Raw genomic sequence first — 144,179 nt, forward strand, 5'->3', positions numbered from 1 at the left:
TCAGATAGACTGAGAGTGTTATATTGGACAAATGAATCTAAAGCAGAGCTGAACATCCAACAACAGCAAACACTGAAAAATGAATGTCAGACAATATATGACAAGACAAGTAACAACTGTGCCCGTCGCATGTGTGTCCGTGTGCAAGCTTAGGATGGATCAATAGCCATCAGGTGCATGAGATTTAAGTATAGCACCCTCCCATTGTAAAATCCTCTTAAAGCTTCTGGTAGTTTAAGTAATCTGGGAGAGACGATGAGTGAGTGTGTATCTGTGTGCGTTTCTGTGCTTAGTCCAGTACATGTGCCACCCCCCCCCCCCCCCCCCCCCCCTCCCACAATGGCTGTCTTCCAGTGGATCACATGCCCCATGGAATGTGAGTGCTTGTGCTCATAGTGCGTCACATGAAGTAGGTGAGAGAGATAAATAGACCCAGAGAGAGAAAAGAGGTTTCCTAACAAATTCATCTGGTCACTTCTGTAAGTGACCAGATGAATTACAACTGCCTATGTCCTGACATTGGTTGGTTTGGTTCAGTGTCATTCACAAATGTATTTATAAGAGGACAAAGATGAGACTGCCCTTCACACATTCAATAGCCACAATTGGAAATATATATATTTAGATAATTAAAAAATGTCCATGAGAGTCTCTAATCCTCCTGACCGGATAAAAACAAGCTAGAAATGACATAGTAAAGCCTATTTTATGATAAGGTGAAGTGTGGAGAGAAAGTGAGTAAGGGTTGAGGGCAGAAAACAGAGAAATAGAAAGCCAGAGACATATGGAGATTCCTATAATGCTGGTCAGCACACACCTAGATAATGAATATTAAGTGGGTCAGATGAGGTTGTTGAAAGAATACTGATCTAGTAAACAGGCAACAGAGCAGGCTGATTAGAGGTGAGACTGAGGAATTGGATATTGAATTTCAAAAGCACAAACAAGATTCAGCAAGCAGGAAGCGGAGGGCTTCTCTTATATGTGCCCTGTGCTACTGTTTTCGCAGGAGCCAAAATACTTCTCTGGGCGATGCAGGACTGGCGATCAATAACCAGGAGAAAGTAGCAGCTAGCCTTGATCCTAATTAGTGCAGGGTTAGAGCAGATTAACTTGCACCTGAGCCCCCTTTCTTAGCCTTTCTCAAACAACAACTCCCTCCTAATCAGGCTACCTAGGAGCACCAGCATCAGCATAAATCAGGGATGTGCTGTGGGTTGGGAAAGATACCTCAGTTAGAGCATGAGAACAGCTATCATTTCCTCACATCACATTTATTGTTTAGCTCACTGTGGGAATATGAAGCTTTCATCACAAAGGGACATTAATGAAGCAATAACAAATGCGCAATAGCTGGTCCCTGAGAGCTACCGCTCTGCTTGTTTTCCAATTATCCCATGGCTGATTACCTGGATCAGGTGTGTTCCGAAGCTGGAAGGGGAAGTATAATTGGAAAACAAGCAAGGCAGTAGCTCTCGAGGACCAGGTTTGGCTACCCCTGAACTATAGGATGGAGATAGGTGGGTCTTTCAAAAGTACCATTGCTTTAATGAAATGCTGATGGTTCCTTATTTGGTTGTCATTGCAACAGAGGGATTAACCGAAACCTTTGTTATCACGTCCAAGTCTGTTAAACACACAGAGTTCAGGGAAAGGTTACAAGAAGGAGACTGTGAGGAGATTAATATGTGTTGCTAGACTGTGTGTGTGTGTGTGTGTGTGTGTGGGTGTGTGTGTGTTAGTGCTTGCATGTGAGACAGATTCCAGTCCACACTCCACTGCTGTGAATTGACAGTTGCTCTAAATAGACAATACCCAGGCCTTATATGGCCCTGCCAGTGTGTTTTCCTCTAAACTTGAATTTAGATTTTAAGTTCTTTGTATCATCTTGTAAGTTGGTTCTTTCTTTCAGACTTGCTCTAGTCATTATTATGACCCTTTTTAACACAGTACATGATTAATATTTTAAGAAAACTCTTTAGCATGGAAACACACATACTGTACTCCTGAAGAGACCAAAGAAGCCAGGCCATGCCCAACGGACAGTGACAAGCTTTGTGTAACTGTAAAGTTCCAGCAGTGTGTCTGTGTAATGTTCACGGCTCCTCACCCAACTTGACCTGGTTTGGTCTGACACTTCTGCCAGTCTGCATACAGAAAGAAAAGTCACACATACAGCACAAAATACATACACACGCACACACACATTCAGGCACACTCTTTCACCCTGGTAAAAGTACATGTACACACAAACTCACACAAATGTCGTTTTTTCCAGCTGGCGATCAAATACCACCCTCAGCTTTTCTCCAAACACAGAGACTCCATCAAAATATCTCACAGTCAGTCACACACACTCACAGTAAAACCAATATATGCCCACACACACACACACACACACACACACAAACATCATCTCCCAGTCAATCTACTTCCTCATTCAGAAAGACAGAGAGATATTTGTAGAGCTGCCACCAATGATGATGAGTCTATTAACCTGAAGGCTTTTGGGTCAGGCAAGAACTGGTCCTACTATTTCATCCCTCCCCACTAAATTAATGAATGAACTGCAGGATTTGGGAACAGAATGGTCTGCTCTCTGGCAGCCTTGTTCACATCACCTTTAGAAATAACTGTATCAGGTGGCTGAGATTTTTAAGAAGTGCCTCTCCATGTACTTCTCCTTGATGACAAATGGGGCTATACCTCTTCTTAAAGGGAAGCAGCAGCAATGGAAGAGGAAATGAGTAAATCTAATCATGGTGCTGATGATATACATGAACAGGTGGAGATACTTAATGGGAAACAAGGATTTGATTTGGATGTTAATTGTTGGGCAACAAAGGCAAGTGATGAGGCACCACAGTAGAGGCAGAATAAGTATTTTTCCAACACGTGCAGTTTCAACAATGTGGACTGACTGATGTTTGTGGTTTTGCTTTGTGGCACTGTCTGGAACAAAAATGTTATAATGTGACTGATGAAACTACAGTGACATGATATGAACAAAGCCTGAGTGACTCTCCTGAGATAGTGCAGACACACACATGTACATGATTGGTTAAGTACCTGTGTGTCTGCCTACATTATTCTCTTTCTCACACACATATACCTCCCAGCTCAATTGAGATAACTCCTTTATCGCTATTACTACATTGACTCTGTATAATCAACATACTGTAAGCTTACACACTTAATTTGAATGATCCCATGTCCTCTGTCTCCCTCATTTGCACCGAATGATCTGACTGTGTTAGTCCTGTTAGTCAGCAAACACTTTAAGAGATGCAGGATTTTGCCAAAATGGATTTTTGACCTGGTGGTCAGGAGATGATGGACAGGAAAGAGTGAAGAAGAAGAAAAAAAAGGAAGTATTTCTGCTTCACAAGAGTCTAAAAGAGAGATAATACAGAGATAATAGTTTCATTAGGACATGAAAGGAAAGAAAGTATAGAATCCAACACATCAATACTATTATTTTAAATATAAAGTAATCATCTAAAAACACATACACAAATAATAGTACTATTGTACCTAACATATATCAGGTTCCCTGTAAGAAATAAGCTGGAATAAGTGAAGCCACCTTGTGTCATAGACTGCTTTCCACTTCAAACTGTTTCCATTTTCAGCAGCGTTATGATTGAGGCTGATACTGTTTCCTCAGCTCAGCTCGGCTGTAACAACTCTGAGTTCACTGATGGCCCTGGGGTATTTAAGTCTGCATTTCCATGCACTCATGCATACTAAGAGAGGAATCTGAGTGGATACGATGTTGTATTCTCTTCCCCTCTTAGAGTTACGTTATATATGTGTTGCTATATAAGCTATCATTGAGAGAAAAAAAGCTACATGCTGGCATCTACTGTTCATTTTGGGCACAGACAGTACAGTGCACTGCCCTGTACCTCTACACAAGCTACTGACACTGTTTTTGACAACAACACACAAACAGCAAATGTACATTTAGTGTTTTAATAAGTATGTTCTGTATCATTACATTGGCAGTTTTAAATTATGCGTGATGTTTGTAAGAAAAAGTTAAAAAAAAAAAGTGGTAATGGTATTAAATATTATATCGTTGCTTTCACTTGTAGACAATTTAAATTGTATTGTTGTGATTGTAATTGCACACATATTCCTCTCAAATAGACACTGAAAAGTGTAAAAATGTTCCACGAATAATCCATGACATGTAATTACTGACATCATAATAACAGTCAAACAGCATGAGAAGGGAATGATGCTGATTCAGGCTTGGATTGGAAAGTCAACATTTTCCTATTTTCTACCCCCTCTGTCCTTGGTCAACAACAAACTACATTTGGCTTAATCTCTGTAATGCTGGTTGAGTTGCACTTGAGGTTTAAAGGGAGCATTTGGTCAAGGTTGCATAAACAGTTTTGAAAGGCACAAGATTGAACATCTGTTCATTATGTGGAAAGAGAAAAGAGGTACAATATATCTGGTCTTCATCATCATTTTAGACCACAGTATAGCTAAAAACATAACATTACCTCACCAGCATATAATATGTAAGAAAAAACAATACCATCCGATATCTTTCTATGCAAAGAACTACATATTGAACATAGTGCCTTTCACTTCTTATATAAAGCTGCATAGTTCCTGCCTAAATCTAAACAGCGCTATTTCCAGTTTAGTGAGCCATATATTCAAGTACTAAGAGATCCATCTCAAAGTCGTAAAACGCTAAATTATTTACAGCTGTTCCCCTACCAAGCATCAACAGCTAAACTGATTTCCAGTCAGAGTTCTTAAAATGTTATAAATCCCCACAGCTTTGGATTGCATTAGACTGTAGAAGAAGCCACTTGACTGCTGTCGGTAAAGTCAGTAAATAACCTCAGACTCATGTGGTGCCAATGCTGGAGGCAGTGTAGTTCCACAAGGACCCTGGAAATGGTACCTGTGTCACACCACAGACAGAGACAAATAAAGAGACACTTTAGGTCAAAATTTTAGGTCATGTATAATGAAATGAAAGTGCTTTGGAGTTGATGACTGATTGAAGGTTAAGACACTGAATTTTGCCATTGCTGCCAGTGGATGGCACTAAATATCAATTTACATGCATCATTACCTACTGGCCTGGTTTAGTTATCATTAATATGTTTTACTGTTAACATAATTCATTGAATAAACATGATAGGTACTAGAGCTTTATCTTTTTCCAAAGTACACTATGTTTCTTAACTAACGTACTTGAAGTACTCAGTTTTTGGGGTTGTTTGTAGGTTGAACTCTGCCACTGGGACACCTCTGGATGCAACCCGGGGGCCAAACATGGCTGCTGGGTAAACAATTGAAGACGTGCCCACCTATAGGTAAATGGCAGAGGGAAATGACACCAGCGTCAACTGAAAAATCTACTCAAAAACTCTCCCAGTCTAGTCCTTGAGAGATTGTGAATGAATAGTGTGCATGTATGGAGAAATTAGGATAACCCACCACCAAGCAGAGGTCACAGATTTCCATCTCTTTTTCCACCTTGGTCAAGATATGAGAGTCCAGAGTTTCACCAAAAAACACCACATTGGGCCGCAACAGGCCATGGCAGTCACTTTCCTCACACCTTGAAACAGCAGCAGCAAACATCCCTTAGTCAATTAATTGTGTCAGTCCACATTTATCAATCATAGTGCGTATAAAAGTATAAATCCACAGAATTTGACTGATTTGGTGGTCATATGTATGTAATAGTTAGAATCTATTAAGAACAAAGAAAGTGAATGTTATATTGTTCTGTGTAATTCAGTGAAAATTTACAAATTAAGAGTCACACAGAAGGAAATCACAGATACTAAAACAGAATCTCCTCCCTATTGTCCTTTATGGTTCAACTATATAATCCATGTTCCATATATTTTAGCAACATTTGCTAGCCTAAGGTTTAAAAAGAAAATACTTTCATAGCACAGCACTGCCCCCAAGAGGAAGCCCTCACCTCACAATCAGCTATCAGCTGCACATTTCACAGTTCATTCCCAGGTTAATGCTTAATGACCTTAAAACTATTATCATTTTGGTTTAGGGTTATAGAACGTGATGATGTTCCATTATTGATCAGTTATAACATCACACTTTGTGTGTATACTGGTATAAGGATTTCTGTACAATCCAGGTTCATTTATGGTTTTCTTTCACATCATACCTTTCCTTTGTTATTCCTTTAGTTTTTCAAATATACATGCATCAGCTCCTATCTAATAAGAGGAAATTCCAGGTGTAGTGTGCATCAGATTAGTGTCACAAAAGGCTCAGTAAATCTGACCCTCCGCTTTATTATTGTGAAGTGAAAGTAATCTCACCTTGGCAGCTTATCCACAGGAATTTGGGCATCAGTAACATCTGGATCTGGCGCACTGTACATGAACATAGAAAACAGAGTGTGTTAAAGTGCACTTCCCCCACGGGGTCAAAATGAAGACATCAGGCTACAAAACCTTAATCTTTATCAGCGTGTGTATTTCATCAATAGGTACTGCTTCTTACCCTTTGTCCTTTAGGGCAGGACATATGGGGCTTCGCTTGTTTACGGCCACATGCCCACAGCTCACACAGCGTGTCTCCAGCAGACTGCCTGTATTTATGCACAGAAAACAGCTGTTTTTCATTTCAGGCTGCTGTAGTCACTGAAAAACATGTCCTTTACCACAGAGTTTGTTGACACTGATATTTTAACATCCTGACTCATACGCAGATAATTAAAGCAAGATTTTAGAAAAGAAGTTAGTTTGAAGCTTTAACACAATTTTGCCATAATCCCCCTAAAAAATCGTATCAAAACAGAAAAGCCTGACAAAACTGTCTCCTCAAGAACTGACATACTTGAGCTGATCCCACCACATTACACTTTCTGAAGTTCGTCCATGGACATTAGTGACTAACTCTGTGGGCACATGGGATGTTTGTTAGAGAGACTCACAGCTATGAATCAGATGTTTCCATATTGCAGTTAAAGAACCATGTTGCCATCAAAGCCTCCATTAATCACTGACTATGCAGCAGCCTCAGGATTAAGTGTATTTTATGAATCTTCATGATAAAATTCATCATTTGCATTTTACCCACTTCAACTACTTATTGGGTTTCAGAAATTGAAACTAAGACATAAATTACACACGCATATTCTATTTTAACATTCAGTACAAGACAAAGCTTTATTTAATCAAAAAATGTGATAATTATGATTATGATGACCATGTAAAATGTCACACGTTCAGTCTTTTGGCCCAACTCTGCCTCTCACCATGAATCTTGAGCACATGTTTAGACCCAGCCTGCCGGTGAAGGTCGTCTATGCACTGGGTGATGACAACAACGGAGCGTCCCTGCTTCCTCAGCCGAGCCTCACATTCTGCTATAGCTTGATGGACAGCGCTGGGCTTCTTGCTCATTACCAGCTCCCTTCTGTAATGATAGAACTCCCAGACCCGAGACGGGGTGCGAGAGAAAGCCTCTGGAGTAGCCAGGTCCTAAGATTACACCAAGACAGGAATGCATTTGGGTTAAAGTTCATAGGCTAAGAAGGCAGCAATCAAAAGTTTCATTTTGAGAGGCAAAAATTAGCTAATGAAGGACAGCACACTTTAAGTTAAAACATCTCAGTTAGGGTGGACTACAAACACTATTGCTGTCTTTGCTGGATGTTGCTGTTGAGATAAATTCACTGAGCTGTGAAGATGTATTATGTAAACATGAAATGCACGCACTCCCCAGCAACAAGTCTGAACCACAGCTGAAGGTCAGACCAAACTCAACACTTTGACTTAAACAAACAAAACATGCACAATGTGTGTAGTTAGCTTTTTTAATAAAATACCTGAGACAGCCACTTCCGCCACTTCTCATTTTCTCCCCTGAAGGTTGGTACTCCACTCTCTGCACTCACACCAGCCCCTGTGATGATTGCTATGTGTTTGGCTTTGGAAAAGACCTGCCGGAATTCGGACATGTCTAGAAAAGCAAAATGAAAAGCAACGAATAATCAAGTATCTTGATATTCACAACCAGTTGATAATATGTGTATCATGTATGCAGATTTACAGAAGTAATCATTAAACAGTAGCTCATTAACACAGAATCTAATATTGACATGATTTGCTACACAGTTCTTAATCTGTTACTCATTAACTAGCAGACAATACGCCATTGATTTATCATTTCATAGATGCTACTCAAATGTTTGTGGTTCTTACTAAAGGCATTTCATTATGTCATTGAAGATTTCTGACATGGCACGTCAGCAAAGCAACATTACATGAAGTTGTCTGCTTTAATTTTACCCGAGTTGAATTTTGCCGTGTCCACCAAAGCTCCTTTCGTCACCTGAGTGGAGCACATGCGAAGACCAAGTGCAAACACAGCTCGGTTATGGAGAATCATCGTTACTGATGTTTCAGAAAAGCAGATCGACACATGGAAAACAAAGAAGAGAACACAAAGTCATGACAAATTACAAATCACGTCTTGCTACGCTGATTCTCACAAGCAAGTAGCTCTTTGGTATTTGATGCAACGCAATCACAACAGATGCCTTAAATGTGCTGCAGCCGCAACAAAACAAGGTTTAAACGATAAAACAAGGTGCAGTTAGAAACGATGGACTCAGACAACTGGACGTGCATTAGGTGTATTTGGTTTGGACCAACTTAAATCCAAATATGTAGAAACAGGTTTCAGGGACTTTACAGTGAAAGGACACAATTTACCCAACTATGAGTGAGAACTGTAGATAGTCTGCATGTTTAGTTATAACATTAGCTAACTATCGTTAAGTTGCCCTCACTGCTATAGACATTTATCGGTCATTGTGGGAATAATAACCAGCTGCTTGCAACTGGATAATATCTTGAGGATAACGTTACAAGTACCGGAAACTAGCTTCTATGCTGCATTGTCCTTTAATACAACTAACGCTGTGGGCTAAGTTAACGCTAGCCAAGGAGCCAGTCTCGACGTGCTCTCTGTCACATAAGCGGGAACTTACATGGACATACTGACGTGAACATCTTAGGTAATAACAGCTAAATATGTGTGTACTTAAATGAGCTCGCCATCGCCAACTTTACCCGACTTACCTCCTTTGGTGATATTTCCGCAGTTACAACACAAACCCACACTATCCTTCTTGTTTACCTCTATCGATGTCGTAAATGTGCCAAACTGTCGTAAAACGTCTCCTAAAATTGCACATAAAGTAGAGAAATGGCAAAAATATATAGCACAGCCATCTGCTGGTGGACTGTTGTAAGTGTGCTTCATTCAGGATGATTCATTCATTCAAATGCCAAAAAGCCGCAAAACCAACTCAAATCCACTCCTCTCTTTTTTTCTTATTTTATTTTTCACTCCTTTTAGTAGGTACTTGTTTTCACCCTTACATTTAATGGTAACAGTAGCGTATATGTTATTTCATTATCATTATTATTCTGATTATTTCTTTGCCTTTGGGTTGCTGTTTTGTTCTTTGATGCCGTATGATGTGGGAGGATGTGTTGCATACGCTGTAAGAATGTGTTGTCTGTTTTCAAAGTGTTCATTATGATCAGTTATTAGGATAAAAACATTGTCAACCTTGCACAGCAATACTGACAACACTCATATTCCGATACTCTTTATTGTGGTCAAGCTAAAACTGAACAATTGAATCTGAAACATAAAATAAATCTGAATAAATATATAGCCTAGTGTAGGTATAAATATGAGTAGGGCGTATCTATCGATTAATCAGAATTGGTTATTGTAATTGTTTCCTCGGAGTTGACAGGGTGTAAATTAGACTTCAGTTTTAAAGGGAGAATTTTCTGCGTTATTTCTTGTTTCAACCATATTTTGACATCTTTTTTGTCCTCACCCATGCCATGATCCACCAACGCCTCTCTCTCTCTCGCTCTCTCTCTCTCTCTCTCTCTCTCGGTGTGTGAACTCCCTCCTCCTCCCCATCAATAGCTACCTCCCAGCGTGTCAGTGGCCGTGCTTTTGCGTCTGCCCCAGTCGGCCAGCAGTCATCACTGGACACTGGTTCAAATTGATGGCGACTACTCCGGACAGCAGTACAGACCGCCGACCGATAAGGAGACTCCGCTCCAAGAGCGATACCCCATATCTCGTTGAATCCCGGCTCTCCTTCAACCTGCGGACAGGTAGGCGCACATCCATCCATCCATCCATCCATCCTGCTACTAAGTCTTCCTGTTAGGTGTTTGCTATATGTCGTTATGTAGGTGAACTGGGAGTATTACAGATGCGCTCTAATTTTACGCGAATTAAACATTTATGTAATTTTCCTACAGGCTATTATTTTTCTGTATTTGTAGACTATTCCTTTGTTATAGTAATAATTAATGGCTCAAGATGTTCTTGTGGGAAATGTGACTAAAATGTTATGCAACTTTGTGGACTAAAGCTGGCGGTTACTGACGTGTCTGGCGCAAGAAAAAAATAAATAAAGGGAATTCAGATATGAACCACTATTGTAGCTTTAAACGTGGTTCGTGTGTGAATTTTGATTCCGTCAGCGATTGGCAAATGCTACCAATGTAATTCAACGCAGTTATATAATAAGAAGCTTCAACGTGACCTGTAGTAGCCTGAGCTTTGGCAGCGGTTGTGGTGCACAAATTCGGACGGGATATCCGGTTTGTTCAACATCTTGTAGATTTTTGATGACCACCTTTTAAACAGTTGTAGACTAATAGATCCCGTGATGATGCGCGTGGTGAATAGTCTTCTGTCTCCATCGCCCTTTCCGGAGCGTAATGCATCCCCTGTTACCATGGTGACTTGGCATTTTGTGCTGAGGATTGAGATCTTTTGCACTACAGGGTAATTCAGATACACGCTACATCTAACAGCTGAAAATAGATTTCATGCCAGTCATTTCATAATTTCTGAAGAATCTCTAATGTCTGCAGGAGTTGCAGTCAGAATGTACTTTTCCCTTACTGGTCTCATTCACTAGCAGGATATGTGTGTACCCACATGTGTAATGCAATGAATGACATCACAAGTCCTTTGCTGTTTGTCCCCCATGATGCCAGTGTTCTGAAATACATGATACAAAACATATTAGTCCTGAGAGCTACTGCAACTTTATAGATTTATCCTACAGCCTCAGCATCTCAGCTAGCTTGAGTCACACCCATTTATCCACTCAGCAAAATGTGTGAGATAAGTACCACGCCTATGTTCTATTGTAGTGCTTTTAGAAGCTGGACGGTTCATTAAGAGATTTTGTTGAAGAAATGCCATACCAATATGCATGTTAAGTTAAGCAGACTGTATTTTGAGCATTCTTTGTGGATTTTTGTAGGAGGATACTCATTGTTCTGTGGGAAAATAAACCTGTCAGAACTGAATGAAGGTGCTGCATAGTGTAAACATCTGCTGTAAAGGAGTATGCTTTTTCAATTGATAAAGTATTCTGTGAGTGTGTATGTGTCCATCCTTAGACTGCCACTAATACTTTATTGCGAGATCTTCTGCTGATTAATTTTAGTCCATGTCATAATGTAGTGAAAATGTCCACCTGAATTCTTGATAGTCCAAGGTGACAGCTTCAGATTGCCTTTTTGTCTTATCAACAGTCCTAAATATATTTAAATTTATAAATATTTAAAACATAGATATGCAGCAAATCCCTGCAAATGACAAGCTGGGGCCAGTGACTCTGTTAATGAAATAATCATTTCTGCACTAGTGTAGTTTAGACTGTTAGGGCAGCAGACAGAGTGTTATCTCAACTGACAGTAGAAGTCTGGACTTGAGATGTTGAAGAGATTGCAACCAGAAGGTCATCAGTTCAATCGTAAAGTGACTGCACCTTGATCTAGTGCAGCTTTGTGGCTGTTGTGTTAACAGGTCCCAGATGTGCGTTGGATGGCACTGCTGGATGTTCAGTTGTGTTTTCCCCGTATGTTTATCTCTGACAGGCTGTTCATGCCAGTGAGTATTTGGCCTGTGGAGACAAGATTGTTGTCAATGGCGGGACACTGTCAACTGTCTCTATGCTTCTTTTTTATTTCTCCACTCTACACTGAGCTCATACAAAGCATGAGGATGGTACGGGGGCGAGTTGTAAAACGGCACTGTTGACTCACTTCCACCTGAAGAAGTGGAGCAGGATTTAGCTTGCTTATTGCCAAGGAAACCAAAAAGTCTTGTGTCCGGGTTCTTAATAATAATAAATGACCACAGCTGCCAAGAATATGAAACAAGAACCAAGCAATTATCTGTGTATTTTGAATCAAGATGTTGGCTTTGTTTTATTTCAGGGTCATTATAGCACTTCAAAACACAGCTTAAGAGTTCACATATATCACAAAATGATCACATTTAGAAAGTATGCAAAGAATGACACAGAATATTGATTTGTTTTGGTGGCTCATATTTTTGTGACTATATTTTCAACAATTAACTGCTACTTCACAGTGAGCAGAAAATGCACTTTTATATCAAACGCAGGCTATAATCAAGGCACTGCCTGTCTGGCATATGCTACACTGATACTGAGTAGGGCAGTTGATTTTGATGTGTGGTGACTGCCTGTGTGATCATTTGGAGATGAGCTGAAGGCTCACAGCCAGCTCCTCACTTTAGTGTTTAAACAGCTGATAGTTTGGTTATTCGTCGATGGTGAGTTTACTTAGCCCATTTATGACTCAGTCATCTCTGCTGCAAGTTGATCTAGTCCAGAAATAAGGCTGCAGCAAACAAATGACAGATACTCTATGGGCTTTTAATGGAATCAGAGAGCATGGATGAAACATTGCTTTATTGCATTGGCCTGTTTAGCGTCTGCACTAATCTAATTTGCCCCACAGTTAAATGGCCCTGCGCAGAGTCACAAAGAAATAATGATATAATGGCATCAGTTACTGTGCAGCTCTCAACGATTGTGTCACCTGTCATAAAACATTAGAGGAGTAGGTGTAGATGGATGGTTGACCTACTTTGCAGGTTTGATTTCAGTCATTACTGCCTGTTACGAAGCTTCAATTTGTCCTTTCAGCCTCACACACACACTCGCACATACGTTTCTACAGCTATCTTTTTGTAGGCAGTTGTTGACATATTGCATTCCCCGGCCCTTTAACCATCACGACTATGTGCCTTAGTCCAACCCTTACCATAATCCTAACCTAACTGTAACCTGAATCCTGAAGCCAAATCTTGGCCATCAAACAATCCTTTAAAGGTGTGGCAGAAAGTGAGAACCAGCCAAAACCTCCTTATTTTCCAAAAATGTCCTCACTCCCATGACATAGAACTCAAAGTGGTCCTCACACTATTGGCCATAGAAATACACACACACATGCATTGTCATCTGGACTAGCAGTTGAGCGATTACATTGTTTGTGGAACTCGAATCATCACTGTTTTATCAAAGGATCCTGTTTATAGATTTTTAGCCAAAAAAGCAGAGATGACGTGTGCTTGTGTATTTGTGAGCACATGTCAGCGTGCATGTTTGTTAGCACAAAGTGTGCATGCATATTGGCCCTTTGGTAGTGTGCTTTGTATGTGTGGCATGCTAACATAGCAGTATTCTCACTGGAAGTCGTTGTCTGCTTGTTTTTATTTGCTCATCATTCAACAGCTTGACTACAGCCCCATCTGCTTTCTGTCCACATACTCATGCTACGCACAAGAAACGCTCCCAGTCACAGGAGCTAACTCTTCTAATTTTCCACTAACATCCTTCTGAGATCAGGCACCTTCTGGCTTTATAACATCTTTTCTCATGCTGTCAGGCTAAGCATTTTACTGTGAATCTCCAGCCCTTCTTTATTTAAATCCCACTCCTTTCTTCTTGATATTCCATAAACTGAATAGATGCCCATACTGCATTTGTCAGATGTGTATTGTAAGGGTCAACCTGACTAACTGACCGGCACAAGTTTACTTGTGTTTTGTAGTACAGATGTGTTTTTGTGTTTTGTTTTGCGTTTCTTTTTTCATTATACTAAAATGAATAAATGACTGGGTCATGTTGGTTATACATATATACATATTTATTTATTTTTTTATTTATTAAGGACAAAGATGTTTTCCACTTGCTTTATGCAACACTTTGGTCACAGTCTGTGCAGGCCATCTTCATGGACCATGCATTATGTTGCAATTTAGAGTGGCACTAATAAGTCATATCATAGTTTTCTATGCACGTAGCAGCCTTGACACACAGGTCAGCTTGTCCACACAGGTTCAGGGTTTTCTCAAGTCTGCTCTGGCGTATGGTCCATTGATCACAGCACACCCACTGTACAGATGTTAATTGTGCTGAACAGCTGGATTCTGTGTGCATGTAGAGGTGTGGGGTCGCTGGTGGCAGCTCTCACCATTATACCTGGCCTGAATGCAAATAGACAAAGTCCAGACATGGCTGCATTGCAGTTGTTGGTGAATAGGATACTACAGGGTACTTTCCCAAGGCTTTTTGTGTATTATTGTTCAGAATCACCACAAATTTAAGGTGAAAGTGCTCATGCAAATATGCAAGTTTGAACAGAGATACAGCTACAGTATGTACATGTAATCTCTGTCTCACAATTCAATGTTCGAACTGAGTTCAGTGATGCAGCCACATTAAGCTAAAAAAAGCTAAACTCATTCACCACCCACCACTCCCTGCTTCTGTCTCTCTTTGCTGCTTTGTGTTGCAATCCCTGTGTACAGTAAGCGCAAGAGTACAATCAATACACACCAGATGCATGGTGGGATGGGACAAATTTCTGCTGCAGAGCCTTATGTGCCAGCTGGGTCTACTTGAGGATTTTTTGAGGAACACTCAGTACAGCTACTGGCCAAGCCAAACCCCTCTAACAGGATATCTATGCAGATATTTTGTTTTATATTTCACTACAATTTTAATCATTTAGAAAGTATTTGCCTGCATTTGTTGGATTTTAAAAAGCTGTTAAAGGTGACTGCAAGGTCAAGAATGAGCAGAATTTGCAGTCACTAATTTGAGCTTTGAGTCTTTGTTTCAAACGGAAAGAGAATTTCAGATTAACTAGTTGGGCTGGAGCCAGTGCAGAGGCTGTTTCATTTGTAATTTTTTAGCTGTTTGTAGCAGCACTAGAGGCTGTTAGCAAAAGTGTTTAACAAAGCGGTGATAATTAGTGGCAAGAGATTTATATCAGTTCTGTCTCTGTCATTCCCAATGTCTCTTTTATATCCCACACTCCCACCCCCCCAAACAAACACACACACAAAGCACCTAGCTGGCATTTCAGCCCATCATATGATATACTAACAGCCCTGCATCTGTGAAACATCTAAGCATCCATCTTCTGTACATGGTTGCACACAGGCCGTCATTTGCTGAAGCATCCCAGGTCTGAATAAAACATGAGTTTTAAAATCACAGCAAAAATAGCAAGGCTATATCCAGGACTCTTACTGAAAGCTCCTGCTGCATAAAAACTCAATCAACCATCAGTGTCATCTAGCCAAAACACACCCCAACCTCTCTAGCAAGATGTTTTAAAGAAAAAGACAGGCAGGTGTCTTCAGTGAGTGCTCAGAGGAAACTGCATCTTCCCAGGCTCTCTCTCTGCTTTCTTTTCATCTCTCTCTCTGCAACACTTAGAAGTGTGGGAAAGGCTCCTGGCTGTGATGTGCTTTCCACATGCCAGCTGAGAAATAACGCTTTTTTCAAAAGCCTCCCAAGCTGCAGAAAGCTGCATGACGATGTGTTTATGGGTCATATTTATAGCAAGTGCAGCAATGTGGCAGCACATTGGACAGAGAATGGTAAGGATACCACTGCAATCTGAAAAGGCAGCATTGCCAAAGACCAGTTACACTGGAAGAGAGACACTGAATGTGCCTGAATCACTGTTACACTCTATTCTATTTTTTTCTGAATTTAAAGCAACATGCAATGGATGTTGTTGGCTGCAAGGGAACAAAACAAAGACTGTATATAACCAGTCTGTTGTTTAAGGGATGGCTAGGAATATCACTGATATCTGCAATAACAATACAATGTACATTCCCCTCAGATATTGTCAAGCAGTTAGAAGGTATACATGGGCAAATTTTCAGTGAATATGATTAATGCCTACAGAATAGTATTGCTGCTGGCATAACTAGTGCAGTTCCAATAGTGCACCAGCTCTTTAGGACATTTCTGCTGAGTAAGACACTTCACAGAGTCAGAATCCGTTCAACACTGCTGCAAACCTGGAATTCAATTCAATCAAGGCTGCATTGCACCACTCAGCAGTCCTTCAAATTTGTATCCTGTGAACTGGTAGAAATCAGGATATATTTAGGCTCTTACACTTCCAAATCCCATCAGTATTGCTATCATTTAAATGAGGCGAAAAACAAACCTTATATATATTTGAATAGCAGTGTTTGTTTATTTTCAGGCAGTGAGAAATCCTTTATGTGTGTTGTGGAAAAGCATTACCATTTGACATTTTAAATATTAAGTATTAGTAGTCAATGTTGTTAAATCATGCCATCTTTTCAATTTAGCTACCAATAAAGAATGGATATTAATTTTTATGTTACTACATAAACTTTGTTTGTAGGAGTTCTTCACATGAAACGACATTATTCTGCATGAATTGCTATACATTATGGTAAATCATGCCTGCACATTTCAAACAGTTATGTAAGCCAGTGTAAAGACAGACTAATAGCCTATAAGATTAAAAGCTGTGATCTGAAGAAGCATTTCTGTGAATAAAGGGAACTGAAGTGACATTGCTTCTAACTGTTCTCTCATTGTCAAGTAAATTTAAACTGATTATAAAAGAAAGCATTCTTAGAAGAGGTCAACCAAAATGTTTACAATATTTGCCTACAGGCACATTATATGACTCTTAGGAGATATCTAGCAGCAAGACCGGGCAATGTGCATTCCTAGACCTGTGGTTCTCAACCCTGGTCTTCTTGAACACTGCCCTGCTTGTTTTCCAGCTGCCCACGGCAGATTACCTTGATCATGTTTTTTTTACCCAATCAATTAAATTTTACGAGAAATTTTAATTAGCCATGACTTTTCCATTTTTCAATGGAAGGTTTTCTGCTTTTCTTAGACTTCTTAACCTGTTGAAATGCGATATTTTCCATGTTCTAAGAGAAGATGTTTGGACTGGACTCTTATGAAGCGATGACCTAAACAGAGGAACCTGAGAGCTGTAACTTGGTCCATTCACACTGTATGGAGCCTGGTACCATTGTCTACAGGGACATATTGTGTAGCAACACCTACAGTTATGACAGTCATAGCTCATCTGTAACCAAGAAAACCTTTTGATGTGATGTTATATAATGCTGTGCCTTAAACTGTAGGGTATTCATCTTAGCTTCAGCAGACCCAGAAAAGGACCTAAGCGGTTTAGTTGGTAGTCCATACCATTTTGTGGTATTCATCAATAGCAAGCAGGACAAATCGAGGTTTCGGTAAGGTGAAAATTTGAATGTCTCTGCAGGCAAAGACCAGACCATCCCAAAGGAGATGCACAGTTTGCCCACCGGTTAGTTTTGTACAGCTCACTGGAGATTTCTTTCATTTTGTTGGATTTCTTCTGTATTGATTTCCACATGCCTGTTATCAACTACTGTGATTTTGTGAACATAAAACTAAAACTTATGACTTAAATCCTGTCCACATAGATTGTAAAGCCCTGCAGTCACAGAGAAATCAAAGTATACAGTATTCCCTTTTCATTTGTTTGCAGCTTCCATTAAGAAAGACAAATACAGATGTCCTTGCATCCCCATTGTGCGCTTATTACAGAGATGTTCCACCTAGAAAAGCTGCTGCCTGTCACCCTTTCTCACCTTGCCTGCAACACTGTTTCTTAATTAGCAAAGTGGAAAATCCCAGTCTCAGGGTTCCTCTGTTTTGTAGAAACAGGGCTCAGTACAGGGACACATACAAAATAGGTAAATAGGTCTTATGTTTGTTATATAGCATATTTATCTTCACACACTTAGACAAAACAGTCATACAGATCAGTTTTTTTGTTTCAAAATGTTCTGTAGTCCAACATTCATTTTCATTTGACAGCTGTACATGCATTTATAGAAATCTGTTGCAGTCCCTGGAGCACCACTGCTCTCTGGTGGAGCACTATTTCTACAACAATCGTCTATTGCACTAGTGTGTTCATGAGGATGATTTATTAGGGCCCGAACACTGGAGGTGCGAAGTTCCATTGTTTCTGTAAGGATTATTATTATTGTTGTTGTTGTTGTTGTTTTTTAGTATGTAAATGGTCATTTTTGCGGCTATATTCTATCCATCTACTTTTATTGTGGTGTTGTGTATTTTTATTGAAGATCTGTTACTGTTCCTAAGTGGCTATATGCATCAGCTTTACAGAAAATAAGACCAATGCAACAGAACACAGATCATGATGAACCTGCAAATATATAGTCAATACAATGAAGAGTTTTCAGTTAATATAAACTCATGGGCTAAAATTCCCGGGCTGCAACATTTGAAGGTTTGGCTTCAATATCACAAAGCAAAGACTCTTTGGTGATATCTAGAGGATCTGATTTGACCTGATGAGTTGGGTTTGTAGAACACTGCAAGTCTGTCTGTGTCTGATGTTCACTACTAAACACACAAATCCCGTTTGTCAAAATTCTTTGGGTAAATGAAAACTTTGCCACAAGCATGACAAACAAGAAAGTCATCATTTGACTGCTCAGGGTTTGGAAGAATATTAAAGTTTTGTGCAGAGAGCCCTGCCAGTGAGGAATGCTGAATAATGTTATGTTTAGTATGTAAATGATTCTTCTTTAAAAATCCGCTTTGTGTAGCAGAAGCTGACTGAACCTGTCTGTTCATCAGACATTCAATTTGACTCACCTTGTGTTTTTTTAATTTGCTAAAGGAACCAAAATCCTGGCCACAAACGAGACACTTGAAAGTTTTTGAGGATGTCTTATTGTGGGTTTTTTATTTTTATAAAATTATAATTTTTTATCCACATCGTCATTGTCTCTAGACTCACTTTCATCTAAAGGTTAAAGTATTACAGCAACAGAGGCTCCTTGGTCTTTAGTCAGATCATTCAAATGCTGCTGACCATTTCTTTCCACCTTCCTTGGCACTTCTAAATTTATCTCCTCAATGTTTTCTTCTTTATCCTTTGTAGAATCACTTCCAAATGACTTTTAATCTGTGCCAGTCTTCAGGAACACACACGGGCCCAGATTTGACACCTTTGTCTCCTTCACCATTGCTGACACTAAGTAGGTGATAGGAAAGGCTGGAAAAGATGTAGTCATCACAAGATGAAGGCAGAGCTAGAAAAAGAAGATATGACTGAATTGAAAATAGTGTTGAATGAAAAATAAATAATACTGAGGAGAATCAGGAGTCAGTCAGTCTACGCACTCTTTTAAGACAGGAGGGGAGAGACTGAGGCAGAGGGAAGTATAGGAAAGGAATAAAAGAATATATTTTACCGAACAGCAGAACCATGAGCATGGATGTAAACAATGCAGAACTTTATATAATCAGATTGACAAATATTTGTAAGTAAGTTTGTTGCTCTAAGTCTCAAGCATACACAGTACAATGGTTTTGGTAAACAACACTGAGTGTAAAAAAGGGGCATGATTAAATATTGGACTGATGAAGATGTATATTAAATTTTATCTTTTTCGTATTTTTTTAACTGTATCTATCCCAGGATTATTGCACACCAGGCACCCACTTGGTCGATTTTTGGAACAGGCAGCAGCTTCTGAAGATTGAAAAGGAACTTTTTCATTAGAGTCTCCAGGGCAGAGTCACATTTGGCGCCAAACAGTGTTGGGAAATTAAATTAAAAAAAATAAAAAACAAAGGTCTTATATTACCTTTCACAAAATACAGGCACGTCCCTTTGATGACACAACAGAGCTCTGGGGTACATTTAAACTAATCCTCCAAAAACTGATAATTGAACCAACCAGTTAAAGTCAAACTGCATGTAGCAGTTGAATCATTTATTGTTTAAACTTATAACATGTAGTACCAGCCAACTCACCTTATAAAAGACATCCCCCTATCACCAATCATCCACTAGTGTGGGAACGAGCTTCAGGAAGTTTGTCACTGATGCTTTTACCTCAGTACTGAACATTTTAAAAAAAGCAACAATAAACAACATGAGGAAAGGTCAGGTAAAGGACAGGTAAAGTGATGGAGATATATCAAGAACACCTACCTCTTTATCCTGTTTTGCAATAAAGTTGTTTATTCTTCTCAGATGAGGCTGGATGGCATGTGGGCTGGCAAAATCATCACTGCTGCACAACTCTAGCATCATCGGCACATTGGCATGTCAAGAGCTCAGACAGTTTAGTGAAGGCTTTGTTTTCACAACAAAGTCACATGAAGAGGTTTGGTACTGGGTGGCACAGCTGAAAACAACTGGATGCATCCCCCACAGAGCTGTAGACACTAGCTGCAGAGGAGGGATGATGAGACGGAGACAGGACAGGGGCAGGGAACCTGGGGAAACAAGTGTAAAACTGTAAGATTTGAACACAGAGTCAACAATGTTATTATTATTATTATTATGTATGTGAGCGTGTGTGGTTATGTGTGTGCCCATTCATCTAAATGTGGCTCTGTGATGGACTGGTGACCTTGCCTTCCACCCAAAGAGAGCTGTGATAGGCTCCAGCAGATACAGTGAGCATCACTTTTAAAGGCTTTCATTGGGTAACATTTAGCTGAGTGGTAAACACTCACCATGCACCCATAATCCTGTTCATTTTTGCAGTTAAGGAAACAATAGTTTTGACTATGAAGCCAAACCTTTGCTAACTACAGCCACAGCCTTTCTTTGGTCTTATAATAATATTCTTGGAATTTGGAAAGCACAAAACACACCAGTAATAACACAGTTTATTAGTCAAAGAGGCCCAGTAGGAGCCTATAGGTTTAATTAAGAATTAACTGTTTCTTATAGCTTGCTGTTGAAGTCATTAAGATGTCAGTGTACCAAATGACCCCACTAGATGGCGCCATGTGTAAAGGTTTGGTATTAGAAAAGCTTAGCAGCTCTGCAGTGCACTGGCACTGCAACAATTGCAGTGTCCTTTTCAGTTCTTTTTATAGATATACTGTATATAATGTAAATACAGTACAGTGTAAGCCTATAGGTCGTTGAACTTTGAATGTAGCTGAGTATAATGTGTGATACATGTTTATTCCAAGCATATTATGTGTCTCTTTAACAATTACAGGTTTGTAGGGTTTTATTGGCAATGACTGCAATGACAGTAGTGGCTTTGTTTTTAAACCAAATTATTTATAAATCTTTTATTCAGTTTAGCTCAGTCAATTATTTCATTGTAACATTTTTTTTGACATTTCCTTAAAGTACATACAACATCATTATCCAACAGTGCAGAAAACATTAGGAGTGGGCAAGATAGACAAGATGAGAAGGGGAAGTGACAGGCACAAGTGAATTATAACAGAAATGAAAAGCAAGCAGTCATCTGTTTACAGTTTTTCTGGAAGCGTAGTCCCAATCTTCTTACCACAATCACTGACAGTCTATGACAGTAGTGTATGAACTTTTCTGTTGGCTTCAATTGCTGAGCAGAAAGTCACAGTGACTATTAATGTCAAGAGGAAAAGTTGTTGACATGCACAAATCAGTGGGTACATTTTCTAACCTCACATCTCTTTGGCATTTGTCTGTCTCTTGCTTGTCATTCCTTTCAAAACCAATACATCACTTCCCCATTTCTGAAGTGTTGCTTTCTGCAGACTTTACATAATCACATCACATTACCCTGCCGCTGAGCTTAATGCTGAAGATGGAGTCAAGAAACTGTATAAAAATTGTCATTCTCTCTACAGAAAATAATTGCATAACAATCACTACAGCGTAGAAGAATATTGGTAAAGGCAAAGCACTGCATGTTTGTCATGTTGTTAATTCGTTAGTAGTTTGTGGCAAAGAAATGTGGTAGTGTGTGTGTGTGTGTGTGTGTAACTATGAGGGACTAATACAGATAATAATGCAGAGAGAGAATGACAGATGGGAAGAGACAGAGAGATACAAGGAGAACGGGAACAGCAGATTTGTAGTGACAGGCTGCTCAGTCGGAAGTTGTAAGATTGTTTAGCCTAAAACCTGCACCACAGCCATGGAAACCAGATCAAACCAGAATCCAAAATATTCAAGAGCCAGCACAGTAAACTCACTTCCAGATAAAATGCCACACATTATGCAGTTGATTATAAATCAAATCTAATAAATGAAAATGCAGTAGAATTCCTGCTTGTCTCTGTTTTTTTTAGTGGTACATAAAAAGCAACATCTACTGAAGCTTCATGGCAACAACACTGTGAAGAAGCACATCCATCAGATGTGAGTCAGAGAGGATTGGCAAATACTACTTAGCAGCTTTGGTTAAGCTTATTGTGTCAGTTTAAGTTGATTGTTGTTTGTGACAAGTGTGAGGTATGTTGTCAACAAGAAGAAAGTGTACTTAGTGTTTTAAGACTATGGTTTTATAATGAATTAGTCAGTTTCATACAGAAATGTAGTGGATGTGCTGCTGGAAAGATGAAAAGAAACACCACACAACACACAAACTCTCCAATGATCTAATAAAATGTTTTGTTTTGCTTTCTTTTGGTTTTCTCAACCAGGAAGAGTGAGGTAGGTGTAATTTCAGGTTTATGAGTTATTATTCTCCTTGGCTAGTAGAGATTATTATTATTACTAGATCTGACATTCATTGAATTGATTATTGTTCTTATAGTTAACTATTAACCTCAAGTCATGCAGTTGTTTAAGCCTACAAATTCAGATTTTAGTGGCCAAGGCTTAAAACTATATGCCAGGGTAGGTTTTATGGAAATGTGTATAAAAGAACATTGAGAATATTTTCATCTAATGGACTAGTGCAGCCACAAATTGATGTAAGTTCAACAAAGAGCTAAATTCAGCTTGTATATAACGTGTGTGATACTGTCAGAGCCTTTCTGTGTGAAGTTTGCATGTTCCCCATGTGTTTGCGTGGGTTCTCTCTTAGTACTCTGGCTTCCTCCCACAGTCCAAAGACATGCAGGTTAGGTTTTTTGGTGACTTGAAATTGCCTGAAGGTGTGCATGTGAGTGTCAGTGTTTGTTTGTTGTTATGCATCAGCTGTGTGATCAACTGGAGATCTGACTGTGCCCTACCTCTCACCCGCTGTCAGCTGGGATTGGCTCCTGCCCACCTGTGACACTCTCTAGTATAAGTGGTATAGATGGCTGGATTACATACACACTCAACAGGCCTTTGGGCTTACATCCACAAGCCAGCCCAAGGATTCTAAAAAGGTGACAGGATTAACAAAAACACAAACACAAAACTGAAATGACAGGACTGTGCACAGACAGCTGGGGGAGCCAGCATAAATTGAAAATTGCTACATTTTTAAAAAGCAGTTCCAATAATATGTTTATAATAAGTCACAATAAATCCAAAAAGTGCTGTATAGTAAATCTAACATCATAGGTCCAATATGAGTTCTTCAGACCATTTCAACACAAGGGGAACCTTAATGGTGAGAGGAATGAGAATAATGTGATAATGAAACCCTATGTTTTGAAACAGTCATCCCCTGTATGTTTGAAATGAATTTTAAAAAAAACAAACTGTGGTCAGCTGTTATTTTTATTATCAGGATTATTTATTATCATATCTCATTATATTGTTTCATTCCCTTTTTGCCCTATGAAATAAATCAAGCGACATATGGGAGCACTGGTCAGCACTGCCTGACACAGTAGTTACATAACCACATTGCCCGATGTGACTGTTGTTCCTCTCAGCTGACAAATGACCTGTCTGGTGGCTTTAATTATCTGATTTACTGTGTGAAAGTTCTAATAGGACTCTATAAGCAGAGTAACTGGAATGCATGGCAGTAAACAGGGAGCAAAAGGTTATCACTGTCTGTTTACAAGGCTAGTGGTGCAGCAAGACAGCAGTTTCTTGAGTGTTTAAAACCTCTTTCACACTTGCTCTCCTTCTTTCTCTCCCAAACACTTCACTGCAGTGTTTTCTACCTCATGCATGCCAACGGCTCCTTCCCCTTTATCCCTTAACCTCTGACTCTTTGTTACGAAAAATGTTTTTGTGTATGAAAATAGCTCTTCCTCGCCAGTTACCAAAACATCACCGCATACAAATGCAAGAGTTTGGAACTTTGCACCAAAAAGAGGCAAGTGAGGGTGACTACTGCATTGCACCGTGGTGGAAGTAAATCAATTGCCTCTGTCCCTCATTTCAGAGGGGGCTTTGATGTCACTGGAATAAGCTCACTGAAGGAACATCAAAGGTACTCACCCCAGCCCACGACCATTTCCCTGCTCTGTGGGAAATGGGATTGGAAATACCGTGGGATCCTTTATCTTCACCATGATTAACAACTCATTAATTGGCCATTAATGCTAATAATTAGCCTGGAATCTGCACAGTGACTTCAGGGATACGCTAAGTGGCTATTTTGAATTTGTAAAGAAAGAATATTGGATGCTTCTCTGTTACGTTAGGCTGAGCTCTCTTATTTAAAGCATTGAGCTTTCTGATCATTAACTAGCATTTCTTTTCTTTGATTTTAATTCTCTGAGCCCTTCTTGTCAGTTATTATGTCCAAATTAGATGTTGTAATTCTTGCATGCATCTTTTCTGTGCCATAAATGTGCTCACAGCGGACTTTCTGAAACCCTTATCTCATTTATAGCCCTGCATGTTAGGGACATACCCCTAATTGCTGTGGTTCATGGAAATCAATAGGACAGACTGGGGCACTCTGCTAAGCCACATACACATTTACAGTCTCTAACCTGCAGTTTTTTGCTCTCAATTTAATGTTTTCACCAAAAGCCACAGCCTTGATTAATCTCTAAAACTGTTTAACTCTTCAACTTAAAGAGCAGTTTTGTTCTCCATGAACTTTTTTTTTTATATAATCTGGTTTTAGATCCTTAAAAGTGCATTTTGTTTAGTAAACTCAGCTACCAACCTATTTAACAGCAGCCACAGGAGAAAATGGCCAATGTGATCAACTTCAGAACTTAGTATTATGATATATGACTTATTTCTAAGTCCCTGCGTTTTTCCTCCATCTGCTCTGACTTTATGTTTTTTATAAACCTTTTTTTTTTTTTTTTTTTAATCCTTAGGTTGAAACGCATTATCAACTGCTTGTATGCATATTGTTGCTTTCTTGTAATTGCAGCTGTTTCTAAATGTAGAGAGGGTCTGTCATTTAATGGGATTTATTTAAAAAACAGTTATTAGAATAATTATGCGATGAGCAGCTTGTCCTCTGTGCACACTGGCCTATTAGAGGAGCGCACCGTGCAGCCAATCACAGGCGCTACTCAGCCTCACTAATCGTGGATTAGCTACAACCGACTGCAGTCCACGGCTCAGGGAGGGATGGGTAGTCGCTGCCGTTCACCACTCACTCTCTATATTCTTAGCTCGCTTGGATCTGGTAGCAGGGCTTTTTCTCAGCAGCAGTGACTTTTGCATTGCGCAACCAAGTAGCCTGCGCATACTTGGATCTCAGGTAAAGGCGTGGGAACACAGCAGAGGGAAACCGCTACAGTAGGTCAGGTAGGACTGAATTGATGGCCCCTTAATTTAAAAACCACACCGCCGTTCCACCGCGCACCGAAGCCCCTGCCCCGTTTTCCGCGTCCCGATGTTCAAGACGACCAATTACCCGGCGGTGGATCCTGCGCCCACAATCATGCACGGTACTTGGTTTGCCACGGGGTGCCGAGAAAACACGCCCGTGGCTGTGGAGAAACCTAAGAAAAAGGCGTTCAGTCTGGTTAAAATAATGTCTCTTGGCACCAAGAAAGGACACGGCCAGCATCCGCACCACAATAACAACATGCCCTTTACGATCCACTGTCACATCGGGAAAGAGATAAAGCATATTTGCAGCAATTGCAGCCGCGGGAACGATACACAGGACGGTGAGTAGGCTCAAGCCTTGTGTGGTTTCGCCCATAGTAGCCCTGCGCTAAAGCCATCCTGGATGCACTCTCAGTATCTAGCGATGGCCGTGCCTCTGGGCTCCTATGCGCCTTTGACAACCAGATCAGGCGCTCCATCATTGATTCTGCTTCATCAGTCTGCTTATTTGATAATATTCCGTAGTTGCAGTTTTAAGTAGGTCGATGCTTATCTTTAGTATTAAAACGAGAGCACAAGAAATGAGTGATTCACTGTTGCTGTTGTGGAAACTGCCTCTGACTGGATCAGAACTTCTCATAGGGTTGGGCTCAGACTTGAACTGCTACTTGTTGATGAATTGCGCTTCATTTGTAACATTTTTTTTTTTTTTTGCAATAAGTCTACCTACTTATCATATAGATGTCATTAAAAATGCATGAAACTGTGCAGGCTGTTTGCACAAAGCCATTTCCAGTTCAGTGTCATTACATCATCACTCAGCCATCTTGGTATGTAAACAAGTGTTTTTAATTAAAACCTGCAACATCAGTTTCTTGTATTACAGTAGTGGAGAATCTAGGTTATATGCAGCACAATGAAGATGGGATGGAAATGCTGTAATACACACCTGATGTCATGAAAATGATCCGCTGCCTTGAGAACAGCACATTTTGGATACTTGGAAAAGGGAAAGGATACTTTTCCTTTGCAGATTGTGCACATCTCTCCTCTGCCAGGATTTTGTCAAGATAATTAGGGCTAAGTAAATCATCATGTATTTAGATTTGTAGATATTCTGGTTCTGTATTTTGTGAGTATTTGGGTTCTGTTATTGACATTTCTAAAAGTGTTTCATTGTTCTCATTCTCTCCATCCTACAGTAAATATTGCAGAGCTGTTGGATGTTGAATTGGGGTTTTTTTTGTCTTCCTCTCTTTTGAGCCACTAATGAAGTAATTTGAATCTCTACTGGATTCAATTAGCATTGACTCTAGAGCTATTTATAAAGTGGTGTGGTGGCAGGATTGCTAAGATGGTTGGCACTGATGCACCAGAGCATTCAAATAAAGGTCTTTGGGACTGGTTTCTACTGCATTACTGTCACATTATTTATCACACTGTCCCGCTGCCTCGGGGAGGTGACTAGCCTGCAAAGTGATATACCTGTTAGGGCAAACAGCATGAATGGGGTTGGAATTATTTCAAAACAAGCAACTAGCATATTCCCCTTGGCAGCTTGTCACGGGTGGTCTGATGTAATGTGGTGACACAACCCGCTGTGGTAGAGGTCATTTCACCGTGGAGACCATAGGGTAGACATGACAACTTGGCTTTTTCTTTGTTTTTGTCTCCTTTTTTTTTTTTCTTTTAGTTTTTTGTGTTGTATATTTATCTTTTGAAGGACCAAATCAGCATTTTTGTGTGTTTCAGCAAATTGCATATACAGTAAATAGTTTTGTGAATGATTTTTGCATCCTCTAGCATACAGTTATTTTCCATTTATTTATAATTGGAAAACAAAAGTTACCTGATGTTTTGTTTTTGTAATTTAATGTAGCTACTTGACTAGTCAGAGAGTGTTATTTGACTTTCACTTATGTGCTTAATTGTACCTTACCTTTGTTCATGCAGTTTTTTGGGGGGTTTTTCTTGACACTTTTTGTGATCATCTTCTTGTGAATGCAACATTAGATTTTGTTTTCTGATTGCATGGGCAGATTTTGCCAGTTTGTGTGTGCCCTGGCTATCTGTAGCCTTGGTTTGCAGAATCTTTCAAATACATGTATTTACTTCGAGTAATTGTAAAAGTATTTTTGGAACGTTGTTTGATTTTGATGTCCATTAGTACTTAAAAGTCAAAAGGGCTGGGCCTTGTGAATATTTGATGCAGAGTAGAAAGATTCCCTCATAATGAGGTGCTTATCTGTTTAGTATGTTTTGGCAAGTTAATGCCAACCACTCAGTGTGATGCAGCCTCAAGCTGTTTAGACTCGGAGCATATCCTGCGTAATGCTATCTGATATGCTGGTTTGTTTATCCTCTCTCAACCTCATCCAGTTCTTAGGGAATTCAGGAGGCCATTTGGCACAGATTCTTGCTGCTTCAATCTTTGTAAGCAAAAGTGTCAGCTGAATTCACTTCTAGCTCCTCTCCCTGATTACCAGAATATCACCACCCCTGCATCTTCACCTAAACTAGACCTTGTTTCTCATTTGTTTTGTTCCCTTACAGCTGAGGAAGTAGAGAGGCTGGCCGCCATGCGTTCTGAGTCCTTAGTCTCTGGCACCCACACTCCACCCATCCGTCATCGGAGCAAGTTTGCCACCCTGGGACGCCTCCTGAAACCCTGGAAATGGAGGAAGAAGAAGAGTGAGAAGTTCAAGCAGACGTCTGCTGGTAGATGCCTTTTGCTCTTATATTTATGTTAATGTGTGCACAAAAAAAAAAAAAAAAACACATGAGGGTGTAACATGTATAACAGCCAACCATGATATATACTCTGCCAGGCTGTGAAAAAATAAGGTGTATCCTTTGGCCAAAATTTTAAAAAATGTATTAGGTTTTAGTCTCCAGGTTGATTGAAAATGCAGCAGATTGATTCAGTAAAAGTGCAGCATTGGAGTTTCATGTTTTGAGGTCTCTTTAGAGCTCCTTTGATCTTGCAGCCCAGTGTTGTCAGGGTGAGTGAAGAACACGCTCTCTTCAGATGCAGCTGCATTTATTTGCCCTGCTGACACATCCTGAATTCTACTGTCAGCATGTTGGACAGGAGGAGGCATTTTTGTTAGACTGCATCTTCTCTGGATGCAGAATTCTTGCTTTTGTAGAACATGAGAGAATCCGGTCTGAACCAAGCAGGATGTTCTGATTTAGTAATGTTACCAAATTAGCATGTTCCTAGTGTGAATTTACTGAATGAATCAGTGTCTCTCTAATTTGATTATGTTTGCTGTGACTGCTCTCTTACTGCTGGTCTTTTATGTGATCACAACAACTGTCATGTTTTATCTTCCATCACTTACCACAAGCATAGAAAATATTTTTGACTTTTTGGTTGCTCTTACTTTTCAGCTAGGCTCTAACTGTATTGCTTGGCTGTAGTTTCTGTCCTAACATGGCCCCCCTCAGCAGTCTCGCTGGACTGAGTGATATTTTTAGTAAAACACAAAAGTGCTGATGAAATCTCTTTTGTAAGTTTTAGATATTTGACCTTCTGATGTTTTACTCTCCTCTAACAGACGATGTGTGCTTGATGAAGCAATGATGGAGATGTTCCTACTCGTTGCTACATTCATATGCGCCCTGTGATAACAGCAACTTGCCTGTTATGATGGACAATAATCAAGTGCTGAGCAACAAAAGTCCTTGTTTCTGTTACAATGGTGTTAAATCACAGTCGAGCTGAGTGGGGGGGAAAGCTTTTTTTTTTTTTTTTTTTCTCTCTCGCTTTTGTTATCCACTTGATTTGTATGCATAATACTACTGTCTCCAAATAATTCTTCTGCTACCTTTTGTTCTATTTAATCCCTTTTTTGGTAGCAGCACAATGGTGGATTATGTCAAATTTTCATACTGGAACAGCGTTGAAGTTGAATTTCTACATTGTTTCAAGCTATAGATGGTGTAGTCCTGCAAGTAGTTCCAGTGCTCAGGCGGATACTTTAGCTGCAGTGACGCTGCTGCAAATCTGCACACACTGTCACATCGATTGCTGCGTGAAGCATGAACACAACTTTTAAAAATAGTTGGAATGTGGCCGGCATTTATGTATCAGGCTGTGGAAAAGTAGAACTCGCACAACCGTGAGCCCATGCTTTAAATTGAAATGACAGAAAGTGGCTCGGGGATTTTGAACTTTGAACAGTGATTAAATCAGCAGCTCTTTTAAAGAGATTTAAAGCTGCACTAATCAATGTTTTATGTTTATTAGGTATACTTTGCTAAATTTATTGCACTTTAATACAAACATCTGACAATAAATCCTGCCTTGTAGGTTATATCGTTCAGTTTCTGTTAATAGTTTTTCGAGATGTTTGTTCAACTCTATGAAGATTTTGGAGCCTGCAGTTTGTGCTGCTATGTTTTTACATCTGTACGCTGTTAGAGGTGCCAGAATACCTTGATAATCTTCTGATTCTCTGTGTACTGTGACATCCATTTTATTAAACCCCACTAAGGTTTTTTTTTTTAATTTTTTTTTTTTAACAACACTTGGTGCCACCCACCAGTGTTGTACCATAATCTTGGAGATGTGTCAGTTGAACATTTGAAATAACACTCTGTTGAATTTGGGCTCTGTTTTCCTCTTGTTGCCACGTCAAGGGAGGTTAACTACTGTCCCATTGACCAGCGTCTTGATAATAATAGCAAATGTGGGCACAGGAATATCACTCGGTGCATGGAGATTGTCTAGTAGCCTTTGCCTTAACCATGCTCTGCACTTATGTCCTTCCTTATCTCCTTAGACTATTCTTTTCTGTCTGTGTTCAATGTGAAGAATACAAGAATAATAAACAGCACAATCAATGCTGTTTTCCATTTCATTAGGCAAAATCGATCATTTCAAAATTGAAGACACTTGAGACTTATTGTAGATGGTCTACTTGAAATGTAACTTCAATCCACTTATCACTTTTAATGCTTACCGTTTGTTTTGTTCAGGCCACTTTAGAAGATCTGTGTAGAGTAATCAAGAATTTGGCTTTTTGTTCTTCACCAAAGGCATTCAGGTATGTGTGACAAAAGAGCTCTGATTTTGAGACTTTTCAGGAAAACTTAGAGTATTGATTCAAAGAGGTGTAATTGAACCAACACTTCAGCCATGTCAATTGGCCTATTTTTTTTTTTTTTTTATACCTGTAGCTCAGACAAATGGAACTGTATATATGAAGTATGCTCTGATCTTGGACTTAAATGCCCCTGTGTACTGTCTTCTTGTCTCTGCAGTTGTCTGTGATGCCTCACTGTTGATTATGTTTCCTGCGTCAGTGGGGAGCACATCAGCCACTGGGCATCCAGATGCTGTCGCAGATAATTGGACAATGAGCACAGTAGAGGATTATGAATGTGTTGTGATATTAAGCAGATGAAGGGCAGCTCTGGGGGACTGTACTCGTCACCTCAGGAAAGAAGAAGGAAGGTCCCAACAGTTGGACGCCTTATCATGCTGTCTTATCATGTGGCGTACATTATCACAGCGACCTTCTATCAGGAACAGATCTCACGAGGCCAATATTCATCAAAAGACCATACATGTGTTAGTCTGATGTTATCTACACTTTTATTTCTAATCCAATTAAGTAGTCTTTTCATGCACATACACCAGAGCTTTAGATGAGCTGTATTTTTAGCATAATTTTTAATAAAAAGTCTGATGGATTACATTCTGTATATACAGAAAATGTCACACTACAAACCTACTGTATCCTCTGTGTTATGGTTTCATTTAGCCATATCCAAGTCTGTCTTGTGTGAGCTTGACGCTTCAGCTTCTCATTGATAAAAGAGTCCATGAAAGTTTTAATACAGTTTTTGTGAGGCTCAGGCTGAGAGAATTGCCTCAGTAAAAGCATCCACTTTGAGCTATTGAGCCTCAGGGTTGGTAGGATGTGTTCTGACTATCTGGGTCACTTCGCAGTGGAATATATTTTCTCTAAAATAACTAAGTGTAGTGTTCTCAGATCAATGCTGGCCATGCTCAGATATGCCAGTTTCATTTAATATGCTTTCAGCTGAGTCTCCCTGATGAGTGTCTGATCTTCTCATCTTCGTACAGATTGAGTGGCTGGAGTGTTGGACCGTGGCACTTCTTGGGCCAGGCAGTCTAAAGTAGGACTTGGTTGATTTTCAAGGTGATTTAGAGGACAGCATCTGATTTTTACTGTGATATGGAAGATTGCATTGCATTGCATCCTTTAGTGTCAGTAGGGCTGTAATAGAGTATGTCGGCTGTACACTGCATGTATGAACATAAACACAAGCAACAGACCTTAATGCAAACTGGCTGTTGATGATCATGTCTATCAAACTCTGCATTAAAGTCAGTGTGCTTTGTTTTGTGCAGGGGCCTCGCAGGACCTTCCTGATGAAATCAACATGAAATTCCACTTCTATAATGTATTCTTTAAATAGTAAATTTTTTTTTTTTTTTTTTGTTTTGCGCAGTGTTCTAAATCCTGACTTGATACTTGGCTTGTGTGCAAACTGCTCTGTCCATTACAGTTTTGCCAATTCTTTCTTCTTTTATGAGCACACAATATCTGTCAAATCTGAAGTTGTATTCTCATTAAGGCTTTTGTGTTAATGGCATTGCATAACTGCACATCCCATGGCATAGCAGTTATGTCATAAAGCTTTGAGTAATTATTTTTCTTTTTGGAAGAGACAGTAGTGTAATCCGTGAACATATTGCAGCACTGCCAGTCTAGTGTCAACCTTTACCCCTGCGTTTCCCCAATCCGTCAAAGAGTTGGTACTGATTTATCATTCTTAAGAAACGTTATGTCTTTATACTGTAAAACTAATACTTCAGATTTTTTTTTTTTTCAAATAACTCATTACAGGGATTGTCAAAGTCTAATTAAAAATAAGTTCATACAAGGTCAAAATGAAGTGTCGCTGAAGGATTTGGATTTAAGTCAAGCCTTGTCAGATTTTATTTATGTAGCCTATAACAAATTTTCCTCAAGAGACTTTAATCTGTACAGCATACTACGTCCTCCGTCCTTAGACCTTGAGTCAGATCAGGAAACCAGACAAGCTATAGACATCCAGTGTGCAGAATAGATTAACATTATATATTTACAGTATTGCCACTCTGAATGACAGAAACTATATATTGTAAACATATATGAAAAATATGATCCAGGATGAGAATTTTCCATGTGACCCCAACAAACCTGAGCCACACAACCTTCCCTCCAGACAAGGACCTGGAAAGGAGACAGGCTAAAGAGACAAATAGCCAAGAACATAATCCACACATCAGGGCTGGAAATGCATTAGAGAGAGAGCAAATAAATAAACAGCCAGCAAACAAAATGAGGGAGAGACCAACAACGATTAATGAAAATGGGCTATGCAGACAGAAAAGAAATTTATATAAGACCCTACATTTTTTTTATGGTGAACACCAGAAAAAAATGTTCTCAGATATTGACTTCAGTAGTCATAGCTACAGTCACTGCTTCTCAATTAAAGAGAAATGTTGGAGTTCTATGAAAATCGATTGCCAAGGTGCAGAGATTTCTAGTTTCGATTACATTTCTAGTACTACAAGGTTTACATTTCTGATGATCAAGGTACTGCTCAGCTGGCAGATATTATTAGTGGAAACCCCTCAATATTTTCTGTTGTTATAATTTGTAATGAAGGTTGACAGTGCACAGGTACAGAGATGTGTGATTCTAGACCATGCCACAATACCTCTGGTGCTTTGTGGAAATAATCTAATGAACGGACTCTGTCAGAAAAAATTCACTGTGTTGATTCTAGTTCAACGCTTTGATAAGTGGATTTACTATCCCCTTGACATACCAAAATTGCTGCCTCTTGGGAAGAAAATTCAATTTTTGATTGAACAGCCAGCGTTAGCATCCCAACATGCACCTATGAATGACACAGTTTTCATTTCACGCTATCTTCACTCTGCCACTTCCTATGGTTCCAGTAGAAATGATTCTTTGTGTGATATTTTGGCCACATATTTTTCCAAAAAATACATTTAGCTGTTTAATTATTTTGGATAACCTTTGAAATATGGGGTGACAATGAACATCTGCAATCCTAGCAGAGTTCATAACAGAAGATACAGCTGGATGATAACTTCCTCTGCTGTGGTATTTCTGAACACTGAAGCAAAGAGTATTTCAATTTCTGCCCTGGAGACCTGCCCATTTGACATTTGCATGACTCTGATTTGTGTTCTAATTTCTGCACTCTCAACAGTTGATTTTAAATCCACTGTGTTGTGACTAAGGGCATGTGGAAGAGAGGTCAAGTGTTTATTTTTTTTGGAGGGGGGGGGGTTCATGAATCTAAACTGAGGGTGTATTAGCATTGAAAACACCTTCTGATAAAACTGGGACAGGCCTCACAGTCTGTGATCTCCCTCCTAAGCAAGAGCTCCAAAGGTCTGCAGGAACAATGCTGCACAATGTGTTAAAGTGTTGTTGCTAATCCTTCACATTCTTAATTGGTTTCTATCCAGAAAAAAGATTTTCAGATCACTAACGCAATTTTTAAACTGCTTTTGTACAGCCTAGTGATAGAAGATAAGTTAAGCGCTTCAACTTTTGTAGCCTAAAAATAGAAACAAGCTTTAGCTGTGCTACATCACATCTCGTGCATAATGCATTACTATGAGATGCGTTTCTGGAATATTTCCTTTATGTTTTTAATTCTTTTGCTAGTCAAGAACCAGTATTTTAACTGTTTGGAAGAGGAGAAACAGTTTGACAGATCATTATCTTTACAGTGCAATCTGGGAATCATTGCTTTTTTTTTTTATTGTTTTCTCAAATAAAGCTGCTAAGATTTGTAAAGAAGATAGAATTAAAACCACAAAAACAAACATTGCATGTATAAACACGTGCAAGATCAACAGGATACTATATATAGTGATGTTTAGATAAATCACTAAAGAACACATTTGGTTTAGTTTTATCAAGCAGCTCAATCAGCTAATATGCTTTTGGCAATAAGCCTTTAAAAGGTCTGAGTCCCATGAAAGTTATCATAGCAGCTGGAAAAACATGTAGTGGATGTGGAAATTTGGTACTGCTAGGATAAATTCTGAAAGTGATGGATTTGTGCTAGCAGGACTATTTTCCTAGCGAGCTTTGCTAGACACAAGTTTTCGTAATGTCGTGGAAAGTGGGTGCATTTCTCTGACTTAATGAATAGGTCGACTAGGACTAAACGACAAAACAGTTTCATTTTAGACACTTCATTTTAGCGTTGTTCTCCTTTACCCTTTCAGCTTTGGAGAGGAAGATGTCAGTGCGACAGAGTAGAGATGAGCTGATCAAGAGAGGAGTTCTGAAGGAAATCTTTGAAAAAGGTGAGCTGTTGTTACACTGTTACTGCCTCATTTCACGGAACTGGAAACTGTCTCTTTTACGCGTAGAAACTGCAGAAAGAGTAGATGGGGTGCACTCATTTGGAAGGTCGTCAGTTATTCATCTCCTCATTAATCAGTAGTCTCTGAAGTGCACTCTTCAAGATTTGGCATGGAGCATCTAGAGATATAATCTTTCATTATACAAATTTTGTAGGGGTTTATAAACTCTTTGATCTTGATTTGACGTGCCTTACACAGCTCATATTCAATGCTAGGGACCATATTTGAGTCTGACAGCAGGGTGCTCCATGCCTCGGGGCATCAAAAACACAGTTAGTGAAGCTCAGGAAGTCCATTGACTCTTGCCAAGAACTGAAGAAAGCAAATGAGAAAATACATGGCCCTTTTTCATGTTGTATTGTTTTACAGAATAAGCTACAAGCATTTTTTTTAAAGTCAAAACAACAATAAACCTCATATAGATTTAGCTAAATTAAGTTAAATATGATTTAATGTTGTATTTATAGAATGCAAGTACTTCTCCTTTGTTTAAAGTGCTGCCTCTACCTCAAGAGTTCAGGTTCTGGAGAGCTTAGCAAAATTGGTGAAAACTGATAAATTGAATTGTCTGTCCTATTTGTGCACAGTGACTGTCACTTCTTACAATGCATGTTAATGAGGCCAGGTATGCTCAGTTCTCCTAACCAGTGACAACCTAGTTTCTGTAATCAAAAAGGCTTGTGTGCACAGTTCGACAGAGGATTTATTTTTAAGCCTGCAAAGCAAATATCTGATGTAGTACATATATATTTTCGTTACTACAAAACATATTCTGGTGTAGTAGAAATAGAAATAGATTCCATAGGGATTAAAAAATGCGTGCTTACTTTTTCCAGTCTTTCATTTGATTGGGTGTTCAGTCAAGTTGACTTTTGAGATGGAGGAGAACTCCCAATATAAATGCAAGCATTGTGATTTACATTGGCAGCCTTAAAATGTGTTTATGTAAAATCCATCAAATGGCTCAGAAGTGTAAAGAATTAAAAAGCAAAAATTCAGTCAAACTGCTCTGCATACGCTGTTTCTTGGTATGGTGTGTGCTGATAAAAAGCTCTTGGGTTATTGTATAGCTTTTTGAATCCCGCAGCTCAACACCACACATTTATTTTAACTTTGTCTGAACTGTCTAGTGAAATGTCTTTGATGTGCGGTCCAACACGATTTCGACCCCTGTCAGATTGTTGCTTTCTTCTGTTTTAGCAACTGTGGAATTTCGATCTTCAATGGATGGTGGAGTCTGCACTCAGGAGCCCTCTATTAAGTCATCTATGGTCATGCCCACCAAGAAATCTGTCACCTACTCAGGTGACATTCAGGATACCCCTGCCAAGCCACCGCTGTACCACAAACAGCCACCTGCTCTCCCTCCAAAGCCGTTCTCAAGGATCCCAAACCACAGCACAGGTTAGTCTCAGTTAACGCTGGATAACTGGTTACTCTAATCAAATCACACTGTGCTGTTTTCTGTTGTGATTTTTCCCGTTTCATAAATCATTATACAGTGTTTACTATACCCTAAATTTGCCTCCCTCATTATAAGTGAGATAGCGAGTACTTGTTTTGACAGCTAACCCATGACTGCTTTGCTTTAAACCTGAGTTGCCACACGTGCCCTGGATTAAAGTAGTCTCATTAAACCCCCCTGTGATGAGGTCAACTGGGCTCTCTCTGTCACTGTCAATCTGTCAATACAGGGAAGTGTCATTACCCTGGCCTAGTTCCCACCACTCTCATCTGATTCCTCATCAGATCTGTTTACCTGTCTACACCAGCAAAGTGTAGTGAATGCTAAATAACTTAATGTACTAGAAAATTTCAGTGCTGTAATCCCTTTTCTATCATGTCTTTCACTGCAGATTCTTGCCAGCCTATGAAGTTGCCCTGTATGCCTGGGGGAAAGCACTCTCCTCCACTGCCTCCCAAGAAAGTGATGATTTGTGTGCCTCCAGGGGGGCTGGAGTCCTCCACCTCCCCTTCTTCGTCACCCAACCCCCTCAGCACTCTACCCCAAAAGTGTGGCCCTCCCCAGGTCATGCCAGGCCACCATGGAACCTTGCTGCCCTCCCAGCTTGCCAGTTTGTCCAGTATTCACCAGAGCCATGGTCACCCACTCCAGCTTCAGTACGGCAGCTTGCACGCACCTAGCCGCATCATCGAGGAGCTCAATAAAACCTTGGCTCTCTCTATGCAGAGGTTTGAAAGGTTAGTAGTGCTCAGCGCTGGTTGTCCAGCTTTGATGGATCACCCTCTGACTGGGGAAAGGCTTTTATAAATATTTCATGCCAGCATTTAAGAAATATCAAATATCGGAGTTATAGCTTAATACTGATTGGCCCAAAGGGTTTCAGTTGACATTTTTTAACATAAAGAATTACTTTCCTTTATTTTTTGATCCTCTGTTTATAATGATAAAATGTATCTGGTTACCTAAAGCTGTTTAATTAGCACAGACCACCCTGTTTATTTGCTTTTATTATTTTGTGGGTGTCCAGTACTTTCAAATATATCCCAGTGTTATTGAGGCCATGCTGTTCTATGGTGTGTACAGGTCTAAATCAGCACACTGCATCACAGGGCAGCATGGCCTAATTTTGAAGTAAATGTGTGTATCTGTGGGCACAGGATCGTGGAGTAGGCGTCCCTCCAGCAGTTGGCCTGACATAACATGACCAGCTGCACTTTACAAGAGCTACATTTCTTCTTGTTTGGGAAAAAAAGGGGCATGATAGTAGATTGGACATTATATAATCTCTTACATTAGGATCTTTTTCAACAAAACCATTTGGGCAAGGAAAATGCAGCATTGGGTCTGCCATAGTGCACAATTAGTCTGAAAGCTCGAAAATAATTATGTAATAGTGGCTCATCATAAGAAGCTGGACTGTGATTAATCAATCTATCAAATATGTCACTGGCCAGCTCCTGTTGGGTTTCCTTAGAAATTGTCACCCAAGTTTTCTACACATTTAGCTGTGTGGTAGTAACTGATGAAAAATTAAGTTAATTCCTGTCATCTTGTTTTGAATTATAGAACTTATATGATCAGTTACTCTTCTCATCCTCTTTGTTGTTCAGAGGATTGCAATGCATTGCGTAGGACTGCACAGAATTAGCTTTATTCAGCTGGAGTCCCCACTGTCTTTATACTTGGATTTGAAACTCACTAAGCTTATCATTATGTTACGTACCAAATCTCCTTTTCTTAAATGTCTTCCTTTTTCTGGATTTAGATGTGAAGGTTGTTGTTTAAGTAATTCTACATATCAAAAACATTTGCTAACTGTCAAAAGATGATGAATTACTAGACTTAAAATATGAACTGTCCCCTATGAACTGGAATTTTGCTTCTAGTGACTGGACAACCTCATCCTCTTGGCAAGTCCAAATGATATAGCCAATAAGCATAAGCCATTACATTAATGCTTAGATTTGGTTCACAACCAACAATACGTCTGCGTTTAACTCCACTAGCTCTGCTCTGCATGGCGGTGGTCAGTGCATGCCTCTGGACAGAAGAGAAGTGCCATCTGTGATCATCGACTACGAGGATGACAAGGAGAACATGCCTAATGAGTCGGACTATGAAGACCTTCCTAGCATGTATAAGGACGAGGATGATGATGTAGATGATGATGACGACGATGATGAAGATGATGACTCCATATTTACAAGTGGGTGGCAGCACTTCTAGTGACCTTTACTCTTTAAAGTCTTTTAATCTTTAAATTTCCCAAATGAAGATAAAGTTGATTAGTTTTCTCCATTGCCATGTAATGTATTAGGATAGACCTAAACTCAGTAGTTTCAAAATCATAATGTCCCTTCTAAGGAGAGAATTGCTTTCTCTATTCTGTGGGTTAGGTTAGGCCGTCTGATCATGCTAGCTACCCCTGAAGGGTCCTGGAAGTCAGTGGAGTTTGGCTTTTGAACCAGGGCCAACATTAGGTTCACAGAAGTGTATCCAGAATCATGCTGTCACCCATGGAAACACTCTTTGCAAAACTGCTGAAGTGTGCGTAGTGGCTTATGCCTTCGACACCGTGTATCCTTATTTTCACATGGGTGCAGCTGTACTCTTTTTAAAAGTCATTGGTCATGTGTGACAGAATCGCTCACTATGCCAGGTCATGGCTTTAACAGGGCAATGGAAAGAGAATAATGCTTTAAGGTACATGAAGTCTGTCGAATCAGATTTTCAAATTTGTATGAATTAGGCTTGTTATGCAAAGGATCTAAAGTTACATTAAGCAACAAGCAATTATAAGATACTATAGAGTACAAAGCACAGTATTTCATGTAATTTAATATTCAGAAGTTTAATCCTGAAGTTTAAATTTTAAGTTATTTGAGACATCTTGGAGCAAAAAACGAATTTAAGACAAAAAACATTTCAGTAAAGGTTTGTGCTCTATTTGTGCAGCTCACCATGTGTTCTGACCATGGCGTTTGGGTTTAGGTACACTGGCTCAGAAGGTGCTGAGGAAAGACTCTTTGGCCATCAAGCTGAGTAACCGTCCATCCAAAAGGGAGCTGGAGGAGAAAAACATCCTGCCTATGCAGACAGATGAGGAGAGACTGGAGTCGAGACAGCAGATAGGCACTAAACTCACAAGGTGAGACATGTAAACCTATGAATTTTTAAGCTCAACTACATTTACACACATACACGGGCCAAATCTTCTTCACATGGCTATAGCCAACTCAACAATAGCTGCTGGGAAGCAATGCCAACTTTTCTCAAACAACTTGAGTATCTTGTCTTACTTTTAGCTGGTGATGGCCCAGTATCTTGGTCGGTAGAACTGTGATTCTGTGCAAGGCTGATGTAAATGTGAGGGGTTTTTTCTATTGAAGCACTTTTATAGCCTTTCATTTTTCCTTTGCAGCATCCGATACAGATAAATGCTTTTTGTCGTTAAAATGCTGCTCTGAAAATGGAGCTGACCTAATTTCAGCGATGTACCCCCCCCCCTCGTCTTTTCTGTAGCGCTCTCTCTCTTTCTTTCTTTCTTCCTCCTGCCTGACTTCCTCCCTCGCTCACTGAATCACCACAGTGATGCATGTGCCAAACTATCTCCACTGACTCCTCCACACAGCAGCACCACGCAAGTCACTTTATACCAGCAGTGTACACACACACGCTACACTAGTGTATTATGTATAAATCACAGGAATTTGTATACATATGTTGAGATTATGAATGTGAATTCTAGTGACTGAACACATCAAACAACAATGTTTTTTCCCAACTGATCACAGGCCTCATTTGATTTCACTTTGCTCTTTGAAGATGACTGCCTTGTCTGAATGAAGGGGATGTAATGATGTGTTGAGAGCAGAAAAGACTGCCAAGCATATGGGTAGAAATGAAAGTCCAGATAGTATAATAAGATATGAAATTTGGGAAATATGTTGCAAAGGAGGGATGGTATTATCTAGAGACAGTGGCACACAAGTGACTATTCCCCACTGTGATTGGAACACAGTGTGTGTTTCCAGAAGGAAGGTCTGCCTGCTTAGTTGTCGTGTTTCCAAAAAGCTCTGTCAGTGTCCTTTGCATGGTGTTATCCTATGCACAGGACTCATTTTTCTGCTTTTTACCAACAGTATTTTGTCCTGTAAGGATGTGCATAATCAAGGCCAGTCAAAATAGATTACGATAATGCTACTCTAGGAAAAGATGAACTTAACTTACCTTTATTGACCCGATTCTCTGGGAAAACCCTGATGATCATGTCATTTAAGGGGGAAAACTGATAAGAATTTCAGTTTTACCCTTGAGAAAGTTGGTTAACACTGCTCTGTCTTTGGTTTCTGAGTCTGTGTGTGTGTGTGTGTGTATACTTTGTCTATGTAATAGTGTTTCATTTTGGGAAAATATGCCTATTTTCTTTCTATTACCACTGTCATATTTGCTTTAACATGACCTAGTTACAGCTAGAAGACAGTTGTCTTAGATTAGCATAAAGACTTGAAAAGGAAAAGACAGATTAAATTTCTCTACAGATAAAGCATTCACCTCATGAATCCATGTTACATTTCATTTGTTTAATTTGCACCAAAACTAAAGTGAGAAAACTACATGTTGTAGTTTTGCCGCCTGTAAAACCACAGATTATGTTTCATGACCAGATGCACGTATGTAAATCTGTAAATATAGATGGAATGAAATCAAAACAATGAGCCAAAAGGTGCTAAAACAGTCCGAACACAGACCTCACTCTGTGTACAGTAGCTCACTGAGTAGTTCCAAATGGCTGTCAGTTCTATCAGCTCAATCATTGATCCAGAGTCGACAGATAGGTCTATTGCCGCAGGGTCCTGACACAGTGCTATAATAAGACTCCCCAGCAGAAAGAACTTGGAGTGACCTTTCAAATGTTGCCTTTGGGTGTCTTAGTCATTTCAGCCACTTACAAATTGAGCAAATTGGAGATAATCTATGCAAAATGTATTTCTCCAGATGCTGCATAGAAGAAAAATGATGCTCAGGACAGTGTCTGTCAGTGTGTCCTCCTGTCTCAGGTGTCTGTATGTGTATTTGTGCGCACAGTAGGTATAATTTAACAAATGTGCAAGTGTTGAAACCTTTCAGTTGGCATTTGAAGGTGTCATAATCACATTTGCCTTGTTCAGCATCAGATGAGTGCTGAGTCTTCAGCAATATCTGGTTTTTGCTGGCCTTGTTTCTGCATTGCACCAAAGTATCATTATGCAGTCAATCAATTAGAAGAGAGGGACTAGTGATGATGTCTGACTGAAGTTTGGTGATGTGCACCTGTCAAGCTGTCATGAGACAAGAGCTAAAATAGGTTGCAAATAAAAATACAAAACTCTGCTGTGCATAAACAAGTTGTACTAGTAGTATAATGGCAGCACTAAATGTATATTTAATTCACTTTGGGCCCTAACACATTGCATTTTACTCTGGTTAAATATACTCTGCTGCGAGTTGAATTGTCAACAACATAGCCTTGGTGGGAGTAGCTGTCAAAAGCGAACAGTGTGTACAGTTAAGTGTACGTATTATCAAAAAAGATGGAATTTTTAGAGTTTTTCTTTCACAGATGATCATTACACGATTAATTACTGAAGAGCACACTGATTTACATTTGGAACTTCCCCTTCTCCCCATATTGATTCGATGTTTTATTGCTCACCTCTTGCCTGTGATTATGTGCTGACCATGGATGCATGTTTCCCACCAGGCGCTTGAGTCAAAGACCCACAGCAGAAGAGCTAGAACAGAGGAACATCCTCAAACGTGAGTATGCTGAACATTTAACATTATCTTGAAGCGGTAACTGTAAGCTGTAAGTGTGAACAGTTTATGTCACAATGCCAAAAACATTCTCTCTTACTGCCTGATGCTCCTTCGTAGCAAAGTGTGAGTCCGTATTTGCAGTAGCCATTTGTGAATGCAGGCTTCATATAGTGCTGCCTGGTTATTTGAGAGGCCTAGTTACGTGAAAGCTAGTGACATACATCACTCTCTTTATCCCTCCTTGGTAGCCTTGGCTTTTCATGTCATGCAGGCAGGCAGGCAAGCAGCAGGGCTCCCTCAGGAGTCATGTCCAGAGAGACCGGCTTCTTAGCACAAACACACGCAGTATCAGAGAAAAGCAGTTCTGTTGCCTGGGACTATGCGACTCTCACATCAAAGACTGATTTACTAGCACTTCCTGCTCTCCCAGAGGCTTCTGCATGATTGACAGGATGCAGAAGCAAAACACGAAGTCTAAGAATTCATGAGTGACAAGCCGTGTCCTCGCCATTACTCACACACGTACAGTACCAAGGTTAAACAAACTGAGTTTTATTTTCTAGTTTGGAATCCAAAATTGTGAGTATTATTAGATACAGTGTAAATATAGTGTGTGTTCAGCAAAAGCACAAATCCAGTTTGAATGTTGAAGCTTTTGTAAACATGAGCAGTATCTCAGTGTGCTTCTTGTTTACTTATATCTCTTTTTAAGTTGCTCCTCTTAGCTGGAGGTTTTTGTCTCTGTAATTGGCTTGTAATGTATAGTTAAAAACATGGATGTGTTTGGCAGTCTTCCTCTTAAAAATAAATTTTGTTCTTAAATAGGTTAATCACTTGATCATAAAAATGCACCAAAAAGCCCTGGGACAATTTGAGAAGAACAAAGCACTCATTCTCCTGATACCCATTCCTAATAGTATTAAACAGCCAATGATGGAAACTATGTTAAGCTTTGAGAAACATATTCAGTTTAGTGTGAATCTAATGAGGCACATTATGCAAATAATGTTTGTTTCCCCTTTCAGTAATTTCTAAGCATTCCGCTGACAGTCTACAGTTTGCATGCGTCTGTTCTCGCAGTATTAACTGTCATCCTCTCGTTGTCTGCAGCCCGCAATGAGCAGGAGGAAATGGAGGAGAAGAGAGAGATAAAACGAAGGCTAACACGAAAGGTGAGGGGGAAATAGCTCCAAAGGTGCAAACCCACACTTGATCTTAATGCACATGTAGGGAGAAGGGCGCCTGTAAATTGTTGCCCAGGATAAATAAAAGCTGTGACAGTGACTCATCTGTGGTGAGGAGTGAAATCTAGTCCATTTCAGGCCTGATATTGTAGGTCTCCCCCAGGAGACCCTGATGTCCTTGTTGCCCTTGGCCCTTCCGCATGTTGGCTGCCAAATCCTGCAGCCCCACAGTGTGGTGTTGAACACGTTCCCTTCACTTTCAATTAAAGAATAACACTTTCAGCTCGCCTGCAGACATTCTGCTCAAAACAAAAATCTCATAGCTGCTGGAGTGCAGTTGGCGGTCTGAGAGTTTTAAAAATCAAAAACATATTTATCAGCTAATGTTCATTTGTGTACTGTACGAAACTACATAACAAACATTCGTAAAGGATGTTGGTATTAGATTATGTCACACTTATGAAACACGGGGTGTTGTGCAAGGTTCTTTTTAGAAGAACCTGAATATATGCAAATTCTGAGAAGCTGCTAACAGCAGCTAGGAGTGCTCTATGTGGTTCACTGTCCATCAACTCCTTTTCTGCTTCCAGCTCAGCCAGAGGCCCACTGTGGAAGAGCTGAGACAGGCCAAAATTCTCATCCGATTCAGTGACTACGTGGAGGTGTCCGATGCCCAGGACTACGACAGACGGGCAGATAAACCCTGGACCCGGCTAACAGCAGCCGACAAGGCCAGTATCACTTACACTAGTCTTAGTGTTACATTGAGATAATCTTTTTTTTTTAATGTCATCAAGATCTGTGTTTGCCTGCTTTCAAATTTTTTCAAACACAATTGCACTCCCCACCCTCCTTCCTGTCTTATATGATGAAACCTGCAACACGGGAGAGCAATGGTAAAGGTTTGTGCGTAAACACTTCAGAGCAAACCTGCTGCTCAATGCTTTGCAGTCCTTGCTTCTGACTTTTAATGAGTTCTTCATTTTGGCTTCTTTGATGTGCTTCCTTCTATGCTTTGATGATGCACAGCTCTGAACATGATAGGTCATACCTGAGCACCACTTGTGAGAATCATGGGTATTCAGCCTTTTGATTATGCAACAACCCCCCTTACGTAAGAGAGTAATCGGACAAGAAGTGCCTCAGGACCCCTCAGCAGCACTGCTCTGCTGACATTACTTTTTTTTTTTTTTTTGCCGTTTCTATCATCCAGCTCAGATTTAAATATTTTTTGTTCTCCTGTCGCAGAAGCATCCGCCCCACAGCCTGTGCCATCACATTGAGTCACACTGAGAAGCAGAAACAATGACGTCATGACATTTTAGAGGGGATGGAAGGCTATAACATATAACAGCGCAGCTCATCATTATACTTCGTGGAACTTTGACTCATTCCCACTTTGACAATCTTTTTGCAGTTATCCTGCCCTTAGACAAAGCTCTCAGCCCTCCAAAGCTCCAGTGCTGCTGCTTAGAAGCCATGATTCACAGGGCATTGTCACAAATGGGAATGTGTAAAACCTCGTCAATAGGAGGCGACTTTGGTTGTGAAATCTTCCTGGAGAAACAGATGTTTCTCAAAAAAACTAAAGATGAGATGTAATTAAACCACAGCGCACTAAAACTGTAAAAGCACTGCTGGCTGTATTTCCGGTGTTTTCTGTATCTCTGTGTATATTATTTTTAGCTGTTTATCCAAAGATTGTATCCAACACATAAATGTTCTGAAAATACATTTAAAAAGTTATTTGTGTGTTTTATTCTATTAAAATTTGTAGTAACAACACTTCACTGTGGTTAAAAACACAAGCTGACTGCCCAAGTAAACTAGCATGCTCTTTAGACATCTCGAGAGGAGGAAACTGAAGGCTCTTATTCTGTAAGAGAATTCAGCAGAATCACTCATAGCCTCAAGTTGAGTGTAAATGATGCATGAAGAATGCTAAAAGGAGGTAGAGTCGGGCTTAAGAGGCTGCAGTTTGTATACTAAGCCTTTGCAGCTTCTCTCAATCTTTCTTCTTTTTTCCTCTACAGGCAGCTATACGGAAGGAACTCAATGATTTCAAAAGCAATGAGATGGAAGTGCACGAGTCAAGTCGCCATTTAACCAGGTAATGTGCAGAATTCGTTAATGTGCATGTGACTATGCATTCTTAAATATAAAAAAAAAAACACCTGGTCACACAGCTGGAGCTGTTCTGTAAAACATGCAGTTCTAGCTGACGTGATGAAATTTGATTAAATCTTGGAAACATGGCTTTCTATGTTTGCATTTTTAGGTTTCACAGACCATAGTAGACCATCACTGTCTTGAGCAGGGCTGGACCAGCGCTCTGCTCCACTGAGAACCTTATATGCTGGACAGTAAAATGGTGCCCATTTCTACAATAAGGCCATGTCTTTTGAAATGCCTTGTCAAGACCTACACAACTGAGTCGGTACTACACCACTAGATGCAGACCCCCACTACACCATCCACTGTAGTAGCACATAGAGACTCCAGTTGATTCACATTGCCCCTATGAGGAATTTGCTCGACTGTCTCTTAAACCTCTGCTGAGCCCTCAGGCAGGCGCTCAGTTCTGTGGTGATTTGGACAGTTGGACAGCGGCAGAGTTATTGCTTGTTTTGCAACAGATTGACATTTGCGGCATCTTCTGAAGGCATCTGTACCGTGGTTCTTCTGTAACACCAGTGGACTTGTCTCAGTGGATGTTTTTAATTCCTCTTCTTTATTATGCTCTCACTCTGGACTCCTCTAGATCCCTACAGATAACTCTGTGAGAGGATGCTGTGTTGATTGTTCTAAGCTCACTATATCAGCAGGAGGATCCATCTTTACTGCACCTGGTGGGACTTCGGCTTAGAAAGACACAGGCAGGAGGAAGGGATCCACCATGAGAACCATGTGCAGTTTTTTTTTTTTTTTCTCTTCTGCTTTACCTGGACTATAGTGCCATCTGGAGTTCTTTCTGTGTCATTACTATGTAGTCCGGACTTCTGTCCTTCCCTCTGTAATTCTCACTGTACCGACAATGTTGACATCTAATTGCTTAACTGTGAATTTGGGAGTTTGGTCAAATGGCTGCACTCCAGATGTACATTTTTGTTTATATAAAGGAAGAAAAATTACGTTTAAAGAAGAATCATTCTTGACCAAGGTTTATTCATGTCAGAATCTTATAAATCTAATGTAAAAACTGGAGCTGGCAGATATGTTCTGGTTCCAGTGTGGGCAACAATTAACTTTTGTATTATTTTGTCTGTTTTTAATTGTTTTTGATAGAGGCACATTTCCATGTCTTTACATGTCCCAGCTCTTTGGACTAATGATTTTTTTTTTTTTAAACAAAAAAAAAAACAAAAAACAAAGAGCTCACCATATTATTTATCTCTAAACTATTTTTTTCTGTTTTCTGTAATGTGATCTTTGCTCATCATGCCCATTGTCTCACTTTACTTTTACACATTATAAGCTTTTGACCAAGCAATATCTGTTGTTTGTAGAGAAAAGGTTAAACTGCAGGCGTACCCCCACGTTTTTTTTTTTTACTTCAACTCTATGCCTCGCTTCAGGGTTTTAATTTTCTTTTATACATTACTTTAGGAAAACTTTATTCAGGAGGACCTTTCTGCATTTTTTTTTTCCTGACTGAGCCACTTAAAAAAAAAAAAAAAAGAAAAAAAAAATCTGTCTCTTTGGCATCTCAACCGATACTTTGGAGAAGATTCAATTCACTTCTCAAATCTGTAATTGAACATGAGTACTGCTTTTAGTGGATTCACTGAGTCAGGATTTTAACATTTTTATTGCTAAAATTCTTTGCACTAAGAGTTTGGCTTTATGAAGGTCACAGTTTTAAGGTCAGGACCTAAATGTGTAAAATATCATTGAATTTCTGATCTGTGACTGCTTTGTCCCTTTATGTTAATGGTCTTGTCACCTGATCACTGACACCAGTATTTCAATGCTCATAAGCTTTATGTACACAGAATATTTTTATTATTTTTTACTGTATTATTTTTAAAGTTGCAATATGAAATTATTGCTTGTCAGATAAAGAACTGTGGAAGATCTGGCCACCTACCATGATGCTTCTCTCTGTAAAGGAAATATTTTCAAGGTCTTGACCAGTGATGGATAGGTGACCCAATTAAAGCTGGGAACCAAGGACAAAAATTGTTCTGCTGTTTATAATTTCAGTGTAGAATAAGAGGATTGTTACAGTGTGAGCAGATCTCTTAAAAATCCGTACACAGGTCATTCTCATGTCATGTCAAAATCCAAATTTGTGGGTCATCTAATCTCAGAGACTTTGAAATATAGGGTATTTTTTGTCTTAGAAGCAGCTTTTGTATAATTCCAGCATCATGCCACTGAAATTTACCATCCATATGTTCGGTACAATAGAGCATAATAGGAATGAATTCATACAAAAAAACCCTGGTTCTCAATTTCAGCTCTAAGAAACAACCTGAGCCACTGGGCTGAGCATGAGGTTTTTCATTTTGCTGGAATCAAGGAACATGAATTCAGCAATAACCTGTTTCCTTTTACATGTTGGTAGAACAACTGAATGAGTTTGAAAGTATTACTTTTTTCATTTTTGAAGTACAGAATGCCATGTAAAGGATAACATCATGCCAATTAAATTCCATTTCTGAATGCATTCGTATTGTATGCTTTATTATTTTGAAGAAAATCCCAGTGCATGTCTGGCACGTGTAGTTAGCTTTATAGATACTTTTAGAAATAGTCTTACAGTAACTACACAACATATTTAAAGGTTATTTTCATTATTATTTCCAATCTGGCTTTTTTGATGGATTGCTCTTATTTTATTGGGCTGCTGAAACACAGGTGTCACGGTGTAAACCAAGACAGACCTGGCTCTGACTGTAAATTAAAGTACACAATAACACTGAAACTTAGACCTTGTGTGATTGAATATGCTGTCTGTACCAGCACTTACTTAAAGTATAAACATACTTTATTTCTCTGTCATAGTCACCTGTCATTAAAAAACTAAATATGGGTTCCCCATTACATGAAGGATCTGTGACCGTTTTACCTTCAAACTAGCACTTTCTGCAACAGATGCTGTGGATAAATATAATCAGCATGTTGGTTCCAGTTAATTTCACAATAACTTTATAGCATTTTTCAAAATAAGAGTTCCAAAATATGAAAACAATAGTATGAACATAAATGGGATAAAAACTTTATTAATCCCTGAGGGGGAATTCAAGTAAGGTGCAAAAGCTGAGGTTGATAATGGGTTGAAATTGGGAAATTCTGGCTCTGACTGCACCAACAGCTCAAAGCCTTTTATAAAAAGAGCTGGGACCGTAAACAGCCCCATAGAAATTTGACACTTTGATATTAGGATTTTATTGGAAATCAACATTTTTGTGTTTCATAACCAATAAGATTTTAAATTGTAGACCTAAGCCTGTATTTATACAGTGCACTTGATGACCTGAGCTCTGTTTCCAGTTTCATTAAGACTGAAAATGTATTTGAAAAGGAAAATTTTCCTGTAGTCTGCAGTCTTTTAAAGACAAAGGCTCAGTTCTATACTTTAATACCTGACACGTTTGTAAAAGTAGCTCACTTTTTACATTACAGTCACTGTCCATGTACAATTTAAATTTGAATAAGCAGATGAGAATGAAACTGGACTGGATAATAATAGTACAACCCTTTTGCTTTCACCACATTTAGAAAAAGGGTGGCCTGAAAAAAAACAAACTGAAACTACCGGTCTTCCTCCGTGTCAGGGTCGCTGTGTCCTCAACACACAAAAGTTTATGTCCAATCTTTCTGTTTGCTCCACTAGGTGGCGACAATGACGTGAGAATACATGTGGACTGAGTCTGCCTGGTTGGCCTTGTGAAATGGCGTCCTGATGAGATGGTGCTGAAGTTATGTGCCTCGTCACCACTAGTCTGAAACAATTGGATCTATAGGCTTAATGTAATCAAACAGAAGAATATGCAGGACTTTATTACGGGGAAATAATCTCAATGTACGCGAGTAATTGCGAGCTGAATCGTAATAATACCAGTTGAAGTTTTGATCGCATTTTCAGCGGTTTGTGCAGCTGATGCGCTTTGGTTTTATTAAAACAACGTGGTAGTTTTGGTCAGTGCGCACAGGCAGTCGGTGCAGAGAGCTGCGGAGCTGATACCAGGACGCGCCTCTATGGTCGCACTTCTAACATTTTATAGGAGCTATGTTTACGCCTCCCGTCTGTTCACCGCCTGACCTGACTGAAACTGAAGAAAAGCCTCTTGGGAAATGTATTTCGCACTTAACTTCTTCCCCAGGAGCGGCAGCTGCGGGGAGCTTACTAGCACAATACATTTCCCATAATCCACTGCGTTGTTGTTAGCGACTCCTATCTCGTTTCGACCTCATGAATATATATCAGGCAGTATTTGCGTAGGAGGTCGGCCGACGTTCATTCCATATTCTAGCGCCGTATTTTGGTCCAAACGGGACGCACAGTCACGTCTCCGCCCTGATCAGTCCCTGCGCGCCCTGCCTCTTTCCAGCGACTTTAATCGGTGAAATGTTTCTGTTTTTTTGGAGCAGCGGGGGAGACACCGACAGGGAAACGAAGACAAGAAGTGAATGACTACTAGTGGAATAAGTCAGCAACACCGCCCAGTTGGCGGACATTTACCTCGGTGGGCACGTATTCAAGCTTTTAAATGTAGGGGTTGTAGGTGTATCCAAGTGCGCACCGTTATTTATTTAGAGTGGGGGGCTTTTCATTGGGAGAGATGGAAAGTGTGCAGGCTGTCGCTGAGGATGGCGCGTCGGATGGAGGCGCGACCAAGTTAATGAAGAAGCCCAGCGGACTGTCTGTCGCCCGGGGGACTCCGGCGGATGATGGCGGTGGACATTTGGCACCCTCCCGCGTAGAGGCAAAGAACGGGAATAGCCTTTCTCATTCCGCCTCCACAGCGGGATCTAGTGCGTCAAACCGAACTGTGGCGTCTAATGGCCGGGGCTCATCCAGCAACTCCAGCACCCTCCTGTTGAGACGGAGGCGCTTGAAGAGGAACCTCTCCGCGGCAGCTGCAGCCACCGCCGCCTCAGCTGTCACCGCGGCCGCCTGCGGCGCCAAGATGAACTCGGCCCTTTCCTCTGCGTCTTTACATACTCGCAGTCTCGATAGGAAGACTCTTCTGAAGCACCGGCAGAACATGCAGCTGCAGCCCGCTGATCGCGAGTGGGTGAGAGCAGATCTCCACCGGGGCTGCGTACATGTCCACGACAGACTGACGCCTTCATATCCCAGGCCGGTCCTTTGCACTATGGATACCACAGCCGGTGAGGTTGCGGTCCGTCTGAGTAAACTCTGCAGTAAGTCAAGCTCCGTTATGCGCATTTTTTCTAAAGATATCCCCAAGACTGACCAAAATGGCAACTGCAGTGTGAAGTATGAGCACAATGTCAATCCATGCAAGGTGAACGAGGACTCAAGTATAAAATGCAGCCGACTGACTCCCCTGGAATCCACAGAATTGACGGGTCATCCAAGTGACAGATTGAGGCTGCTGCTCATGGACAATGCAGATGAGAGGCAAAAGCAACAGGACCTTGATGGAAAACTTTTCACCCCAGAATCAGAGTCACAAGATAACATAACCTGTTCACTGTCAGATTTAAATTCTAACTCCAACATGGACACCCCTAATGATGATGACTCAGAGCACAGGAACGGTCTAGACAGCTATGGATTAAATTCTGGCTCAGATGTGGAGAGCAGTGCGTTTGATGACCTGAGCTCTGGAGCGCGGCTCAGCGAGCACAGGGACTCCCTCAGTGATGACATGATCCTGGGCACAGAGGCGTCCATCCTCAGCCCTTCGTTTGACAGTGCCACAGAGGGCCATGACATGTATGGCAGCTCCTCGGATGAGCTGGAACTCGACTGTCCTGTGTCCAGCACGAGCATGGACCCAGTCTCCCAGCATCATGCCAATGGCATCACTGCTGTCACTGCCAACTACATGAAGTGCAACATGGTACATTTAAATGACATGACAAACAATATGGGTCCAGATAGCAGACTCAACCCCCACAGTCTGGGCAGCCTGCCACCCAGCAGTAGTGCCGGCTCATTGTCAAGAGTCTCTTCTACAGGTAATACACCTGACATCCAAGATCCGGACTGTGGCCAAGATGCTGTGAAATCAGGGCTGACAACAGACCTCAGTGGAGATTCCTGTGATTCAAGCCCCACACTGTATGTTCAGCTACATGGAGAAACTGTCAGGAGGCTTAGTCCAGATGAGAGGCCTCTGCAGATCCAGAATGACTTTCTCTTTAAGCTTGGATTTAAGGACCCATGGAGAGTTCAAGAGGAGGGACTTAACACAGAAATTGGCTCCTTGTTACGTTTCTATGCAGGTAAGTGAAATGGTGTGATAGTATATGTATATATATAAAACCACATTCTGCCATGATCCAGTTTCTACTCATTCTGGGATCTACTTTTTTTTCACACTACACAGTTTAGACTGCACATCTTTAGTGTTGTGGTGGTTATAGGTGGAGACAGGAGGATTCATGCAGGTATATGTTTTGATATTAAACAAATAGAGTGAAACAACATTGATTTGCATTTTTGCTGAAACATGTAGCCTAATAATCAGTGCCTTTTTGCTCCATTTCAACATTGACCAATTGCTCAGTGCAGTCAAAAATGTTGGATTCTTGTAGGATTGAAAAGAACAGGCCTGCATGTCTCTCATATTATTTGCACACATTGTTTGTGAATACCGTCAGACAAGGTGAGTGTAGCACAAGACCTTTGCTGATAACTGCAGCAGCAATTTATAGGGATACACTGAAAATGTGCTTTTATGTGTTGAGGTTTAGCTGTAAAGTGTCGTCAATGAGCCAGACTCAGGTTGTGCTTCAAAGGCAGCTGGTTTTCCAGATCTACCTTGCCTGAGGGACTTCCTTTAAATTTTCAGGTCAATTTTTTTGGTTGTTGTTGTTTCTTCCGGCCTTGACTGTTTTTGATGCGCTGTAGCAGCACACAGTGCTCCCATGGACACGCATGACATCGCCACAAAGCCGTCACCACAACTTATGGTGCTCAGACATGGGGCCCTTTCCGGCTTTTGCCCCATTATCATCCTAATGAAAAGGCTGAATGCCTTTGTGGTTGGATAGAGAGTAGGGGTGGGAGCGGTATGGCTGGAAGGACCATAAACCCTCTCTGTGGACTCAGTGAATTCTGGTCATTGAGATGCAGCACAGTGTCTATCCTATTGGCATCCAGCAAAGCTACTGTCACACTAACTGCCTGCCTGCCAAGCTGGGTTAACGTGTTCCTCCAAAGCTCAGGAAGCCCTTTTCTTTGCCATGCCACCGCCTCCACCACAGCTATTACTGTTGCCGCTGAGAAAGGTGAAACGGGAGGGCCGTGAAACTGAGTGTCTGGTGATGGCAGTTGAGGAGAAACTGTTCGTCGGGTCTGAAATATGGGAAAAAAGAAGGACTAGCACTGTTTAGTTTCCTGTCCGGACAGGCTGCTGAGCTAAAGGTCATTCAGTACAACGCTGAAAATGACTATGTGCTTCTGTTCATGTTCACAGTCACATGCACTTCATGACCTATTGTGCTCTTCAGTGAGTGGCTTGCTGCAGGTATTGCTAGAATCATTTAGATAACATCATATGGCATGCTGTATGAGCATGCACACTGGGGCTCACGCGGATGGATGTGCATTTAGGAAAAAAAAAAAAAAAGAATCCAACAGGAGCTAGTGCAATCAGCTGAGCCCAACCAGCAGCAGCAGCAGCAACAGCTGCTAAAGGCAGCCGAAAGAAGTCCTGATGCCCCTCTGAGAGCGACGCCTCCACATCCCATGTGAGACAGCTTAAGTGTGGTCACCTGAGCTCTCTCTCTCGTTCCCTCTCTCTCTCTCTCCCTCTCCCTCTCTCTCTCTCTCTCTGGCTCCTCCATAGCCAATAGCAGCACTCAGTGCCCAGGCTGCAGTCTGTACAAAAGACCTAATTTTCATTTGGTCACATGGAGACAGACACTGAAAAGCACTTTCATAAACACACACACAAGCTGAGAGAAGAGTAAGCAGAGTAGATGCCCCTGTGACATTTCTGGCCTGCACTTCCACCATTTCCTTACACTTTAGAAGCATGTGAGGAATGTACGCTGGCTCCTCTAGAATGTCATGCACGTCTGCTGAGGATGAAGTGGAGCCGGGGGGGGCGGGGGGTACGAGGGGGTACCATACTGACACATGTTGAGCTGAGTCTGAATGGTTGTCTTGCCTAGATAGTGGAGATGGGACTGTCCTCAGCTGACCTGCTGGCTGATTCTTGGGCACAGCTGCCACAACTGTAGCCCTCAGTCACACTAAAAGCCTTTTTGTCTGCAGGCCTGTGTGTGCCTTTGATACAGGAAGTCTGGTATCTCGCTTTTTTATTGCTCCATTGCTCAGTGTAACATTTATAATGCTAGTAAACTTTACATTTAACTGTACTGTACCTGGATCTTCAGTAAGAGCGAAAGATGAGGTGCTCAGCATGATTAATCTGAAGAGTTACCATCGTGACTCTTTCCAGGTCCTTTGGAAAATCCAGAGCCCAGTTTGACTTTGAAGGGGTCAGGTCATGCTTTGCACAGACTGTACAGTGGCCAGATGAGAGAACTCACTTTTCCCTGCTAGACACACACACACACGCACACACACACACACACACACACACACACACACACACGTACTGAAGGCTGCCTAGATCAAAGGGCCGCTGTCCTCTGGCAGGCTGACGAGTGATCCTTTCAGAGCTGCCCACACAGAAGCCTCTTGTAATGCGTAGCCATTGGACTTTGAGTGCAAGGAAAAAATAAATTAAAAAATTAAATCTATCCACAAACTCATATAATCAATACATGCACATTCTGTTACTGACACAGAACACCCTCCCTCTAAATAATAGTATATTTAGCAGGGCTGCCTAACTGTGCACTGAGTCACAGCCGTGGTTTAAATGCCCATTCAGGTGAGAGCATAGTGTCACTCAGTAATGGGGTTTGTGCTCTGAGGACAGGAGATCCTCAGCCCTGCAAGTAATGAAGTTGCCCCCTGCTTGGATGGCTCAGTTCCCTTAACCAGGGGTAAAGTGTCTGTGTTTATATAGACCTGCAAGAAAAGGAAATGGTATCCTGAACCCTAACAAACACCGGCACAAGGTTTCCCTAGAGGTGGAGGACCTGGAGGTCTTAACCAAACCAAAGCAGCACACTAAATTATTTAGAGTCATTAGTCTACTCAGTTTTGCAAACACTCTCCTTCATGCACTTCAGCCTACCCAGTATTTTTTGTGAGCTCTCTCCTTAGACTCTTAAAATTGAAATGTTTGATTTTTTTAAAAGCACTTCCTTGTAAATCTAAAGGGGTGTTAACATTTGTACAGCTTTATGAGCACAGTTAATGACCAATGGCATATACTAGAAACTATCAAGGTATTAATTCCTTTCAGTTCCATGCAGGTTTATTGCTGGAGCTTCTGGGAAACAAAGTCAGGGTCGATAAAAGTTTCAGCATGCTGCACCCAATTTTCAGGTAATTCCCATGTTGTTTTCAGTATCTGCCAGCAAGGTGAACTTGGCAGGAAGAACTGTTCATGCAGAGCTAATAAAAGCAGAGATACAGCACGTGATGAAGTGTTTCAGATAATGGCTTTGCATTTACACAACAAAAAGCATAACACATGTTTACAGTTTTTTATAGCTGTGCATTCATGTTAAAAATGATATATTTTGTGACTAGTACTGGCAATTTCTCAAAATAATACTGTATATTGCATCTTTTTTTAATTAGATGCTTTAAGTGTTTCTCTGCAAGGATTCTCAAAATAAATTTTGATTACAGTCTTATTGCTTCACTGTTATTGAAGTGATTATTTACAAAATTCAAATAGTAACTTATGGTTTTATTGCTGCGGGGCTTAGCGTAAACCTCTAGGCTAACATTACACAGATTCTGCATAGTTGCATTACCTGCTTTAACCCCAGAGCACCTCTAAATGACAGAATGAAAACAACGTGGATGAAACCTGTGAATCTACTGTGTTTATTCTTACTTCTTTGACACTGGCTTACATTTTTGCTATAGATTCTCTCCTGTTCTTTCAAGTACTGCATGCTTGTCCATCTTCACAATTGGTAACATGTAACAGATGCACTTAGTTGATACAATTTAAAAAAAAAAAAAAAATACAATATCAGTATTGCCAAATGGCATTTGGAGTCTAAAACTGTGAACAGTTTAAAGCGTTTTTTTAAAGACGTTTATTGTTTAAGATTTGAATCAATGCTAGAAGCAACAAAAGCACTCTTACGACCAGAGAAAGTCTCAACAGAGGCATGAGTAATGGAAGCAGCTTGACTCCTACTGATATTACACAAGATGTTAACATTTTAAGATGACAGCGAGTTCGCTTTCTGTAAAATATTTGAGAAACTTCAGCAGAGGGCTGTATCTTTCTGCTCTTACCTCAGGCTTCCGAGGAAGCAGCGGTTTGTGACGTGGTGACTTAAAGGACTCCACAGGGTTTAAAGGCTTAATGAAGCTCCCAGCTTTCTCCAGCAGGCTCTGTGGCAGCTATTAACCAGGGAACCACTCGCTCTGTCTCGTCTGCGCCACGTTGCTGCCTTCGTACAGTCAGCACGCCAGATTGCTCCCACACTCACGCTTGCATCTCTATGAAAACATTTTTTGGAGGGAGAAGGGGAACAGTCAGAGCAATTTTTGTCATCCTTTTGTTTGTTGCTTTTATAGTTTATAGTAGTGATAATAATATGACCATCCCTCCTGGTGAGTTAGTTTGAATGAATTTTGTTATTCAAATGATGCTGATACTGGTCACTAGGCGTTTTAAATTGTAGGATTGGAGTGTCAGTTTCATTTAAATCTATGAAACATAGCTTAGTTTACCAAAACTACATCATCTCTGTGTATCCAAACACTCCTGGAAGATCTTTGCAGAAGTTAGGGAATGGGCTCCCTCATCCTTTCTCACATCCGTGTCCTTCACCTGACAGCTAATGGTCTTTCTGAAGGGCCTGTTGCTGAGTCATTATGTAATTGTGTAATGAGATTTCACACGTTCCAGAGCTCAAATCCAATGCACGTGTGTCGTGCACACTGAAGTTCTTGCACCTATGTGTGCACCCAAGATAAAAGCGAGCCATCAGACAACAGATTTATGTATTCCGTGTGTCTTCACGTGCAAATTCCATGTGTAGAAATGGCCGTAACTGAAATATAGCTATATGGCCTCAGCATTGAGCCGCCCCAGAGGATTTTCTTGTGTATGTATGCGTGTGTGTGTCTGTATCTATATGTCTACAGAGACAAATATGGAGAGGATGGCAGTGTCAGCTTGTAGCAGTTAACGCCAAGGGAACTGTTTTCTGTCTAATATAGGTTGCTTTCCTTGGCTGACATCCTCCCACCCTCATCTCACGCCGAATCTTCCTCCCTCTCTCAATTTCTCTCATGATCGATCCCCCTCCCTCTCCTCTTGCTATCTTTCCTTGCATCTCCTCCTCCTCACACCATCTGACAGCCTCCATTTATCCTCCCATATCTCTTTATCACTCTCTAGCTTATTGCATTTCATTCCAAGAATTACTGGTCACCCTTGTAATTGTCTTAAAGAATATTAATAAAAGGCAAAAGCAAAAAGCTCAGGTCATTTTTACAGATATAGCACATTTTTTCTCAATTTCTGTGTGTGTGTTTTCTTTGCTGTATAGTTGTTTTTAGTCTGTGCCCCCCGTGGAAATAAGTCAAAAAGAAACAGACTGGTATGCAGCTGAAATTCTCATTGCTTTGCTGTAAGCAGCTAAATCTAGGCTGAACAATGTCAAGCTGATATGTCACTCCTGTCTGCCTGCTGGCACATTCTGAGATAGGGAATTGGGAAAGGGGGTTGGGCAGCGGCTTTTCCTGTCCTACGGGAGCAGTCCGGCCTCTCAGCTGTCTGTCAAACAGCCCTTGCCGAATGTTCCCCAGAAACCTCGGAGGGTTGTAGTAAATGGTGCTCATGAGCAAAAGCAGGAAAAAGGGCCATGGAGTAAGGTTCCTGTCCACGAGCTGAGCACCATCAGCCCATTCCCTGTGCTCCATGCACGAAGAGAGGGGTGGGTTTAGAGGGCCAGCCAGCAGGGGCTCACTCTCCACAGCTTTGATCAGCAGCAGCGCAGCCTAATACCAGACAACATCTGCAACTCTCAGCATTAAAGAGGCCCAAAAATACCGATTAGGGAACACACAGCCTGCTTTACTACTAGTGTACAGAAACAAAACTGTGTCAATTCCTGGATGGGAAATACCGTCACTCCAGTGGAGCTTACGCTGATTTGTTTCACAAAGCCTGAGTCTCCAGAGATGCTACTATCCTGTTGTGTTTAAAATTTCAATTTCTTTGCATTTCAATCGGTATAGGATCAGTTAGGTTTTTGAACAGCTGTTTATTAGAGATGGGTTTTCACAGGCACCTTTCTGCCATACTGAAAACAAAAGCCTAATAAATAATATTGTGTGGCTGAAATTTAGAGCATTACCAAACTGTCCCTGAATCTTTGTTTGTGTCATCTGGACACAGCTAGATAAGGTGTGTTTGGGTGGAGCTGAGCTTGTTTCTATGGACTTTGCTCTAATTGAAAGTGGCAGTGTTGTTGATATGAAATGACCTAGTTTAAAGTTCATCTCTCTCAAAAAATGCTGAAGCACAAAAATGACACTTCCTCAAAGGCTACTTTGAATCTTATTTTACATTTTACATGACTCCTTGTATGTGAGGGGTGTTGCTTTTAGTGATGAACCCACAGATAATTATCACCTGACTGCAGTTTCTTATAGCGCCACAGTGCGTTTTTTTTTTGTCTTTTAGCTCAATGGTTTGATTTCCTCTTGCTGCTAAAATTGCATTGCTTTTGTGTTCCCATTTATTGTGTTGTACTTAAACAGCAACACAGTGTCACCAACTCGTTAATGTAATGGAATTTTTAAGTGGCTAAAGAACTGGATAGTTCCCTTTAGTGGAGACCAAAAAGAAAGCCAATAGGAGCATGAATATTGGTATTACAATCATCGCGAGTTAAAAATATAAATACAGAGTGTTGCTTTGTATTTCCTAGATGTCGAAATACGAAACAACTAATAGCCTGTATCTTTGTTGTGTTCACAGCTTTTTTTTTTTTTTTTTTTTTCTGTGTCAAGAAGTTTAAAATATCTACACAAGAGAATGTCCCTTTCAGAAAGTTTTATTATTGCAGTGTTGATATTCATTGAGAGATTTATCATTATAAGCTTCATAATTGTAAGGTTTATTGCACAACTATTATACTGGGTGGATTAAACTTACACAAGGGTGCCTGTAAACCGCAAAGACTGATTCTTAGATCTGTCAAATGGAAAGTCCAGATATTGTTACATATGCAGCCAGTCTCAGCCATTAATATGACAATTTGCTTGTACTTTGCTGTTAGCTGTGCAGTTTGATAATCCTTATGAAAAAGGGGGAGCTGTCACACACTGCACCATGCACTTATCACTTTCACTCTCCCATGTTCCCCAGCTCCTTTTTTGTTTGTGGTGTCTCTCTCATTAATATATTTCTCTTCTACTGTAGCTCACAGTCCCACTCATTAAAGACTTTCCTTCTTTAGTTTGTTTCCTCACTAGTGGCCTCTCTCTCTCTCTTTTTCTATGTCTCTCTTTCTCTCACTACCCCTCTCATCTGAGCAACCCCCCTCATACCCACCTCCCTCTCTCCCAGTGCCACAGTGTTCACATGGCCCCTGCATGTGACATAAAGTTGAGCCAAAACACCCCGGATGCCCGCTTTAGCCCTCTACTGTTCCAGACCTTGTTAAATTTTAAACAAAACAAAAGGAAAGGAGAGGAGGGAGGAGGGAGGGGGGAGAAGGAGAAGAAAGAGAAAAGTGAGCACGTGGGGCCTGGGGAATGTGCAACAACATCACAATCTCATTCATTCACCCGTTCTGTCCCTGTGCATCATCAGGAGAGCACAGGCCTTTAATTCTGGCGCCCTCTCTCCCCCCCTTCAATCTTCTTGTGTGAAAGCGTTCCTCTCCGTCTCTCCTTCCTTTCTGTCTGTCGTGAACTGGACTGATTGTAGCTTTAATCACTGATCTGGGGTCTGATTACTTTGTGGCCAGGTTCTTCTGTGGAATATAAGAACAGCAGACTCTGTAGCTGCTGTCTACATGATCAACTTCCTTCCCAAAGCAATTTCTGTCCATCAGATGCATTTTAATACTTTGTGGAATAGTAGACTGACTTGGCCATAAATAAAAATACTCACTGTTTACCTTTATTATTACTTGTCCTCTTCCTTTTATGAATCTTTTTATTGCTCTCCTTCTTTTTCATCAGGCTGCCAACATTGCAACCTTTAATAAAAAGTCTACCAGAACAGCATGGGTGCCAGCAACATCCCAGCGGCTTGCTGCCAGAATTAGCTAAGCTATTAGAGTCCTTCATAGCTTCTGATAATGAATTGCATTAGAGGTTAAGTGCAAACAAAAACAAATGATGTGCTTATCTGTGTGTCTGTGGTCCACCCTCAGGGAAAACTTGGAACTGAAAGCTGTTTTAATGTCTTTCGTTGTGGATTAGCAGCTAATAACTTCAATCAGCAGTACACTGTCGCCACATACTGTTCATATAAAGACAGATTTCTGGCATCATGAATAATAAAGTATAATGGCTGTGACTCCAGATTTGTTGGCAAACTCCAGCCAACAGCATGCATTGGTATGGAGTTTCTATTTCATTTCATATACAGATGAATTTGCTTGTCAGCCAAGCTACCAAAAAGGTGTGTCAGCTTTTCTGTTTTTGCAGTATCAGATGGCACAAATATTTCTTTTTCATATCCTTGTTTATGAGCAACACAAGTTCAGACAGGAACCAGCTGCAGTTTTTAGTCCGCCCAGCACATTATTTATCCCACCAATCACACATGCACTCTGTGTGATATTGTAATACAGTGCACCACTCACAAAGCCTCCGGCTCACCCTATTGCTATTCTAGTACTGCACATATGAAAATGTTGCTGCCGCCTACCTAAGTCTTACTTAAGTCAGGAATCTGTCTGCTCGTTGATTGGTAGCACATGTTCAGTGCACACGCAACATACAGTCTGTTTTGAACACTTTATAGCACAGAAATCTACTTGTTTGTTAATCTGTAAGTTACCATGCTTACAATGTGAGTGATGCAGGTCATGTCAGTGTACCGTACATTGTTGAAGATGAGCATGTAACGAAGGCAGATTAGATTTGTTTTGCACATTCACAGATAATGCCAGCAGTCCAAAGAATGTGGGGAAGCAAACTATCTGCCTGGTTATATTCTCCAGTTTTGCTCTTTTGTGACCTTTAAATGTTCTTCTTGTAAGGCACATCCATACTGCCAGGCTGGGGTAGGGGTGTGGTTGCAGGAATTCCATCCTTTGAGTGTCAAGACAAGAAAAAAAACTCTTTAGTTAAATAAGTCATGTACTGAAATGAAGCAAGATTAATATTGCTGGTACACATACAGAAACACATAATTCAAATAATCTTTCTCTAAGGTTCAGAGTCTGGGGCTCTTATTTTTGCTTATATCATTTATTATACTCAGCTGTAGAGTTTGTATGTTCTATAGGTGAACTTCATCGTCCTTGGTATATATTCGGGCTGCACCAAATACTCGAGTAGTATTGTGTAAGTATTTGCCTCGAGTATTCGTTTAATTACTATCACTTGTCCTATTGGACCTGCTAGGCATAGGGATCATTGTTCCATACGGACCATAATCACTGTCGCACAACGCATTTCCGTATCAAAAGTTGGCACTATGGTAGAGAGCGAATCCGTACGTAAAATGCAGAAAATGTCCAAAGTTTGGGATCATTTCAAACTTAAATAAGATGACAACACGGTGCAATGTGTGTATTGTAAAGTGGAAATGGCACAACAGCACTTCGTCAATGCTTCAACATCTGAACAGAAAACATCCGGTTGTGAACCAAACTGGCTCATCCAGCGGAGACGACACAAGGTAACGTGTCGTTAACACAGTAGTATTATTTAGAAATGCAAAAGTCAATTTTATCCCATAACTCGAGTAATCGCTGAAAAATTTGGTAGAATACTCCAATACTCCAAAAATGATCGGTAGATACACACACACACGCACACACACATACACATACTAATTGTTGAGACCTTGTTGTGTAGCTTCAATGGTCTGTCAGATTTAATAAAAGAGAATTTATGGTGCTGTTATTGAGAAGGAGAGGCTTTGGGAAACACTTTTGATATCGACCATGACTATGATGTGGTGAAAAGGACCGTGAATGACAAGGAGAGAAAGAGCAAGGAATCAAGAATTGCAGGCTCTTAATGTGAAATGTCCTCGCTTCATTTCTATCAGTGACAAGCATTATTAATGCAGTGGTACAAATGAACAGGGAAACCCAGGGCAACAAGTAGACGAGAGTCCCTGCAAGCTGATTAATTACCAACATACACATGAATGCAGAAGCACAAACTTGTGTATGTGCATGCGACACCGGCGCAATCAGCTGTAACCTTTTGCCTGACATCAAACCTTCACTGGCTTACCAGTTTGCGTTCTCATGTCACCTTCTTTTGCCTGTGAATCAGAGCTTCTTTATTGCTACTCACTCTTCATCCCCGGCTCTCACATTACAGCCTACCCCGATGCACTTCCCAGGGGTGTTGAATGCTAGGCGGGTAAGTTTAGGGTAAGCTTAAACCTCTGTGTCGTGGAGGGGGTTATTGTACTGGTGCTTAAGACGACAATACTGCTGCACTTTATCAAGGTTGCGGAGTGCTGCAGAGACAGGATGCTGCTGTACAGGCCATTAGCAATTCCTGAGTGACAGAATGCGGAGGCTGAAGTGACACAGTGACACTGCTGATGAGCAACTGGTGTTCTGAACCATGAGATAATGAGTGTGTTTGTGAAAACCTCTTACATGATTTGGTGAAAATCTTAAAAATAGTATAGATGATACTCTGATCATCTTATTTTGATTGACAGTTAATCCTTTTTTCATTTTGATTGTGTTCATATTGTTTGTCCAAAACAAAAAAGAGGTTTTAATTTGCAATGATATAAACAGAAGAGAGAAGAAACAAATCTTCTAAACTAGCATTATTGGAAATACAGCCCTAGGAGGAAGTAAAAGTCAGGATGTCAAGGCCTCTTGTCCATGAATTTTAACTACTTACACAAACTTTATGAAACTACACTTCTAAATTACTGGACCGTCGTCTTTTTTATTATAAAAAAATTGTCATTTTCCTGTTGATCCACAAATTTATTAATCAAGTACTTGTTTCAGCTCTAAACTAGTGTTGCAGCAGTCCATTAAAATTTGTATGATTCATGCTTGTAGTGCATCTTTTTCATCTGTGCTCCATATGTTAAACACAGGATAATGGAGATCGTAGTGGGAATGTATGCCTCAGTTTGTATCTCCTGTATAAGCTTCTCTAGGCAGAGCAACATTATGAGATTTGCTTTAATTGCATCACTACGCACTGCAACCCACCTTTGTGTCACTGTGCACGCATTGCCAGTTTGCAAGCCTGATTATGTGTCCTCATTTGTTAGTGAAACAGCTGTAAGACTGAAGGCAAGTGCAGCATCATTCATTCATGTGCCACCCTGTGCCTGGACTCCAGTGACCCGTGACTGTCAACAGTGTATCTTTGAGTGCGATGGCACATGCTGCGGGGAACGTTGGCACGTAGCGAGCTGTGGGCAGGGCCAGTGGGATGGGTGTGCCAGTCTGGGCTTGAGAGGAACCTGTGAATGTGAAGAACAGGGCACTAATATTAATGTAGCACATTATGTGGCCCTTTGTGGAAGTTCTCTTTCACTTCTCCTTCTCCTGGGGGAAGTCAGAGAACATCATCCAGCTACAGAGCAGTAACCCCAAGCCTCTGTGAGCTATCTGAGGACACTTAAGCCAAATTGATTCCATATTGACATATTTCAGGGGAGGACTGGGTCTTTGTAAAGTGTGAAGAAAGAGAGGTCAGGTCTTGATCTGGGCTAGAAATTGTGATTCCCTGCAAGGACTGAGACATAAAAAACTTTGAATAGAAAAAAGAGAGAAAGGAGACTTAGTGTGGAGGACAGCTGGAGTTACTGAAGCCTTGTGTGAGATTCCTGAGGAAATGGGTAATGGAGAAAGGTACTGCTATTAGGAAAATCAAACAAATTTCAATTCAGCTAAGACCTCCCTTGCCCTCTGAACACTGAATATGCAGTTAGAACTTTTCCGGTCATAGCCTGTATCTGTGTGTGTGCAGGCAAGCAAGACACAGACACATTACATAACTGCGCCCCTGCCAGTTTACTATCACACAACAGTAACTCAGTTCACACATGTGCAGGCTTGTTTTATTTTGTGTGTGAAAGCACAGCCTCCCATTTAATTCTCACGGATCCATAACCTGCTTGTAATTCATTATTTCCCATCATAGAATACCCATCCTCTTCCACACAGAGGTTTATGATGTACTTTTAACTCTGTCTGAATGGAACAGCATTACATAAACACTTGGAGGCTGTGACGGAAAATGCCTCTGACCTTTAACTGGCTGCATATTATACATATACTTCAATGAGTACCATTGAAGTGACTGAGATGTTAAAGTTATTTCTGAGATGTAAACTAAAGTGAAAATAAAAAAATAAAAAAAAGATAAGTAATAAATGATCCTAAAGCTGGGCATTAATAAGATCACTTTCTTTTATTATTATGAAAAATGATTCCCAAGATACAGAAAAGTGATGATGACGATACACTGGCTGCCGAATGATCCTGTTCGACTACAGCAAATGCATTTCATAGCTGATACTTATAGACATAAGAAAAAAACAAACACACACATTGTTTAAGTGAAAAATGAGATGCCACACAGGACAATCAAACTGCCGCGTAGAGAGGTCACACAACATTGGTGATTTGGAAATGGTCAGGTTTCCTATAGCCGGACAAAGAGCAGAGTGATACCTGTGGCCAATCTGAATCACAGCAAACCTTTTCCACCATTTGACTAAGTAACATTACCATCCCTGCATACAGAAAGCCCAACTCCACTAACGGCAGCACTAGCAGTCAGGGACCTGAACAATTCTCTGGTTGTGATGCGGTGTAGAGTCCCTGGACGGACACATCTTTTTGGCTTTAGGTACCTTGAAAGGTCAAAAAGTTGTTCATTTTCGTGTCAGTTAGTTGAGCTTACCATTCTATTGTAGCATCTCTGCTGGAAATGCTTTGTTCAAGGAATCTGCCACTACAGACTCTAATTTCTTCTTTCATTGGTAGTTTTTTGTCCTTGAGAGGTCACACAGTACAAGAAACACAAGCAGTGTGATGATCAGTGGTGCCATACGTGCACCAACACGAATGTGTCCTTGTCAAAATGTCTGGGAGTGGCTGTTTTTCGAATTGCGTCATTATGTGACATAAATAACTTGTCTTTTATGTTTATTGAGCACATGCAGGCATTATTTCCTGTCAATCCTTCGTGCTGGTGCACATGTGAATCCAGCATGGGAACAGTGAACCGGTGACAATGTCAAGTACGGAAATGAACAAGTAAATATTTGTAGTTACTATAGCAGAATATGGTAAATGGCAGCCAATCATCCATTATTGGTGCTTGGTTCATCTTTCATATATTGTGTAGTTGTACATACACACAGTTTACGTGTATCCAAACTGACACAAATGATAGCTAAAAGTACAAAAATAAGACCCAAACTCTTATTCTATCCTATTTATACAATTTCAAATTTTGTCAGCTCAAGAAGATACAGTGTGGGTGAGAGTATTTTTGGCTGTTTTGTGCTGTTCTTAGTGCTGAGGTTTTCACCTGACTGAGATTGGCTCACCTAGCCTTACAGCACTTTCCTCTGGAGTCTTTCTGCCTGGGGTGACAGGAGACGCTTGTTCATTTTCTGTGTGTTTATGCAAGTATTTATTAACCGGCACATACTTTTTTTTTTTTTTTCTCTTCTCCATCTTTTCCACCTCTCCTTGGTCTCATCTTGTTTCCTTTAATCCATCAATGCTATACACAGAGAAAATCTCTGTGATTATCTGCATCGTTCTTGCCATAGAGCAGCCTGCAAAGCTCCCAGTATTCATGCTTGCACTGCAACACGCAACTATAGACCCTCATTATTTTTTTTTTCCTTTTCTTTTAAATAATTTATTTTATATACATGCTTACCCGCAAACATACTAAATAATTCATTTGGGAACTCTGCACACTTTCACAGCCTCAGCATCATAGTCAGATTTACACTGATGCATTCAATTAATTTATAGCACACACACATATTGTATACGTGAGCAAACACACAGCTGTGCTTGTCCACCATGGTGACAATATTTGCATTCTCTCACACAAGAGGTTCAAAACAATCCCTAGAGCTCTAATGTGTGTGTATGTGTGCATGCATGTGTGTGTGTGCATAGCTGATCAGTGGCTTTGTGTTTTCCAGTGTAAGGTTTCGTAACACACACTCGTTACATAACAGCAACAGGAGTGGAGCTGGGAAGAGAGAGCGAGGAGAGGGGGCGCACACATCTATGTACGTCAGCATCCGACCCATCCACTGACGGAGGGATTCACTGGGGAAAAGCTTCTTCTTTTCACATACTCATGTTAGCACCTGAGATTTGAAGCATCTACAGCTCAATTTTCCTTTCTGTTCGCTGTGTGTGGTTTTTTTTTTAGGCAGATATTGATTGAATGACATGATGAAGCATGTGCAGCGGGTGGCGTGAAGGATGGTGCTGCTGATGCAATTGCTGTTATTTCTTTTACTTAAGGGCACAGAAATAATTTATATAGAAATTCATGGCTGCACAATGTGATTTATTTATCTCCTATGGGGCCTTTTTCATTGTAGTTCCTCAGTCCGACTGTCAGCCGCATGACTTATGGTTCCAAATTTACACATCATTTGCATGTTTCTGCTTCTGCTCGAACATAGATTTGTATCAGGCTGACTTGAGATATGAAGTGAATTCATATCTTTAAAAAAAGTACAGCATGACTTTAAAGCACATTAGCACTGTGCATTGAAGTCATGTTGTAGAAGAGCAACTGAGGGTGCATGTGGGTTAAAAAATTAAGTAAAGAGAGAAGGAAAAAAAGGTAATTTAGCTTTGGAGAACACACTACAATCCTCCTTCAGGTCATGTACCAGTATGCGCCTCCACACTGCCCCTAAAGGTGGTGGATGGCAGCGCGATGAGCTGTACAAAGCCTTTAATAGCAGAGGGCTGTTAGTTCCCGTCTCCCCAGGGGCAAAGAGTAATAACAGTTTGATGGAGAAGACAATGCAGGCTGTGACCTCATTTGGATGTGTTTCGCTGGACTGAGAGAGCAGATTTTGCATAGTGTCTGCATGTGTGTATGTCTGATTGTGTCCCTCTTTGATGGTACGCTTAAGAGAGATGGACTAAGTATTTAAGGGCATCGATCAAGCTATTAATTATCCACTTCAGCCTCTCTCTGTGGGATACATATAGCTACAGCAACATATTTTCCCACAGCTCCCTGGGCCAAAGAGCCCTGTTCTTTAATGCAACACCACTTGAAAAAGACATGCCACCTCAGCTGAGCTGTGTAAGCAGAAGGATGTTCGATGTCTGACAATAGACTGGAGCACAAAGATGAGTGTCACTCGGCTTTTCCTAGAGGGATTGGAAGCACTCCTCAGCACTCTTGAAAAGTGCACACATGGCCTGCCTGTCACCTTATGCTCAATTAGATAGGCAGATATTGTTTGTGGCATAGTACAGATAATTACAATTGAGTGCCTCTTTTTTTTTAAAATCACACACATCCACAAATGTTGCTTATGCAATCTAAAATCCATAACAGTCTAATCATATTTAATTGTTTTATTAATTAAAGAGATAATGGAAGCAAGCAGCAACATGGATGATTAAATAAACTCATCTATCTAATCAACTGCTTGTGGCACTGTCCAAACACTGCAGAGTTTACAGTTTATCATGCTTTCATGGATGATTGCACGTTTGTATTGCGCGTACATTAATATACTGAAGTTATTATAGACTCACTACAGTTGGATCAAGGTCATTTTAAATTAAAAAAGACAGAAGATCAAATTCCAACCTGCAAACATGACAAAAAATACAGTATAAAACTTTTTTTGGGGTGAACTAGAATACATACTTGTAAGTCCAAAATTAATTAATAAAAATTTAAATACAAAGTTTCATAGCAGTCCATATAATAGTAGGTATAGATTTTTCAGACATGGACAAACTGTCATTCTTACAGACCAGCTTCAAAATATTAAAACCTAGGCCCACGTCAGTGCTCTATCAACAAAGAGTAAAGACAACATGCTAAATTGCAGTATCATACAGCGATAATGCATGAACAACTCACTTGTTTCACGTGCAAACACATACTTCAGCTTATTATACCTCTTCACATTTGCAGTTCAACAGGTGCGTCATTGTGAAAGGTGCAGAGAGGTAAAACGTTTTGCGAAGAAAACTGAGGAGCACTCAGGTGAGTGCAGCAAGGAGCCAGTCACCCTCGATGGACTCTGTCGCCTTCTAGCAAGGCTAATCAACCACCTCTTGAGCAGACAGTTAGCTTAATATATGCCTGTCACTTTAGATCTGAGTAATGATTTCAAATCTTCCAAGGAGAATGAGAGAGGGGGGGAGGAGAGCTGGAGAAACATATAAAGGGGTTGACTGATGTAGGCAGAGAGGCATAGCTGATAAGATGTGGGAAGCACATCCTCCCCTCGCCTGCAGACCCACACCTTTAACTAGATGCAGTTTGACATTGTGTGTGCACATGTGCTCGTTTTGTAATAGAGGGACAGTGCAGCTATTTGTGTCACACAGTAACAGCTGGCCTTGCTTTGTCTTCAGTCTATTTTTGTGTTGCTCCATCAACTTCTTTAAAACTGCTGTTGTCTAATACAGCATGGATTTTCTTAGGAGTACTTACATACTTCACAGGAACCCGTTATGGGCTTAGCAGCCACATATTCTAAAGTCTCGCCATCCAGTACGTCACATCTGTCACTGCCTATATTATAAGCAAGTGTGTGTCTACGCATGCTCGCGCTCTGCTCTCACTTATGTGGGTCATTGGTGCCCTGCGGTATGGCATGCCCAGTCCTGTAGTGGAGGTGTGCTGATGTCAGGTTGCATTTAGCAGAGCAGGATGATTAACCAGGGATGTGTCCTTGTTATTACTGAGAAGTCCAGGAAAAAAACCGTTGATCTGTTAAATGGGCGATGAAAGGAGGGAGGTTGGCCTCGGGTACTGTTAACTAACAATGATGGATAACAGGGGCAGCAGAGCATCTGAGTGACAGCTTTGTGACCTGGTAGTGGAAACATTGGATCCGAATAGTGACATTAATCTAACAGGAGTTTTTTTTTTCTTCTCATGTCAGTGTGGTTGTCTTTGTTAAAATACTCCATATCAGTATTCAGAGAATGCTGGATGCTCACTGTTAGTAGCAGCTGTTACACATCTACATGCTAATTTTTTAAATTATACAGTAAAGTGTGTTTCACAGGCTTGAAGTTATGAATTGAAAATGAAAATGCATAGTGCTGGTTCCCTACTACGACAGTGAAGGGCTACCATGTAATGTCATAGCAGTACGATGAAACAGTGTCTTGAGAATATATTTGATTTTCCACCTTATCAATGTAATGGACAAGGAAACAAAGCACATGATAGTACAATTTGTAGTAATGTGCATTTGCAGAGTAACACTTGGTCTAAAGTTATTAGGTTGTATGTTTAAATCCAAGGTTATCAATGGCTCAGGAGAAGTGAAAAATCAGGTGGAAAATCTTGCAGTCAAGCATGCTGTGCTCACGTCATTATTAAAGTACTGTGATCTGGATACAGTAAGATGGATCTGCATGTAAAAAAACTGGACTTGTGTACACTCGCTCAATTGACTGCATTTGATAGTTCTGTGTGATAAATTTGATTTAATTGCCTTTGTTTTTGATAAATTGATTGACACATAATTGAAGAGTTGCAGAAATAAATTGATCACTTTACCAATAAAGACCAGTTCATTTTAATTTATAAAAATTACTCTGTAAACAAATGTTTTAGAACATTAAAAACAAGTACAGAAACATTTAGTTTCTGTACTTTGGGTCATTGATTGTGCTTCAAGCTCCTGCAGGAATAATATTCACCAATGAGAGTGAGATACTGTATAAGCCTCAGCTTACTGATCTTGTTTGTATTTGTTGTGTGTTTGAGTTTGAGCAGGGGTGCACACCCATGGGTACTGGAGCCTAGTGTGAAAGGGAAGCACACTTTTCCTGAGCCTAGGGAGAAGGAAGGAAGCCATCTCCACTAAACAACACACACACTACTATTCCTGCAACTGCATACAGTAGGTCTAGGAATAGACTTGACTTCTGCACACAAACACACCCACCTTGCAGGCCCTATGTATTATTTTTAAAATTATATTTTATGTGCTACCCATAGATTATGGGATGACCACTATGACTAACATCATTGCTGCTGAAAATATTTATGGTGTAGGTGGTCTATGGTTCATACATTTGGAATATAGCAGTTGTCTTTTATAAGTTCTTCACCTAGTGTAAGGTTACTGAGAAATCTTACTTTTTTGTGGTCCACCCCTGTAAACAGGATGCTCACGTGCGAGTCACACCCATCCCTGTGCTTCCTCTGCTGTGCATTCCCATTCCCATGAAATTTGCCTTGATCCACTCATCCCATGTCCATGTGAGATAGTTGTAAACGGCAGCATCTGCTCAGGACTGGCTTTCAAACTCCTCTTATCAGAAAATCAGCCCACTCGAGCTGTCTGTATTGTTCTCCCTCTGAAAAATCGCTTGCTGTTTTTGGTCCATCAGCATTCAGGGGGGACAATTTAGACAGCTGCACATATGGAGATGGTTAATCACTGTCACTGTATGTGTGTGTGTGTGTTTGGATTTCATCATGGGGAAGAGTAGGAGGAGGAGTACGGTGCGTATGTTTGTGCACATGCTTATGTGGGTTCCAACAAAAGGCCTAAAAATAGTAGGGATATGCCCATGTGACATATTGAGGCTAAAAGCTTGTGAATAATTTGTCTAATGCAACACATACCCCCTTCTTAAGCTTGCTCATGAAAATATGCTCATGCTGGTTACCTTTGCCAGCCAGCAGGGTTGGAAGGGGGAACCGGTCTGTTCAGTCACCCCACTTGGTTTGTCTGTCTGTTAGGAAGCTATAATGTGGATTTGGATGGAATTTGGTGGATGATAGCTCCTGGCCTAAATATTACTGTTTTTGATTTTGGTGCTGATGACCGGGAATTTAAGATTTAAGCGTTCATATTATGCTGCATTCGTTTAATTCCTGCTGTTTTCCTGCAGGTATAAAACAGATAAATATTCTAGTTTGTGTGCTTAAACTAAGATAAAAATGTAAGCATTTATTTTTCAAAGAAAAATCAAAACACAACATGATACTAGCTTTTTATTAATATTAAAAGTTGAGTGTGTGTTTATTTGGTACATGCTGGGTGATAGTTTTCCTCTTAAAAATCATTTTGCTTCCTTAGCTAATCTTCCTTGTCTTTCCCTTCCCCATGTTTCCTCTTAAAAGACACTTCGGTCCCCAGTTTAACACACTTATCTTAATAACTTACTGTATTTGAAAGTGAAAACAAAATAGGGCATCTGTTATATTTGTCTGTTGCATAGCAAAACCATTTCCATGCACAACAATGTGGACAGTTTCATTTGCTTCCTGCAGTCTCCCCTTGAAGTGCAATTAAATCAACAGTGAAGAGCAGTTGGTCCAAAACAGAGAAGACAAAGTTTACAGGATAAACACCCAAAAAATATTTAGGGATGAATCTGGGGCAACAGTAGAAAGATTCAGAAGGTACACTATCTTAAGGAGTTGATGTCTAGTATTGTTTTTAACTAAATATAATTTTTAGCTGTAGCCATCAATTTTGATTTATCCTAAAAGTTACCATTTAAAGATGCCACTTTTTTTTTTTTTTAATTTAAATTTACTGGGATTTACAACATATAAAAATTTAATGTCAGTTAACCTAACAGGCACATATAATTGTTTGTACCAGTTTGAAGATGACAATTTCATGTACAGTACTTTACAGGCCTAAAGTCTGTAGGGATTCTAGTAAGGCACTATAAATATTACAGATTTCATGTCATGATATCTCATTAAAACACGTTTATCCATATTTATCTCTAGATTATGATTGCCAGCTTTTGATTGCTGCTGTGAAGTCAAAGCTGATTGCCAGAGATCAGAGAGAAATGATGAAAAAGAGGTGTGCTTTCATGCTGCTTAAATTGTCATATACGGTGTATAAACTGTAGATAGCTTCACAGCTTTGTGCACAGTGTAAAAAGCTTATGCCATTATTTAACTTGGCATTGGTTTGTAACTAATCCTTCATCTAAATGAGTAAGACACACCTTTATCTCAAGAGCCACCCACTTGTGTTAAAGCAGTATGGACATATGCTTCATTGTTATTCATCATATTCTAAGTGTAATTTCTGGAGTTTTCTATTCCATGTTGAGTGTTGATGTTAGGATAGACTGCAGAATTATGGTTATTCGTGCTGTAGCAAATGTAGCAAACAGTGTTACATTCTCATACTTTTTTTTTTTTTTTTTTAATGCTTAGTTTGTATGAGGAATGCTGAAAACGTAAACTGCTGTGTAGGTTGCATCTTTGCACTATAGGCTCGGGTTGTATTGGATACTGTCTAGTTATGTGCAATAAAGTCTACTGTTTAAGCATACCAAGACAGCTTGCATCTAACAATACTGTGTTATGTTACACACACAGCATTTAGAGGAAATATCCTTTTGCAAACTGTGTTTCTGATTCTGCTGTGAACACAGGATTAGATCATAGCACAGTGGAAAAGTCAGGGTTCAGTGAAAAAAAATAAAAGATACGATCTTCTACTTTGTATGAAACCTTGCTCCATGGACAAGGTGAATTCATCTGTGGATATGTTGTGAAAAACATTAGAATAAAATATGAATTGCTATGACCTCAGGTTGAGCTACATCAGCTCAAATAAGCCACTCTCTGGTCAGAATATTATTAAACTCTACTCGAGTGAGGTTGGATGAAGATGGTGTGCAGTACAGTACGCTACTGCATTAACCTTACAGTCGGCATGTGAAAGAGCTAAATTATTTAAAGTCATGGGAACGTGTGCAAGTTTGCACTTGTTTAAGTCTTTCCTTCCTCTCTTTAACTTAGCTCCACTCCCCCACCCTTCAGTATGAAGCAAAATTAAATATGTGTTTGTAAGCGACAGCACAAGAGGGAAGCAGCTGGTTTACAGCAAAACTTTGTAAAGCAATCCTTGAATCTCTTAACTTAATAAGAAAACAGTGAGGTTAAATATGCTGCAAGCAAAATACACAAAACTAGAATGGCGAAAGTAAAAGCCAGGGAGCCGGACAGATCGAAGAGAAATGACAGGGGGAGGACAGAAGCACATGCCTGCCTGGGGTGGTATTTTGCGGAGGTGGAAGTAGACAGAAAGCAGGTGGATGTTTAGACAGAACGATAAGACAGCCTGGCTGACAGAACGCCTGATAAGCAGCTTGACTGTCAGGTTTGGCAGGCTAGCAGTGAAGAGAACAGGGCTTGGAGGAGAGACAGACAGATGGGTAAAACTGAATAAAGCAGCTCAGAAAGTGTGAGAGCATAATTTCAAAGAGATGCACCTGGTGTTAAATTTAAGACTCTATTAATGTAGAGCTGCCCTGAACACAAATCCACTATCTCAACAACTGTTGGATTGATTGATATGAAATTGTATTGTGACATTCTTTGTCCCCAGACAATGGAGGTCATTGACGTTAGCGATCCCCTCTCTTTTCACATCTACACTGCTGTTAGTTACACAGTATCTCTCTTTCTTTCTTTTTTTTTTTTCCACAGGGAAGCCCCAAAACATCGAGAGCTCAGAGCGTGTCCAGCTGTCAGGGACATACAACGTTCGGAAAGGGAAGCTCCAGTTACCAGTCAACCGCTGGACCAGACGGCAGGTCATCCTGTGCGGCACCTGCCTCATCGTGTCCTCTGTCAAAGAGAGCCAGACAGGGAAGATGCACATTCTGCCACTCATTGGAGGAAAAGTATGTTAAGGCCGCAACTGCATCACATATATATATATATATATATTATTTTAATGCTTGTGATATGTAATTTATGCTTAGGATCATAAACCCATGAAGTCACATCACCTGATATGACCTGATAAAGTCATTCTTAGTATGCTCTGTCTCGCCCCGCAGTGGAGTTTGTCCTCAGCAACATTTCACCTATAACAGCTGTCCTTTAGTTTGACACTCAAACAATGCTTTCTGCTTTGTTCATTTCAGCTCAAAGTCAAACAGAATAGGTGCAAACCAGGTTTCACATAGTCAAAATGTTTTTAGCATTCTGCAGGGATGTTTCTATTCTGTACGCAAGACTTGCTGTAATGTTTGGTGTAATGGAAGAAATCAAGTAACCTTGTTTCTTTCTGTACTTTTTTTAAGCTGATTCCCTTTATCCCCTTTATTGCTTTATAGATCAGTCTATCTGCAAGGCCAGTAAATAAACTCTAAGGGCTCTTCTGAAAAGCCCTTTCTACCTGTCTACCTGCGACAAAGGACACTCCATATTCCACCACACCCAGTTTTTAAACATTTCTAGACAACATGTGACCTCTAGTCAACCATTCATCTACACAGTGCCACTACATGCACCTGCATGTAGTGAATTTGTGTTTATGTGTGCCAGTATTCAGAAACCATAACTAGTCAGCCATTCATTCACAGAGTCCATGTGTTGGAGTGTGTGACTGTCTGAAAAGCAGTTTCACATGTTCTTGCTTATGTCATATACAGGTACATGTAATTCGATTATGTGTACCTTATATATTTTCAGAGTGTCATCATCAATCAGCCATTATGTGTTATATTTGGTTTAACTTCTAGTGAGATGTCCATGTGTCAGCTTTCCTTCGCTGTTTTTTTTTCTTGTATTTCCTGACTTTATAGGCGTAGGTTTATAATTTATATTCAGAGGTGGGCCAGAGATGTCAGTATTTCAGATTCTAATGTCACTCCTGTGTGTGTCGTGCTGCAGGTTGAGGAGGTGAAGAAGCACAATCACTGTTTGGCCTTCAGCTCAGCAGGACCTCAGAGTCAGACGTACTACGTCAGCTTTGACAGCTTCACGGAGCACCTGCGCTGGCACAGACACGCTGCCAAGGTACTGTGTGTGTGTGTGTGTGTGTGTGTGTGTGTGTATTTGTGTGTATTTGTGTGTTTGTGTGTTTGTGTGTGTGTTTATCAGACTTGGAACAGGTAAAAAAGAAGCACGCGCTCAATGGCACTATTTACTGGTGGGCTGCATTGTATTTCAGATCATGTGTGACTGTGAGCTAGAAGCATGAAAATGTGGCACTGCAGTCCTGCTCTCCATATGAGCTGAATGGATTGAAATGAAATATTTTATATTTTATTACTGTCCAAACTAGTTTATAGTGTTTCTGGGTGCACACACACATAAACACTACTCATAGTCCTCTCTTCTTTTTCTCATTTTAACTCAAGTAGGCCATAGCCAGAAAACCTCTTTTCTAAATATTAACAGGGACATGCATGTCACCAGCACCCAGAGGGCCACTCAGAATAGAAGCCTGCATAGAAGCAGCACGTGCCACAGTGAAGACTGCTGAGCCTCTAGCTAACTGTGCTCTGAAAGGCTCGAGTTCACAGACTGTAGATTTTCATGTGTAAGATAAGCCAGACACTACTGCTGTCATTTTATTTCAGATGGCACATTCTGTGTTTCTGCGAACAAATGACCACAGGATAACACTCAGAAGTCATGTGATCTTAGGTCATTAACCTGATGGACTTTCCCTCGACTTTCTCTGACTCTCTAATGCAAAGAAGATTAGCCAGTGAATGACATTTGATCCCCTAGCAGCAGGGGACACACACACACACACACACACATACGTACATACAGTAAACCAGTAAAGTGTTAAACAAAAAATATTTTTATTTTTCTCTGTCACTTATCCTCTTTTTTTTTTTTTTTTTTTGCTTTCCTTTCCACCTCCATCTAGATGGTGTCCCAGAGAATCAACTCAGTTGATCTGTCCTGCTGTAGCCTGGAGCAGCTTCCTCCCAACCTCTTCTACAGCCATGATCTCACCCACCTTAACCTCAAGCATAACTTCTTGCCTGCAGACCAGCAGCTGCAGCAGCTACAGAGGTACAATGACATCGTAAATCTACAGTAAACACACCTGAACTAAACTATAAGGAGGAGGAAGAAGCAGGAAGAAGTGAAAGATAAGAAAAGAGAGGACAGACGTGAGGAGGTGTTACAGGTTGGGTGGTGTGAATGGGTTGGTCTGGGCAGGATGTGACTTGGGAAGGTTAAACAAAGCTCACATAGTTTGGCCAGAAAAGGAGATGGGCAGGGCCATTTTACAAGGAAAGAGACAAGACACACTGGTCACAGCAGGTCATGACTGGCTGGTTTGGACAGCTTTTGCCTTCGCCTGCAATTTGCAAGCCATCATCCTGAGCAGTCTAGGACCAGGGCCATGAGCACACAGGGACAACAGAGGCTAGCCAGGGCTGTGCTGTATCAGGCTAGGCCAAATGAGCCCATAGTCCAGAAGGGTTGATCTTCATCTGCAGGGAAGCTTTTAATGTGCCTGGCCCCTCTCTCTCTCTCTCTCTCTCTCTCTCTCTCTCTCTCTCTCTCTCTCTCTCTCTCTCTCTCTCTCTCTCTCTCTCTCTCTCTCTGTCTCTGAGCACCATCTGCTACACGCTTATCATGGTCCCAGATTAAAACCTACATCCAAGACGGATGTATGCGTGTGCTCATTTATGTGCGTGCATGCGTGAGTTCACCTTGTTCATGTGTACACTGTGCACGTGTCGCTGTACCTTTTTCTGAATATTACCGCCAAAAAATGTTTACAATGTAACTAAGTGAATTGTGTGAGATGATGTGTTGGAAGAATGGAGTTTCTGCGTGAGAGGGAGCGATGGTTGCATGCTCATGTGCAACAGAAGAAGTGGGTGCAGACTACAGATTTTGGGTCAGTGCGTATAGTATGGTGTTTTTTATTTATTTATTTATTTTTTGTCTTTTTAGATGACTGGATGTACAGGAATATGTTTGTGTGTGCTTTGCCGGTTTCTCCTGTATGCCTGTGTGTCTTCCTGATGGAAAATTATAAATACCCATGGCTCTGTTATAGCCACTTTCTTTTATTTGTTTATTTATTTTTTAAATCTTCAGGATAATAAATGGTGTTGAAAAGAAGATGAGGCATAGGAAATAGTTAGTTTTTAAGTCTAAACGAGGGGCACACAGCTTCCCTTGCTGGTCAAGAGCGATAGCATGCATTTAGCTTTGGCAAACTTAAGTAGACTCATCCACATTTGACCCAGTGTGAGAGAAAAAGAGGTCAGTGATGAGAAAGAGATGAAGAGTTGGCTTAAAAAAAAAGAGGGGTACTGACAGAAACATGGAGCAGAGTTACTTGAGTCCTCGCTTCACCACTGAGAGACTCAAGTCAGAAGAGCTGGAGTCAAGAACAATAATACTCTGTGTGCAAGCTTATGGATGTGGGCGAATGTGTTTTGGTGTGGACAGTTGTGTGAGAGTCTGTTTTTGTTTCAGTATAAACAAGGACTTTCTCTGACATTTAGCACGGGGTCTCAGTGCTTTGTATTTTTCCAAGAGGAATGGAATGTGTGAACCTGCCACATGCCTCTGCCCTATTCTCGTTTCTGTCTAGCCACGTACTGACTGTGGGTGAACTGCCAATCAGATATGCATAATCAGTTGTCTGGGATACTAGCTCTTTCCTGTGGAATGGGACTGCCTTCCCAGCATGCATTTCTCTCCGAGACGGACAGAGGTCACTGAGGGGAATGGCTGATGTTCCATGCATATCACTGAACCTGTGACCTGTTTATTTACATATGTATGACAGTTTAGCGAGTCATGAAGGACATAAAAGTCGTGGAAATGAAGAGACAGGGAGGAATGTTGGGCAGAATACTGGCAGAAAGACAAAATTTGAGGTGAAAAGGGTGATTTAAGGACATGTGAAAGGAGTAAAGTTCCATTGATAGATATTTTTGGCCACTTAGGGGCAGCGGAAGGTTAAATAGTATAAACTTAATCTGGGTGTTAACATGCTGTTGGCTATTTACACATTCAGCAGATACAGAGCAACATTAGCAATAGAAAAGAGTTGTGTTGATGTTTACCTAATGAACAACTGAAAGTGAGCCAGATTTTTGCAGCTTTAAATAATCATTGGAAGGCATAAGGAGAAAAAGAGATCATGATAGGAGAAAATGTGTGACATGGGCATTACTCAGCAGTTTGCAGAGGTTGATTTAATAGTGGAATGACATTTTCTCACACAAACCCTAACCCACTGCTTGTAGGAGTCATGGTCAGGTGGAATTTCTTGGCCACCCTAATCAATAGCCCTGATGTCTCGGTTCTCTTTTCCACCATCATTGTGATATAGTGTGTGCATGAGTACATACAGAGGAACATCAAGTAGTGCCAGTGTAAGCAGCTGCTCCTGCAGTGTTAATATGGCGCACTGCCCATGTCCGGCTCACCATAGCTGCTCAATCTGTGCATGATAGGTGATAGCAGGTTGCATGTGTGGGTATGGTTGTGTCTGTATGTGTGTTGCTAAACCATAGTCCCTTGGCTCCCCTGCCCCCTGTGGGGCCAACCTCCCTGAAGGTCACCACTCTGTCATGTACACAAAGCCAAATACCACTGGTCAGCGGTGTTTAAATGAACACAGGCATCGATTCCACACTTACTTGTTCAAGTCTTAGGATGGATTTGGTTCATGGGTGTGTTGAATCTAGACGTGTGTTTTTCATAGGTTCTGTGCAAGCTTTACTTTACATTTCTTTCTCTTTAAACGCAGGTTTTCTCGTCTGCGGAGCCTCAACCTCTCCAACAACCATCTTGGTCAGTTCCCCCTGGCCATCTGTGACATCCCCACCCTGACAGAGGTCAACCTCAGCTGTAACTACCTGGCCTCTGTCCCCGGCTCAGTGGGAGCCATGACCAAGTATGTAACAGCAGCAAGTTATTGCTGACAGAGCTCATTTAAACTATAGTAAATCTATTTGTGTTACACAGTCCTATGTAAAAACAGGGGCTGAATATATCGGAATATTAACTTTAGGAATACTGTACCCCAGTTGTAAATACACTTTATCTGATCTTCCTCTGTGGCTTTTCTACTATCGATTCTACTTTTTATTTACCTTACCTCTCTCTGCTTTTGGCTGCATGTGTTGGTATTTATCCAACACTTTCATTTTTTACTAGGGTCTTATTTCTGTGTTGGTGTCATCTTAAAGTCTGAAAATCAGAAAACTTTTCCACAGGCCAACCACATTTGTGCTTCTTTCAGCGTCAAAAGTTTACATAGCCAAATGTGGGTGTTACCTAGCAACAAGCACATGGTGTAACACACCACCATGGTGTACCTTTCTAGTTTAAACATGTAAGTAAACTACAAAAGAACCTGACCTGATCGTCTGTGGTGTTTTCCCATGACATTTTATCTCAATCATGGCCTGCCACTGGGCTGTTTGTTTTTTAGTCACTTCCAAGTCATATATATATATATGTTTCTTTTTTGTGTGCACACCTGAGCTTTTCTTTACAAATGCTGCCTGAGGACTTCACATTACATTTTAAATAAAATTATGCCATATGGCTCTAGCAGCTATGAAATTATATTAGGCCTACTTGGTGAAGGTTACTCTGTCTGCTGAACTTGGCAGATTACTTGGCTCTAGACCAGTGTTTTCAAGAGGATGGAACAAAACTTATTTTGCTGACTGAAGATCATTCCTTTCCTCATGGAAAGCTCCAAAGCATTTTAGTGTTTTAGGTGCACATCAATATCTTATCTGTTACTTACTCTACAAAAAAGTAACTACATAAATTTGATCATTAATAAATACATTATTACAGTGGGACCCATTTCCCCCTTTATAACAATGCAGGATACTGCATAGTTTTGTCATTCTGCAGTTTTGTCAGTACAGACAGCTTGTATAGGACATACAGGTATGTGGGTTGAATCAGGCCTAGATGAGAAGTTAATCTGCGGGAATGATCTGGTATGTCTGAAAAATTCCAGAAGTGGCCAGTAGGGCATTTTGGCTGCTACTGCCATCTGCTGGATAGTAAGTGTACGGATTATGAATGCTGAAATTGTTGAACAATTCCTAGTTGGCAGGTTCTGACTCTGAGCTGAACTATGTGCGCAAACAAAGACACATTTGGTTTGTTTAAAATAACACCCTGCCTATTTCCCCTTTCTTCAACGAGGTCAATGGTCTAATGTAATTTTCGTTTCTCAGTTTGCAGACTTTCCTGTTGGACGGAAACAGTCTAGATGAGCTTCCCAGTGAGTTGGGTTCCCTCCAGAGGTTGAGTTACTTAGGCCTTTCCTTCAACCAGTTCAACCACGTGCCCCAGGTTCTGGAGCGGTTAGCCTCCATGGAGAAGCTGTGCATGGCTGGGAATAACCTAGAAACTCTCACCCTGCAGAATTTCAGACTGCTCCGTGTCAAACACATTGATCTAAGGTACAACAACACAGGAGGATTGTTACAAATAAATAATAATAAAAAAAACATTATAAGATAACTGCTTTTTTGCAACCTCATGAAGAACAAGTAGTCCCCAGTCGTGTTTACCTCAAGCAATGTCCTAAATGACACTTGTTAACCCACTTATGATAGAAACAAAAACACTAAGAGAAAGCCAAAACATGAACAGACAACTATACAGCACGGAATCAGGAAATCATTTGCCTGTATTGGCTACATTGGGTAACTTCACATTGTTTGGTAAAAGCACAGACCTGGAATGACTTGCAGTATTTTCCAGTTAATACTCCACTCCTTCTAACATACTTAAGCAGTGTTAGAAAATTGGATTCCCAATGTTGTCATCTACCTGGACAAATATCTGTTTGACTTTGTCTTCAAGTCAGTTTTTTTTTTTAAATTAGAGGGTATATTGAAAATATAATAAACAAGCCATTATAAAAGCATAGAAATATCTAATAATATTTAACATATTACAGTATAAGTAGCCTTTATAGTACCATAGAATTAATATTTAATTTTAATTTAATTTTATCCTTTTTTTTTTTTTTTTTTTTACAATAACAGTAGAATTTATGCCATGTTATTTGTTATTTTCTTTTGCTGTCCAGCAATTTATTATTTCAAAACAACAGCAGTCTTTCTAATCATCATTGGCTGTGACTAGATTCTGGTCATTTATTTATGGAACAGAATGCTTATCCTTACATTTCAATATTTTATGTCCAATTAATGTTTGCTGTAGATGGTTTCTAGTAATTTTATGCTTGAACTATGTAATGTATCAGCAGGTGACAGAATAGTCATTTAGTGTAACCTATTCACTACTCACTTAAGAAATCAAAAACCACTTTCATCAGTGTTGCACACAGAATAACTTAGTAAACAAAACTCAAGAAGCTGCACGATAAATCAGGCATGACCCAAGGCATATTCCCTGCTGTACAAGAAAAGGTCACAGCCCGTGCAGTTCAACCTGAGCCAACTACAGCTAAACTTTTGCCTCCTTCCTGCTCCCTCTGTCAGATTGAATAAGATCTCAAACATGGTGCCAGATGAACCCGACCTGCTGAGGCACGTGACGCAGCTGGATGTGAGGGATAACAGGCTGATGGACCTGGACACTTCAGTCTTCCCCAGGCTTGAGGTGCTTCACTGCGAGAGGAACTGCATCACCCGCCTCAAGGCCAAGGGTTGCTTACTCAAAGGCATCTATGCCTCCAACAACGGTGGGTTTGGCATGCATTCTCTTCTGCAAGAGCAACTGTGTGGTTAGAAAAAGATATACCCTCTTCTCTCTCACATTGCTGTCACATCACTAGTATTGAAACTGAACTTTCTGACACGTGTTTCTCTGAACTTGCAACGTATACTCCTTTATTTTATTACATAATTATTGCCCCCCATGTTCTTCCCTCTACATGCATCTGTTTTTCTCATTAGTGCTGCAGTCTCATTGTCTTTCTCTTTCCTCTCTAGCTTGTCACCCCCCTCCTAAATGCTCCCCTCCATTTTCTATCATCTACCTGCCTTTGTAATAGGCTGCATCTGTCCTTGCTGTAGGTTAATGTGTTTGGATTTTTCCCTACAGAGCTACAACAACTGGATGTCAATCCTGTGCCCTCCAATCTCAATTACATGGACATCTCGAGGTGAGAAAAATCCCCAAAGTACACACTTGCATACAAAAAAGGAATTCAACATTAATAAAAAAAATAAAAAAAACTAGTTTGATTATGTAGAGTCCATCTGTGCTCTGCAACAGCAACAGAGCAGTAATTGTACAATGGGAGAACACTTCCTTTAAAGGTCTACTGCCTGCATGACCTTCATTTACAGTAAAAGGATCCTTGAAAGAGTAGTAAAATGTGAACTTGTCATTGTGTTACTGCGTCACCTGTGATATGACACAATTAAGTGAAAGGGTCCTGTATTTAGTGACTTCGTGCTCAATAAAAGGTCTGATTCCTTTTTTCCATTTTGGCCTTGAGAGATTGTCACACTTGACATAGACACGAGAGAATTATTAACTTCTCTGTCTCACAGTTTAGACTTCAGTTACCTGATTAAAATGTGTCTGTAATGTTACAAAAAATGAAAAAATCCAGTTTACATTCAAAATCTTTCTGGAGCAGGACTGTTGGGAATTCAAATACATCATCCCAATATATTTTATTCCAAGTTAAGTATCTAGCTTTGCAAACTGCACATAATTTATCATCATTGTCATTCCCACCCAGGAACCATATGGAGTCTGTGCCAGACTGGCTGTGTGAAGCAAAGAAACTGGAAGTTCTGGATGTGAGCCACAACCTCATCACAGAGCTCCCTGCACGGTGAGTCTCACTCTTTGCGAATGTGCCCGTAAGCCTGTAAATGGAGTACAGCACAGCATTATTCTCCCTGCCCTTTGTCAGCCAGTAATCTATCCCCCATAGAGCCTCGTAAATCACACAGATAGCCTGTAACCTCCACAGCTCTTGCCCAGTCTCTACCTCTTTGGAAAGCCTTTGAGAAGGTCAGCTCAGATGCAGCTCACTTCCTGCTCCTCTTCCTCGCGTCGCTCTGTCAGCCTTCTACCCTCTGCGTCTTTTTTTTCCCCCTCTCTCTTCCTCCTGTCCCCTCATTGTAGACTGTAGATTTATTTTTTACCCAGTATGTCAGCTTGATGAATTTCATCTGTAGGTTCCACTAGAGGCACTGCTATTTTCTGCTTTCCCGTCCTTATACTCACCCCCATCCCCCTGCTGCACTAACCTCATTTCCACGACTATTTCACTCTTTCATCGGCTCATTGTGTCATATAACCTATTCACCATCCATGTCCATTCGTATCTGTAATACACCACCAGTACAGTTCATATGTTTGATATTCTAACCCCACCATCTATATATTCTCCATGCCGCAGGTTGTTATGCAGCAACAGTCTGAGAAAGCTGAGTGCAGGACATAACCAGTTGCACAAGCTGCCTGAGAGAGTGGAGCGCCCTCTGCTGGAGGTTTTGGACGTACAGCACAATCAGTTGGTGGAACTGCCCTGCAACCTGTTTCTCAAATCTGACAGGTAGCATTAATCTTCAGCAAGAAGTGATTTGTTTTGTTTTAAATGAGGACAGGTAACACAGGGCCAAGGATGACAGGCAAATAAAAAGCAAGCAACCAGCAAAGGATGGGAAAAGGGAAAATTTCAATGTGGGTCATAAAAGTAGGAATTCAAACAAAAGTTTGCAATGAAAGTGGCTCACCTTGTTTTTCATCTCCGGGTCTGAGGGAAAACAAAACTGAGTCTATATTTTTCCACTTTCAGCTTGCGATGTGTAAATGCATCAGCCAATAAGCTCGAGCACCTACCTCCATCCAGCCTTTCAGAGGAGAGCCACAGCATCCTGCAGGAACTCTACCTGACCAATAACCGGCTGACAGACAAGTGCGTGCCAATGCTGACAGGCCATACACACCTTCGAGTTCTTCACATGGCCTATAACCATCTCCAGACTTTCCCAGCAAGGTGAAAACATGTTACACTCCAGTATGACCATTCACTCCTCTATCTACTCAGCTATATTTTACACCGGCCCTGGGACGAATGATTCCATTTTCATTGTTGTTTAATAATTATTCTTTTCTTTAATCAGTCATTTGGAGTTTTAGGTTGTTTTATCTGTCCAATAGTCCAAATCCTAAAGAGATTTTTTTACAGTAATATAAAGAAAGAGAAAACAATTAGAATTTCCCAAATGGTCTAGAGTCACAGTCCAACTGATGGATTGCAGCAAGAGTGCAGTTAAAGCTTAAAACCAACTTTAGTTGTATTATTTAGTGTTATTATTTAGTTGACCAACATAACAGCATTAATATACTACTTGTTCTAAAGGCTTTTTGTTTGACTAATCGATGAATGACTTCAGCTGATCAAAAGCTTTCCCTCTTCCAACAGTAAAATGGCCAAGTTGGAGGAGCTGGAGGAGGTGGACCTGAGTGGAAACATACTGAAGACTGTTCCCACCACCATCATGAACTGCCGCCGAATGCACACGCTCATCGCCCACTCAAATGCCATCGAGGTCTTTCCAGAGGTCATGCAGCTGATGGAGATGAAAGTAAGCCAACAGTAATAGCATATCTCCCCAAACTTGTTCTCTATACTGTATGTTTCACTGACTGGTATTCTCTGTTAGTGTGTGGATCTCAGCTGCAATGAGCTGAGCGAGATCACGCTACCAGAGAATCTGCCTCCCAAGCTTCAGGAGTTGGACCTGACTGGAAACCCTCGTCTCAACCTGGACCACAAGACCCTTGAACAACTCAAGTATGTATTTGCTTTTTTTTTTTTTTTTTTTTTACAGCTTTCTGTGTTTAATGCAGAAAATTTGTAGACTATGAGTGTGACTATGACTCATATTTGGAACATGGTGTATTTGATTTTTTTTTTTTTTTTATGTTTAATATAAGTCAGTGTACATATTTAATGTTGAACACCGTTCAAGCCTGGGGCCTGAGGAGTTTGCGCGTTATCCCTGTGCCTGTGTGGGTTTTTTCTGAGTACTCTGGTTTCCTGCCACAGTACAGAGGCATGCATGTTTGGGTTAGGCTAATCGGTGACTTTGAATTGCTCGTAGCTGTAAATGTGAGTATTTGTCTGTTTCTATGTGTGAGTCTGCTGAGAGACTGGCGTGTACCACACCTCATACTGAATATCTGTTGGGATTGGCTCCAGCTCACTATGACCCTGGAGCTCCAGGATAAACAGTGGATGATGGATAGGTGGATGTTGAGTCTGTCTTTTTTTTTTTTTTTTTTTTTGGAAAAAGCCAGAATGGAATCCTCTCACTGGTTTATCTATCTTCACACCTCCATATCATACAGAGTATTTGATCTTTGCCCTGTTTTTTTTGTTTTCTAGTAATATTCGCTGCTTCCGTATTGATCCTCCTCCAACCTTTTCATCGAATGAGGTATCTGGTGGGCCTGCTGTTTGGAGTCATGGTTACACAGAGGCATCAGGCATCAAGAACAAGTGAGTTCATTCCAGTCGATGAAAAAGAACAGCTGCCATCGCATCAGTCCGGTGAAGCCTCACTAATCCAAACAACTTGAGAAACGCCATTGTTAAAGCCAGATGACTCAAATGAAATATTAAAGCAGTGCTTACTGAAATCATACGTCATGTATAGTCACATGCCAGAACATGTGTAGAATACTCTGTAGAGACTAAGATGTAATTTAAGTTTGTGTTAATGCACGCTGAGGAAAAGATTTGAGCAGTTATACATATTGTTTCCACATGCAGTACATAAGTGATGCTCAGTAGGCAAGTGTTATTGTTGTACTGCACACTCAAATGAATAGAAGGCATTGTTTCCATGGTATGAAAAAGTATGAGCAATGTATGAACAGACGAGTTACGTCTTTGAAGCCCACATTGTTTCTGCCTCAGTGAAGTTATGGCCTTCTTCTCTTCTCCTTTTTAGACTGTGTGTTGCGGCCCTTTCGGTGAACAGTTTCTGTGGGAGTCGTGAAGCTCTGTACGGCGTGTTTGATGGGGATAGAAATGTGGAAGTGCCCTACCTTTTGCAGTGCACAATGAATGATGTGCTGGCTGAAGAACTACACAAGACCAAGAGTGAAGAAGATTATATGACCAACACCTTCCTCGTCATGCAAAGGTAGAATTGGCTTGACATGGTAAAGTTTGGTCCTCGATTAATCGGTCGTTGTTGTATGTACAAAACATCTTTTCTGTGTTACAAATTTCTGGTCTGAATACCAAAAACTAAAATCTGCACAAATAAACTTCCTCTTCCCCTACCTTTTGCATTTCCTCTGTTCTTGCAGGAGACTCGGAACTGCAGGTCAGAAGCTTGGTGGCTCAGCAGCTCTGTGTCACATTCGCCATGATCCCACTGACCCTGGTGGCTGCTTCACCCTCACAGCTGCTAACGTGGGCAAGTGCCAGGCAATCCTGTGTCGGGATGGAAAACCGTTGTCCTTGTCACTGCTTCATAATGTAGGGCTAGAGGAAGAGTACCGCAGGATCCGTCAACACAGGGCTATCGTCACTGAGGTAGAGTTTTTTAAAAATGTCCCATGTACATTAAAATCAAAGCGGAATACATCAATGTATATGTAATTTTAGATGTACAGCACAAAATCATGATTTCTCCCCCTCCCTCCACAGGACAACAAGGTGAATGGCGTGACCGATTCTACACGAATCATGGGCTACTCCTTCCTTTACCCATCTGTCATCCCGTGTCCCCATGTGCAGACAGTCACTCTCACCCCGCAGGATGAGTTCTTCATTCTCGGTAGCCGGGGTTTGTGGGATGCAGTGTCTCCTGTTGAGGCAGTAGAGGCTGTTCGCAATGTGCCCGACGGCCTAGCTGCTGCTAAGAAGCTGTGCACACTGGCACAGGGCTACGGCTGCACTGACAGCCTTAGCGCTGTTGTCGTCCAGCTCAGTGTGAGCGAAAACTGCTGCTCCTGCTGCTGTTCTGAGCCCCCCCACCCACCTCCCAGCCCTGGATTGGGCTCCTATCCCCCAACATCGTCTGCCATCAAGGAGCGGCCCTCAGATGGCTCCCTACCTGTGCCACCTTCTTCTTGCAGTGAAATCAGCAGTGAGATCAGTACCAGCGAGATGAGTAGTGAGGTGGGCTCCACAGCCTCATCTGATGAACCACCGCAGAGCTCCTTGGTGCTACTGCATGAGCAGCCTCATCATCCTCACCTCCACCTGCACCATCAGGCCCATTCGCTGTCTTTACAGCACCAGCAGGCCCACACAACCACCCAGCCCTGCCAATACCTGTTTCCAGGTTCAGAGCTACCCTCTACTCGCAGCTGCTGTGCTGTCCATCCTGCCTGTTTAGCAGGCTCCTTCCAGAGGCAGCTGTCTAGTGCCACCTTCTCCAGTGCCCTGTCTGATAATGGATTGGATAGTGAGGATGAGGAGCCCATTGCAGGTGTTTTTTCCAATGGGAGTCGTGTGGAAGTAGAGGCGGATGTCCATTGCCTCAAGGCAGAGTCCTCTTCCTCATCACCGCAAACATCATTACCTTCATCCTCCAGCGAGGAGCGCACCCTATTGACTCTTCCTCCACCCCCTCCACCGCCATGCACCCCAGAGCCCCTGGAAGAAGGGGTAGACATAAGTCTTGGTGAGGCTGAGAATGGGATGGAGAGGGACGAGTCGTGGCAGACACTCACAGCAGGAGGTGGAAATGGTGGGAATTTGGCAGGCAAAAGGAGAATTAATGGGTCAGTGGCACGCCAGGAAAAGAGTCACAACCTTATTGAGGTGGCTGCTGATGCTCCCTCTAAGAAACCTGGGGGATACTTCACAGCTCCAGCCCAGCCTGACCCAGATGATCAGTTCATTATCCCCCCAGAGCTGGAGGAGGAGGTGAAGGAAATCATGAAGCAGCATCAGCAGAAACAGCAGAAGCCACCTGGGACAGATCAGGCCACAGACTACTATGACACCCCTCTCTGAACAGCAACACCACCAGCTTACAGCATCATCTCCCTCCCAGAGGCAGTATGCACAGAACCTTGACCATTCTCATTTTCCCATATATGGACACAAGTTTCCTCAAGAGGCTGTAAAATGCACATGAAAAGGTTTCATCCAGCTTTTTCACAACAGCCTTCCACCTCTCGTCCTTGGAGAATCATGCACTATAACCTGCTCTGCCTGTTTTTACCCAAGCAACTCAAAAAAATCAAACTAGCAAATGAGCCCTTTAACTCAACCCCTTTGAATAGCCTGTGGACACAGCTGTTAGTGTTCATGGTTGTGCCCTTTTCACAGACTGTGGAACTTGTCTTTACATTAGACAACCAGCTGAGTATGTAATCGACACTAGTCTTTTTGCAATAGCATTAGTTCACCACAACACTTATTTTGGATAACAATCCCATGTTTGTTTGTTTTTGTAAAAACTTACCATATCTTTTAATGTGAAAGCAGTGACATTGCTTAAAGATCTTTTTAAGAACAGACACATAATCTTTTTATTATCAGTGAACTATGTCGAACGGTACACAAGTAACACCACCACTTAACTGTTGTAGATAGGGCACTTAAAATACTGTATTTCTTCAGTAAATCATGGCTCTTGGCCTGTACAATGGCATAGAATTTTTTGTAGAAATTTTAAATACTAACTCCTAGGAGTTGCATACTCTTCTTGGTGACTCAGTCACTTTTACTAATCTTCTCTGAGAGAAATTGTGATTTTTTTTTCCAATAATTGTAAATAAGAGAAATGTTGTATACTGATGCTTTTAAAGGAACTGCGTACCTGTATGTCGGTGAAGGTTTTAGTAGTGGGGAGAAAGTGTGGTTTGCTGTTATGGAGGTGTAATTCCCCCTGCACCCTCAACTTTATCCTACAATGTAGATCCTCAGACACACCACACACACACTAAGACACAAATGTATATGTGCAATTGCAGGGCAGAAACTCAACATTCCATGCAATGTAACTACACAAAGTTGCTATGGTTTTCTCCACTTTGTTTGATTGTGATGTCCTGTAGTCATCACTGTATCTAATTAACACTCATAGACAGCTGTTTGCATGCACATACACACACACACACACACACACACGCACACACACACAGAGACAGACAAAAACATACACACTTGGAAATACATATTAGTCCCACCTCCCTCCTACAGTAACTATTATCACCGGCATGACTGTGTCAAGTTCAGTAATACAAATATATCCACACTGAAAAGAAACAACACAAATGTTCCTGTCTTTGGTATAATAAATTTTAAATTTGTGAATATAAGTCATGCTGTCTGAGACTTGTTTTCAATAACAGAGATTATAAAGTTCTTTGGATAGTAGCTCCATGTTTATGCAATTAAAATGAGACTTTGATATAAAATTAATTTTAAAATAGACTATCACAGTAATGTTCTGACATTGCTATAGCTTCTTTTACATTGCATGACCAGAAGGGGGCGATCTCATAATGTACAATGTAAAATTTGAGTTATTTATACATCCAAAGCCAGGTATACAAGATGTTTAGCGTTACCATTCAGTTGAAGAATATTAGTATAAGTATTTTACTGTCAAATATGGCCTTTTTTGTTTAGTTCTGGTCACCAAGCTGTCATTGGAAAGTTCAGTCTACTATCACAGTTTTTGAGTGACATGAATATTTTTCATGACAACATCAGTGCCTTTACTGTATTTCTTATACTTCTTCTTCATACAGATGACACTAACTACTGTAACCACCAGCATTACTCCCAGTACAGACAGAGATGAAGCAAGTGCAAGGGTAGTTTTATCCATGATGGATCCCTTGTGCTGACAGTTGTCTCCGTAGTACCACCAGTCATCACCCACTACACACCTGGAGGGCAGAGGAAAAGAGTACGAGAGACAAAAATCAAACTTGAAGGTATTTCCAGGACTCTTACAGAGTGTTAGGTGTTTGGTGAGTCGACTGATACCACTCATGAATGGTACCAACATTCAGTTAGTGCAGCAAAGACTGGAAAATGGATAAAAAGTTAGTGTGGCTTTCTTCAAAAGTTACAGAGTAAAGGCACCCACCCAAAAAACAGTCCCACCTAGAGTGTTTTTATGTCACATATAATTTTTTATATGTATTAAACAAACAGAATATATTAATTAGTGAACATATGTACTGCTTATACATGGTAAATAAAAGCAAAATAAATTGTTACCTGCCAGCTAGATAAGCAAACCAGCTAAGTGCCTGTTAGTAGTAGGAGATTTATATATTTTTTTTTTATAGATGTGAGACGGGGATTGCTTTTCCAATCCATGAATTACTCAGTTTATGGGTTACAGACTGTTACATGCATAGTTAGGTGAATACAGTCAAAAAGCCCTCACCTGCAAGCAGCCTTCCCTTCATCCACCACGCACACTCCGTCATTCAGACACTGCACATTGTGGCACACGTGAGTGGGCGTGGAGTAGACAGGTTGTGTGGTTGTGAAAGGCAAAGGCTGGGTCTCAGTCAGATGAGACACATCTGCAAAAGGACAGCAAATGAGAGTGATTAACTGGATCCAATTGAGAAGTGCTGACAAACATGACATGCACAGGCAATGACTGGACCACAGGATTAATATTAGGATAGTGACATATGAATCATGCAGACTGCATGCACGTGTGAGAGCAGAGTATGTATAATACTGACTAATAACTGATATAACGTGTGAGAGGAAAGATTAGATTTCACATACAGTAGGTCAAAAATTATGACATAAATGAACTTTCTCTGCAACAGAGTTCTTTTTGGACACAGTAAACATGTAATGATTTACCCTCCATAGTGAGGAGAAAGATGGCATCTCCTCCCTTGATAAAATCCCTGCTCTTGGCTCTGAGGTGGGTGAGATATACCGCAGTACCAGCACCTGGCCCTCTGAAATACTTGGACCCATCTGTATCTGTGACCTCAACGCCCACTTTACGAGGGTCATCCCAGAAGAAATTATCAGAGTCTGTTTAAAGAGAGGTTGAAAGTGTGAATAAATATAGTATTAAAATAACAACAGTATTGTAATAATTATTATGTTATGTCTGTAAAGAACAATTAACTTCCACATTTTTATTTCTGTTTTTGACAGCAGAAATAGCTGTACCTGTTGCCTTCATGGTGGGGTCAGTGGTGACACTGCGCTGATTGGACATGCGCTTCTGGATGTGTGGGTGCTGGTCCATCAGCATCATAGTTATCTGTTTCCAGGGGCATGGCCATTTCTGCCCGGTGTCCCCTTCACGGGCCACCAGGTGAGCATAGGCCGACAGTTCACCAGGGTAGCCTGCCTTACCGCTGGGGTACAGCCCCATTTGGAAGGTGTAACCCTCCTTTGAGGTGAATGGGGGGCTGAAGATAGCTGTGTTTGTTGGGGTGTTTTCCATAACATGACTGAAGTTCTTCACACGCCATATGAACTCTGGACAGGTCATCTCCGAAAGGTTAATGTCATCCAGGGACAGTCCCCCTGTTGATGGCCCAGAGTGCTCCTTGGTCCCTTGAAAGACAACGCGGAATTTTGTTTTGACATCTAGACTCACATGGTGTAGTTGCCACAGCTCCTGAGAGGCTCCTGTTAAAGCACATTAGGTAAAAAAACAAAAAAAAACAAAAAAAACAGACAATATTTTAAACATCTTACCGGCAGACTCTATCTGATTTTAAGCAATATAATGAATTAATAGTCACCATCTAAAGTCTTTATAAAGCGTAGTTTTCCGTTCGGGTTAGCTTTGTCATACTCTCTCACATAGATCTTCAGGGTGTCGCTGGTGCTGGCGCTGTTGTAGTAGAAGAACTGCAGACATTGATAACCTCTTTTGGGGTAAAGGAGTCTGCTCTCAAGCAGAGCTGTGTCACCAGTGCTAGCTGTGCCAGTACTGAAGTGCATGAAATAGCCAGAACCTGAAGAGTCAAACATCACTTCATTAATAATGTCAGCATTTGAGCACTTTAATGCACCAGGATGATAAGAGGGATCATATCACAGGCCAATCTATCATATAGCAATGATTAAAGGACAGGTTAGGCATTAATAAATACCTATCTGCATCTTGTGTGATTTATTTTTTAATAATTCTCACCAGTGCATTTGCCCATGTTGGAGTAGTCAGTGTCAGGCCCTCCGGCAGCTTTGGCAACCCTGACCCAGTCTGCCTTATCCCCCTGTCCCTGGATCATACCACAGATGTTCTCACGTTCAAAGTCACATGAGTCCAGGAAGGTGGAGCCCTGGGCTAGAAGACATTTCATAAACACACAGACACAGGTGAAGGACTATGAACTGCTATAAAATGACTGCTTTAGGAGAATGTTTTGCTTATCCACATATTTCCACGTGCCAGAAATTCAGCCATTGTCTTACTGTGTGCTGCTATCAACCTCATTGATTAAGTATTAAGAATTAGGTGTAATAACAAGCCAGGTGGCACAAGCTGACACAGCACTTCTATCACAGTCAATTAGACACAACTCTGTAGCTGTTGACTGTCTTACTGCAGTTATAGAGGCGGTTCAGCTTGAGCAGGTCGCTGTCACTAAACTCCATGCGCTGGCCGATGACATCACTGAAAGCAGGGATCTTGGTTACAATGGTGGGCTGACTGCCATTCATAAAGGCATTTTTACTGTAATGCATCATGGATCCGTAATCGTAGGGTACGCCCAAAGAACTGGAGGTGGTATCATTGTATGTGTTGAAGTTGTGTTCTTTACCTGCAAATCAGAAAAAAAAAAAGAAAAAAAAAAAATCAAGGTGTCAGTGTAGTATCATTTATTCTTTATGTCTATTATGTCTTTTCATTGTTCAAATGTGGCAGTGTGTTTCAGCGATGTTTTTTAGAATCTCTCATAAAAGTTACTTATCGAAAGCTGACATATGCAAGCTTTGAGATAAGACTGCTGACATATCAAAGTACTCTGTACTTTTAATCACAGGCTTAAAAATACATTTGATTCACTATAAATTTGATGAGCATAGGTCAATGCATCAAAGATAGTGTGCTGATAATGTCAGTGTCGTTATCTTGAGATTATGCAGCCAGGAAAACAACGTGCACATGCTTATCACAGAAGAAACAAATCAACTGTTGCATGAAGCACTGTCTTTCCCATCTAACTTAACAAATCCATTAAACAATGCATGGGATAAAATGATTTCTTGTGTCTTAGAACATATATTTTGTGAAGAGCTAGTATAAATGTAATGTATAACAAGCTTTATACTTTTTCATTTAACAAAACTATAATCGTAGGCATGCAAAAAGATATGAAGTAGGCATGAGAGGTTCAGTACCCTCTGAGATGCGGTCCCACATAATCTCGACATAATCATCACGGTCAGCCCTGGACTGCTCATGCCAGAAACCCAGAGCATGAAGGAACTCGTGTTCAATGGTGGCAATGCGGTCACAGTTCGTCCCTATTGACAATCTCTGCTTCCCAACTTGCTGGTTTCCCACAGAGGAGAAACAGCTTTTAGGGAAAAAAACAGGTTTTTAAGAGCAATAAATAATAACATAATAAACATGCAAAATAAAATAATAAAAATTTCCCTTGCCTTACCCGTTCCCTTTAAATACGGAAATGTAATTAGCTTCTCCACTCCAAGGCTTGAAATCAATGCAGGTTTTGAGTCGGTACTGCTCAAAGGCCTTGAGAATCACACCTTTTGCATTGATCTCTGCAGAGAAGATTATAAATCAATTCTGATTTCAATATTGATAACAATGCTATTGATAGCAATGCTTTGTCTTTGATTATTTATGACTGCTAAAGTTATATCGTTTTTCTGTATTTTAAAAAGAACTAAAAAAAAAATACATAAGACAAAGGTGAATACACAATATAAATCCATCTGAATTGTTGAAAAAACATTAACGTATATACAGAAAGTGTCTAAAACCAGGTGAATTTCAGCAGCTTTGGGGAGTGTGCATGTATATATAGCTTTCTTTCAGTTTTTCTAACAAGCACCCTTACCCAAGTCATCTTCCATTAAGTATGGAATCGTCTTTGGCCACCTATACTCATCCCCTATTAGGGAATTTCGGGTTTGCCTCTGTGGCGAGCCATAATGCAACAGAAACAGAGAACAAAGAGTCAAGGTTTAACTGTCTTTACAAGATGCAATTGTTCAGGAAAAAATTAAAAGCTGTTTAACATACCTCATCAAGCACAATGTCCCCTTCTACAAGATTCAATCCTGCCTCTGTGGAGACCAAGCACAAATGAAGATTGGTTTACAATGACAAACAATAATCAGCTTACACAAGGAAGGAAAGTGGGTTTTTTTTTTGTCCTCTTTCATCATACCTTCGTTGATATCAAAAATATCAAGGTCTCGTCCACCATCTACATCATAGTCTGTGAATGTAAGTAAGAAAATAATGTGTAAAAAATGTAAAAGTGACAAAGAAAACTTTAGTCTTTAAAAAAAAAAAAAAAAAACACTTACCCAACATGTTCATCGTGGGCTAAACGAAGGGGAATTAAAATATAGATGTTGCTTATTTCCAAATGTATAAAAATCAAGTTCATGCAATAGTTATACGAATGTATTTTACTAAAATGAACCAATTTCTCACCAAACAAAAGGCGGAACCACAAAGAAGGCACACAATATGAAGAACAAATGCACTTGTAGGCTTTTTTCCTGCCATGTCCTAAAATATCCCACTGCTTAGAGCAGTAAGTGACAGGTACTGAGCTCTGATGGACACTTGTAAGGGAGGATTCATGCAAAGAATGAAATAAAACACACGTGAACATGAGTCGATAATTGACAGAGCTGTAAAGGGTCAGAGTTATACAACAATTTCAATCAACTCTGCTTTCTGCTAACAAACCTTGACACGTGGAGATTAGATGCAGTGAAACAGTAAGAGGGCAGTCATATATCAAGTAGGATTATGTCCAACAAAGAGCCCTATGGAAAAGTTACTAGTCTCTAATATCAAAACATTTGGTTTTTACATGGTACATTATATGTAACTGTTAATAATGTCTTTGATGCAGTATAATTTACATTCTTATACATCTGAAAGTGTGAACAGTGATGCTTAGCATTAAGGCCACTGTAAAGGGCAGTGTAATTTTATATTTACTATAGAAAACTGCAGCCTCTTGATATTCTAGGGAAGCTGTATATCAGAGCTACTACAAGCAGTTCAAAGCCCAATACAAACTAATGTTATGTTTGCGCTGGTGATAGATGGCTTCGTTACAGCAATATTTCGGGGGTACTATGAAAATAGCAGATGTGATAATGTAGCCTGCGACAGGATCTGTCATTTGAATAAATAGGTTTTGTAAAATTTGGAATGTTTTAACACTGCAGGTGGAAAAATCTGAGAAATCAACTTTTCTAGACATAAATTTAATGTGAATCAGCTATACAGTAATTTGTCTTACCAGACTGCAAGTGAACAATTGTTGATTTTGGATGCTTCCATCAGCAACACCATGTCCTCGTTGTCAGCACAGCTTAGGACCCAGGACCAACAGCAGCTCTTTGTTCTATAGACTAACATCATTGTCTGTTTTCTATGACCCATATGTGTTTTACTTTTTACCACTGGATTATGTAAATGTGACAATCCAAAAAAAAAAAAAAGTTACGCCATATCCCATAAAGCTGCTAATCCATCATGTGAAATGTTTTCCTTTTAATTCATCAGTGCAGAATTGTTTCTTACTAAAATATACATACTATAATTATACCAATTAGAATAATAAGCCTATAAAGAATGTAGGCTAGGCATAAAAAAAAAAAAAGAGGTGGATTACAGTTTCAGGTTAAACAACTCCACCAACTTCTGGGAAAAGGTGATGCGGCGTGTCCTCCTCTCTCAAGTTGCTCACTCACTCCAAGCTTTGTTTCGCCTACACATTCAAAGCCAAAAACTAATTGCAGAAGTTAACCAAAAAGAGAAAGAAGGATACTGAAAATTATACAGCATTAAACAATCATGTTGAACTTGTAGCAAACTGCAAACTGTTTAAAAAGTGAGCTACACATTTGGAGTTTTAGAAACAGATATGTACAGTTTATTCTGAATGTAAAAATGGCTTTCCAGTAAATCCAAGTTTGATAAGGCAAACAGGACCTGCATTTTTCTCTGATGCTTCTGTGGACTACAGCAAGACTGTGAGGATTGATGCAAAAGTCCCTGAATTTCATAATAAAACAGCACACAGCTTTAAGAACATATATCTATTTCTCTTCTCAGATGATGAGAAAGATAGTTAGTAAGGGCTTGACATGTTACAGCCCAGCACCTTAATGTGATGCAGCATCCCACATAGGACATCAAGCCTGAAAACGTTTTAGTGGACAGAGATTTTCCCTGAACATTCATACAAAAGCAAGATGGTATTACAGTGTACTGTCTTATTGTCATTTGGGGAAATTACAGTAATTGCAGCACATAATCGACAGCAGGTTTCAGCTTAAAAGTAATAGAGTAAGAAGTACTCTGGGTGTTCACCGGGATTATTATTATGATAATGACAAATTACAGAATTTTTTAATACTTCTGGACTATTTGCATTTTTTTTTCCCTACACCAAATAAATGTTTATCTCACCCTATTTGGCTGTCCCTCAAAATGAGTTCATTATTCTTTTAAAGCTGCATACAAACCTAATGGCTTTTCCCATAATACTATTACACAATTACTGAAAAACCTACATGACAACATTTATAGTAAAAGTCAAAAACATAGGTACTACCTTTTATAGTAAGTTACATAATATGATTTTGAAATTCCCTGATTAGAGGAACCAGAACAATGATAATATAAGTCTTGGTATATACTGTAAAATCAAAACCGATACATTTTTTGCAGTTTAAGTTGAAATGATATGACAATCCAGAAAATATGTCCTGCATATCAGACCCATTGACCTTACCTGTTACAAGGAATGGGAATCTGTCAAGTGAAAATGTTTATGACATCAAGGAAGGAGAACTGCAGGTGTCCAGTATTTTCTGAATGATGTCTACCTTTACGTTTCCTTGCAATGCTCGACAAAGTTTCCCAATTTTACAGCCAATACTTCCCTCCTTCATCTTCCAGCGCTCCAGCATCTGGTGCACCATTTCGGGCAGGCCATCACGAAAGCAGTCATGCTCTATGACCTCTATTTCCACATGGGTCAGACCCAGGCGCCGTGCACAACCCTTCCATTTGGACCCTATGTTGTCTCTCACTAGGTCCAGGTGCTCTTCAGTGACAGGATGGTCCTCTAAATGGAATAAAGGATAGGGCAGTACTAAATGTGCAACTACCTATTAAACTTTAATTATTAAAAAAAAAAAAAAAAAAAACATACATGCATCTGGGAATGGTTAATAATAATAAAATTTTCCCTATTATGTTAAAAATTCATTTAAAAAAACCACTATTTATTTGATGAAATAGCCTCTAGATAAATAAAATTTGACAACGTTGCATCCCAAATAACGACTATGTTGGCATTCTGCAAGACAACAGAAGTAAATATGTGACATATCTGTGTCTGTAAAGAGATGCTATGCTTTACCATTTTTCTGAATGCCTTCTTTAATGAGAGACCGAGCCAAGCTGATAGAAGTTGGAGATAAATTACGGGGGAGCTCGTAACCTCTGATACTCATTGTGTTGTTGCTTCCAATCTGGATCCCACTAGCATTCTGAATGAAGAGAGATGCTGGAACAAGCACAAAGCAAACGGATAAACATGTAACACCTCACAAACCTAAATTCAGTACAGGTGGGAAAATACTTAATATCATACATGGATCTTGCAGTAAGCCACTCTTGCAAGGGTTCAAGAGACGTCCAGCAGGGACATCAGGAGCAGATGTATCAGACACTGGGTAAGCTGGGCAAGACTGCTGGCGGTCATAGTGGAAATGTGGATATTGCTGGTTAAATTGTGACAGAGACGGGCTGCTGGTAGACACTGGCAAGTGGTATGGGGTAGGTGTGTTAATGTTCATGGAGTCATAGAGACCACCAGTTGGACGATTCCAAGCCTCTTCTTGGCTGGCAGGTTGCACTGGCTCAACTTTTGTCCAGGAGTGAACAGATGATACATCAGAAAGTCTGTCTTGTTCTGGTTGGCTTGCAGTGGTAAAATGGTTTTGCAGCAAAGGGTTTGAACTATTGGGATGACAGCTGTCGACAATGTCAGGGTTCTCACAGTTGTAGCTACCATGTATGTGGTACTGATACTCCCGATGCAGTTTCTTATCCAAATCTGAAGGGCTGTTAAACCCATTTGCATCTGTCTGAATAAACTCCACAGGTAGCTCACATGGGATGCCATGCAGGTCCTCAATACTGGCTTCAATCGGCACAGATACACTTTTGTCTGAACTCATCAAAGGGGCTGGGCAATCTGCAAAGTGAGGAGAGGAGTAAAGTAATAGAGCCACTTAATCCCTTTCTACTGTTTATCAAGCAGTCTGACCATTTAGAACATGAACACAAATGAATACAGCAGGTGGGTACTAAGAGGATGTAGATTAAATCTTGGCCATCAATACTACCGACAGTTCTCACCTGCTGAAAAACATTCATGTGTCACTGATAATGATTTCATCTTCTCAACAAGTTCATCTGGGCCTTCGTATGATGTCTGCATAAAAACCACATGGAGAATCATGACATAAAATACCACTGTATTACCACAGCATTTATTTTTATTATTTTTTATTTTTATTTAAATTCCACTGCTTGATGTTTCACTGTGCATACAAGAAACAATTACTACATCAAATATTAAATAAAAATATATTTACCCTCAGATGAACTAACGCTTCCTCTACATATGGTTCAAGTTTTTCCATGTAAAAAGGATGGAAAATGATGTAGCCCTCTGCAAGTACAGGAAAATGGAGGGGTGAAGACCAACAAAATTAACTCCAAGGATCAAATTAACACAAAAAAATTATTTTGAAAACAAAAATCTCTTATTAATAATTGTATATTTTCTCAAAAGTGGCATAAATACAGTATAATTCAGCATTTTCTGTTGTTTTAGGTTTTCAGTCAACAGCAGTAACATTCATCCATCCGTTCATTATCAAGACCCACTTATTCTTATTTAGGGTCCCAGGAATCTGCTGGAGCCTATCCCAGCTCTCTTTGGGTGGAAGGCAGGGGTCCACCCTGGACGGGTCACCAGTCCATCACAGGGCCACATAGAGACAAACAACCTCACACACTCACACTCACTCCTATGGGCAATTTAGAGTCACCAATCAACCTGACATACATGTTTTGGACTGTGGGAGGAAACCGGACTACCTGGAGAAAACCCACACAAGCATCCACACAGAAAGGCCCCTGCTGGGTTTTGAACCAGGACCTTCTTGCTGTGAGGCAACAGTGCTAACCACCAAGCCATCATACTGCCCAACATCAGTAACAATTCAGCTGATAAATATAATGACACTGAAATAATATTATCATCAAGATGCAGATTAGCTGTTAACTAGCTAAACTAAAAAATAAAACATGAACAAAATAATTATCTTGAATGTTATTCTTCTCTTTGACCATTTTCATTAAACCAGACATAGGTTTTGCATCACAGAACCATGTGCTATATTGTGCCATTTATAATCCACAGACAAAAGCATACCTTTAAATGTTGGTCGTTCGTGTGGGTTGTGACTCCAGCACCTCTTCATCAGCTGAATTATCTCTGCAGGTGTGTCTTTGGGAATGAGGTCCTCTGCTGGTCGGTCACCATTACGAACACATTGGCAAACCTGTTCTTCACTCCTGGCATCTGGACATAGAAAACAGATAGAAAACAGTCTCCATGAGGTTTACTTAATTTACTTTTACCAGTGAACAGCAAAATCTAACAAAACTAGGCATCTACTATTTTAAACCAGCTACCATTATATTTTGTAATTATTCATGGGCGGCAACTTACTTGCGTATGGCTCTTGCCTTGTGAGAATGACCCAAACTACAATTGCAAAGCTGTAGACGTCAGACTTCTCAGTGGAGGCTGTATTTATACTCTCCAGGTGCTCAGGAGCCATGTAGCTCAGGGTGCCTGCACATCTCACTCCAGTTGATCGCCCTGTATGACTCTTCCTGCGATACTCCTCCTTTGTGAGTCTGCTCCACGTCTGGCAGGTAGCCAGGCCCAGGTCTGCAATCTAGAGAGAACACAGAAAAAATAGATTACTCTGATTATGCATGCATGCCGTCAAAATCATAAATGTATCATGGGACATGGTGTAATACCTTTATGTGAAAATCCTTGTCCACTAAAATGTTTTCAGGCTTGATGTCCTTGTGTATGACATCTTTCTGTGTGAGGTACACCATCCCTTCCAAAATCTCTAAAATGATTCTGCCCTTTATAGATACTGGCACATTGACCTATGAACAGGGAGAATTTAGTATATTAATCCTTCCATCGATATAAAAATACAGAAACATCAATTACTGAAGACAGAAAACCTGTGGGTCTACAGTCCATTGTTTAGTATTTCCCTTTTCTATGCGACTACAGATTTTAAACTTGCTGACCGTCTCTAGCATGACCAACAGGTTCCCCCTGGGGATGAGCTCCATGACCAGCGAGCAGTCTCTATCCTCCATGATCACACCCAGCAACTTGACAACTCGCTCATGGTTTAAACTTGCCATGATGCTCCCTTCCTCCAGCAGTGACCTTTTACTCTCCCTGGAAGGTATAACAAATATGTTTAGAACCAGCGATCTGCCAGACAAGCAACCCACCTTTTGTATCATGCTGAGTCTGAGAGAGGATGTGGCGATGCACCGATCTGGTATGTTAGTACTTTTTTAAGTCCTGATGTGTTTCATCCACATTAAGTATAGTGTCTCTGTCCATTTTCAGTTTAGTGTTTCTGACTGACTTAGACTTATTCACATAGGCTGAATGAGTGATTAATTCCTAGTTTGTTGCCACAGAAGTCAAAGCATTACTTTTATCTGACATAAACATGATTAAAAATTCAGATTTCAGATTTTAAATATAGTGAAAAAAGAGCACTTGTATTGGACCAGTACTTGGTAGTGGTGTGATAGAGATACCCTCTCTTATATATGTTCATTTAACAAATTACAGGTAGGCCTATGTACACACACAGTAATGATAATTCATGTAGAAACTTCACATATCTGACGGGCTGGGTAAATACTGCAATAACACAGCATGGCTGTAAAGGCAGTGAATCAACAGTAAAATTTTTATGATCTTAAAAACGGATGTTGGACTTTTCATCCGCATTTATGGCCTCGCTTGTCTCAATTAACAGGAAGTCCTTAGACATCATGTTATGCTTTCTCATAACGCACAGTCTGGCAACCACAGACACAGACCAAACTAGGCTTACAAAAGTGTTATTTCACCAAATCAGCATTCTTCTATCCATGTGATATAAAACCACAGGGGGGATTATAGATAGTCAGAAGAGTAGAGCAGTAAATCAGTCGCACTGTGTTTTCAGTCGCCAGGCGTTAACACATGATTCAAGTTACAGTCGGACAGTGGGGAATACCCAGCACACCGACATATACCCAGAGAACTCACTCGCTGCGAAGAGGGCCTGTGTACATGGTCTTCATCACCACCTGACCGAGGGTTACGTGATAGCAGAGGTAAACCTCTCCAAATCCTCCGTAGTCCAGCGGCTCTTTTTTGATGAGATCCGTCGATCTCATTTGAAGGGACGTCTGAGGCGTCGTGGCCATCCCTGCTAAGAGTCACAATAAGAGACTTCTGCTCAGATAGAGCGATAACAGAGCGGCTGACGCCTGTGTGCTGTCAAACATAACAATAAAGTTAAAGCTGTTGTTGAAAGATCATCTCAATGACTGACTCAAACATCCACAGCATTCATGACGCTGTGTAAGCTAACACTCAACTTTCAGCACAACAAAACAAGCTTTGTCCTCCTAAAGTCAACCACACTCTTCAACCCGAAAAACAACATTATAAACGTCACTGGGCGTAAATGTATAAACAACACGCAACAAGTAAACAGTTACCGAGTTAAAATCCGAGTCGGGCACTCTTTTGTAGTTCCGGTGTTTCTTCGAAGTTCTACTTCAAAAGTGAAAGATGACAGGCGGGATAAAACTACAAACAGCCTGACGAGTCGATAACAGATCAGGACGGCTAGCAAATTAAGGATTTTGCGTAAAACACATTTAGTAACTAAATATAACTACGGGGTGTGATATTGTTGTTGTTGTTTTATCTTATTGTTGTATGTTGTTTTCTTTCTAACTTTAATTATTTTGAATGGTTTTTTTTAGATACCTATCAGAACACGAGTTTGGCAATGTCGCCACCTAGTGGTTAAATTAATTATCACTGACTAAAAATCTGAGGCCCTCCCGGTTTGAGATTTATTGCTCATATTAGTTCATTATTGTCTTTACCTCCAGACAGTTTTCAGCTGTATCTAAACTCATATGACTTAAAAGAGAAGAAAAACTCTAATAACTAATATCTTTGAAGTTTAACCTTACACAAAATTCATATCGTTAATTAAAACAACACAGATAAAATAACTTCCTAGCCTAATTAAAAAAAAAAAAAAACAAGTTCATTGATAAAACAAATGTTAATACGAAACTAGAACGGGAAACCACCTGTATTGTAGCCTCTAACAGCGTGGGCGATGTATGACATGTAGGCCTAGATTTTGGGCAGCCTATCTGTGAACACCCACACTACAAATTCCTCCTTTTGCACACTAAAGCCACAACAAAGCAGTATCATATGTACCTGTCTTGTATTGTCTGGTTTTCTGGTTTACATGTTGTTCTTTACCCCTCTTTTTCTATTATTCACATTTTTCTACAGGTAGTCTTCAGGTTATTTAGAGAGCAGATTCATTGTGGACTAAGAAATAAAACAAACAAATAAATGAAGTAAATGAACTAATTTAAATTTTAAAAAAAAAACTATGTCCCATCAACAATTAGAAATGTCTCAATGGGCCAGATGACCTGGAGTAGATCACCTTTGCCATATGAAACACTCTGTGTAATGTGCTTTGGTCACCTCACATATTTAGTGCAGGCACATTCTCCCTTTCAAACTGTAGTCTGACAGTCACATGCTGAACAACAGCAGATCACCAGGAAGTTAAACCAACTGGTGCCTGCGGTGTAAACATGTGGCCTGAGTAAATGTGTCAATGTGGGACAGTGGGTACGAGAACTTCCTGCTGAGCTTGTTAACGTGATGAAGATCAGTACAGCGCTCTGGGGTTTTTGTCTGTTTGCCATCTAAAAGGTTTGATGAGCTTCTCAAAGGAGGATGTTGTGCTTATGTCCTGCTCAAGTCATAGATTCTGCTCTGATAGTGGAAACGGTGTTGGCAGAGACCCTGTGCACGACCAGTGTAGCCAGTCCACATTGTCCCATCACTGACCTGGAACAGAGAAATGAATTGCTTTAATTGGTTTAGAACAATCACAGGGGAGACAGTACTCTCAGTGTGGAACCATTACTTGGAATGAATCCCCTTCTAATCGCTGCCCACCTGGATTTCAATATGGAGGCAAAGTTAAAGGAAAGTATAGGGTCAGAAGGTCAGAATCTAACTTTCTGTGCAACTTCATCAAAGTGAAAACCATCTCTCACTCTTTTCAACAATGATAGCCTTGTACTTCTGACCATGCAACAATGAATATATACTCCTATAATAGCCTATTCCCTAAGGGCCGTGGCTAATTTGGCTCTGGTATGTAGGCAGGCTGATGTATGTTAGTGTATTTTAGGGTAAAGTATTTTCTGTCATCTTGCCAGGAAGTGGGATAATTATATTCCAGTATCATCACATCTAGCTACAAATCTGAGGCTCAGGATCTGAGGTTTAGACCACACCTGTGTCCACAGCTACAAAGGCTTTCTTCTTATGACGTCAAACTACAATTCCCAGCATTCACCACCGGGCGCTTAAGCCGCCGTGCTTCGCTCGCTGGGACGCGGAGCTGCTACTTTCCCTTCCTTACAGCGGGTTTGGGAAGCCGTCAGGATTCTGGATAGGCAGCATTAAACAACGACGGGTCCCGCTGCGGCGCTTTCTCCTCCCGGTTGTGTTTCGGACCGGCTCTTTCAGCATGGGTAATGGGATCAACAAGGTATGATCTGCAGGATCTTCATGTGTTTCATACGCTTTAGGCTGGAGTTCACACACAAGCGAGCCACGGTGTTTGTTGTGAAATGGATGCTTGTCATCTACACGAATCTGTGAGATAAAAACTTGTCTGATCGTCACATTTAAATGATTCAATAAATGCCAGCGTGTCTTATTCCAAAGAATTAAATAAGATATTAATCAACTTTAGTGGCCTCAGTGAAAATGCTACATATATTGTACCTGATTTTATGACAAAAGTCACGTGATCTGAAATTCAGTTATTTCTAATTATCTTAACTTCATATTTTCAGGATGGTTCTGAGTCAGCTGTTTCAACTTCTCTCAGCTGTTGTACCACTTCATTATTTCTGCTTCAAATGTTTTTCTAAACTGTTCTCTGTCATTTTAGGTCCTGCCTGACTTATACCTGGGGAATTTCAAAGGTGTGTCTAAGTGTATTTTATGTCATTTTGATTTGGTTCATCCACCTTCCCCTGGTCTTTGATTGTGTTGCTCTTATTATTACATCAGATGCAAGAGACCGGGAACAGTTAGCCAGAAACAACATCACACACATCCTGTCTATTCATGACAGCGCAGCTCCCATCCTCCAGGTGAGATGCTCTATATTTGCTTGTCATAGCAACTCAGCCCTCACTCAGATCATAAGAACTCTGTTCCCCATTACATTATAAGCTGAGTGATAAAGCAAATGAGGCTGGGCAGATCTGGGACCCTCTTGGTGTATTAGCACAGTGAACATAACGTGAGTTCCTACACAGTCCAAAAACCTGTCTGTCAGGTTGTTCAGGAAGAGGCATCTCAGTACTCACCAATACTGCTGCATACTTAGCAAACAGTTGTTAGTCTGAAGTGAGTAAACGGCAGGGGAGTTTCTTATTTGTGTGATTTTATTTGGAGCATCATGATAAGTGTCAGTCAACAACAGTGTGTTTGGACAGTGTGCTGAGTTGCGTGCCTGCGTGGGTTTGAGAGTAGGTGGTGATTCTTGCTTCAGCCAGTGTGGGCATTATTTTTCTAGGCTGTTGATTTTGATGTTATGTTTTTCTAATAGCTGCATCCACAAAAGCAACTCCTGCTCTTGTTTTTATAATTTTACTACAAATAAGCTGAAAATTGCCTTTATTCTTCTTCAGTAGCACAGCCTGTTTTTAGCATCAACAAAACACATTTTATGAAACCTTAAGAGCACTGATGTGCAGCGGTATTTATTACCTGCTGTTTATTGCTTTGTGGCCACTGAAAGGTAACTAGTATACTTGGTCCCTTAGGAGATGACCTATCTCTGCATTTCAGCAGCTGACCTGCCCACACAAAACCTGTAAGTACCAAAATGTGCAGCACAGCAACGTATCACACAACAATGGAAGGCTGAAGCGGAGAGAGACTACCACATCCATTTGAGGCTGCAGTGTGTGGGTGTCTGAGGTTCATTTTCTTCAAGCTAACGTGTAAATGATATGCTTTCACAAGCTCAACATCTAATTGTGAACTTATTCTTTGTTGAGTCCACAGTATCAGTGCTGGATTCAGCTCTTGCTGCCTGGTTGTTGTTGTTTTTTTGTTTTTTTTTCTGACATAAAGACATGACATTTACACATTTCTTCAGTTTTTTTTTTTTGTAATGTGAAAAAAGAGAAGAAGACAAATGTAGGTGCTTGTACTATAAAGGGACACTCTGGTGTAGACACATACACACACACACACATACTATGGGCAAATTCACATTTCAGGCAGTCATTTAGCAGGAAGGAAGTCTCGCAGCTCAGTTCTGCATGATTGTTGGCACTGTGCCTCTCACTCTCACACACACACACACACGTACACACGTACACTAATGTTTCTGTCACCCTTATTGGCCTGGTTGCCTCTCAGGCTGGAACTGAGAGTTAATGTAAAGAATGATACCATCTCAAACTTGAGATGAGCTCACACTCATGCTTGTCATCCAGGATGAGAAATGTGAGAGTTCAACAAAAATGGCAAAAATGTTATAAATCCACCCTACAACTGATGCAGGAGCTCTAAGTATCATCAAATATATAATAACAGCACATAGCAGCACAGTTTATGACCTATTATAATGAGTATTTTCTTATGCTTCACAGGACTCAACACTTTAAACAAAGTATAATGTTCATGCATGAATCCCGCCTGAAAGGAGAGGGCTGCCTTGTTCACTGGTGAGAGCCAGATTGCTTGTTTTGTATCTACACCTGAAAGCTGAACTCAAGGTTCACTCTCACAGGCTATTGAAACAAGATGCTGCATACATAATTGAATGACATAGATTTCTTCCAGGTTAGTTACAATACAATCAGAGACATGTTAAATATAAATGTTCAGTGTTAATCTTGAGCTAAAAAAAAAAAAAATCAGCCAAGAGCGCAAGTGAACCCATGTGTAACTGCTGCACAGAAGAGATTAAATGATAAGCGAGTCCTATTCTTGAACTTCCCAAAACAGCGTACAGTAACAGGTTTGACCACATTGTGTTTATGTAGTTGAGTAGCTGACCACATGTTCATAGGGGAAAGTTATATTTGGTTAGGCCAAGGGTCTTCTCAGAAATACAAGGGAACAGTCACTTTTCAGAAGAGTTGCATTGCTGCAGGTTTGTCTCCTTGATATTACTTTCCCAGGGACTCTTTCAACTAAGAGTAGTCAGAATTTCAGTTTTATTTCAACACAGGCTATTAATGTGGGCATGCTGACTGACTGACAACTCAGGTTGTTAATATGGTGAATATGGCAGGAAATGATCATAAATCTTGATAATGTCATTATATATATTCAGTGATAAGTTACTGAAGCAAGGATATGATGTCTAGATATGCAAAATAAAAAAGATGATAACAACCATCTTACAGTTTTGTGGGAAAATGATGGTAATTAGCCTGTGAGTTTAATTTCTTGCATTATGCTCTTTGCCCATCCTTCACTTCTTACAGTTTAGCAGGTGTATCACGCAGTGTCACCCTGGTGGTAGCTTACATCATGACAGTGACAGGACTGGGCTGGCAGGATGCGCTGGCTGCAGTAAGAGTGGTCCGACCCTGTGCTGGCCCTAACCTGGGTTTTCAGCAGCAGCTCCAGGAGTTCGAGGATACTCAAGCTGACGAGGTCAGTCCCGGGAACCCAGAACAGGAAAACAGAATATGAGAGAATATCAATGATAGCAATACATTTCAATGTAGGCTCTGATAGTATAATGTCACTACATTGCATATTGTAAAATTCCTCACAGTTATCAGCAGGCACACTGCTTTTCTTTTTCCTGTAGTTCAGAGAATGGCTGCAGAAGGAATATAAGGACAATCCCTTCAGTGATGACGCAGATATACGTGACTTGCTTGCCAGGTCAACCAAAGTCAATAGTGAGGAGGTGGAAGAACAGGCATCTACCCCACCTGGAGGCATCTAATCAGATCTTTTGATGAGATGATTTACAGCTCAGCCTGGAGGATTACACCAGGCTGAAGACTGTGATGCCACAGTCTAATGCAGTTTGGAGTTGACTACTTTGAGAATATGAATTGCAACTGCAATGATTCTCTCAATGTGGTGGACATGATCTGGAAGAGACAGTTATGTATAGCACATATTCATTTTTATCATTAATTGATGTTTCTGGTGCTGCTTTTCTAAATTAAAAAAAAGTTGTGCATTCTGTTTTTGTACTGTGATGATTTCAAATAGTGCAATAAAAGTCAAATGTTTTTTGAGATAGTGAGTCGGTGGGCTGTCAAAGTGAAGGCGATAAAACACATTCAGTGATGTATTTACATCTCTGTTTCCTGGTTCTCTTCCTGTTTGTCTTATGTGCAAGGGAGGTCATGCATGGTTGCATCAAAAACACTAAGAGCATGTTTTTTTCCCTCACTGCTCGTGTGTCTAAAGAACGATAAAGCAATGGAACAATCAAGAACTCTTTTTTGTGAGATATTTGAGTACATTAGTCTTCTTAATATCACATGTAGATGGGCATGTGCACATATATCCACTGGAGGGCAGTAATCCTATTAAAGCACTCTGAAATAATTTACAGTATTGTGAATTCAACCATGTGCCTCACTTCTCACCAGTTATTTAGTCTTTACTTTAACATAATAGAGAACTTTTTAGACGTTTCCATTCAGCAGTTATGTCAGTGGAAATTAGGTTGAACAGATTTGCAGAAAAATAAGTCAACGTGTGTGTGTGTGTGGCGGGGGGGGGGTATGTTGTTAGAGTAATGAAGACAGGTAATTGTTCCATTCCCGATGTCTGCGATGTCACAAAAGGGATTCCCCACCGCAGCAGTGAGTGGGCGCACAGTTTCAGAGAAATGAAGGCATGATTGCTCCGCATCTCCTCTTGAACTTCGCGCAGCCCGAGAGGCTCCTCCCTGTACAAATCAAGATGCGAAAATATTTAAGAATACGACGCAGAGACGTTCAAAACAGATTGCAGCGGGGGAGCTCACATGATCAAAGGTAAGATGCAGCTCTTTTTACATGACCACTATTGAATCTCAACATTAAAACTGATCAAAACTTTTAATGCAGTAATCACCTAAGGTGGCAGAGGATCTCACCCAGTCAAGTCACTATTAATTTCAGCAGGTACAATCCAACGAGAAAAAGCAATAGAATTCCATTATTTAACAAATAGATTCTAGTGGCTAATCACATAACTTGTAAGGATGAGTTTAATTTTTATTAAAGCTGAATTAATGACCTACAAACTAATAAGTTTTGGAAACGTTTTTTTTTTTTTTCCAGCATGCTTTGCATCTGAGTTAAAACACTTGCCTGTTATTTAATTATAGATATATGATTCAAGCTTTTATTCATGCTTGGATCCCAAATGAGTCACCCTCCCATAATCTGACAGAAATGAAAACACTACTAAACGCCATTAAGACAATTGCCCACTTCAGAGCCCTAGCCTTAGCTAGATCCTATTCTAAAAATAAGTATGGCCATAAGTGTCAAAACCATGACTATAGATAAGTAGATATGTAAAGTGCTTTAATATTATTTTTTTAATGTGAAATAAATTGAATTAAAGTTGGGGGAAAATAGATTAAAATGCATTACAGATAGGCCTGATGAGTAGAGGCCATGTGGGGATTAGTAAACAAAACCTGGCAACTCTTTCACTAATAAAAGAACACAATAATAACTGCTTCAACATGAAAAGTTCAACTGGTCATTAACTGATGATTAATAGTGATCAAAATAAACCAAACTCATTTTCTCAGGTTCAGGGAAGAGTAAAAATGAACACATCATCACTGTACAACCGTACTTTCATTTATTTTGCAGTGATGAACCTGGATGAGGACAGCAGTCTGTCAGTCAGTTGCGGCAATGGCAAACTGAGACAATGGCTCATCGAACAGATTGATAGCAGGAGATATTCTGGACTGGTTTGGGAAAATGATGAAAAAAGTATTTTTAGAATTCCATGGAAACATGCAGGAAAACAAGACTATAACCGTGAGGAGGATGCTGCGCTCTTCAAGGTCAGACCATCCCACCTGTCTTCTCACATTGCACCTGAAGTCTATGACAACTGCATTTTAAACAAACTAATGAATTGCTAAAAGTAGCGAAAATGTTTGCATTATTTAATATGTTTGAAAATGCTGTTTCTAAAAGGGTCCATCTATGAGTCCATTCTTTTAAACCATGAAGCTTTTAAAATTCTTTGCAGACTGGTGTGAATAAAGTGGAAATATAAACGTGTCTAATCTTATGTGATTGTTTCAGGCGTGGGCAATGTTCAAGGGAAAATATAAGGAAGGTGTGGACAAGCCAGATCCTCCCACATGGAAAACCAGACTACGCTGTGCTCTTAATAAAAGCAATGACTTTATTGAATTGGTAGAAAGAAGCCAGCTGGACATCTCCGAGCCCTACAAAGTCTACAGAATCATTCCAGAGGGAGCCAAAAAGGGTAAGTATTTAAAGATTGGCCATGCAAGATGCACTAGCTCTTTGTGCAAGCTGCAGACCAGCTTTCACTGTTTGTAGTTAAAGCTGTAACAAAGTGGGGTGCTGGATGTTTTATGGTTGAACTTTGACAATAAAATATAAAATCTATACTCATGCCATAGTGTAGCAATGGTCCATTTGCATATATAATATGCTGTTTCATTTTACAGTGCATCTCAGTGTTTGTAGACTGCTAGCAAATTTTCACATATATATATGCACAACTGCAGTTGATTCTGATGAGGCAGGAAGCACAAAGGAAGCCAAAGCATGTACCAAAAGGACTGTAGTGCTTTTTTTAGAGGGCTTCGGTTACTAAGTGTAGGGTGCACATAACACAACCAGGCGACCTCCAGCCTTGCATAACTAAGTTTCTGCTATAATACAACAGTTTGTGTCACACCGGAGCAGTTCTTTATATCTGGGCTAATGCCTGAATTAATAAGCATTTGATTCCTGGACAAGAGGCACTTGTCTCCGTTATCTGTTGCACTCATTTTGCAAACCAAACCAACCTGCAACTCTAAAGTACCACAAACTCACAAGTGCAGAAAACATATTCACAGTTTAAACCTGCCAAAATGAATCAGAGGTCCACTTGGTTTATTGTTAATCAATCTAATAATGTATGGTTGTTAAGGAAGTTAATTTCTTTCTTTTTTTTTTTTCTTTGTATGAGCTTTTATTCTGGATAAGCAACACCTTCATGAAAGTATGGAAACATTGTAGGCATATTAGCTGACAAACATATTTCTGGTTTTGTATATTTATAGGAATGAAGATGAGCAGTATGGAGGAGACACCATCGCATATAAATACCCTAGGCTATATTCCTCCATATACGTCTCTGCACAACCAGGTCAGCAGCGTGTGGCTGTTGCATCCTATAAACTGCACCTAAGACATAAAAAAACAAAAACAAAGGTCTTGGTTTTGTGACATCTTGACCATGTGACCATGTCTGTGCTCTCCTTTCAGGGGCCTGGCTATATGGTTTCTCAGGAGAGAAGAGATTGGAGAGATTTTTCACCAGCCGAGCAACAACCTCTTCCTGCTTCACATCACCATGGGCCACATGCAGATCTACAGTATGGACAGTGCCACTATCCATCACCGATCAGCCGGCCTTGGCCTGGGTCGCACGCAGAAAATGGTATGATACAGTAATACACACATTATGGATACATACAGAACACATTCATACTGTACACACTGTAATGTCTGACTCAAATTGTGTTTGGTTGAATAAGTTTTAAATATGTCACATTTTGTTTGTTTTAATGTATAAATATAAGCATTTTTTCAGTTTCCATAAATATTATCTAAATAAAGGAACTTATTTTCCAACCAGACTCTAATTGACATGATGTCAGACCTTTTTATTCTCTCAGTCAGGTCAGGAAATGCCAGAAAATACAAAGATTACTTGTAATCATGTTGTTGTTTATTGGGTAAGTCAATATGTCTGTGAAGATTCTTCAATACCCAATTTAAAAGTCAATAGTTATGACAATTCTGATATAGTTTATACTAGAATCCAAGTTTGATCAATAAATTATCAAAAATGCTCACAAAGACACATGCAAATATTGTTCATAATTATTTTATGCACAGGAGAGACCAAGACAATTTGTGACACTTAGATGTGCAAAACAAAATATTAAGTCTAAAGCATCAATTTTACTGGAAGAGGTAAAATGTTAATTTTTTTGTATGTACGTTTGAGTTTGATCATATGCCTCAAGGCTCAAGAACTCAGAGGCATCCTTAAGAATGAATATGCAGAAAAGTCCCATAAACATATTGGTGCAGGCTGGGTGCATGGCAGTAATGACATAGCTGGCAAACATGCAGTACTGCAACAGATTCAGCAGTGCTGATCAGTGGTCATTGTAGTTGCTTGAGTTAAGCTGCTTCTGTACATGACAGAAAGATTATATTTTGGGATTTTTCACACATCGACAAAAGCGAGCATGGAACTTACAGAACGTCTAGATAAGACTTAAGGCATATATGCATAATAAAAGTTGACAGAGCAGTAGTTTCCCATTCAATATTCTAATTATGACCTGTATTTATTGAATTTATTCTGGTTTTCAGGTTTTCAGCTCTCCTTCCACACCTACTTTTCAGAGTCCCAACCGTCCATGTATGCAATGGATCATAACAATGCCATATCAGGTAATGAACACACTAAGACTATGGGTGCAATTTTGCCGATCTCATACTATTGTCATGTTTCTTATGAAATTTATGATGATGGATGTCAGATTGGTTCTTTTTTCTACTGTGAGATAAATCTACCTAAGGATACAAATAAAGTAACCTGAATCTGAACCTAAAACACATGCACACAGACTGGCACTACCATTCACTCATATAGTCATTTAAAAATATATGTTATTTTGAATATATTTGCATTTATAGATAAGAAACTACAGTACAAACACTTTGTCCAATAACTTACATGTACTTACTTCCCTATTCTAAACTTCAAGCAGCAGTTCATGATATCAAATAGTTTAGTTTAGAGTTTATCTTTTATCTGTCACATGATCATAGTTTAAAAAAAGAGGGTAAAAATATGGTTGGAATGACAAGAGAGACATGGTTAAAACTATACATGTTGACGATACTGACATAGTGTCAGTATACAATATATGTGGAGAAGCTTGACATATCAGAGCCTCCATCTTATCATTATGTTGACAGGGTTTCCTACATTAGGAAGGTTTCCTACATCTGAAAACTACTTGTCTCTCTCTTCCAGATTTCAGCCTGCATGTCTCCTTATACTACAGAGAGTCTTTGGTGAAGGAAACTACCACTACCAGCCCTGAAGGTTGTTGGATCACATCTTCCTCTTCCTCCTCTCCATCCTCTTCCTCCTCATCTTCTCCATGCCCAGAGGACAAGGTTCACAGTGGGGCAGAAATCATCCTTTTTCCATTCCCATACCCTGAATCTCAGAGGCAGGGCGCTGAGATGCTTCCTAACATACTGGAGAAGGGGGTGCTTCTGTGGATGACACATGATGGGTTGTATGCTAAGCGCCTGTGCCAGGGACGAGTGTACTGGGAAGGACCTCTTGCTGCATTTATGGATAAACCCAACAAACTGGAGAAGGAGCAGCCATGCAAATTGTTTGACACCCAGCAATTCCTTCTTGGTAAGCACTAATGCACTGCTGTAGCTTTGTCTTCATGCCTACAGGTTTAGACAAAATAACAGAAATACCTGCATAATACCTGTCTGATATAATATTTCTGCAATAAAAACTACTTTTATGATATTTTTAATAGTTTCTTTGTGTACAATATCCATCAGCAATTGTATATATATCTCTAATGGAGACACATTTATTATTAAACGTTTTACTACATTATTACTTATTTTTTGTTTTTTCACTAGCCTTCACTTAGAAGCTACATTAATAATTCAAATCTGATTGCAACTACATTACAGTGTGTTACAAAGCATACATTAAATGTTTATATATTGCTTATGCAGGAAATGCTGAATAGAGGAGTTAAAATAAAGGGCTACTGTGTAAACAGTATAGTAGGTGGAGCTAATCTTATACAGTTTGCATCAGATTTCACAAGATAATCATATATTTGTGTGTTAAAAGCACAAAGTAACCTGTAACAAAAGTTTTTTTGATGAATGCAGAGTAAAAAAGTACATTTCCCTAAAAACACAGTACAATATAACATCAAGTGGATTTCACTGAACTACAAGTGCTTTAAAATTTTCAGCTGTTCAAAAATATGGTGATTCAACTTTATGGCAATTTGTTCGCTGTTAGATTGTGTTATTATTAAATTATGCTGAAAGCATAAACTATATTGAGGCTGTTCAATATTCTGGATATTTTCTGAGCACATGCCCAACAAAAACACAGATTTCCAGGCAAGTAGTAATAAATTATAAAAAAAATGACTGTAGCTTTCTGTACATGAGCAGGATTTTAGTCCATTTAAATGAACAGACCTCCATTCTTGAGTAATTTGGTGCAGATCCTTTTTGTTCACAGTGATGGTTTGGCTTGACTGCTTATTGAGATGTGTGAGTACAATTCCGGTAATGTACAAGTGACCATGCAGCATCAGCTATTTACACTATGATGATGACTAATCATGTTGATAATAACTGTGATGGTTTTGATGATGGAGAGGCTGCAGGTGCTTTAGCTGGGTAAGTCCCTCACTGTCAAGGTAGCATAAAGAAGCTAGTCACATTCTCAGCAGGGGGCCAAAGTGTGTGGAGTCCCCACCCACCTTCTGTGGTCCACCACACAGTATGACAAGATGGTGTTTTCTGTGCACACTAAAATTTCCATTGTCCTCATCAGTAGTTTCCAGAGAAGTGATTATGATTAAGGAAAATGTCTTGTGAGCAATTTGGGGTTTTTAATGTTGTAAAGTGACAGGCTAGAGTATGTAATAGGTATCACCTTATTGTGTTTTTTTTTTATTATTTCCCTTCTCTTTTCTTGTTCTTCTTTTCTCAGAGCTTCAAGAGTTTGCCCACAGTGGCCGACATCTACCAAGACACCAGGTGGTGCTATGTTTTGGAGACGAGTATCCCGACCCACAGCGCCCAAGGAAGATGATCACAGCACAGGTATGCATATATTACAAAATATTTCCTACTAATTGAAATCAGCACATATAGCAAATAGCTATTGGTGATTTTAAATATTTAGTACTCTAAGAACCATGTATGCACAAAAAACATAAAATAGGTATTACAGTTCTTTGTTATGCTGTGTTGCCTTTTGCCTTCTATTCTTTAGATATCACTCTTTGCCTCTGTAAGACAGACCAGGATAGTATGACTCAGTAGTCGCAGACATATTTCAAACATAGATGTAATTTTATTTTAGGTGGAGCCAGTGTTTGCCAGAAAATTGGTGTACTATTACCAGCAGAACAATGGCCACCACCTGCGAGTCTATGATCATGTCCAGGAACACAACACGTCTCCAACTACCGACTATTCTCCTCAAAGACCTCTACAGCATATTCAGGAGTGACAAGCACACTTTCTCTCTCTCTATCTCTCATCTCTCTCTCTCTCTCTCTCACACACACACACACACACACACACACACACATACACATACTCTCTCTTTTTTTGAGAACTTTTATTGACAAGGCAGTCCCTAGTACCTTCCAGTACTTTAACCATTACAGCTAAATGCCTAATTCCAACCCTTACCCTAACCCTAACCTAGGCTATTGCCTTAACCCTAAAGCCAAGTCCTATTTCTCACACAGGAATCTGAAAAGGTGAGGACTGGCCAAAATGCCATAATGCCATTCGAATTATGCTCAAAGTGTACCTGCCAAAGATAGAAGTAAACACACACACAGGCAGGAGGGCATGAAAGTGAATGTAACCCTCAGACCATTTATCACGCCTTATGACTGCAGTGCTGTGAACTGTAAATGGTAGAAATGGTTTTGTTACTGAGGGGTAGAGATGGGGAAGACCCTATTGTTTTCATTTGAACACCTATGCATTGTAGACTTTGTCTGTGACTGTGGAGTAATGTTTTTTTTTTTTTTTTTGCTAAAAGTATTATTGTGATAGTGTGAAGGATGCGGTTTGAGGGTAGGGGGACGAGGGGAGCGGAGGGCGACTGAGACAGGAAGTACTAGCACAGGTGCACAGGAAGAATGGCCCCCAAGGCAAACACTGATACGTCAAAAGGATACAACAGTATGAATGAATACTTATTGCATTTACACAGATAATAGTTGACAATGTCCTTGTTGCAATCAGAGTCAATTCAGAGTCCAGACAAGCAGACTTTCAGTTTTAAACTCTGTTGACATAGCTTTTTCCATGGTTCAAAACCTGCAGTACTTGATATGCAAAATAAAACATAACGTTAGGTGAGGAAGTGAACAGTCAGCAACATCAGTGCTTAGTCCAGCGAGAACTTAATTCTGTGTATCATTGCAAAAAAGTGCTACAGTTGGAATGTGACAGAAATTGATGTTATCACTTGTCTGGTGGTGTAGTAGAGGAAGCAGTTATCATGAATTGTTTCCCCTCTTGGCTGCTGCTTGTATTGCAGGGCATGTTTATGAACATCTTTGTAGTGAATATGGTCTTTTTTTTTATATAAATATCTGATTCCTTTAAATTCTATCAAAATGATGATAGAAAATCAGAAAAAAGCCATTTGTGGTAATCAAGATAAATAAACTATTTTGCGTGAGGTGGATGCAGACTAAAGCCCTTTACTGTACGTTTCTTTACCATTTCCTGCACTGTATTATACCTCCAAGATGAAAGCTACAACTTCTAATTTTGATAATAATTTCCAACCATTCAGGGTTTGCTTATATCTTTGTCTGATGACTGTTACCATTAAAATGTAAAACTGCTCATTTAAGTTATGGATGCAGATAGACAATAACGTCAATCGCTCATAACCTGGATCTAAGGAAACTTCACAGGGGTTACAATAAAGAGGATAAACAGATGATTACATAAATACTAAGTTATTTTATAAAAACATATGTTCATTCATTTGACCTTTACTAATCATTGACATTTCTTGTGAAATACTGTAAACAGTTGTTGTGCTTCCTCAGATTTTTAATAAATATTCAAATGTAACAATATGAATTAAAAACCCAATCTATGGACATCAAATTTGTGATGAGGGTGTATATAAATAAGTTTTCATATTTAGTGCTCACTACCAAAAAAGGTTAGGAAGCAGTGGTTTTCATTACATTGTCAGAGAGCTCATGGCCAAAAGGACTGGCAGTGATGGGCGGCCTTAATCTGACTGGACTGAAGGAAGTTGACTGGAAAAATCATAGTCAACCCGTAACTTGGGGGAGAGAAACCGTACCTGTTCCTCTTGACATGAAACCAGTGGCCTCTTAAAGGGGAAGAAAAACTACCTTTGTGGTCTGTACACAGGTTGAGCCAGGGAGGAGAATTTTTGTTCCCATGCCTGAGTCACTGTACAATATTATTAAACATAATGTCCAATAAAATCTACCTTAAGAGCTTGACAAAATTTATGGTACCTATTTACTTATAATACAAAAAAGTCAGTAAAGTCAGTGGAATTCCTCATGTCGATGAACTAAAGGCCAAAACAACAATATAAGGGATAAAGGTTGCATTGTAGTTTCTTCTTGGTCCAGAGTTTCGATCTCTGCATTTACTTCCTTCACACTTAAACCACATCACTTTCACAATGCCTTCAAAAGTCTGACCAAAATCAAAGGCAGGAATGTTTTTCTTTTTAATGTGTGTGTGTATGTCTGTGTATGTGGATGAATCATAAATCCCTTTCCCCCTCAAACATCTAGTCAGTCCCTCTGATTCTCTGCTGTGTGAAATTTTGTTTGTCAGACACCTGACTCATTCAAAATGAAACCCAAATAGTGAAAATGTTTGATAAATGTACAGTTGCTTCTGTTGTAAACATTTGTGTGTTTGTGTATATTGTGAAGGGCCTTGTGTGTGCATGTGTGTAGGTGGGTATGTGTTTATGTCACACAGATTCAATATTACTGTTATCAGGAATTGACATTTATGGACACAGGATAAAGCATGTGACTCCCCCACCTACAACATCAGTGACGCAGCCACAGGCACATCCATTTCACGTTACAGTTACAGTAAAACATTCAGATCAGGTTACAGAGGAAACTCACAAAATAAATTTTAGAACAACAAGAAGAAATTAATGTGGAGATTAATATAAAACTGGCACATGAAGAAATGATATTTTTGAATAAACACATGAATCCTCTACTACGCAAGTCCGCTGTGCTAGTTTGTTTTTATACTGTCCTGATTTGCAAACAAAAGGAAGAAGAATATTTGGTTAGAAAAAGACAGAAAAGAAAATGAAAAAAAGAAAAACACAATCACACATTTGCCATGGTGTTTCCCCCTCTGCAGGAAGCCACATCATTTGTAGTCAGGCTTCACTTTTTCCGCCTATATGAGCCGTTACTCCAAGTGACATCGCCTGAGCCCTTCACTTGAAGTTTTGGAGGAGAGAGTCAGCTAACGCCACCAATAAAAAAAGTTTTTAAATAGAAATGAAACTGTCAACAGCATATAAGCTTTCTCAAAAAGAAAGTGATAGGCTGGCTTTGTTATGAATCAGTATAAATTTGACTGAATGGGCTGCTAGTGATAGACACATATATACAACATGACGATTTTTACATCTCAAAAAATAAGTAACAGAAATGACTGGAACATTGTATCTGTCATGTAAATATATTAATCTATAGCCTACATATCTATTTGTGACTGTATCTATCTGACTGCCCTTCTTTCATAAAACTCTGTTGGTCTAAATCACAGACTTTAGACAGTAATTTAGTAGTGTATTAGAATTTCTGTTGAAACCAGATAAATCAAAGCTTTATAACATTAACCAGCGGCCTGTTGTCTTCTCCCCACCACAACCCTGAGTGGTGCTTTCACCAGATGCACAGGGAGCTGGTGGTCCTGAATTTACTGTTGCATTTGGATTTTTCTGATTATACGGAGCCACAGCTCCATATGGGTTAACAAGACAGAACCTGCCTTTATCCCTCTGACCTTTTAGCTCCTCAGAACTGGTTTTCATTAATGTTTTGAAAGTATTTTTGTCTGTATATATTATGCATAAAAAACAAAGGGCAAATTGCATCTTGTATTTATTACAAAGCCTACAGGAGCATTTTTTTTTTCTTTTATTAAAACAGGACAATTATGACTTATGAAGGATTGGTAGCAGGTCTAATTATAATATATGAAGGTTCTAAAGAAGAAAAAAATCAGGTTGTCTCATGACAAAACCTTAATGTTTTGCTGACATCTGCTGGTTAGTTGTACTATGGTGTGGTGGCCGTCCAAACCAGTTAGTCAAGACCTTTCAGTTAAATCACAATATAAATCAGAGGGATGGTAAGGAGACGTCACACAGAGACAAACAGGCAATTTTAAATGACTTTTCAACTAAAACAGTCAGAAAACACAAATAACAAGAAAAATCAGGAACACAAGTGACAAGTAAGGATAAACAGTAAAGTAGCCAACAAGAGAAAATGGCTTAAATACTAAGTGGCAAATTACTACATGTTAAACAGTCCAAGAGTGGGAAACTGAAACAAAGACATGGGCTGGGCTTAAACTAACAAACTAACTAGACTTACTGTAGGTGAACCTAACAAAGATTGTCAGAAGCAAGGGTGAAACAGAAAGTGTACCAAGTGAGAGTCCAAAACAAGAAACAATATGAAACTGTGACAAATACTTAATGAATAATAAAGAAATGCACTGTAAAATGTATTTAAATTGAACAAATAGAGAAGGTACAATAAAAATCACATTTTGCTTGACAGAGCTCATAGTTACCTCTTTATGTGGGGTAGTGATATTTAAATTTTTAATTATTTGAAGGGTCATAATACTAAAATGTTGGGAGCCACTAGTATATTGTGAAAGTGGTCACTATGCTTCTTCCCTATATTTAGGGTTAAAGTCAGATCTAAGGTAAAGCTAGTAAATCTCTAGATAATAAAATATTGATGATTGCGCTGACTTGTCATACACGGTTCTTGCTGTTGCACAGTCCTGTGGGTGGTCATACTAGCTTTAAAGCACTTGGCAAAAAACAGGCATAAGGATACTTTATATGCAGCTGGAACTGCCAGATGTTGTCAGACATAAAAGAGAATCCATGGGTGAACAGTAAAACTGGAAAAAAAAAAAAAAAAAAAAAAATACTACCCCTGCTGACATGAAGGTTTATACTGAAAAACCCCAAATATCTAGGATAAGCTTTATCTGCACACTATAAATATGAAAAAAGTAGAAAATTCTAATGAATACCTTTCCTTTTCCCTGAAGTGTGGGAATTCAACACGACTCAGGACCAATTATCCCAGTATTGTCTTTTACCCCCATCCAGGATTTGATGACAGTCCTGTTTAACCCTTCTCGACCTGGACTCATCCTGCTTGTTGACCCTGTGGTCAGGAAGGTGTTGACCTCATTTCCCTTTTTATGAGTTCTGACCCCTCAAACTGACACAACAAATCCACCAGTCATCACTCATGGGCCCACTGTTGATTGCTGTGCTTGAAGCAGTAGATAATGGGACCAAATACAGTTCTTGACAGATTATTGTGTCAAGACTTGTGTAATGGCAGAACACAGGATGATAATATCAACCTGTGTTGAGTGTATACATGTATTATCAATAATATAGTTATTATATTATGATTATAATAACCCATTAAACAAATTCTCAGAAGAAACCCATTAAACAAATTCTCAGAAGATGACCTACATGAGTCATGAAAAATGAATAATTTTTATCATCACAATTAATCAGCTTGAATTGTTTTCAGATGTGTGTTATCTGAGACACTTCAGATAACAATGTACCTGACCCATTACAATCTGATGGCAGGAAAACAATAACGGTTGTTGGATAAGGAGCAGCAACCTAATGGCAAACAATTAGATGACTTTGGACATGGGTGGAAACAGACAACCTGGAACTGGCACAAGGGCTGGGCTGCCTGTTTAGTTTAGTTGCCTGGCAACTTGTAGAGAAAATAAAGGATGTTATGTACTAAAATAAATAAAGTAGGAAATGCTTTTTACCATAATCTAGTTTTCCTCCAGAGATACAGAATACACACAGAACAAAATTACCATCTACCAATCAAGTGCCATGGAGGTAGTTGCAGTAAAATAAATGACCAGTAGGGAGTGATGTATTATTGTTCAGCTGCTGTCTGTATGAGTCAGACACACAACCGCGCACACACACACGCACGCACACACACACACACACACACACACACACACACACACACACACACACACACACACACACACACACACACACACAGTTTAATTTTTTTTTCTGTTCATTTGGATTCATTAACATTATTAAATAGGACCTTTCTGATTTCCCTTCACACCATTTCCTATCAAAAGCAAGAGTTTGGGGTTCCACTTTCTTCATTTCCATCTTTCCAAAACACTGACAGTTTGTCTTGTGTCTGAAGTGACATATAGAAACAGTGCTGACAGAGAGACGGAGGTGGTCAGAGTGACAGCTTGTTGGCTGTGTTGCGTGAGAGTGACTTAGGCTGTTCTCAGACTCTGTGTGGTCTGGGTGTGTGGTCCGCAGCTGACGGGCAGGGAGAAGGATAGGAGAGTCCTGTATGTGTGTGCTCAATTGTTTAGTTTATCCAGACTCAGGTCCAGGCCCTGTGCAGCCACGGCTTGACTAGAAAGCTCTGCCTTCCGCCACTCAGCAGCCCTAGTCTGAAACATAAACATACACTGTCACCACCATGACATGGCTCATCTAAGGATAATTTTTATCCAAGTATACTTATGGGACCTGAGAGACCTTTAAGTTAAAAAGGTTCTTGGGCTTGTGTATGATTTTTTATACAAACCCTTGTAGAGAGTAACTTTTTTACTGCTTTTCCAATGGTGCTGGATTAGAAATAGACACATTCCTTAATATCACCTACTGAGTGCCTTGTTTTATAATCCCTTTCCTCCTCAACCTTAAGAACATGTGTGTCACTACACCTATTGCTTGTAAAAGTGACAAACATCCTTGTATTCCAGGTGATGGCCAGATTTTATTTTCCATTTATGCTCTTCCTTTACATTTAAGACATGTATAAAAGTTTTGGTTTGCTGATTCAATACCATGAAGAGTAATGTGCTAAGAACACAGGTCTGTTTGGCATTTAGATGATTTTTTGCCACTGAAATACCAGTTCCATGTCAGATTAATCTGGGTTCTATGGTGTGTTTTTTATCTCATTTTTTTTCTGCTTTGTGAATATTATGACAAATATGACAAAATCAAATCGGTTCAAATCTGCCGTACAGAGGTTTTGTTTTATCTTACTTTTTGTAATTTTCTGCAAACAGTACAAGGGATTGAAATAGTAAAGGTGACACACATGATTTAAAGGGTTTTGCCATAAAATAATCAAGTGCAGATTAACATTGAAGAAGATCAGACCTCAAAAAACCTCCCTCACTCTTCCCTTGGACACACACACACACACACACACACACACACAAGTATGCGCTTCTGTCCATCTCCCACAGCAATCTCAGGGGAAGGCTATGTAATGCAGCACTGCTGAGAACGCGCCATGAAAATATAAATACAACCTCGCCACATTTCAACCATGTAAATAAACAGGGCCACCCAAATTTTCAATTAGAGTTGGTGTGGAAGGCAGGAAATGGGGTAGACAAGAGGAGACCACGCCCCTTTCTCTATTGACCACTCCTGAAAAGAGTCCAGGTCTAGGTCCAGATCTGGGTCGAGGACATGGGACAGTGGCTGTGCAGACACAGTACAGAGTACAGCATTCAGCACCCGTCCAGGCTCTTTTTGCACATTCCCCTTCAGCTCCTCTGTGCTCCACCTCATTACCACTTTAGGATGTACTTCACAGAAACTTCCACAAAATTCATATATGGGCATGGAACGAATATATGGGATTTGATGCTTATACCTATGAAATCACTATAAGCTTGGTAGCACGTAAGATTTCTTGGTTCACATATCTCTGTCTCTGAAACATTTCATTTACTTCATTTTGACAATCCAGGCCTTACACCAGCTTGCCTTATCAGTCCCATCGAGGTTATCAGGCAATTCCTATCTCGATGAAATGAGGCATTCTCACTGTATTTCACGTCTTCTTGGAACAGCAAGGCACCGTTATTATGCAGTTAACCCCTGAGACCACCCAGGAGCTGGGGTCTATGTTGTCACAAGAAAGATAAGTTTTCTCTAAGGAGAGATAGCGCTTTGATAGTTAGCAAGGTTCACCTGTTAGAGGCTCTATCAGAGTCTAATAGACTTGCCTGTCACTCACTATGTCTCTTGGTCAGTGCCTCAGCTGTGGCCACTCTGTAAACATCATAGGGCCTATTAGTCAACATAAACACACAGCTTTACTTAATCACCCCAGAGAGTCAAAGAGCTGTCATGAAAATCACTTTCACTCCAGATATGGCTATAACAGATATCACCAGATGTCCTAATGACTATAATTCACTCGGAAAGGGCAGTGCCAATTTAGATAAAGCCTGAGGGAAAGGTCTGAGGTAATGATTTGTCCTCACCATAGATAACTGTGAAACAATGTTCTTTTGAATTTCAGTTGTCCTTGGATGGTACCAACAACTATACCCCAAAAATGTGTCTTTGGAGCAAATCTTCCTCTGTCTATCATCCATTGTTCAGTGTTTATGTTTGACTGGTCTCTGACTACAGTGTCTCTTCCCTCACAGGCTCCCAAACAGCCACACAGGAAACATGCAGTATAAACACAGGGCTCAGCAGATCCTCTTTTGCCTCGACTCTGAGCTGCAGAACCTCAGTGTAAACAGACAGACGCTGGCTTCTCTTTCTGCGAGCATTTCTAAAACTACCACCCGTCACTCAAGCAAAACTTTGACCAACTTCTCGTGAGAGTAACAGATCCAGGAAAATTTGCTAGAGACAGTGTTTTTGTCTTTTCCTGGAAGCTCGCATACAATGTGGCCTATTTCACTGACATATCATGTTGTGGCTTTGTCTCATTTTATGTACAGTAAGCTGAGTTAGAACACGACTGAGTCACAGCAAAGCTAATGACTGTGACTTTGAGCTAACATGCACACAGTAATAATGCAAATGTGCCAATGTCAAGACCATTTTAACCCCTTCATTAGGGTCTAAACATGCTAAGATTAGCTCATTAGTGCTAAAAACAAAGTAGCCTACAGTTGAAGCTGTTAAAAGTGTCATTAGTTTTGCATGTATTTGATCACAAATAAAAGTACTGGAGAAACTGATCCTTTAATTAGGTATAGGATCAATTTCTTTACAAAATTTCATGCAAAGAGATGTAGCCTCCTGTAAACTTATTGTGGAGCTAAAACAAAAGTTATGGGGCATCGTTTAGGATTCGTTGTCTGGGTACCACAAATGTCTGGACAAGAATATGTGCTAATCCACGTTTTAGGTGGTGGGATATTTTATTGTAAACACTGATCTTGGTGGTGACTGAGAAAATGTAATAGGATCATCAAGGGTTCAACCAACGGGTACCAAAGAATGTGTGAGAATTATCCTTCAGTTAAGTTTTATATTTCATCCTATTGCATTAATTCACACTGCTGTAGCTTAAAAGCTGAAATGGAAGGAGACATTAGACGGTGGACATGGAGAGAATGAAGACTCAGAAGCCTGTATCATTTCTGAATGCATGAAGTAAAACAAAGGTCTGTGTGTTTTTGTGAGTCATGGAACAAAGTCTGAGACATACAGTCTTTCAAGCCTATTACCTACAACATCATGTTCCACAATTCAGGGCACAGACAGCCGGACTGGTATCAGAATATAAGAAAACACTACAAGGCAGCATTAATTCTTAAATGCACTGCTGCAGTTGTATTCTTTGAGGTGTAAAAATGAAAAGGACACACTGAAAGTTTTACACTAATATTGACCTTCCATTAAATGTGACTTAAAGCTTTCTGTCCCGCTTAAATGTTAAGACCTCTGCAAGCCCTTTAGGGAACGTATTTTTAACAGCAGCCTGGTGGTTTTAACAACCTCGGTTAGAACAACATGCTGCAGACTGGTACACAAGGGAAACACCCCGGTACTGGATTAAATGGACTGGTGGATATCAGTGGGAACAACATCAAGGTGTGTTTGTCTAGAAAATATCCATTTGCCATGTGATAATAAAGATTAGTGACAAGTTGGTCTGCCAGTATAGTGTAAATGAAGCTCTTGTCTGCTAAATTTGTGTTTGAGTTGATCTAGTTTAAGTTTTGATCTTGTCTCATAGCAGAGTGCTTTGCTCTTATATGCAATATGTTGTCTAGACATGGGAACTTAAAGCAAAATTTTGGGGATATTAAAACTATTGCTGTGCTCTTGTGTTGTGACCATAAAAGGCAATAATACAGTAAATGTAATTCCACTTAGTGTGATATTAGTCTGTTTTTTCTATTTCTTTATTTATAGTGAATTTATTAATTATTTGTTTTTAAATTAGAAAGCAATAACAATTTGAGACTACAACATGCCAGTACTACTGAAAAGGCTATTTTAATTATTTTTTGTTGGAAGCAATTATATTTCTTAAGTTGTCTTGGCAGATAGAGGACATATGATACGTAGATTGTAGCATGTTTCCTCCCTTCATCTTAAGAAAATAATGAAAGGATTTTAAAACAAAGAAAAATAGTTTTAAACTCTATTTTATGTCTTTTTTTGTTCTGATTTTGTTAAAAATAACAAGACTTTGCCAAAGGCTCCCACATTATCCAAATTAATTTACACAAATTTTGTTGTTGTGGGCCCAATTGTAAATCTATTTTTAAAAGAGAAAATTAATTCAGGTCATTCATTCAAATTAATGCAGGCTATACTGTAATTTGCTCAAGCATAGAGGGCCAGATAAACAGAAATGTTTTAAAAGACAAAGTCCATGGCAGCCACTGTACAGACTCCAATTAATTATTTTCAATCCTTTCAATTGTTAGTATACTGATACTTTTAAAATATTACAAAAAATAATAATAATAATAATAATAATTGTGTTATACACTGTATATTATTTACACAACTGAACAGCTGAGTAACAATTTTGTGTAGTATAAAAATGTAATAATTAAATTAGTTGTGTATCAGTGCTAACTTATTGTAGTTCATCTAGAGACCAGACATATACCCTCAAAATACAATCTTTCTTTGTTTTTCTTTTAGGCATCATATATCAGAACTCCTCACCAATACACAAATTTACTGGTTTGGTATTTTGGGAAAAGCAAAGGAAAAGTGATTTCACTAATAAGTGTAACATTACAATAAACACTGAACAAATTCACAAATAACAAATAGCCTATTTGTGCAAGTCAAAGGATGTGCATTTTGGCATAGAACATGCCATAACTGTTTAATCACTGGCTAATTTGGTTTGAGGGACAACTCGGCAGAAGTATTTCAAAGATTTTAAAGTCCATTTGCACATAAAAAGTCTGTCTCACTTAACCATCCTACCTTTTGTGTCCAGCAGGGGGCATGGTTGAACACACTCCTATGACCATTTTAAATGGCATTTGGCATAAAGCAGGGGCGGGCAACCCATGTTGCTTGAAGGCCACTGCCCTGCTTGTTTTCCAACAGTCACTGCCCTACCCACTGCTGATTATATGGATCAGGTGTGGTCACTCAATGAGATGCTGGAAGATTCTAATTCACATTGTCTGTCCCTACTCCACCCTCATCTGAGATGGTATCTTCCAGATTGACTGAATACAACTGATTGAGGTAATCAGCCACAGGTATGGCAGGGATAGTTGGAAAACAAGCAGGGCAGTGACCCTTGAGGAACATGGGTCGCCCACCCCTGGCATAAAGTATAATGATATCAATAGTTTATTGAAACACATACGAAGAAGGAGGCACTGTAGTGGTTTTATTCTGAGTAGGCACGAGTTTAAACATTGTTCACAAAACACGAGATGTTTATCCTACCAATACAAACAAATGAAACTAAAGGAACATATGAATGCTATCATTCAAGCTGTTGATTTAAATAGGTTGGCCTCTGTACATCCTACCCACCCACTTAATGTTCCATGGTGGTAGGAATAGGGTAATGGTGGTGATGGTGGCAGTGTGCATGCATTTGCTGTGACCTAGTCCTGAACTAACCATGACCTTGCAAATTTCTTTTTTCCAATTACTGTCTTCAAACATTGAACACTGGTTATTCAGATTCTCTTGCCATATTTTCTCCAGCCTTGTCACCACAAAATTTCCCTAAGGCATATTTAGAGCTGCTGATAGCTGAAATCTCTATGTAAACTTCAAGACTGAAACTTGCTACTCATAGAAGTATTTTAATGTGTTACAGTGTTGTGAACAATATAAAATTCAATTTACCTCCCTATGTGTGGGACTGAGATGGAAATACCAGAGACCTCAGTTGTTTGTATTTGTTGAAGGGTATATGCTCTAAAGAAGAGTGTTTAAAAACATAAATACTTTGAAATATGGCCAAATTATTCAGTTCATGGGTAATATTTTGAAGTAATATTCTACTTTCCTTTATCACTCAGTGCACACATTATGACACAAAAATGTGTTTCTGAAAAAGTATATTTTTAAAGCAATTTCTCAAAATGACTCACTGACAATAATAAACCATATGGAGTGCAAACCTAAGTAGGTTTAATGGTCAAATTCCTTCTGTATGTTTTCATCTAATGTCATGTTACTGTCCATGACTTCCTTATAAACATACAAGGAATTTATACTTGTTTAACAAAATAAAAAAATACTTAAGTCTTGCCAAAACTACACCTTCAAAGATAAATATACTATTAATTGGTCAATAATTGCTCTTAGTTGACTAAGGGATTATCAAGATTATAAGAGGTACTGTAAATGTGTAAATATCACACACCCGAATTCTAAATAGAAGCTAGGGCAATCAAATTTAATTTCACTTCAAACACAAAACTATATTTTCTCTGTGCTTAGCTTTCTCTCCCTTTATCTTTATTCTCCCTACGCTGCTTTTCCTAACTTGATAAAATAAACAAAAGCTTGCTCAGCAGAATGACTAATTGCAGGTTATTAATCATTATCATGTAGCTAATGCAGACATATAAGGACAACGGAGGAGCCTTGGGTCGAGCCATGTACCATGGATCCTAATATTCACAATATCAAATCCACTGTGTAACAGATAGGAGCTTCAGTTTGTACTGAAGACCTTGATATAATTATAACAACAAACCAAGTTACTGTAATTTACTTTCATATCTGAAGGACTTTTGGTGTTGACGGTAAATTCTTCATCTTAAAGTGGCACTCTGTATTTGTAACTTCAACTCTAGAGGGCCCTATAGACAGAGGTGGAGACCACTGCTCACTACTGAGCCTGTATAACATGCCTGAGCAGAGCACAGCTGTCAAGAGGTGTGGAAAGGCCTCTCTGCTGCTCTCAGCTGTGAAAACAAAAAGCCCCTCACTCCCGCTTTAACCCACATACACATACACATACACACACACACACACACACACACAAATTTATTGCTATATTATTTCTTGTGACTTTATCTGTTAATGCATAAGCCCTAATCATGTCATAAATTACTGTACTGACATGCACCTTTTTGATATTGTAAGGGACGAATGTCTTGTTTTTTATGTCACAACATGGCATACTAAATCAGCTATTAGCTATTCTAATATAACATGAAGCCTTAAAAAAAAAAACAGGTATTAGCTACACTACTGAGTCAGAGAGCTGATCGCACTTTATCTGATAACTTGTAGCATATTGTATGTGCTTATCTAAATAAGGTCAAGAACCACATTTATAGCATGACGCAAAAGATCACAGGGAAATTACAATGAACTGGCAGTACTGCAGCTGCAACTCAAATACTGTACATTCCTTAATTATACAATTGTGTATATACATTTTTCTTGTAGCAACAATATATATGTGCTCTTTAATCTCATGGTACATCAGTGTCCATTACACTAATGGGCGACGCATGGTAACAAAAGACAACCAGGACATATTCCCTATTAAAATTCCATCATATGGGCTGTAAAGAGGATATTGTTTCAACATTCATTGTTCCAAAGAGTAAAATGGCACCTTGATTACTTGAGATTATCAAATGAATACACTTAAAGTTTAACCAAGGCCCATAAAAAAAGAGAGGAAAAAAACAATCACATATCAAATATCATTAACCTGTCACCTTATCTATCGTGTTCTGAGAAAACTCACAGTAATTGTCATCAGTGGGATGAGATAGGTGCGTTCACTGTCTTCACCCTCTTCATGTACAGTAGGAAAACCTGTAAACCCCTTTATTCCATGGATTTGATTTAATGTATAAATCATTTATGGGATTTTAACAGTATTTACTATGTATTACATTTTTTACTGTCATTTTTGATCTTTGTTTGCTTGGCCACTTGGAACCACTTAGCCCCAGTTTTAGTCTCCACCAACTCCTGAGGAGAATATCTGCTAAATGCTCCATTATGATCTACACACAATTCACCAGCCAGCTACTAATTTTGTTACCGCAATCTTTCCATAATCTTAATTTAGTTGCATTTGTGTCTGAATGCACAAATTTGTGACCATTTCATAACATGTGTTTTTTCATTGTAACTATGATGCCAAAGTTTGGTATGCCTGCTGTTGATAGGGGCGCTAATTTATGAAATGCACTTCTTGGTTGTGTCAGACAGTAGGAGCAAATGACCTCCAGAATATGGTTGTCTAGATTGGAGGAGTGGTTGACAAAAAATTAACTACTTCTTTCCATTTTGATTTTCAGTGACTACTAGGCAGGGGCAACACAGTAGGAACCAATCTCTATCTGTACCTGGCAGGACATTCCTGTATCAGGTAAGTTTGACATGTGAGCCTCGGGCAGAGCCAGACACAGGTTTGTTTATGTCCTTAAGCCCACATCGCGTGCCAAATGGGAGTCACCCATGTCAACACCGAGCCCAAAACACAGAGTTCCCTTCCATAGAGACATTAGTCATTACTGTTTACTATAGCCAATGTTTGTGTCAATACTGTGTGTCTTACTCATCAGTTAGCTTATTAAGTAAGCTTTAAAATCCCCAGAAGAATAACACTGGGGAATTTCAGTGCTGTTTGTATATGTGTGCCTCACTGCTTGTCCTCAGATTGTTTAGATATGGGCCTCACCCCAACTGACAGCTTTCATTCAAGTCATGCTGCTTTTATTGTAGAAATATTTTCCTGTCACAACTGAAACCATGTTTGTGTTCTGGTGCCAGACAGGTTTAATTTTCCTGACTGACAGGCACAGATATATTTAAATTTCTCCAAAATATTTAATTTAATTTTTCACTTTTTCAAGTGTGTACATGAAGATATCTAAAAATGACACACCAAATATAGTCTTACATGCTAAAAGGGTGTGTGACACTGACAAACCTTTGCCAAAATCATAATGAGAAGGTGTTCATAACTACCGTTAACTCAATGTCTTCAATTCAGCTAAAAATGGTTGCTTAGCAGCGTGTGTTTAACTGTGTATATATTCAGCCCTGGGTATAAACAGTCATAAAACATCATTCATTGCTTAAGCACAGCAGGGATCAAAGTTTCCAATAAGCCGTTATTACACAGACAGCAATGCTTCACAATTACAAGCATAATCTTTAGGGGAAGAAAAAAAAAAAAATCTGACCTGCTCTGCTAAAAACACTTTCCTTTCCCTACTATGCAAAATCTACACTCACCTTGTGCAAATCTCAGAAGCATAAAATGCCAGTTATTGATAAACATATTTATCAAAACACAACACCATCATTACAATGAACTCTGTCAGGACAACAGCACCTGTCCTAAATAAAGAAAGTGATGCTACCCTCAGCAAATCAGTTAAAATATTACTTGCCGGTTTTTCTTGGAATACTGGTACAATGCTGTATTGTGTGAAGACACAAACAGTAATGTTTAAGGGCAGACAATACTACCTGTTGTTATGTGATATGCAGCTGCTAAAAACAACTCGTATTCAACACTGCATGTTTTCAGTACTCTTATTATTCTGCTTTTATTGTTCTGTTCATCTCTTCTTCATGTCTCAAAACACCACCCTTCCCTATTATATCTGAATGGTTTGCTTACTAAAGTAAGCCACTGAGGATTTAGAAAATGTTTTTGTAAAGTTGACCTTATGTGTCATGATGAGTCATGCTTTATTTATGGTTTTCTGAATGGACATCACAACCACCTACGCAGGGAGTGCTTGCTGGTTTTTTGCACTGTGATATTTCATCAGGAGAAGAGATGTGATTTACTCTGGACTTATCATGTGCCCACTGAATTTAGTCTTCAATGCCAAACTGCTAAACACCAAACATAACTGACATAATGACATACTTTTATTACGGTTTACATTTTTACAGGATTTATAAAGAAAGAAATCCTCAAGAGCCTGAAGGTTTTCATTACTAGAGCTATCGTTACACACTTTGCACCTGTGCTGTGAGGAATTTCAGCTATTCCAAAAGCCTTCTGGCACTCTTGTATTGTAACTTGAGAGACTCTGTTGTTTCCCTGGAGTGTTTGAGAGGTCAACATTTATGTAGTGTTGAGAACATTTGAAGTTTTAATTATTGTTTTTTTTTTTGTTTTTTTTGCCCCACATGAAATGCCTCCCATTTCATGTAGTATGATGGTTATGTTCATTTGCTGCTCAACTTGATAGAAACCTACATGTGGATATTATATACAATTAATTCAATATTCTATAAAATAAAAATGAATATATAAATAAATATAACAATTATATATATATCAATATAAATAAAAAGGCGCGTTCAACCTTGAAAAGCAGACAAAACGGCAGTCTCCAGTACCTCTATCTACAGTTTCAATGGCATTGTGTTATGGCCCTTTTCCCAACTATTTTTGTGCCCTGTTTCCTCGTCGTTTGTTGTTTTGTTGGTAGTGGTTGTTTGATGCTGAATGAAGATCAGATTACAAAGCCTTTGTGTTGATCTTGCTACATAACACGGCAGGCTTGGAATGACAAGAGGTCAATGGACGGGAAACGCTTTCATCGTGCCTGACTCTTTGACTCTGGCCCCCCATTGTGTTTATGAGCTAAGTTCATGCTTCTTGATGGCATTCCCAGGTCTTCATTAGGTGCCATGCATCTCATATTGAGTGACATGTGCATAATACACTGAAGTCCAGTGAAGTAGGTAATGTACTGACAAATATGGTGACACAGATAAACATACAAAATTTATGTGTTAAAGAAAGGCGAACACGAGTACTTTTAGAGGTGAATACCATTCATGCACCCCCATTATTATAAACATTTTTGCAAATTTTGGGCAAAGATAAAAATGCAAATATATTACAATTAGATCATGTGGCATGAAGGTAGGAATTTAATTCTTCCTTTTTTTCTGATGTCACAGTCTAGGTCAAAGGTAAGAGACAGACCACAGAACCCCAAAGGATGAACATCCCTATTCTACAATGAGACTGAAATAGAAATAACAAATCAGCCAAGGTCTCCATCGACCTCGTTATAACCCATCTTCCCTCCTCAGACCTGACAAATGTATTAAAAAAAACAAAACAAAAAAAAAACATCCTTTCGCAACTTGTCCCACTGCCAGTTTCCTGTGAAAGGTATACCCACTCTTGCAGCGTGAACTGCAAACTGAACTTCTCTGTTTAGCAACAGCAGCTGGTGAGTCACTGCAGTGGGCTGCAAGTCTCACCGAAGATTACACACTTAAAATATATTTAGGCTATACACTTTACCAAACATTAGCTTTTTATAGTGTAAAGTTGAATATATAAAACAGATGTACTTTCCCTAGACTCTATTGTTACACCAAAGAAGAGTTTAGTCTGGCGTTAGCTCATTGTGTATGTTTGACTGTTTTTTGGGCTCAGCCATCCTGTGTAAGTAATTTCCAACCTTTTATTTGTCTACCAAATGTATTCTGTCTGTATTCTGTCTGTATTCTGTCATACCCAATGGATGTGTCATCGTTACCTGCCTCATAACTAACTTTCTGTGGAACACTTTATAATCCAGCATGGCAAGGTTAAATAAAAATAAATTATAAATTAGCCTTGTACTTTTGACCTCATCTCCCGATTGCCTCAGTGTTTGGTGCTCTTTAGACAGCTTGCCAGCTGTCAAATTAGTTTGTCAGCCTTCATTGAAACTGAAATTGATAGATTCCATTTTGATGACAATTTTCACAATTTCAAATGCCCACGAGATGTTTCACCACAAAAAGTGTAAATGCTGAGTGAAGTTTTAGAATATTACACAAATTAAACACTTGGGGATTAGGTATTTGTTGAGAATGTAAAATTTAGGCATTTCACATCTGGACAATAAGGGTTAGCACTGGTGTGCATTTGATACAGTGGTTATTAAAGTTGCCTCACAAGAAGAAGGTTCTCGGTTGAAATCCCATTTGAACCTGGTCCTTTCTGTCTGGAGTTTGCATGTTCTCGCTCTGTCTGTGAGTATTCAAGTTCCAAAGAGCCTTGACTATCAGTTTACACTGGTTGGATACAAATTCATCAAATCCTGGGTGTAAATTAAATTGTTGTCTGGTTTGAACCTTACCCACATGAATCATGCATAGACTTGGCTCATTTTCAGTCTCTCATGTTTGCCAGTCATAGTCAGGAATGTTTATATAGACAGCTGATTTATGCTTCTTTATCTGATGTTACTGATCGGATAGATGAGGAATGATTTGTGAAATGGGGTGGAGCAGAATCTCTCACGCACTTTACTGGCATGGGCTGATTGGATGATTGTGCAAGTTTGCCCTTGCAGGAGTGTTTGAAAGCTTTGCAGACTAAATGACCTAATAGTTAGACCCAAGTTAGCTAACAGAGATTGAGCTGCAGGGAAAAAAATTAACAAACAAAACCAAAAACAAACAAACAAACAAACATGAGCTATTGTTATGGCCTCAGGTACACTATCATGGATAAAAAATTGTGGTAGTTATTAATTAAAAACCAAGTGAGCAATCACTGCTGATGACTTCAAACATGTGTCCGTCGCATTAATCTCTGTCAGATCTCTAAAGCTGAGAAGATTACAAGCAAAGAGGATCACGTTTCAGGCACAGTTTACATTCTCTTCATTGTAGACATACCACACACCAAGACACATACTTGCTTCGTTGAAGAGTGAAAATGTCTGCAGCTGTGAAACAAATTCATTTCTCAGTGAATGGGCATGTAGTTCTTAAGGACAAATCCTGTCCTTCTTTAGAAAACCCACACGTTTTTTAGATTATTACTAACTTCTGTAGAAATGGTATTTACATTTAATAATTTAGATTTTACGATTAACTTAATCATGAGTTGGAACCATCAATAAATGCTCTTTCCTGCCAAAATAAGTAGTTTGATTCATTTGTATTTGGATCAAGCTACTATTGGTTGAGAAGGTACTGCGTCAGAGAAATTGAAAATATATTGCTTAATACAAGTTATGTGGCCTCTTTTTGTCTGTTATATTCTATTACACAATGGTGAAATGCTTAAAATGGGTGAGACATCTGGACTAGTGACATTCTTTTAAATAACATCTACAATGACGTTCGTGCTTGACAAGCATATTTTTCCAAAGATTATCCAGAAGATGAAGAAGGTGTGGGGATGTTCTTCTACTGACAGTTGTTTTTAAAAAGCTGATGAATACTATAATGAAATCTGAACAACAACAAAAACACTGCCCAAATTCCACTTGATGGAAACTCTAAGAAACTAAAACATAATTCCATCTTCTCGTTTGCCTCTCTTTCTCCCTCACTCTCCCTGTCATGCTAATGTTTGAATGACTACTGTCTTGCAAATAGTTATGTGACATCAACACTTTAGTGTAAAATCAGCTTTTAGATGCAACTCAGATTTATTATTTAACAGACTCTTTCTTTCCTATGTAGAGTCCTTACATTAAATCACAGCTTCCCAGTAAATTTAGATTCCACACAATTAAATTGCGAGGCAATGTTAAATGGGGAGAGTTTTCTTATCATCTGTGAATTAACATGACGACTGTTTCGTTTATTAAAAGCTACATTGCAGTTCATGTTGTAGATATGACAACTGATTCTATGTCTTAGAAACTATTCAGGTCAACCAGTGCTAAGCATCATGTATTGGACTGTATAAATATAAGTCTTGACCTGGTAAAACCATATCAAAGACACTTTGCCACACTTTCACCATAACATTGCTTAGAAACAACCACACCCCCAGAGATTATTGCTTTATATGCAATGAAATGAGCTATGATTGCATTTGATTCACTGATAGGTACAGTAACTGGTGAGCATATTTAAAAACCTATGCTTACAAACATGGGTTTATAACATGGGTTATCTTTGAAAGGTGTGTCAATTATACTTTGTACACAAATCTCAACATGAATACCAAGTTAAGAAGGCACATTTATTTTTCCACTTAAAATGTTCTATCAGCAAAATCAATATTGCAATAGTTCATTAGGTAAAGCCACACTGCGAGGCTTTACCTGGGTAATGCATACCATGGTTGGTAAATTAGGAAGTTTAATATTACCATTACAGCAGAGAATGATGAGAATTATACTAGTCTTAAAAGACATTATTCATAAATTAATGTGTTGGACACATAAAACCTTTAACCTGATGATAACACTATATAAACGTTATGGATCTGGGAAGCTATTAACGTATATCCTCAGAGTAACATGAATGACCAGATGTCCATGAGCTAAATTTAATAGCAAATCATCCAATATTTGTAGAGACAATTCATTTCATTCATTTATTCAATTCATTAATGATAAATGCTACGGTGACCACAAATTATTTTTTATGGCAATGCACTTTTTAGCTGCAAAGTAATCAGTAATACATTACAAATATGAAAATATTATTAACGTATGCATGGTAGGAAAGGAAAAGTTAAGGGATCAGCAAACTCACTGGGATTTATACGGTGGCCGACAAGGGCAAACGCGCTGCAAAAGAGAAACGCTGCAAAAGAGAAATCTCCCAACCCCCCCCCGCCACATCTCCCGATGTTGTATGACATTTTGATCAAGTAAACAAATGTAACAGAACATTGTTAGCACATATTAGCACATGAGAATAATCATCAGAGGTCGCTCATTCAATTCTTTTGCAATTCAACACTATAAGCTGCGTCATTACGCAGCCTCCAAAATGAGACGTGACTTATGTCACTACATGTGTCTCTCTCGCCTCTGGAAAAGTTCTTTGTTCATAGCACCCCTCAGTTCGGGATCCCCCTATCGGCCTGGCGCACTTCCGTTGTGTTCTCTCTTTTGCAGCGTTTCTGTTTTGCAGCGTTTCTGTTTTGCAGCGTTTCTGTTTTGCAGCGTTTCTCTTTTGCAGCGTTTCTGTTTTGCAGCGTTTCTCTTTTGCAGTGTTTCTGTTTTGCAGCGTTTCTCTTTTGCAGCGTTTCTCTTTTGCAGCGTTTCTCTTTTGCAGCGTTTCTCTTTTGCAGCGTTTCTGTTTTGCAGCGTTTCTCTTTTGCAGCGTTTCTGTTTTGCAGCGTTTCTCTTTTGCAGTGTTTCTGTTTTGCAGCGTTTCTCTTTTGCAGCGTTTCTCTTTTGCAGCGTTTCTGTTTTGCAGCGTTTCTCTTTTGCAGCGTTTCTGTTTTGCAGCGTTTCTCTTTTGCAGCGTTTCTGTTTTGCAGCGCGTTTGCCCTTGTCGGCCACCGTAGATTCATCCTCTGAGAACAATGATAGCCTGTGCAAATTGCCAGCAACCCTTTCATTAGTTGTTGAAATATTTCAACCTGGAACAAAATGGTGTCACAAACAAATCACAGTGCCATCCATACAGTTTTAGTATCTAAGGTAAGGCCTGGTCTTGCAGTGCCTGAAAGAGACAGTCTAAGACTGTGTGAACATTGAGCAGAACACAGAACATCTGATCTTGCTCTGCGGTGGGGCCAACAGAACAAAGATGTGTGGACTGCAGATGGGATCGTTAATCTTGGATGGCAGGTAGGAGCAGGCTAATTCACCTTTAGGAGAGTTTGTGTGTATCCAAACTGCCTTTAAAAAATCCATCACAGCTGTCGGCATATGTGCAGCCACACTCTTATAGAGACAGCAAGAGGAGCATGCATATCAAATGCACACTCGCACACACGCACTCAATACACACACTCATCAAACATGCTGTAAACATTTCCCATTCACAGACATTATGGGTAAACTCACAGCAGGCTTGAAGCATTGTGCTGTGCCCTGGTCCAGCCAAGAAAATTAATCCAGAACAGGTCTGGAAGCGTGTGTCTTGGAAATAAATATCATTAAACTCAGCTGTCAGATTGCATTTGGCTCTCCTGAGCGCGCCACCATCCATAAGAGCTTGGCAGCCCTCCACGTGAGTGCTGGTTTTCTCTTTCCTCTCAAACACACACACATGCACTCTAACATGCTTAAACCACCACTCACAAAAAAACAGATACAAACAAATCCATACACTTAGACCACCTGGGAGATCTGTTTATGGACTACGCCAGAGACCACACGAAAAACACACAACGCCTTTATTTCACTTTAAGCTCAAAAGATCGAAATAGCCATATTCATTTACATCCAAAATGTAGTTTTGTCACTGGGGAATAAGGTTTACTAACTTATGCTGTGATCACAGACTTGCTGTTGTAAACAAGCACAATCACACACTGAAAAGGGGTTACTGGTCTATAGTTAAATAGCCTACATGAGAGTAAATATTTTTTAAAGCTACCTTGCCTTGTGGTATTTTACAGCGACTGGGCAATTATATTAGGGAAGAAAACCCTAGTAACAAAAGCAACAAATACATAATATGGAACCAAAACACTAAATATAAACAAGCAGATAAAGATTATGATTATCCTGTATATTAAATGTTCTTGACAGGATGGCATTTGCCCTCTGATTGACTTCTATCTGTGTAGGTGTAAATAAGGTGTGTGCTGGTAAACCTGTGTAGGTTTCGTGCAAAGCCAGCGTTTTACAGGCTCTCACCTAAAGGGAGTTCCTCCTCCCATTTGCACGCAGGGCCCTTTGTTGTCTACACTGTGAGCCTTTTTTTTTCCTGTGTTCTTTTCTCTCATTTGAAAATAACCCAAACATGTCCTGTAGACGTAGTAACGGAGATATTATCTAAGCATACTTCACCTGAAGGGGATCCCATCACAGAGTTTTTTTTTCCTGCCTACACAAATGAGGACTCAAGGCCTCAGGGCAGGCAAAACAAGTTGAGCATGGTTGGGGCAGGCTAAGCCCTGTGAACAGCTCTTAGATTTTTTTTTTTTTATTATTATTTTTTTTAAACAGGTTGCTGTAAATAATCATTTTCACCTGGTTAACACACGCGAAGTATCAGTTTGTACATTTAATTAATAGCAAGTAACTGATGTTGTCCAAAGGAGTTTTGATTCTCTGCCCATTAATATGATTTTTAAATATCAAAATAAAAAAAGGTTTTGAATCAACAAACTATTGATGATATTGAACATTACTAAAGTTGTAGTTGTCAGAGTACCAAACCTGAAATGCAGACTTAAAATACAGCATGATTAAAAGACTGATAACATCACAACTCCCATCAAGATCCCACATGCTGATTTATAAAAGTGGCCTTAAATGTTTAGGCACAGGGCAGCAGAGCATGGCCTCATGCAACTATTGTTCTTGAAGATAAAGGCTGTAGATTTCTGGACAGTAGTCATACTGGCATACAAACTTGTTTGCAACATGAAATAAAATCGCACCAGTGTTAAAGAAACTGTCATACATGTTATACATATGTTATAAAATATTTTTACATACATAAAAACAAATTCCGTGTGTCATGCAAGAGATGCAGGCATTAGAAATACATTAACATCTGTGATCATGCTGTGGTCACACATTATAAAGTTGTGTGACTTAATTAAAGACAAATGGGCAGTTGAGGTTAAATTTCATACATTGAAATAATGAGGTCTGAGATTAAAGAAATAAAACTCCTTTAGTTCCTTTAGTTTTCAATAATGAGGAATGTCATAATGTTTACATTGTCTGTTTTACATTTGTTCCTCTGGGTGGCTGGTGTGTCAGTTTGAATGTAACCAGCTTTGTGGAAGTCATCATGATCAGAGAGGGAAATAGAGGCTAATTGTTCAGCTGCTTCAGACTAACAGCGGTTTAGCTTCATGCTGGTTCCACTGCTGACGTGGCAGCATCAACATCTGACCAGTAACATGCAAACAAGGCAGAACAAACAGATGAGCAAGAAGATCCACTGATGTCTTTAATAACACAGGGTGTGGAGCAGATTAATGTCAAAGAAATGAAGTTGAATTTGGGTAAACACATTTATAAATGTATAATATCTTTCAGTTTACAGAAGGCGCTGCCTCAGACCCACCCATTTACCTCAATATTGTAAATCCATACCTGAACTTGCCTTGTTCCCTATGGTTGTGGAGGGCCTTAGCTTCATTTTAGAACATTTGTATTTCATTTGAGTGAATTTGACTGAATTCTCCCATTGCTATGTAAACTTAAGTTACATGCACAAGAAGAAAGAGCAAGCCCTTGCTTGTTTATAGCTTTAAATTGTTTCTTTTTTAGTTAGAAAACTGTGGTCCCATGTTCAAAAAATTTGGGCAATAAAAGCAAATAAAATTGAGTTTTTATGGGTTTCATGTTAATAATATTGTTACCTGAATGATAAATATTTAACAGCTGCTTGCATAACCTATAGATAATGTCAAAATGTTAAAATACAAGTTTAGCTGAATTAAAACACAATATATGCATATTATGTGAGAAAGAGTTTTGATTACACATCCTGAGAGGTTTATAAAGACAGAAAATATGATACTGTTGAGCCAGAGAAAAATATTTTATTCTTTTGAATCTCTGATAATATAATTCTGGTGTCTGATGTTGGTGCAGTGCAATCAAACTTGTGGATAAACTCTCTTGGTTGAATTTTTTTATTCCTTCTTCAATACATTTTTTTCCCTCCCATTTGTTTGGCAGCTCATTTGTTTTACCTCTGAAGTGACAAGATCAAAATAGAAACTTACCAAACCAGCAACAGGCAGGGGCCTGCTTTCATTCCATCTTTCATTGCTACTTTTCCTGTCAGGAAACATGAAAGAACTTGAACTTTGTTTACTGTCATCTTTAAATTTGTGTCTCACAGCGCACTTAGAGTTAAGCATTTTAAAGTGTCAACAAAACGACCAAACTCGCAAAAATTCACACAAGCAAAAATGCTCATAAATTATTAGGCAGTTACAGCTGAAGAGACAGAACATTTGTGTGTGTGTGTGAGTGTGTGTGTGTGTGTGTGCGTGTGTGTGTGTTCAGAAGGCGGGACCAAACATACATAAAGAAACAGACTCCACTCTAAGCTGTTTGATGATGACTAAGGACACACACATGTTTGTGCAAAACCATAATGTTCCAGTTAAATGCTGAGACACTGGTAACGTGGTTTCAAAACACACCTGTCAGAATACTATAATTATTGGCTGATGAAATATTTTGAGCTGTGATGTATTGTACAATGATAATAAACACTAGGTTGTCATAAATAGCATGAAGGAATTCTTTTTTCTATTTTGAACCTTTGAATACAGCCCTGACTCTGAAGCAACTCGGTGACCTTTAGGCTCTCAGCAGCATAATCATCTTCAAAACATCAGATTTTACGCATGTGGTTTTTCCCTATGTAGTAAATTGCCACAGCTTTGGCCTTTACACCTGTATTTCTTCTTCCTCATGCCGTACAACAAGTGACCGGAAAACTATTTTCCTTTGCAAGCAACAAGACATAGGGAACCTATTGGAAATGATGGGCTTGTGCCTCTGTCTCAGTTATGTACCAAAGTATTGTTTAATAACTGGAGTGTACAGAGTATCAAGTGGAGACAGAACTGATTTTGGGCAACTGCAGAGCTCCAATGTATTATGTACTACACAGGCCTAACTGAAAGTGATCTCTCATGCAACTACTGTACCTACGTAACTATAATCTATTGTACTGCCATGAGTTTGTTATTCTCAAATGTTTACATAAATTGCCAACAAATCACTGAACTGTATTAACAACAGCCAGGGTGTTAGTCACTGAAGTCTGTCTTTCACAGTGTTCTGCATCCCAACAAGTCAACAACTGATACCTCAAAGCCTGAGTCATATCTACAGGGACAGAATACTGTACCCAAATAGGCATGTGCATGCAAATTCTCTAAATCATTTCCAATGTGTCAAGAAATACGGAGCTTTCATGGTGAGTGCACTTACTATTCAAAGACCAATCTTCTTTCTACCGCTCTTGGTTTTCCATTTTTGTGGTTTACCTCTGTGTTTTAAAATCCGAGTTAATGACAACTCGATGGCCTTATCTGATCTAATGTCTGCAGAAAGGCACCACACTATACTGTAATCTACAGTGCTCATAAATCTCACAGCATTGATGTTGACAGTGAGTCAGAGAACAAGGGTGAGACAATAGGAGCAGTGGTAATATGTTACTGACAGGAAACTGTCTATGCAGACACATATATAAACTCTGCGTGAGTAACTTGATTCTATTGTAATAGTTAATATATGTGAACTTTCAGTTTTGCCGTCTATATTTGTCAGTCGAATAGGTTAAACAAACAAATTCCATGTTCTTTGCTTTAGACAGTTATAAAAAAAAAATTATTTAATGACAACATATTTTGTTGGTAGGCCATCCACCAGCTAATAGATGGCTGTATAATTATACAGGTACGGTACGCAAGGCTATTGCAGATAAACTGTTATTACTTAGATGCTGATGTATACAAGAGCACACAGAGACACAAGATGGCCTCACAAGCTGCTACATGCAGTGAAGAGAATGAATGTGTGGTATTTGAAGCTGCTGTCACTGTGTAGTTAGTTTACTAGTATCATTCGTTGACCTGCCACCTCTCAAACAAACAGTGACTTCACTGACTGTCACTCTCAGCACAAACAGATTATTAACACTCACACCGGCACAGACACGTGTAACCTGTGCAAAACAGCTTGAAAAGCACAGTTTGCATAAAGAAAACTTAAACCACTTGGCGCAGAGACAACATATCAGTGGGCATACTGTAATGTTAACATTGTTTTCCAGGTGGTGTTTGATCATTTACAGGACCTAAGACTACCAATTACACAAAGATGGGTTGTTGAGTTCAACGTGACAGTGATGTAAACTTGAAGGAATGGGTGTGAGGAGATCCGGCCTATAGAACGACAAAGAACCACTGACATTTAGCAATTAAAGGAATAATATGGAGTTTAGAAATATCTCCAAGGAATCTGTTCACCCGTTGGCCTCGTTTTCATCATTGCACTGCTGGAAGCACATCACAAATAACATCCCCTGTTCAGAAGTCTATAGACAGCTCATTGAGAGAGGAAATAAATCAAAATAAGTTATTTGTTAGGTGGATCAACTATCCTGGCACTAAGCAACAGGAAGGATCAGGGCCACTATTTGTTTTAAGAGAGAGAAACACAATAACAATGGTTTCTACGTGGGCTGATAAGTTGGCATGAACATCTCAAGTTCACACCTAAGCAGAGTGTTTAGTTGTGAGTGATCTTGAGCGCATGGAGCGTCTCTATCCTTGTGCCACATGGAGCATATCTTCTCACATACTGGAGTTTCAATACTCAAGTGTAAAGTAGTGTAGAGCAGTATTTTTTATACTACAGTGAGAGTATAAAGCATTTCAATCCGTGTACAAACGGATGCTTTGTGATTACTGCGCTGCCTCAAAGTGACAAATGATACAGAACTACCTGCAGGCACCGCACCTTAGAAATACAAAGGAAACATGCGCCACCTGGTTGTCTCAGGTGAAATAGTTCCAAGGTGTTTGCCCGATCAAATTTCACAGGTGAGAATGTCATGAAGCTGCGCTGAATGGTGCTTTTGGTGAATATGGTATTTGACAAATTGCTCAGGACCTTAATCTAAGTCCACGATGAAACTTTTGTTATGATCCCATCCCTGGCTTCATTATAGACTAACATGCACACAACGTGAAGATGTTTTGTGATGCTCTAGAGCTTTTTGAAATCATCTAGCCCCGCCTTGATGGGTTGGGCCTTGAGGTAGTCGTCTATAAACTGCTGCTCGCACGCAGTGTAGGTGTCAGTGCTCTCGCAGGTATGATTGCAAAGAAGGAAAACACTGAATCACATTCAAAGTAACACGAGTTGCGGACTTTACGCGGAGAGCTTATTGGACAGATTCTCTACAACATCAACGTAGAGAATCAAAAAGCATGAAGCTGGAAGTATTGTGCGGGAGCCACTATGACATGAAACATTTCGAGATGTCCAGTGATGCGGAGGGGAGTTCTTCTCCTCTGTCTGCTGAGGAGGAGCTGGGCTCGGATGGGGACTGCGTGGCGCACAGCCCTTCACCTGTTACTCCGTGCGGCAGCGGCAAGTCAAAGCCGTACACACGGAGACCAAAACCTCCTTTCTCATACATCGCTCTCATTGCCATGGCTATCCGGGACTCGCCGTCTGGACGTCTGACTTTGGCGGAAATAAACGACTATCTGATGAAAAAGTTTCCATTCTTCAGGGGCAGCTACACCGGCTGGAGGAACTCGGTGCGACACAACTTGTCTCTAAATGACTGCTTTCTCAAAGTGCTCCGGGACCCGTCCAGACCTTGGGGAAAGGACAATTACTGGATGCTCAATCCTCACAGCGAATACACGTTTGCTGACGGTGTGTTCCGGCGCAGAAGAAAGCGCATCAACAAAAAGTTCAGCAGGGAGCAAGAGGTGGCTGAGCACTCAGAGCAGCCCCAGAGCGCGTCGCAGTCTGCAACAGCCACCAAGACCGACTCCTGTGCCAAATTCACTAGTTCGTTTGCTATAGACAGCATCCTCAGCACGCCGTTCAAGAGAAACTCCAACAAGGAACATTTACCTCTCCCCCCCGCCTTCACCTGGCCACGCTTCACTGAAGCAATGACTCCTTATTCAAATGCACCTGCTTCATTTCCATACGTTAAGGCGCCCTGTCTGGACTCCTGTGCTGCTGCGCGTGTGCCAAACGCCTATGGGCTGTTTCCACAGACAATCTTGCAATATCAGAAATAAACACACTCTTTTTTTTTTTTTTTAATTTGATGATTAAAAATCATCAAAATGCACTGATGATGGACACAGAAGATGGAACAGACCAAACAACCAAGAAATATGTATTTTTAAAATCTGTTTTGGGGACTGCATTGGATTTGACATTGTGGTGGCATGGTGTTACACTATTATTTTGTATTTCTGGTTATTTCCTTTTAAAGCATTATCGGCTTTATTATTATTTTATTGCCTTGCCTACACAATAATTTCTTGTAAATGTTACTGAACTGACCT

At 39.9% G+C, this 144,179-nt stretch overlaps 8 protein-coding genes across 14 annotated transcripts in view; 5 read left to right on the plus strand and 3 right to left on the minus strand.

Annotated features, from left to right (window-relative positions):
• Positions 1-3,959: 3,959 nt before the first annotated feature.
• Positions 3,960-9,198, minus strand: LOC113134951 (NAD-dependent protein deacylase sirtuin-5, mitochondrial-like). Of its 2 annotated transcripts, none has more exons than XM_026314568.1 (9): positions 9,105-9,198; positions 8,310-8,414; positions 7,847-7,980; positions 7,274-7,499; positions 6,517-6,604; positions 6,333-6,386; positions 5,473-5,596; positions 5,227-5,342; positions 3,960-4,930 (listed from the first exon to the last, which is right to left on the minus strand). In XM_026314568.1, exons 2-9 carry the CDS (start codon positions 8,407-8,409, stop codon positions 4,855-4,857), a joined length of 918 nt encoding a protein of 305 aa, XP_026170353.1. In that variant the 5' UTR covers positions 8,410-8,414; positions 9,105-9,198; the 3' UTR covers positions 3,960-4,854. The 2 variants fall into 2 exon arrangements, with proteins under 2 accessions (XP_026170353.1, XP_026170354.1); XM_026314569.1 differs by having other exon boundaries at positions 8,310-8,419; positions 9,105-9,184.
• Positions 9,199-10,009: 811 nt separating this feature from the next.
• On the plus strand, positions 10,010-48,186 carry LOC113133767 (phosphatase and actin regulator 1-like). 3 transcript variants are annotated; one of them, XM_026312642.1, is made up of 12 exons: positions 10,010-10,169; positions 28,212-28,376; positions 34,960-35,040; positions 36,301-36,504; positions 36,957-37,302; positions 38,572-38,771; positions 39,557-39,713; positions 42,309-42,364; positions 43,475-43,536; positions 44,139-44,279; positions 45,582-45,658; positions 45,827-48,186. In XM_026312642.1, the coding sequence occupies exons 1-12, from the start codon at positions 10,058-10,060 to the stop codon at positions 45,840-45,842; spliced, it is 1,617 nt and encodes a 538-aa protein (XP_026168427.1). In that variant the 5' UTR covers positions 10,010-10,057; the 3' UTR covers positions 45,843-48,186. The 3 variants fall into 3 exon arrangements, with proteins under 3 accessions (XP_026168427.1, XP_026168426.1, XP_026168428.1); XM_026312641.1 differs by lacking the exon at positions 10,010-10,169 and adding an exon at positions 25,467-25,999; XM_026312643.1 differs by lacking the exon at positions 10,010-10,169 and adding an exon at positions 26,413-26,488.
• Positions 48,187-50,017: 1,831 nt separating this feature from the next.
• phlpp1 (PH domain and leucine rich repeat protein phosphatase 1) lies at positions 50,018-89,242 on the plus strand. The gene is made up of 17 exons (XM_026313002.1): positions 50,018-51,972; positions 73,679-73,875; positions 74,873-74,998; positions 75,864-76,012; positions 78,726-78,872; positions 80,182-80,409; positions 81,460-81,662; positions 82,025-82,085; positions 82,674-82,769; positions 83,343-83,498; positions 83,742-83,942; positions 84,372-84,534; positions 84,613-84,743; positions 85,338-85,451; positions 85,906-86,100; positions 86,270-86,498; positions 86,613-89,242. Exons 1-17 carry the CDS (start codon positions 50,337-50,339, stop codon positions 87,927-87,929), a joined length of 5,349 nt encoding a protein of 1,782 aa, XP_026168787.1. The 5' UTR covers positions 50,018-50,336; the 3' UTR covers positions 87,930-89,242.
• mep1bb (meprin A subunit beta b) lies at positions 89,205-94,976 on the minus strand. 2 transcript variants are annotated; one of them, XM_026313003.1, is made up of 14 exons: positions 94,567-94,976; positions 94,437-94,455; positions 94,295-94,345; positions 94,147-94,190; positions 93,962-94,040; positions 93,545-93,662; positions 93,276-93,454; positions 92,477-92,695; positions 92,065-92,217; positions 91,670-91,885; positions 91,086-91,553; positions 90,765-90,944; positions 90,328-90,469; positions 89,205-89,818 (listed from the first exon to the last, which is right to left on the minus strand). In XM_026313003.1, exons 1-14 carry the CDS (start codon positions 94,639-94,641, stop codon positions 89,596-89,598), a joined length of 2,166 nt encoding a protein of 721 aa, XP_026168788.1. In that variant the 5' UTR covers positions 94,642-94,976; the 3' UTR covers positions 89,205-89,595. The 2 variants fall into 2 exon arrangements, with proteins under 2 accessions (XP_026168788.1, XP_026168789.1); XM_026313004.1 differs by lacking the exon at positions 91,670-91,885.
• Positions 94,977-95,795: 819 nt separating this feature from the next.
• On the minus strand, positions 95,796-102,119 carry ripk1l (receptor (TNFRSF)-interacting serine-threonine kinase 1, like). Of its 3 annotated transcripts, none has more exons than XM_026314510.1 (11): positions 102,010-102,119; positions 101,552-101,717; positions 100,522-100,678; positions 100,234-100,371; positions 99,914-100,145; positions 99,614-99,763; positions 98,769-98,845; positions 98,530-98,605; positions 97,760-98,365; positions 97,526-97,672; positions 95,796-97,228 (listed from the first exon to the last, which is right to left on the minus strand). In XM_026314510.1, the coding sequence occupies exons 2-11, from the start codon at positions 101,710-101,712 to the stop codon at positions 96,930-96,932; spliced, it is 2,043 nt and encodes a 680-aa protein (XP_026170295.1). In that variant the 5' UTR covers positions 101,713-101,717; positions 102,010-102,119; the 3' UTR covers positions 95,796-96,929. The 3 variants fall into 3 exon arrangements, with proteins under 3 accessions (XP_026170295.1, XP_026170296.1, XP_026170297.1); XM_026314511.1 differs by having other exon boundaries at positions 101,552-101,782; positions 102,010-102,114; XM_026314512.1 differs by having other exon boundaries at positions 101,552-101,714; positions 102,010-102,082.
• A 1,806-nt stretch (positions 102,120-103,925) lies between these two features.
• Positions 103,926-107,807, plus strand: dusp22b (dual specificity phosphatase 22b). Its single transcript, XM_026313308.1, has 7 exons — positions 103,926-104,117; positions 104,526-104,559; positions 104,648-104,730; positions 105,409-105,458; positions 106,246-106,320; positions 107,089-107,260; positions 107,421-107,807. Exons 1-7 carry the CDS (start codon positions 104,097-104,099, stop codon positions 107,559-107,561), a joined length of 576 nt encoding a protein of 191 aa, XP_026169093.1. The 5' UTR covers positions 103,926-104,096; the 3' UTR covers positions 107,562-107,807.
• Positions 107,808-108,460: 653 nt separating this feature from the next.
• irf4a (interferon regulatory factor 4a) lies at positions 108,461-117,912 on the plus strand. Its single transcript, XM_026313307.1, has 9 exons — positions 108,461-108,612; positions 109,447-109,646; positions 109,894-110,080; positions 110,892-110,977; positions 111,097-111,271; positions 112,219-112,299; positions 112,889-113,287; positions 114,632-114,744; positions 115,007-117,912. Exons 1-9 carry the CDS (start codon positions 108,603-108,605, stop codon positions 115,154-115,156), a joined length of 1,401 nt encoding a protein of 466 aa, XP_026169092.1. The 5' UTR covers positions 108,461-108,602; the 3' UTR covers positions 115,157-117,912.
• A 25,076-nt stretch (positions 117,913-142,988) lies between these two features.
• The window catches only part of foxq1a (forkhead box Q1a), a 1,266-nt gene continuing 75 nt past the window's right edge, over positions 142,989-144,179 (plus strand). Inside the window, exon 1 of the mRNA XM_026313862.1 lies at positions 142,989-144,179. This exon is cut by the window's right edge and continues 75 nt beyond it. Coding sequence (XP_026169647.1) covers positions 143,073-143,906 — 834 coding nt within the window. The 5' untranslated portion in view covers positions 142,989-143,072 and the 3' untranslated portion in view covers positions 143,907-144,179.

The sequence above is a fragment of the Mastacembelus armatus genome, chromosome 17 (assembly GCF_900324485.2).
Source record: "Mastacembelus armatus chromosome 17, fMasArm1.2, whole genome shotgun sequence".
Lineage (NCBI taxonomy): Eukaryota > Metazoa > Chordata > Actinopteri > Synbranchiformes > Mastacembelidae > Mastacembelus > Mastacembelus armatus.

Coding starts and splice junctions, on each gene's coding strand:
- mep1bb (XM_026313003.1), bottom strand. CDS start 94,641: ATGGCAGGAAAAAAGCCTACAAGTGCATTTGTTCTTCATATTGTGTGC. Junction 94,041..94,146: donor GGGACATTGTGCTTGATGAG/GTATGTTAAACA, acceptor GGCTCGCCACAG/AGGCAAACCCGAAATTCCCT. Junction 89,819..90,327: donor GAAGGGAAGGCTGCTTGCAG/GTGAGGGCTTTT, acceptor TCTGCCCTCCAG/GTGTGTAGTGGGTGATGACT.
- LOC113134951 (XM_026314568.1), bottom strand. CDS start 8,409: ATGATTCTCCATAACCGAGCTGTGTTTGCACTTGGTCTTCGCATGTGC. Junction 6,387..6,516: donor CCTGCCCTAAAGGACAAAGG/GTAAGAAGCAGT, acceptor GTTCATGTACAG/TGCGCCAGATCCAGATGTTA. Junction 5,343..5,472: donor TCTGTGACCTCTGCTTGGTG/GTGGGTTATCCT, acceptor ATTTACCTATAG/GTGGGCACGTCTTCAATTGT.
- LOC113133767 (XM_026312641.1), top strand. CDS start 25,720: ATGTTCAAGACGACCAATTACCCGGCGGTGGATCCTGCGCCCACAATC. Junction 39,714..42,308: donor ATAGGCACTAAACTCACAAG/GTGAGACATGTA, acceptor GTTTCCCACCAG/GCGCTTGAGTCAAAGACCCA. Junction 44,280..45,581: donor GGCTAACAGCAGCCGACAAG/GCCAGTATCACT, acceptor TTTCCTCTACAG/GCAGCTATACGGAAGGAACT.
- dusp22b (XM_026313308.1), top strand. CDS start 104,097: ATGGGTAATGGGATCAACAAG. Junction 104,118..104,525: donor TGGGTAATGGGATCAACAAG/GTATGATCTGCA, acceptor CTGTCATTTTAG/GTCCTGCCTGACTTATACCT. Junction 106,321..107,088: donor GAGGGCTGCCTTGTTCACTG/GTGAGAGCCAGA, acceptor CACTTCTTACAG/TTTAGCAGGTGTATCACGCA.
- irf4a (XM_026313307.1), top strand. Junction 109,647..109,893: donor AGGATGCTGCGCTCTTCAAG/GTCAGACCATCC, acceptor TGATTGTTTCAG/GCGTGGGCAATGTTCAAGGG. Junction 110,081..110,891: donor TCCAGAGGGAGCCAAAAAGG/GTAAGTATTTAA, acceptor GTATATTTATAG/GAATGAAGATGAGCAGTATG.
- ripk1l (XM_026314510.1), bottom strand. CDS start 101,712: ATGGCCACGACGCCTCAGACGTCCCTTCAAATGAGATCGACGGATCTC. Junction 98,606..98,768: donor AAGCGTTAGTTCATCTGAGG/GTAAATATATTT, acceptor GTTTTTATGCAG/ACATCATACGAAGGCCCAGA. Junction 97,229..97,525: donor AGAAGGCATTCAGAAAAATG/GTAAAGCATAGC, acceptor TATTCCATTTAG/AGGACCATCCTGTCACTGAA.
- phlpp1 (XM_026313002.1), top strand. CDS start 50,337: ATGGAAAGTGTGCAGGCTGTCGCTGAGGATGGCGCGTCGGATGGAGGC. Junction 73,876..74,872: donor TGCCACTCATTGGAGGAAAA/GTATGTTAAGGC, acceptor GTCGTGCTGCAG/GTTGAGGAGGTGAAGAAGCA. Junction 76,013..78,725: donor CAGCTGCAGCAGCTACAGAG/GTACAATGACAT, acceptor CTTTAAACGCAG/GTTTTCTCGTCTGCGGAGCC.